The 144,179-nt window shown below is 43.9% G+C and overlaps 1 protein-coding gene and 1 long non-coding RNA gene across 8 annotated transcripts; both read left to right on the top strand.

Annotated features, from left to right (window-relative positions):
• Nucleotides 1-43,306: 43,306 nt before the first annotated feature.
• On the top strand, nt 43,307-91,799 carry TMEM260 (transmembrane protein 260). Of its 7 annotated transcripts, XM_075129972.1 has the most exons (17): nt 43,307-43,602; nt 50,196-50,298; nt 53,012-53,043; nt 53,798-53,949; nt 69,934-70,111; nt 73,064-73,177; nt 75,759-75,938; nt 79,317-79,357; nt 80,386-80,469; nt 80,939-81,056; nt 81,461-81,633; nt 83,259-83,430; nt 85,351-85,499; nt 87,678-87,854; nt 89,015-89,068; nt 89,579-89,669; nt 90,772-91,799. In XM_075129972.1, exons 1-17 carry the CDS (start codon nt 43,321-43,323, stop codon nt 91,042-91,044), a joined length of 2,373 nt encoding a protein of 790 aa, XP_074986073.1. In that variant the 5' UTR covers nt 43,307-43,320; the 3' UTR covers nt 91,045-91,799. The 7 variants fall into 7 exon arrangements, with proteins under 7 accessions (XP_074986073.1, XP_074986074.1, XP_074986075.1 ...); XM_048853049.2 differs by lacking the exon at nt 50,196-50,298 and having other exon boundaries at nt 43,449-43,602; XM_048853050.2 differs by lacking the exons at nt 43,307-43,602; nt 50,196-50,298 and adding an exon at nt 50,950-51,010.
• Nucleotides 91,800-122,175: 30,376 nt separating this feature from the next.
• Nucleotides 122,176-130,354, top strand: LOC125637953 (uncharacterized). The gene is made up of 3 exons (XR_007357118.2): nt 122,176-122,346; nt 128,369-128,416; nt 129,896-130,354. It is a non-coding gene; the product is annotated as an uncharacterized LOC125637953 (long non-coding RNA).
• Nucleotides 130,355-144,179: the final 13,825 nt, after the last annotated feature.

Genomic DNA, 144,179 nt, shown 5'->3' with positions numbered 1-144,179 from the left:
TGTGCAGAACAAATGGCTCAGATGCTGGCTTCAGTGGAGTTGAAGGCATAAAGCCAGCCTGTAGCGCTGAATTCAAAATGTATGTAAATACCAGGAATTGTGCAAATCACTAGCCACATCGGTGTGTTCCCAACGAACATCTTTCCCCCATCCTGGGCTGCTAATGCCTTTGCTAAACTGGAGTTTTGTGTTTCTGAAGCCTCATAACATGCCTGAGCCCCAGCAAATCTGCAATTGACAAGTATTGATGGGAATGGGGCATGTAACATTGAAGGGTGGATGGGAAAAAAAAGGTGTCATCAGCTCACAACAACAGACTTAACAGGAGGGGAAGGTGAGCCTGTGAAGTGCAGATATATTTAATGTCAGAATAATTTTCCTTTATCCCCTTTAAGAGAAAAATCAGTTACTGTTCCATATGAAAACTTAAACCCAGGGACAATCAAAACTAACCATAACAAAACAGCAATAGTGGGCCAAAGTTCCATGGGCACATGACTTGGCATCAAGATTTGGGTTCACATTGTTGCCCAGATAGAAGACACTTCAGGTCATGAAACCTCTCACCTGATTTGCATATGTCAATGTGGGGGTTTTGCAGGTACAAAACTGGGGGCACAAATTTTGGACTTTTTTTGTTAATTGGCTTTAAATGCAGAAATCAATGGTCACAACAAACAAACAAACAAAACCACACTCCGTAAGTAACACCCTCTCACAGAAATTGGTCTCCAGTTGAACTGTAGCAGCCTGAAGGCAAAATCCACCCGCCAGCATCCCCAAGAGATACACGAGAATTAACAAGCAAATTCTTCTTTCATGCATGCTTTTTCTTAATATTCAGGAGGAGTCACTGCCTGGCCCTGTGTGCTGCATTCCAGACCCCGCACTGGCATCTCCTTAATTATTTAATGACTAACATTGAAATTCAAAAAGTTAAAGCTTTATAACCTGTAAATTGTCAACCTCGGATGTCAAAACATATAAAGTAAATACCCTTAAATCAAACCCTAAATTCTCAATCAGCATTTTTCTTGTGGTGCCTATCATCTGTAAAAGTTGAATATTGATGGAAATATTTTTTAATGCACTAGCTTGTGTATGGTAAAAGTGACATTGATTAGACAGGCTTGGAAGGATTCAATTTTAATCTGCACCAGTGTCCCAGTTGGAGCAGAGAATCAAGAAGGCCTAACGCTCACCCCAGTGTCCCCTCACTCTGCTGTGTTCAGCAGAAACTGAGTGCAGTGGAGAATCTGACCAGATAGCTATAATAATAAATACCTTCCGTCTCAGAATCTCAGCTAGCCTCGGCATGATCAGTTACTCCAGCAACTCAGCACCCTTGTGAGACAGGGAAGCAGAATTATCACTATCTTACAATTAAGTAAACTGAGGTATCAAGTGTTTAAGTAGCTTGACCAAGACCACACAAGGAGACTAGAATCAAGGGCTCCTTGCACCATCAAGTGTCTTATTCACAAGTTCATTCTTCTTTCACTTGGAGGAGAGGGAGAGTACTCGTAAAGATATACTTCAATTCAATGGGCCAGCTCTTCAGTGGGTGCAGATCAGTAACTCCTTTGCGCTATGCCAGTTTATACTCCCAGAATATCTGGCCCATTATTTCACCAGAACACTTTTATGTAGCCAGCTGGTATAATATCTAACTTTCGCCACTAGATGGTACCAGCAGATGTAATTTGATTCTGGGCCAGGTAAATATAAACTTCCACCTGACAGAGTGGCAAATATTGGTCCAGGGAGGATATCAGTCACTACTGGTACCTTTCTGTGCTCCCAAATCACTGTGTTGCCACATCACTTACTTCAGTAGATCTGCAGCCATTTTATAAATTGTCGTATGAGCTATGAACCATCAACCATGAGCACCCTTCTTACCCCAAACATAGAAATTGCAACCTATGGGGGGATAATCATTTGTTTTTGGCAAGAGCTGGACATTATTCAGTGAAAACGAGAGGTGGAGTTTGCAAAGGGAAAAACAATCACTTTACTGAGAAAGAAAAGGAGTACTTGTGGCACCTTAGAGACTAACCAATTTATTTGAGCATGAGCTTTCGTGAGCTACAGCTCACTTCATCAGATGTTTACCGTGGAAACTGCAGCAGACTTTATATACTGTATATAAAGTCTGCTGCAGTTTCCACGGTAAACATCTGATGAAGTGAGCTGTAGCTCACGAAAGCTCATGCTCAAATAAATTGGTTAGTCTCTAAGGTGCCACAAGTACTCCTTTTCTTTTTGCGAATACAGACTAACACGGCTGTTCCTCTGAAACCTGTCTTTACTGAGAAAGGGGAGAATTTCTAATTTGGCCTAATTCACAAAAAAGAGAATATCCCCATTTTCACTGAATTCACGCTTTTTAAAAGATTGGACAACACTTATTTTTTGTTTGTTTAAAATAGTTTCACCTGCAAGTACTCGTGAGGAGAAATTTTAGTGGCTCTAACACAGATCACAATAGGGTTAGCTCGTTGGAGAGTCGCTTTGTCTTGGAAATGAGCCTGTGACCATGCAAGCCAACATTAAGACTCTGCTTAAATGACAAGGAGCCGGCCTGTTGGCTAATATTTAAAGCAACCTCCATCTATTTTCAGTGGCAAAAGCAGTGGATGATGTCTCTTATTCTGGCTTTCCCAGATGAAGTGTAGAACTAAAATATTTGCAGCCAGAGGATTCCCTCCTACTGTTCCTAGATCAAATACAAACACAAACAGTGGGAGGCTTGCCTGTCTCTGACTGGGAGAATCAATCTAAATGAAACAAACAAAATCCCCACATCTCAAAATAATGAAAACAAAGATATCAAAGTAATAAAATCTGCCAGAACCACAAAGCCAACGTAACTCAGATCTCAGCTGGCTCAAAGAAAGTGTCCATTAACAAGGGATTAACGCAAGGGAAGTACACAACCAGTCAATAGGAAGTGAAAACATGCCACGCAGTCAAGTAATATCACAGCCCACCATAGGGTTATGCATGAAGAGTGGGTTGGTGAAGTTACAATGAGAGCTACTCCAAAATCTATCAAACAGGAAACCAAGGATAGCAGTAGAGGAGGCATTGAACTGCTAATACATTAGAAGGAAAAAATACGTAGAAGACATTGAATTCTGTGCCAATTTCAATGCTATATCTAATCCTGGACAGAATTCTACACATGAACTATAAATCCCCTGAATTATTGTGACTGACCTTGTTCTTTCCTATATTGGTTTACCATCCATTCTAATGGGATCCAAAGACTTTTTCTAAATTTCACTAAAATCGGTCAGTCTTTAAATGGCAATGAGAACAAGAGTTTTCTTATAGGGCAGAAAAAACTCTACTGACTTAAAGATTCACATACTGCCGCGTGTGTGGGATATATATTTCTAACAGTGAATGCGTGGATACATTTATGTAAAATGCTTGGATACATTTATGTATACATGCATGTGCACACACACAATTGCACTTCCATTTTTTTCACGGATTAAAACAAAGCAATGACTTAAAGCTCACATATTCTTACAACTCCAATTGACTTTGGCAGAACCTGTGCATACACACCTGAGGGCAGAATTCATTTGGCCCAGAGATAGTAGGTACTGCAAGAGGATGGAAGCAGGTGCAGAAAAGTTCTGTTTTGACTCTCTTATGTAAAGGTTCAGTGTAACGGATTGAATTTTCCATGTGTTGAGTGGACGGAGACTCCCCTGATAGCTATTGGTAGACCGTTCGACAGGCTTACAAGTGAAAATGCAGTTGATTAAAATGGCTTAAAAATCATTCTATCACTTCTCCATTAGTAACACAGGATTTTAAAAAACATCTGCTGGGTGACTATGTTCTTGTCTCCTTTCTGAACCATGTCCATTAGTGTAGGAGTCTTGGCGAAATGTCATACTAGTGCTAATGCACATCCTGACAGTTTGTTAAGCTTCTGAAATAATTTGAGTGGAGGAGCTAATAATCCATACTCTCCTTTGGCTATATTTATAAGCCTTCTGGGTACTTCTGTTGGCAATATGTGGCATTTTACTGGGAACCCATGTAATAGACCACAATCTGTTAAGTGCTGGTTTTTTAGACAACTTTGCCTCAGTTCTACTGTTCAGTTATTATGAGCAATTTTTCACCCTAATCCATGTTGGGTTACACAGGAGATAATAACAGAAGAAATTTACCCAAACAAAGAAATTATCCTGGATCCAAAAAGCAACTTGAGCCTGTATACTCCACTTACTGTATCCTGATAATAAGTCATATTTAGTAGCTGAATAGTTTAAAACTGTTTATGTATGAGAATGGATAACGGCAATTTGCCTGGATGTGCCGTAAGTGTGTCACTTGCTTTCCCCCTCCCTTGCATGTGATCTCTCAACTGTGTAACCAGTTCTGGTGTCCACAATTCAAGAAGGATGTTGATAAAAGGTTCAGAGAAAAGCCATGAGAATGATTGGAAAACATGCCTTATACTGATAAACTAAATAGACTGAGCTCCTTGAGTCTAACAAAAGGAAGATTGGGGGGGTTTCGGGGGGGGATGTCACATGATTTCAGGTTTTAAGTACTTACATGGTGAACAAATATTTGGTAATGCATTCTTCAATCTAGCAGAAAAAGGTATGAAAAGAGGCAGTGGCTGGAAGTTGAAGCTAGACAAATTCAGACTGGAAATAAGCTGCAATTTTTTAACTGTGAGGGGAGTTAACTCATTGGAACAATTTCCCAGCGGTCATGGTAGATTCTCCATCACAGGCAACTTTTAAAGCCAAGCTGGGATGTTTTTCTAAAAGATCGGCTCTAGGTCAAACAGGAATTATTCTTGGGGGAGTTCTCTGGCCTGTGTTGTATAGGAGGTTAGATCAGATGATCACAATGATCCCATCTTCCCTCAGAATCTCTGAATCAACTACATTATTCTAATAAGTTCCATCCTCTGGTTCGCCCTCCATAAAGAAGATCTTCCTGGCTTGACTGGAAACTAGCCCAGGACCTAACCAGTAGGCTTAATCTGAGGTTTTACTGTCACAGATTCACTGCAAATACATTTTCCCAAACCACCACCCATAGCATGGAGAGGATTGATATTAGGCACATTGATGAGGGATAGCTCAGTGGTTTGAGTATTGGCCTGCTAAACCCAGGGTTGTGAGTTCAATCCTTGAGGGGGCCATTTAGGGATTGGGGCAAAAATTGGGGATTGGTCTTGCTTTGAGCAGCGGGTTGGACTAGATGACCTCCTGCGGTCCCTGATATTCTATGATGTTAAGTACTGTTAGTGAATTATGCATATAAATAGGCCTCATTTTGTGGAGATGATAATATAGGCCCAGATCCTCAAAGGTAATGAGGTACCTAACTGCCTTTGAAATAATTGATTTTAATGGGAGTTAGGTACCTAATTACCTCTGAGGAGCTGGGCCATGGCCCCTGATTGTGTGAACAGATCTCCATGTGAGCATTCTTACTGCTGAGCAGCGTCCCATTGAAGTCAACAAGACTCAGCCTGGGAGACTAGATCTGTGCACGCAAATCCATATTTAGGATCATGGCCTGAGTTATTTTAGAGCCTGAAAATGACACCTGCATTGATGAAAGTAGCTACGTATTGAATATTTACAATGCACTCACACTTACTTCATTTAATAAAAGCCACCATTGTTAAGGAATCTGTCTCCTGCAACAATGTGCGCTGGATGAAAAAGTAATATTTAAATAGTAACTTACCTGAAAAGGAAGAGCCGTTCTGGGGTCTAACTTCAGCCCCTCTGTACTCCTGCTCTTCTCACAGTTTCTACTTGTGCCTCGTTTACTTCTTGAATAGCTGTTGCTTTATTGTTCTGAGTGCCACACTACACTGTCTTGGGACAATCAGCAGACTATCGCAGGCAAGTTTAGCCAAGTTCTTGTCACAATAAAACAGAACCTTGGGCGAGGATGTTTGTCTGATGCTATGTCCTCCAGAAAGGAGCTAAAAGCTCGGTAAGAACCAGCTATTTATTTTTCAATGGAGGGGAGTAGAAAGGAAAAGGTCCTGTACTAAAGACCAGTTCGTACAGGAGACTGGCACTGAGAGGAAGGATAGTCCAATAGCTGGGACACTAGCCTTGTTCTTGTGAGAGCTGGGTTCAATTCCTTGCTGCCCAAAGGCTTCATGTGTGCCCTAGGGCAAGTGGCTGTGACTCAGTTTCCTATCTGGCCTTTAATCTCTTACCTAGCAGGCTAAATTTGGCATCCAGGACCTCTCCCCTACCTTTCCCTATGTCATTGGTATCTACTTGTACCTCAACCACCAGCTTCTCCCCAGCACTGCATGTAAATCTATCTAGATGGCTCATGAGATCTGCAACCTTTGCATCCAGCCAGCAATTCCTTGCTGTTCCCCAGTCATCATAAGCCCAGCTATCTATATTTCTAAGAATTTAATCCCCCTCTGCTGCTACCTGGGTCTTCCTAGTAACTGGCGTTTCCTCCCCAGCAGGGGTATCCTTAGTGCGAGGGGACACCATCACATCAGCTGGAAGGAGGGTCCCAACTATGGGATTGTTTCCCTCTGCTCCATCTTGATGCTTTCATTCCCTGAGACTTTCCTCCTCCTTAACCGTACACAGACTGTCAGACTCTGGGTGGGACTGCTCTATTGTACCCCCCTGAAAGTCTTTTCTAGCTCCCTTCGCTCCGCCCCTTCAGCCTCTCTGACCTCAAGAGCCTGTACTGTGTCTCTGTGGGTATGTCTACACTGCAATAAAACACCTGCAGCAGGCTTGGGCTCAGGCTGCAGGGCTGTAAAATTGCAGTGTAGATGCTCAGGCTGGACTCTGGGACCCTGCAGGCCTGAATCAGCTGACATGGGCCAGCTACAGGGGTTTTAATGAAGTGTTGACAGACCCTGAGGGCCGTGAACTGCTTGCACTTCTTCACACAATGGACAGTCAACCTGTGGAACTCCTTGCCAGGGGATGTTGTGAAGGCCAAAAATATAACTGGGTTAAAAAAATAATTAGATAAATTCATGGATGAAAGGTCCATCAATGGCTATTAGCTGAGATGGTCAGGGAGGCAACAGGAGGCGATGCATGCAGGAGCAAGCAGGGTCATGCCCCCTCCCTGATTTCTCAGGATGCCTCTTGCCAGGACACCCAGCAGCGAGGAGGTAGCGGCTCCCCCTGGCAGCGTCACGCACTGTTTGACCTTTAGAGTGGGCAGGGGGGAAGCAGCAGGGTGATTGGCTGTGGGTTGAGCTCCCCCTTCCCGCCCTGCTACATGGGGCAGCTTCTCCTTCCCTGCTGCGGGAGCCCCAGCGCTTCCCGTGGCCTGCTTTGCAGACCACTCACTGTGGGGAGTCGGGGGGCATCTTAGGGATCGGGAAGAGGAACTGTGATGTGGTGCTCAGTGCCAGGCCACCCAGGTGGAGCCCATCCAGCCCAAGAGCCCCGGGGGTGACTGATGGGAGCAGGCGGAGGGGGGAGGAAGTGAGAAAGGGTGGGCGGACCCTGCTGCTGCTGCTCAAATGCAGCCCCAACAGCAGCCCCCAATGTGCCTATTAAGGAGATGGCAAATTGGGGTGTCATATTCCTCCCTCCAAAAAAAAGTGACTGATAATTCTCTAACTTCTCATTAATGGAGATGATCCAGTGCCAAGCTCCATCCCACCCTGGCGCCACCCACCCTGAGGGCGAATGGGGGACGATGCAGCTCAACTGTGTTGCCCCTTGTGTTGGTCTTGTTTTGAACACTTGCTAAATTGATTGGAGCTAGTCCAGGCTGGGAGGGATGCCTGCAAGCACAGCAAGGGGCTGGGCAGCCACAGGACAGAGAGCAGGAGGAGGAACAGGTAGTTGCTAGTGTATGTTGTCGACATACGTATCAAGTTTCCGGGGGAGAAGCAGAGGCAACGAGTGAGGCGGACATGTGCCCCCACAGAGCCTTTCATTTGCACCCCCCACACACACTATCCGCAGTCAGGTGTCGCTTCTGGAGGCAACGCCATACCCTGGGTGACCCTAAACCTCCAACTGTCAGAAGCTGAGACTGGACGACAGGGGATGGATCACTTGAAATTGCACTGTTCTGTTCATTCCCTCTGAAGCACCTGGCATTGGCCACTGTCAGAGACAGGACACTGGGCTAGATGGACCACTGGTCTGACCCAGAATGGCCATTCTTAGGTTCGTATCTACACGTACCTACCACGCAGGAATGCTGAGGATAAATACATTAAATATTGTGAGACACTAATCTACTACAGCAATTACTATAAATATCTAGCAAAATAGCATCCTGTCATCACTCATGTAGACCTGGGGCCTGAAGTACAAGTAATGAGAATTGGAGAGAGACTGCTCCGCTCTATGATGGAGCAGATGAGGTGCTCAGGTACAGTAGATGGGAAGTCCAAGCTACACCCTTGCAGTCACTCCAGTTTGCAAAATAGGCTGAGGGGACGTCCTGTATTCAAGCGCACAAACACTCTCCTTGACTGCAATGGGATTATTCATGTGAATAAAGTAACGCACTTGTGTTAAATGTTTGCAGGATCAAGGCCTTAACTAATCGCAAGCAGAGATGGCATACCTGCCAATAATGAGGGGCGGGGGGAAGGCAGAGTGAGGGCAGCAGATATTACTTAGCAAGCTCAGTCCGTGTGAGCATGCTCAGTACAAACCAAACAGCAACTTTGGGAGGTCACGTAATGCCACATGTCCCACCACCACACATCACCTCTGACTCACAAGGCAGGACACTAGAGGAGGTAGCAGCTAAGGGGCAAAGAGGGAGAGATGAAGTGTACAGGGTAAGTTTGGGTAGTTCAGCAAAGAGCTATATCTGAAAATATCTGATACAAATGTGTATAAAATTATGTATGGCATGTTTTCTTCATGCCGTAGTAATTGCCAACTCCCTACTAGAATTTAGACTTTAGCATTAAAAGGAAAATACACTTTGAATTGGACATTCCATGGTCTGTACTGTGCAGAAGGTCAGAACAGACCATCACAGTGGGCCTTTCTGGGCTTCAAATCTAGTGAGTCTCTGAATGTGGAGAACCTGGTAAAGGGACATAGGGCCTGACCCAAAGCCCATTGAAGTCAGTGGGAATCTTTCAATTGACTTGGGTTTTGGATTGCACCACTGGAGACCTTCCTTTCTATTTTGCCAGTTAAAGATCCAGCCCAGGTTGGTAATGACTGAAAGTTGTTGCCACCTGATGGCAGTGTGGTGATCTATGTCAAATGAAAAGGATCCCTAAGATGCCCCCCGACTCCCCACAGTGAGTGGTCTGCTAGCCCACGAAAGCTTATGCTCAAATAAATTGGTTAGTCTCTAAGGTGCCACAAGTACTCCTTTTCTTTTTGCGAATACATACTAACACGGCTGTTACTCTGAAATATGTCAAATGAGTTTGGGAGCTTCAACCAGTTCCCAACAGACATGTATTCACATCCACAGCCCCAGTTAGGCACTATTTGGCATCTTAATCTTGACAGTTTCAGCAGAGGCAAAGGACTAAATGGGCTGGGAAGCATTTACCATCCAAGTGGAGGTAATTCTGAGTTTTTCAAAGACATTACAGACATTCTTTCTAATAAGAAAGACATTCCTGTAATACTGGCAGATGATTGGAATACAGCGCTAGACAGATATTTGGAGAAATCTAATCACATGAGACCCAGATCTCAAAACACAATAGCCTATCCCTCATTATTAATGAATGAACTTGATTTAAAAGACATGTGGAGACTGACACCACAAGGAGTGCGACTATACATATTTTTACATCTTACTATATTTATACATCTTATTACAGTATTGACTTTTTTCTTGTTTGTTCAGACCTGATTCCAGCATGCCTCGGAGCAACTGTTGATGATTTCAGATCATGCTCCAATTATACTTACCATAGACACTAGTTACACATCATTAAAATCTTCTAGGTGGAAGCTGAACACTCTGCTACTAAAAGATGCAAACTTTTGTTCCACAGTTGATTCAGACATTTCTAACTTCATACAAGAAAATAGGCACTCAGATACCATCTTTTGGGAAGCACTGAAAGCTACTGTAGAGGGTGAATGCATAAAGCGTGCCCCCCAAAAGGAGAGACTCAAGTTACTAGACTCTCTGGCCAAAGAAATAGATGAGTTACAAAGAACACACAAGATAATGACCCAAATAATGAAAAAGCTATGTTCTCTAACCAGAGTCATATATATATATAATGAATGCTTATCTAGTCAAGTCAAATTTACACTCAACAGGATCAAAGATATTATGAATGGGTAGATAAAGCAGGTAAACTTCTTTCCAGGAGACCTAAGATGGAAGTAGACAACAATAACATTTCTTCCATATTACAAGAAGACAGGAGTGCCATTCTTGAACCAATAGATACAAATAATTTAAGCCATTCCGTCAAGCTTTATTAGATCAGACAACCACTTTGACTCTAATACGTCTGATCATTTCATTGAAGGCCTACCTTTAACTTCAGAACAAGTGTTGTTTATGCACAACACTTTCAAAACAAGATCAAACAGGAAATGGGGGGTGGGGGGGTGGGGAGGAAGAATTCTGACAAGGCCCTGTCTTCTATTCTTTCAAAGGTCTTCACTGAAACATCCCAAAAAAGTCTCGTGACATGAGACTTCATGTCTTCACTGAAACATCCCAAAAAAGTCTCGTGACATGAGAACTATTTGAATTACTTTCATATTAAAGAAGAACAAAAATTGTCAGAACTGTAACAGCTTCCACCCCATATTTCTGTTGAACACAGATTGCAAAATAATTGCAAACATTTTAGCAACATGACTGAACACCATCATCCCATCAGTTATACGTGCAGATAGGACTAGTTTTGTTACAGGCAGATTGGCTGTTGATAATACTAAAAAAATCACTCACTGGATTCAGCAAGCTCAGATGTCAGATGTTCCCTCCATAGTCTTATCTCTAGATGCAGAGAAAGCCTTTGATAGGGTTGAATGGCCTTACCTAACGGCTGTTCTAAAACAAAAAAAAAGGATTTGGACCAATATTCGTGAATTGGGCTAGTGTATTATACAACTCTCTCCTCCCTTCACTATCAACTAACGGAATTATTTCTCCCACTTTTCAACTAGAAAGATGGATATAATAGGGCTGTCCCTTCTCGACCCTCCTTTTTAATCTCTTTCTTGAACTGATGGCAATGTATATATGTCAGCACTCAGCCGTTGAAAGTGTGACTATAAACAGTACAAAATCAGTTGATATGATGATGACATTTTTGTACTATTGACTAATCCATCCTCATCAATCCAGTCATTATTAAATGTAGCTGATACTTTTGGAAAGATCTCTGGTTTTTGCATTAACTGGAATTAATCACAAGCAAAGGATATATCCAAAAGATCAGATCCTTCTCAGTTTCAGTATTTTCCATGTCAAATATGCACGGAAATAACTTATTAGGTGTTCAGATTTGTCCTAAGCTTCCCAAAATTGTTTCTATGAATAGGGACTATATATTAAAAGATATTTCCAAGGACGTAGAGAGGTAGTGTCTCCTCCCTCTATCCTTCCTGGGGAGAATAGAAATAGCCAAAATAAATATCTGCCCAAGATTGATTCTATATTATTAGCCTATTGCCTTTCAATGTTGCTCTCTCGTTTTTTGCTCAAATAGGCTTATCATGCAATTTATATGGGATAAAAAACAGCCTCCCTTGTCACACAAGACCCTTAAAAAAATCTTGGGCAACTGGAGGTAGGGGGTTGCTCAATTTGTATCTATATTATCTAGCATTCCAAATGTGTCCTGTTGTAAGGTGGTTCCCCTCCAGTAGCTCTCTGTATACACACCGGCCTGGTTTGAGACCAGAAAAAGCTTAACTATGCCGTTTGGTTCCTCTCTTCTTTTATATACCCTAAGCGGCTACCTACACCTTTAAGGAAATATCCAGTCTTTGCATCTACATGGGGCATCCTGTAACCCGTTAACATGATTACAGCATCCAGTCTTACTAACTCTGCTCATACCACTATGGCATAACCCATGCCTCAGGATCAAGGCCAATTGCACGCTGAAGACAATTTGGATGGAAAAAAGGATTATCAAAAATTAAAGATATAATACAAGATGATAGGCTGGCATCCTTTGATTACACGTGTAACAAATATCAGCTACCACTGTCTCTCAGTTCCTTCTTTCAGTGGCTATGCTCAAGGATTCATTCAAGGTAGGGGATAATTGATCTGTTTCAACTCTCTCGTCTCTAGAAGAATATGTTAAGAAATATGGAAACAAAAATCACTTTGTAGGAATTACTTATAGATGGCTTAATGCTTTGCATTTCCCTCTCAGTCTCTACCTTAAAGAGAAATGGAGAAAAGAACTTAGCTTTATTATCACAATAGAAATCTAGGAGGATATCTGGCTTAATGTGAAAGATTCTTCCAGAACAAGATATTAAATAGGTACTACTGGACTCCAGAACATTTGTTTACAGCTAGATTGGTAACACGCAGCAAATACTGGAGATGCAAACAGCCACATGCCAACCTTTCACACATCCTCTATGCCTGGCAAAAAATGCATGTCTTCTGGAGCTCTCTCAAAAACGTTGTGTTGCTATTTCTCCTCCTCCAACCTTGTGTATTTTTGTTATTACCAGTTAACATTAAGAAATGGATTAGTGGCCAAAAGAACTGTTTTGAGAAAAATGGAAATTTGCAGTTCCTCCCTCATACACAGACTGGCTTAATGAGCTTTCTACTACCGCCTTAATGGTAAGAATGACTGTTGAATAGAAACACTTGGGAAAAAATGAGGCTGTCTGGTCACACATGAAACTATTCACGCTTTTGCAGTTAGTATATACAGTATCAGTGTCCAATACTCAAAGGTTATGTTCTCACTTATTTATCTATTTAGTCACTTTAATAATTGATGTCCCGCATGACTTCTACGGGTTCAGTTCCCCCCCCCCCAGTTTTGCAAATAATGAATGTTGAATTTTGTTATTTATATGCTGTTTCCATCTTGTGTATGTGTTTATATTTTATATAAAAATAAAGTTCAAATAAATGAATGGGCTGGGATACTAAACTACATTCTCACTCCCTAGAGATGAAAACTGCACTGCATAGTTTATACTATCACTACCTGTTCTGCACCTTTTCCATGGCTTAAAGACTTCCATTAAGCTCCCAACCCAGCTGGAGAGGTAATATCTTCTATTGGACCAACATCTGATGGTGAGAGAGACAAGCTTTTGAGCTCACACATAGAGGTCTCCTTCAGGTCTGGGAAAGGTTCTTGAACGTCACCGCTAAATACAAGGTGGAACAGATAAGGAGTTTAAACACATGTTGCCGGAGATCATTCATGGTGAATTGGACAGTTAATATCTTTACAGTTGCAGGACAAAGGAGAGTTAGTGGGTGTTGTAATGAGCCAAAAATCCAGGGTCTTTAAGTCCTTGACTTTTGGTGTCTAGAGTAGGTATGAATTTAAGTTTGCCTCTTTTGAAGGGGTTGTGCAGATGTCCTTTGAGGATGAGGACTGAGAGGTCAGATTAGTGATTTCAGTGTGTCCTAAACATTGTACTGTTCTTACTGATTTAGTTAAGTCTGAATGGAGGAATTTTCTTATGAAAACAAATAATTAGTTGGATAAATCATAAGAGTCTTTTGTTTTGTTTTGCTTTCTTTGGTATGCAAGTACACGCTTCCTTAAAGATAATGTACATTGTCTGGAGGATTCATGTATTGGTTGCTAGCTGCGATTTATTAGATTCTGAAAGCTCTGTTGGTAGCCCTGTATACTGTAGGTTTCATTTTAGTGCCATCAGTCACAGATTATGACTGCAAGGGGTGCCTGTCTTTAATCTCATTTTTGAAAGAATTAATGTTATTAGTTTTGATGAATTAATGGTATTCAGGTGTGCAAGGTTAGCATGAATTAATGGCCACATGTTGCATTATGTTGCTGACTATTTTTAAACGATGCTGCTAATCAGTTTTTATTTTGGGGTCGGGTTTTTTTTGCTTTTCATTCTTTTGTAATACCCTTTTAGAAGCTTAAAAATAAATGTCTTTTTTCATTGAAGGGAAACTCATTTTTTTTGCCTCTGTGTAGAAATAATACTAACATGGCTAGTGCTCAGCCAACAGAAGGCTAACACATAATTGTTTTGTGAGCCCTGCTAAAATACCAGCTTTTTTCCCTCATACTGTATAAATGGTAAAAGTCTGAGAATAATGTTCTCTATAACTAGGATCTCTCAGAAAATTTTGCATTGCCTGTTGAAATAAAAGGAGATTGTCCTTTTGGCTGTTATTTATGTCCTGACCACATGACAGCTTGAGCCGTGTTATGCTAGCAACAAGCATGTTCTAAACATGCTTCTGCACTTCTCTGCCAGTGCACTTGTTATAATTATAGCTTGGTTTCCCTGCCCATTGTGAACAGGTGTTTTACTGAGCAGCCGGTATCAGTGAAGTCAGACTGTTTGCCCTTCTATGAGTAGTTGTGTTTCTGTGATGATCTTCCCATTCAGGCAAGAAGAACTTGTGCTAAGTAAACACTTCACAGCATGCAAACCAGAAACCTGCTCCTGGCTGCTGCATGCAGCTCTGGGTTCTGGTCAGCATTCAGCACCCAGCATTGCTACGTGAGGAGTGACCCTTTGAACTCTTCAGCCACACCCAGCACCTTAGCCCGACACTAGCAGCTAGTCCATATGGTCACCACACACCTACTAAGCCATCACGCCTGACCAGAAAACAAAATGGCTAACTATATAACAAAAAAATGAGGTCACAAGACAATAACATCAACACATGACTCAAAATGGGCAGACTGGGAGGCTGTGGGATGTTCTGGAGTAACAGCCGTGTTAGTCTGTATTCGCAAAAAGAAAAGGAGTACTTGTGGCACCTTAGAGACTAACCAATTTATTTGAGCATCCGATGAAGTGAGCTGTAGCTCACGAAAGCTCATGCTCAAATAAATTGGTTAGTCTCTAAGGTGCCACAAGTCCTCCTTTTTTGTGTGTGTGTGTTCTAGCCGCCATGCAGACCATGCCAAGGGTCAGAGGTCACTTCCAACTGCCCCATTTTGAATTCTGCCACTGAGACAGCAAGCTCCAAAACTAATATGTGCAAAGCACTGAAGAAATTGTCACAGTTCATAAAGCTACAGGCACCCAGTAATCTATAGTATGGCACAGTTTCTGAATGTGGTTTGTAGCTGTGTTAGATATGGATACCAGAGAGAGAAGATGGATGAGATAATATCTTTTATTGGACCAAATTCTGTTGGTGAGAGACAAGAGTTTAAGCTTATACGGAGCTCTAGTTAGAAATCTATTTGAATGTTTGAAAATAGCTCTAAATACCATTAAGTGCGATAGTGTAGACAGACACTTAGTGAGACCGAAGATAGGTTGTCTGGCTATTTTGAATCTGAAATAGGCTCACATGGACCATTGTGTCACAGATTTCTTGATATCTGCAAATTTTGTTGGTGCATAACATGAGCTCCGATCCTCCAGGATCCTGCTTAGGTACAATGATATGCACAGTATACTGGGGCTAGGAAAATAAATTGCAATGAATAATTTACTTGACACTTGTGAATTCTCCATGAATAGTTTGCCATTTTCTTGAACTTATTTGTTGTTCAAAATCAAGACTATAACACGGTTCAAGTAAGAATTAGATAAGTTCATGGGAGATAGGTCCATCAATGGCTATTAGCCAGGATGGGCAGGGATGGTGTCCCTAGCCTGTTTGCCAGAAGCTGGGAATGGGCGACAGGGGACGGATCACTTGATGATTACCTGTTCTGCTCATTCCCTCTGGGGCACCTGGCATTGGCCACTGTCGGAAGACAGGATACTGGGCTAGATGGACCTTTGGTCTGACCCAATACGGCCATTCTTATGTTCTTATTATCTCTGCATAATTTCTGGTCTGTAGCTTGTTCAAGAGCTGTTTGTAGCGAATATTTGATATTTAAAATTTGAGCAATTTTGGCTGGATGCACACATCACATGGTATTTTTCTGTTCCTCGATTGAATAAGCGTAATTTTTCTGAAAGTATTCTACAGAAGTTACTCAAAATTCTGTGTCTCAGGGAATATTCCTGCAAGCAAACATTTTCCAGAATTTTCAAGCACGAAATTGGATCTGAAAGAAATTTCCCAGTAACACTAACAAACTAGAATTTGTTCTTTATTTAAAATACTCATTGGTACATATGGAAATACTTGTGTGCCATATCTCATTGTCTATGTTATCGTCATCTATTTTAAGCACAGCACATATGTGATATCTTTACTACCTATCATTGTATTTCCTAGTATAAATGGTCTGAGTAAACTCTTTAAACCTTGAGACAGTCAGTGATATTTTAATAACAATTAGACCTATTGGCAACTTGTGAAGCACTCACACTTGTGTAGACGTAATAGGGTTATAACGGCTGTAAATTGCACACATTTGGTTTCTTTTTAACCATTACAGCCTTCTTTCTTGATTGCTGGATTATGGCTTTTGGGGCATCTAGTAAGGTATTCTTAAGTTTCCTAATTATCATTCACATTTTTCTGATTAAATCTTTCCTGCCAGCTAGTTTGGCTCATAATTGTTTTTGACTTTGTGAAACTGGCCCTATTAAAGCTCTGTGTGTGTGTGCACGCACACGATTACTGGTCTGGACTTTATTCTGTTTGCACACTGTAAATGTAATCAAATCATGATCACTTTCCCTAAACTACCCTTAATTTTTAGTTCTGTGATCAGATCTTTTTTTTCCTATTCAGACAAGGTCTAATAAAGAATTCTCCCATGTTAGCTGAAACACGTTTTCCAGAATTTCTTCTCTTCATGTCTTTTGATTCCTTGATTAATTTTGTTCTCAACATCTGAATTTCATGCTGAGGGCTCATATTTTCCCTCTTTTTACCCTCCCTTCTTGATATTAGTTTAACACCCTCCTGAGTACTCTAACCAGCCTGTCCCCAGGGAATTGGCCCCCTTCTCCTGAGATGGAGGCCATCCAAACTACGCAGCCCCCTCTCATCATAGAAGGTGAATCAATGTTCTACAAAACCCAAACCCTCTACCTTCCATCCTTTACCTAACCAGTCGTTCACTTCCAGTCTCTTCTGCCTTCCTTTGCTCAGGAGACAGGAAGGATCTCTGAGAAGATAGCTTGGACTTCTTCAGCATTCTTCCAAGTTCCCTGAAGTCATCTACTATCTGTGAGATATCCCATGATGCAGTGTCGTTAGTGCCAATGTGAACCATCACCAGTGGATCCTTGGCAGTCAACTTCAGAAGCCTATACAATCTTAGAGTGTTGTCTCATGTCTTGGTTCCAGGAAGGCAGAACATCATCCCTGTCCACCTTGTCCACCTGTCCCTTGTAAAATGCTCTTTCAAGTCTTCTAAGTATTGAATCTCCAGCAAGGATTGTCTGTCTTCCTTGGATGGCTGGAGAGCTCTTTGTGCGCAAAGCCTGGTTTTTCTTAGCGGTTGGAGCCGAGGTGACATCTGTACGTGTATCCCATACCTAACAAAGAGTCTCCTTTAGCTCCAGCAGGACAAGTCTGTATTTATGGAGCAGAAAGGTCGGTTCTATTCCCACTGTCAGAGTGGAATTCTAAATTATACAACTTGCAGTATAGCGACAACCAGGAAGCCCTATGTGGCTATGGATCTGTTAGAGTACATGAGTCTTATTTTAAATAAAACCACCAGATCCTTTAATAGGTCTCCCGTCTGTATTCTGTGGTGTTTCTTTCTCTGGCACAGGTACATTTAGGGATAACAAAAAGTGAACTGCACTGCATAAAACTGCCTTGAGCTGTTCTATAAGTTAATTATCACTTCTTTTGGTAGTATGAATGGCTGTTCAATGACACTGTCAGCAAGTGGAATGAACCAAATTACTTTAATTATGGAGTAATTGCACAAAGTGATGGTAATTAAATCTTGATCAGTGTAAGTGAGTGAATTAATTGCTCCAACTTGGAATGCACACCACAGCAAGAAGAGTTGTTTTGTAGTTTAATTAACACCAGCTACTAAATTCTTATCATATCTAAAATGCAGACAATTAATGAGTTTGATTCTGTTCTCACCTTAATAGGAACTAGTCCAGAATGCATGCTGAGAAAGGTAGCTGAGCTGGGAAAATGACAGGAAACTTAATATTCTTGTCAGTTATGAAGCTATATTTGATGCGCTCTCTGCTTTGCCTTCCAGTGCAATGTGCAAATAGACATATTTCCATATAATTAGCTTCTGGCCCCATTTCATTTCAATATTCACTGATCTGCTGAATAGGATACATTTCCAAATTTGTTAATGTTTTAAACTTAACAGCTTGTGTTTTCATGTGATTGTTATTGTTCCTTTTCCCCTGGTGTTTTCTGTCCTTCCATTCCTAGTGACACTTCTCTTTGGGCTGAATTGAGTTTGGGAGTTTGGGAGTTTGGGACTGTGCACTATGGAAATGAATGGGTATCAATTTGCTGTGCAGTTGCAGTGCCTGGACCCATGCAGTGCCTGGACCCTTTTTTGGATATTAGGAAAAACTTTTTCACTAGCAGGGTGGTGAAACACTGGAATGCGTTGCCTAGGGAGGTGGTGGAATCTCCTTCCTTAGACGTTTTTAAGGTCAGGCTTGACAAAGCCCTGGCTGGGATGATTTAATTGGGTATGGGTCCTGCTTTTGAGCAGGGGGTTGGACTAGATGACCTCCTGAGGTCCCTTCCAACCCTGATATTCTATGATTCTATGATTCTATGCTATGTGTCCATCCATACTGTGCTTATCACCATTGCATCCGAGTGCCTTACCTTAAAAATACCTTAGCCAACATATACTGTACTCCCCATCACTCTGTATTTGGGTCTCTCCTCTTGCCTTACCTGTGAGGGGCAAATGGGTAGGATTATTCCAGTGGGAAAACTAAGCCACAGAGGTAAGTGCTGAAAGCACTGGGAGTTCTGATGCCTGTGGAAAGCAAGCCATGGAGAGAGCTCCGTGTCCTGCCCCAGCTGTACAGCCGATAACTCCCTCATTCCTGCAGAATGTAGGAGCTGTGGGAGGTCATGGAAAGAGATGGCTGGGTAGGTGGCCTAGCCCCATCCCACTGGGGACTCTGAAGGAAGGGGCCAGAACTTCGCACCAGCTCTTGTGTTCAGTAGGTAGCGAGCGCCGTGACTGGAGCACTGGTGAGAAGCGAGATGTGCACACGTGTTGTTTAGCAGGTGGGCTGCTGCACTTCCCACTAGCTGGAGCTTTTTGAGAACAAGCACTATCATTCTCATATGCAAAAGAGATGACTTGGGTCCCTTACACTCTTCCAGCCGTATAGGGGCTCTAATTTCATTGCAAGGGGTCAGGGAGAATTCCACCCATGCCGGTGCAGAACGGGGTTGACACTCTACTCTGCTCTCCCGTCAAACAGACGGTGGGGCCGTGCACAGAAGGGAGTGCTTGGTGATATGGAGATTCCGGGCTGCAAAGCAGCCCATGGCCAGACAGGGACAGGTGTCTATAAAATAACCCCAAGGGCCGCTGTAACTTATTCCAGGAACCATCTGGGCCTCTGCAGCAGCTTCGATCCACGCAGTGCAAACACGGCATAAAGACCTCTTTCTCCCCACTATCTCCCAGGCTGCACAATCCGGGCCCCATCTCTCAGGAGAAGTAGCACTGAATCTGGGCCAGTGCATTTCAGTAGCCCAGCCTGGAGCTCACAAATGTATGAATCGCTGCCCTCGGACCATCATAGCATATTTTGCACTAGATGCCCAACCTTCCATGGCCTGGTGATTGGAACCCACCATCTCCCACTTCATATCCCAACCTGTTGCTACCTCATCGCTTGGGTGGCAGTTGTGTTTGGCTTATGCATTGTCCTTAGCTCTCTTTCCTTGCCCTGGGAACTTTCTATAGAAGGTAAACCTCAATGACCATTTGTGGAGGTGGATCCCTCGGTACAATGGATGGATGGATACATAGCACCACAAAAAGAGGCTGGAGTGTGGAGTTGGCTCTCCCAAGAATCAGTCAGATGCTGAGTGTAGCATACATGGGCGGCTAGTTTGTGGTATTAACTTAGACCTAGTTCCTCAAAGAGGTTTAGGTGCCTAACTCCTAACTCAATTGAGTCCAATGGTAATTAGGTGTCTTAAATGCCTTTGAGGAACTGGACCTTAGGGCCTGACCCAACCCTCATTGAAAACAATGAATCCTTCCACTGCGTTCAAAAGGAATTGGCTCGGACCAAGGCCAAAGTACAATTCATAGCTCCTAAAGGATGGTATATAAATGGTAAGTTCAGCCATTCACTCAGCTAGGGATACCCGCAGCTAAACTTATTGAGCTACAATTTAAAAGTTGCTTGGAAAAATGTACAATGATTAAAAAAAAGTAATTGTTTGCTGGAACTTCATGAATTCTGTACATAACCCAAAGTCCCCTTCTCCCTCCAAAAAAAGAAAAAAAAATACTCAAAACTTTAGCACTGTGCATGGATACGTGCATTATAAACTACTCTTCAGGGGAAAATGTGCTAAAATCTCTGGATTGAATCCTTAACTGATCAATAGGAGTTTTGCCTGAGTTAAATTGTATGTTATACCCCTCTCTCCTAACCTGTATCTGTCTTGGCTATTTAGATTGTAAGGAGCCCGGACCGTCTCTCTGTCTGTGCGGTGCCTAGAACAATGGGGCCCCATTCTCGGGCTGTCCATATGCAGGATTCCAATAAATGTGATTAATTTTAAAAATAAAATAAGGACTAAGTAAAAACAAAGTAAAGAATTCAGGATTTGGGCCTCTAAGAAGATATTTCAAGGCACTTATCTATATTGCTGTTTCTGATTCTTATCACAACAACAAAAAATCTACTGTACTCTATGGCCTGTAAATCGAGCTGCATGGCAAGCAGCCTTTGCTCCCAGTGAGTAGTACGTAATCTGTGAGCAGTGCCTTTGGTGTCACTATGCATGCAAGTGGCAGCATCTGGCCCTGTTGTAGGGAATGAATCGCTTTAAGCTTTTTTTCTGTATTCTGAATGGCTCTTCTGTAAAGTTATCGGTAGCATGGCTCTCTGGAGCTGGGCATCTGCTGAAAATTCAAATTATGTTTCTTGTTGAGTGAGTCTGCCCAAGGGCACCAGAATGGGGGGGCTGTAAGGGCAAGCAATGGGGGGCAGAGAGGAGTGAGCAGGAGGAGCGGTCTTGGGTGGAAGAGGCGATGTGGGGACAGGGCCTTGGGGAGAAGGAGCTGGTGCGGGGGCTCAGGGGAAGGGGTGGTGTGAGGGCAGAGGCTTGGGAAGCGGGGGCAGAGCAGGGGGCAGGGCCACAGTTCGGGCTCCAGGGGCTCCCCCTCCGCCAGTTTTAGGAAGCTTTTCGCCACTCCTGCGTCTGTCTCTGACTGTCCATAGTGGTGACAAGAGACAAGTTTTGCTTTGCCCAGACTCTGTGCTCTTCCTTGTGGGAGCTGGCAGTAGGCCATCGAACACCAACCAGTGACAACAAGGTCAGGAGACCTGGCAACCTTGAGTGAAATGCCTTCGTCCGGTTGAGCAACGAAGTTGGAAACGTGCAGTGGCTGCATTTTGCCCAACTTTTATCCGTTTCCTGCTGCCGCCTTGAGATGAGAGAACTCTGTGATTGGTGGAGGCAGGGAGTTGCTGTTTGTCCATTCCAGGACATGTCACGACTTGCAAATGAAATGCTACTAAATCAAAACCTTTAAGAATGCTTTTCATGGCATGTTCCGGGCAAGGGTCTGAAAGCACTCTGTACCGACCAATACAGTTGGTATTAGCACCGTGTGTACACTCAGGGTAGATCTACAGTGCCTAGGAGCCTGGGAGGACAGACTCACACTAGCTCCCCTTGAGCTAGCGTGCTAAAAATAGTAGTGTGGATGTTGCAGCATGGGAGGCGCTTGGGGCCTCGCCGCCTAAGTCCAACCCTGGCCGATCCCCTGGGTCCACGCTCAGGTGGCTAGCCTGAGCTGCCCTCCGGGCCGCGGGGTCCACCCTGCTCTTTTTCGCACTCTAGCTCATGGGAAGCTAGCACGAAGCTGTCTTCCCGGGCTGGGAGGCTCGCTCCCAGCTGCAATGTAGACGTAGCCAGGGTGCAAATGGGGCACAGAGAACAAAAGTGACTGTGCCAAGGTTTCAGGGGGAACCTGCAGAGGAGCCAGGAATAGAACCCAGCTCTCCTGAGTCCGAGTCCGGTGCTTAAACACAGGAGCATCTTATTATTTATGACAGGTTTCAGAGTAACAGCCGTGTTAGTCTGTATTCGCAAAAAGAAAAGGAGTACTTGTGGCACCTTAGAGACTAACCAATTTATTTTGAGCATAAGCTTTCGTTAGCTACAGCTCACTTCATCGGATGCATACTGTGGAAAGTGTTGAAGATCTTTTTATACACACACAAAGCATGAAAAAATACCTCCTCCCACCCCACTCTCCTGCTGGTAATAGCTTATCTAAAGTGATCACTCTCCTTACAATGTGTATGATAATCAAGGTGGGCCATTTCCAGCACAAATCCAGGGTTTAACAGGAACGTCTGGGGGGGGGGGGGAGTAGGAAAAAACAAGGGGAAATAGGTTACCTTGCATAATGACTTAGCCACTCCCAGTCTCTATTCAAGCCTAAGTTAATTGTATCCAATTTGCAAATGAATTCCAATTCAACAGTTTCTCGCTGGAGTCTGGATTTGAAGTTTTTTTGTTGTAATATAGCAACTTTCATGTCTGTAATCGCGTGACCAGAGAGATTGAAGTGTTCTCTGACTGGTTTATGAATGTTATAATTCTTGACATCTGATTTGTGTCCATTTATTCTTTTACGTAGAGACTGTCCAGTTTGACCAATGTACATGGTAGAGGGGCATTGCTGGCACATGATGGCATATATAACATTGGTGGATGTGCAGGTGAACGAGCCTCTGATAGTGTGGCTGATGTTATTAGGCCCTGTGATGGTGTCCCCTGAATAGATATGTGGGCACAATTATTATTATTTATTATTATTTATAAAGTCCTGCCTTTCTTTACAAAGCAGCATTTTACCTGAGACTGAAAATGAGCCCTCCTCAAGTCTCTATCTAAGTCTACTTATACTGTCCATGTTACCATCGTATCTGAGTGCCTCAAAATCTTAACTTCACATAGATATTGGGAGATTAATCTCCATAGTGCAGGTGGGAAACTGAGGCATGGTGAGACTAAGTGACTTGCCCAGGGTCACACAGAGAGGCTGTGGCAGAGCAGGGACTTGACTGCAAGTCTCCCAAGTACTAAGCTAGTGCCTAATCACTGGGCCATCCTGCCTTACTGTTAGTATGAGCCTTAACATAGAAAAGGTCCATAGGGAAAAGCTGATAATAAAAATGATCTCTGATGCATCTAAGCTAAAAAGGACCTTTGTAATGAGGGACATTACAGGGGAGGGAATGGGGGTGGTCTAGTTTTTCCCCTCCTATCCTGCATGCAAGTAACCTATCTTTCAATCTGAACTCAAACTGTAATGAGCATATATGCATTATGCTGCTTCTGTGCATCTGTGGAGACTTCTTCCCCCCTTTCTGAATGTACAAAATTTATTTGCTGTAAATCTCGTTTTGGTTGCAGGTGCCTGTTTATGAAGCTTAAAAAACTGGCAGTGGCTGGAAACTGCAGGGCCAGCTCCCGCAGGGCACCAACATGAGCAGCTAAATCCCTCTTTGCTCACCCTGACCCCAGGTGTTCCTTCCACCCAGTGCCGCCCTTCTCCCCCAGCAACTGACTCAGGAGAACAGAATGGACCTGGGTGCTGGAGCCATTCAGTAGACCGGTTAGAAGCAAGTCCTTTAAGCAGAGGGAGCGAGAGACAGCTTTGCTTCCATGAGCCAAGGCCTCAGCTTCAGAAACCTCTGCCAGTCTCTGAAGCCTTCGTTAAGCAACTAAATGAGCTGTAATTGGGTCAATCAGCTGGCCTTAGCGAACTTCAGAAAGTTGTGCATTTTGTCTGTTTTAAAATGGAGTTTCCCATACAAAATAGACCCTTTCTGGGAACATACAGTATTACCAGCTGCTCCAGTTCTCCAAATCACTCTCATGTTTCAATTCGAAGGACATGAGAACAGTGAGCTAGTCTTTGGAACCACCGCAGCCCACTGCCCTGGGAATTAGGAAAACAACCAGGTCCGAGGGCATGCTCAGGTTGCCAGGCGCTAGGCTGGCAGACGCCGAGCAGAATGGAGAGGTGACAAGCTCAGTCGCTAGGACAAGGATGCCAATAACGCTGCCCCCCCCCCCCAGCCTTCTCTGCCAAACAGTCCAGGAGAGCGGGCATTTGCTTGGGCAGAAACAGATGTATGGGCTAGTCCCTAGGGAGAGAGAGAAAGTCAGGGAAAACGAAAGAGGTGGAAGAGAATTAAAAAGAAAAAGGGCAACAACTCCCTTTCAGGAGGGAGAAAAGCATCTGGGGTCAGAGCTCTTCTCCCTTTATCAGTCCATCTTTGAGAGATTTAGGTAGCTTACTTTATTTTAGTCTCTTACAACATATTTAAATAAAGCTGCTTTGGGCTGAGTGCTTCTTAGTGTTGGTCGCTGTTCTATTTAAACATACATGTTTTTAAGAGCCCGGATGGGTCTTTAAGAGCAAAAGAGCAAAATTTTACATAAATTACAGTTATTTCTTGTTTGCTCTGCTACAGCACAACAAATATTCGTCCATTTGACAGATTAACTTTCACTAAACTATTTATATATAATAATAATAATAGTAAAAAAACCTCACTTGAGGTACAGCTCCTATTAGTTCATGACCTTATGTTTTAGTGGAAAGAAAGTGGCTTTGCTCTACATGAAATGTGTTAATGCATGGCTAGAAACCCTCTTATCCTCCTGCTTACATGAGGTCCAATCAGTAGACTGGATTATGTTTTTAATAATCTGACATTAGTATTAAAAGTAATATTTAAAGCATTTAGGCTCCATAACTGGTACAGGGAGTTGGGGACTTTCTCTTTTTGTATGTGTGTTAGAACATATGTTTATGAAACACCCCGCATTAGCAGAAACTGTCCAAATATATGGAGATAAACAGGGGCAGCAGATTATTGCTGACATCACTTTTTCAATTAGAGGCAAAGGAAAGATTTGATGGCCATTTTAAAACTGATTATAGAGGCAAAGGATTAAAGAGGCTGCTTGCAGCTAGAGACATGGGGGTCTTATGCTCCTCTCACCTCTGCAAGCTTTTACACCTGTGTAACTTCAGTGGCATCACAGCCGGGCTGCAGTGGTCTCAGAGGAGAATCAGGCCCCATGGACTTTATGGCACTGTCTTTTTCTGTGATCAGATGACCAACAGAAGAACCTCTGATAGCCATAAGGCTGTACGGCTGTCCCAGTGCTCTGCTTCAGCTCATAAGAAATCGATCTGGTAACTGAGGAATTAATCTGGAATTCTCTGCTCTAAATTTAAAAGGTCTCCTATTGGGAAATAGTAAAGTTTTTGCTCCAGTTGTTTCTCATTTTTTTAAAAATTATGTTCTAGGAGAATTAATGTTCCCCATTCCCCCTGGCGCGATATGCCTGTTGATGTTTGTCCAGTTTTAACTGGAGAACAGGTAACTGTGAGCCTGATCTGCACAAGGCTGTGCTCTTCACTCCCACGGGGCAAATTAGAGTCAATAGATGCTTGCCTGGAGTCAGTGCAGCCTAGTGGAGTGAGCACTGCTCTTGGTCTCCGGAGACCTGGCTTGTATTCAACTCTGCCACTGGTGTGCTGAGTAGCCTTGGGAAAGTCTCTGCACCTCTCTGTTTCCTCATCTGTGAAATGGGATCATTATATTTGTCATCTTTATAAAGTGCTTTGAGATCAGTGAGGAAAGATGATCCTGTGATTTGGGAGCTAGGGGAATCTAGGTTCAATTCTTTTCTTTGCCACAGACTTCCTTCGTGACCCTGTGCAAGTCACTTTGTCTCTCTGTTCCCCATCTGCAAAATGGGGATAATAGCAATCCCCTATCCCCCAGAACTGAAGGGCTAATGTTTCCAAGCTATTTGTGCACTAATGTTAAATACATTTTAAAAGGTTTCTTTCACAGTTTTTCTGATATTGTTGTTAGCTAATGAGAACCTATTAGATAACTGTGTAGATGGGTTCATAAAAGGCTCCTGTAGATTTTACATGGACATCCATGGGCCGCACGTGCACTCCCCATTCAGGGAGGCTAGCCCCCTGCTCCACCCCTTCTGCCCCCCTTCCTCCCCCCGCTCTCAGCACCCGGAGCAGCCCCGAGCCCCAGCTGGAGCCCAAAGGAGCCCTGAGCCTGGGCCACCCCGAGGAGCTCTGACCCCCACCACAGCCTGGTCCCAGGGCTGCAGCAGGGAGCATTAGCAGAGGTTTGGAGGGGCTTAGCATTAGCGGAGGTTTGGAGGGACCCACTGCTGGTTGGGCCCCTAGAACCTCATGGGCCTCAGCATGATTACACCACTTGCACCATAGCTACCCCTGTGATGGGGATGTCTAGTAGGGGGTCTATCATTCTAGATCGTGACACCCATGTTGTGTTTCTTCTATCTAATGTCTCACTCACAACTATACATGCACTGTGGCTTCTGCAAGGGAATTAGGGTTCCCAACTGTCTAATCGCACAAATCCAAACACCCTTGCCCCACCCCCTGCCCAGCCACTTCCCTGAGGCCATGCCCCTACCCCGTCCCTTCTCTGAGGCCCTGCCCCCCTCCTCACTCCATCTCTCCTCCCTCTGTCGCTCGCTCTCCCCCATCCTCACTCACTTTCACCGGGCTGGGGCAGGGGGTTGGGATGCAGGAGGGGGTGCAGGCTCTGGGCTGGGGGGTGGGGTCGAGGGGTTCAGAGTGTGGGAGGGGGCTCCGGGCTGATCCTGGGGCAGGGGGTTGGGGTGTAGGAGGGGGGTGTAGGGTGTTTGGGTGCGGGAGGGGACTCAGGGCTGGGGCAGGGAGTTGGGGTGCAGGAGAGGGTGAGGGGTGTGGGCTCCGGCCGGGCAGTGCTTACCGTGGGCAGCTCCTGGAAGCAACCGACATGTCCAGCTCCTAGGCTCAGGGGCGGCCAGGTGGCTCTGTGCGCTGCGTCTGCTTGCACGCACCACCCCCGCAGCTTCCATTGGCCATGGTTTCTTGCCAATGGGAGCTGCGGAGTCAGCGTTCAGGGTGGGGCAGCATGCAGAGACCCCCTGGCTGCTGCTGTGCCTAGGAGCTGGATATGCTGGTTGTTTCCGGGAGCTGCACAGATCCAGGGCAGGTAGGGAGCCTGCCTTAGCCCTGCTGCGCTGCCGACCGGACTTTTAGAGCCTATTAAAATCTCTCAGATTGGTTTCAGTAGCCACCGGAAGATAGAAATTTGGGCTATTTAAGTATTTGGGCTTAATATAGGGGTATCTGGGTATGGCCTAATGACTTGTATACAGGAGGTCATATTAGATGATCTGATGGTCCCTTTTGGCCTTAACTCTCTGAAACTGACATTCTGTTTTTTTCATGTTGTTTGTTTTTAAATAGGAAATCACACAATAACCTGTTAAGATTGAAAAGTCAAACCCTCAAAACTTAGGAAGTGCCAGAATTAAGGTTGCCAGTGCAACCTTAATTCACTCCCTTATACAAATATATTGTGATACTGTCTTTACATAATCACATACTATTTTTCCCAGAGGACCCCTTCCCTATTAGCGATCCGTAGTTAATGAAGCTGTGACAGAGTTCTTATGTGATGCTAGGCAGGAGACTTAAACCATACTCTCAACAGGTGATCACTAATTGTGTGTATCTGAGAAATGGGGATAGTACCCCCCTCTCACACCACAGGGATGTTGTGAAGATGAATTAATTAATGGCCGTGAAGCACTTGGATGTTACAGTATAGAACACCATAGAAAAGCCCACGAGGAAACTAATAATTCTATACTCAGAGCAGGGTTTGAATAGTGAGCAGTAAATAAGGCCTGGGGCCACACATTGAACAATGAGGATAAAACAAACTATTGAATAGGTGCCCAGTCAGCGATAACCATCCATCTTGTGCATTGAATGAGGCCAGGTTCCTGTGGGGAAAAAAATAGTATGTGATCAGGTAATTAAAGACTGTTTCAGGAAACCTTAACCCTGGCATTTCCTAAGTTTTTGAGTACTTGACTTTTCAACCTTAACATTCTTTTAGCAAGTTTTTATGTAACATAACAATACAATGGCTCCTCTCTATCATCACATAGGTGCTAACAAGTATGCCATTAAAAGAACCTTTAGCATAAAGCCAGGAACCAAGGCCTTTGCAGGAGATGGGGGTATTTCCTAGAGCAGTTATTTCAAGCATAGCAAAAGGAAATACCATTATGATTTGTGTCTAGGTTAAGTAATGAACCTAAAGTCATGTCTATACGTACAGTGCTGGGGCTGTACCGATGCAGCTGTGCCACTGTAGCGTGTACGGTGAAGGTGGGAGAGATAATAAATAAAACCACCTCCGCGAGCGGCAGAAGCTAGGTCAGTGGAAGAAGCTCTCCCATCAACATAGCACTGTGCACACAAGCGCTTCTGTCAGGGTAACTTATGTCATTCAGGGGAGTGTAGACGTAGCCTTGGAGACCAAACACGGTATTCATTAATATGGAAGCCGCTTCCACCTGCATTTAAGAACCCAGGCTAGGACGGCCTCACGGTGTTATGTGAGAGAGGAGTCCATTCAAAGTCTGCTTATGATAAAGCACCTGAACTGCTGTTACTTATAATTTAAGAGCTGCTAACTTCACCTCCTCTGCTTTTTGTGCCACGGTATATTCTGGGTCCTCAAAAGCCAAAATGAGAAAAAGGAATCTCATTTTTCAAATGCTGGAACTGCTGGTGCAGAAAATAACTAAATGCTAGGGACCAAATTCTGCCTTCAGTTACACTAGCATAAATCAGGTGTAATTCACTGACTTTGGTTGAGTTACTCTCCAGATTTGGTGTATGACTACCTGGGACATCCCATTTACTCCTTTTAAAAATTGGCACAACATTATATTTAACTTTTTTCCACTCTTCTGGAAAACTTCGTTAGTGCTCCAAGATTTATTGAAAATCAACATTAATGGTCCAAGAAGCTTCTCAGCCAGCTCTTTAAAAACTCTTAGATTCAAATTATCTGGACCTGCTAATTTAAAAATGTCTGACTTTGACAGTTTCCATTTAACATCCTCCTGAAATACCAGTGGAATGGAATGAGTGTTATCATCACTGTATGATGAGACTACACCATGTGTTTTTCCCAAATACAGAACAGAAATATTTATTGATCGCTTTTGCCTTTTCTACATTTTTATTGATAATTCTACCACTTCCATCTAGTAATGGACTAATGCCACTATCAGGATGCTTTTTGTTCCTAATATATTTAAAATCTCCTTCTTATTCTTAACTCTGCTGGCCATACGGTTCTCTGTATGTCCCTTTGCTTCCCTTATCAATTTTCTACCATTTCTAACTTCTGATTTATATTATTTACTATCAAATTCCCTTTTCTTCCATTTGTTACATTTTAAAAAAAAATTATAGCTGCCTTCACTTCCCCTCTAAACCAGGATTTTTTTTAACCAGCAGGACTTCTTCCTCAGTTGTTGGATTATGGCTGTTGGGGCATCTAGTAAGGAATTCTTACATGATTCCCAATTATCATTCACATTTTTCTGATTAAATTCTTCCTCCCAGCTGATTTGCCTCATCATTGTTGTCCGCTTTGTGAAATTGGCCCTACTGAAGCACCAAGTATATATATTGCTGGTCTGGACTTTATTTTGCTTGCACATGATATATGTGATCAAGTCATGGCCATTTGTACCTACACTACCATTAATTTTTAGTTCTGTGATTACTGATTAGTTCCTCTTAATCAGTTAGGACAAGATCTAATAAAGAATCCCCCCGTGTTGACTGCAACACTTTTTTGAGTTAGTAAATTGTCATATTTAATAGTTACAAATTCCAAGGGTGTTTTAGTGCTGGCAGCATGAGACCTCCGGATTATGTCACTCAAATTGAAGTCTCCTGTGATCATGCAATTTCTTTTCCCTGCACATTATAGATAGGTGTGTAGGAGAGTGGTCATGCTGTTCCCTAGTGTGAGCTGGTGGTCTGTAGCAGACGCCGTACCCCGTCTTTAGATCTACAGCACGGACCTCTGCAGCTCGACCTAACCAAATAACTGGTACTGTAGTAGTAGTATACTGTTATCCTCTATGTGGACCAGCCACTAGAGGGGACTGAGACATCAGCTTTGCCAGCGATTGTCACAGCTATTTGCTGACAACAGAGGAATGTAGAAACGCCAGTCTCCTGGGGTCAATTCCTGGTTTTGGAGGGGGTTAGCTTTTGGTGGATATACCTTTCTGCCCCATGACACCTGCATGGTCCCCTCTGCTTTTATCCCAATCTCCTTAAGTCCAGCCCACCCAGCACCTGTCCCACACTGCTCTTATCTGCCGCCCCTCTCCTTCTCCATCCCCATCTACTTGCTCCTGCCCCCTGCCCCTTCCCCTTGTCCATCCCCTCCCCCATTTCTCACCCATCTTCATTATATCAGGCACTTTCTACTTCCCCTCCTTGCTGCCTGGGCACCAGCAGGGGGATCATTAACAGCACAGGAAAGACAAAAAGAAAAGGAGTACTTGTGGCACCTTAGAGACTAACCAATTTATTTGAGCATGAGCTTTCGTGAGCTACAGCTCACTTCATCAGATGTATTAATTTAGGCTTAAATAGAGACTGGGAGTGGCTAAGTCATTATGCAAGGTAGCCTGTTTCTTCTTGTTTTTTCCTACCCCCCCCCCCCAGATGTTCTGGTTTAACTTGGATTTAAACTTGGAGAGTGGTCAGTTTAGATGAGCTATTACCAGCAGGAGAGTGAGTTTGTGTGTGTATGGGGGTGGGGGGGTTGTGAGAAAACCTGGATCTATGCAGGAAATAGCCCGACTTGATTATGTAAAGAGTTGTCACTTTGGATGGGCTAGCACCAGCAGGAGAGTGAATTTGTGTGGGGGGGTGGAGGGTGAGAAAACCTGGATTTGTGCTGGAAATGGCCCACCTGTTGATCACTTTAGATAAGCTATTACCAGCAGGACAGTGGGGTGGGAGGAGGTATTGTTTCATATTCTCTGTGTGTATATAAAGTCTGCTGCAGTTTCCACGGTATGCATCTGATGAAGTGAGCTGTAGCTCACGAAAGCTCATGCTCAAATAAATTGGTTAGTCTCTAAGGTGCCACAAGTACTCCTTTTCTTTTTGCGAATACAGACTAACACGGCTGTTCCTCTGAAACAGGAAAGACAGTCTCCCTGCTCTCGTTTCCTGGTTCCAGTGCCCCAGCAGCTCTCTGATTGCCGAGAGGAGCAATTACAGGGAGAGTCCTCCACATACCTTGCAGCCTTGGGTCGGAGCATGCTTGATCACTCTGTTGAGGTGGTGCATAGGGGTTGGCGTACACTTGGTGCAGCTGGTATCTTCAGGGAATGTGGCTGCCAAACTCCAATATGTGTGTGTCGAACATGTGCAAATTGAAGTGGGGGTTGGGTTTTTTTTGTTTGTTTGTTTGTTTTTGGAGGCATTTAACTTGCACAAGTTTTCACGTGGGGAGAGCAAAAGGCTCATCTCTGACAGCAGGGACCTTCCCCACCAAATTCCAAGTCCCTGCTTCAAAAGATGGAGACATTAGAGCATCCCAACAAAATGTTATAAGAGTGTTAACAAGGGCAAAAACAGGTATTTGTCTCTATCCTCACTCTCAGAAGCAGCTGTGCTGTTTTAGCTTAAGCTTTCCAAAAAGAGCCTGAAATGGATACCTGGCATGGAACATTTCAGCCAAAACGATTAAAGTTTGATGAAGTTATAAGCAACTGAGAACAGGGACTTCCAGGGGGAAGTCTCAGGCAACCTTGACTATAGGCAGAGCTGGCATCACTGCCTATATTTCTAGAAATGTAGTCCCCCAAGGCTCTTGTGACAAAGCTGACAAGCCTGCAGCTGAAGGGGACCCTAAGGTCATAGGACTCCTATTCTCACATGGGACAGTTTGCAGTGTTAGTGGAAAGTTTTGCTTCTCGTACTTCAGAGTGCATGGTTTATAGGCTATGGGATGCTTTGTGCTAAGATCTCGGTAGTGTTGATAAGAAGTCTCCCACATCATCCTCATGCTAAACAGAAAAATGGTACCCACTGTTCTTAACACTCTCCACAAGTACATACACCAGATTTGGATACATTTCCTACTCCATATGATCCTGGCCATGAACCTCAATATGACAGGATGTTTTGGGGAAGAAGTTAGAAGAAATAATCATTGGCCTTGCAGCAAGGGAAGGTGTCAAATATAATGGCTTTGATGGAGGACTCAGATTTTATTGAATTGACTCTGAAGCTCCAGGACTTTCCAAGCAGGTAACAGACAAGATAGTAAGCCAGGAGAAGCTTTACAATCTAAGGCAGTGGTTCCCAAACTTGGGAAGCTGCTTGTTCAGGGAAAGCCCCTGTGGGGCCGGGCCGGTTTGTTTACCTGCCGCATCCTCGGGTTCGGCAGATCTTGGCTCCCATTGGCCGCGGTTCACTGCTACAGGCCAATGGGGGCTGCGGGAAGCGGCGCGAGCCGAGGGACGTACCGACTGTTGCTTCCCGCAGCCCCCATTGGCCTGCAGCGGCGAACCGCGGTCAGTGGGAGCCGCGATTGGCCGAACCTGCGGACGCGGCAGGTAAACAAACCGGCCCGGCCCGCCAGGGGCTTTCCCTGCACAAGCGACATCCCAAGTTTGGGAAACACTGATCTAAGGCACTGAACCTGCAATTGTAGGATCAGAGTTTTAAACTCAACCAGAACACAGCACAAATATGGTGAGTAAATGTAGAAGCGGGTCCGGCAAAGACAGCAATAAACACAGGAAGACAAACTGAAATTTAATAAAGACAAATGTAAGGTGCTACACTTAGGGTAATGAAACAAAATGCACAACTATAGAATGGGGGAACACTGGCTTGGCAGCAGCCCTGCTGAGAAGGACCTGGGAGTTGTGGTGGATCACAACCTCATCATGAGTCAACAATGTGATGCTGTTGCAAAACAAGCAAATGCAATTTTGGGTTGCATTAACAGAGGCACAGCATGAAAGTCATGGGAGGTGATAATACCACTCTACTTGGCGCTGGTTAGGCCTCAGCTAGAGTACTGTGTCCAATTTTGGTCACAATGTATAGATAGGTTTCAGAGGAACAGCCGTGTTAGTCTGTATTCGCAAAAAGAAAAGGAGTACTTGTGGCACCTTAGAGACTAACCAATTTATTTGAGCATGAGCTTTCGTGAGCTACAGCTCACTTCATCAGATGTTTACCGTGGAAACTGCAGCAGACTTTATATACACACAGAGAATATGAAACAATACCTCCTCCCACCCCACTGTTACCAGCAGGACAGTGGGGTGGGAGGAGGTATTGTTTCATATTCTCTGTGTGTATATAAAGTCTGCTGCAGTTTCCACGGTAAACATCTGATGAAGTGAGCTGTAGCTCACGAAAGCTCATGCTCAAATAAATTGGTTAGTCTCTAAGGTGCCACAAGTACTCCTTTTCTTAATGTATAGATAGAGTGTGGAGAAACTGGAAATGATCCAGAGGCAAGCAACAAAAATGATCAAAGGGATGGAAAGAAGCCATGTGAGCAAAAGCTGAAGGAACTGGGTATGTTTAGTTTGGAAAAGAGGAGATTAAGGGGGGTTATGATAGCAGTCTTCAAATACTTGAAAGGCTGCCATAAAAAAGATGGAGAAAAGTTGTTCTCTTTTGCCACAGAGGACAGGACAAAAGGCAATGCGTTCAAACAACAGCATAGCAGATTTAGATTAAATCTCAGGAAAAACTTCCTAACTGTAAGAACAGTAGGACAATGGCACAGATGCCTCAGGAAGTTGTGGAATCTCCTTCACGGGAGGTTTTCAAAAGGAGGCTGGAGCCATTTGTCTTGGATGGTTTAGACACAACAAATCCTACATCGTGGCAGGGGATTAGACTAGACAACCCTTGCAGTCCCTTCTAACCTTATGATTCTAGGGGAGAATGATTCTTGAGAGAATGTAACTGTCAACACTGGATGAAACTCACTCCCTGTGTGGAGTATCAGCATAAGGCTAATGTACCACTGAAATCCTACTTCACCCTGTTTTGGGGGCTTAGGTACTGATTCTTTGAACCGGGATGAATTTCACCCATAAAGAGCAGATCAGAAGAACTGGGGATCTTTCGAAAATAATTGCATTTATCTGTCTAACTAACATAATATTAAATTTGGTGGGCCAGATCCTCAGCTGCTATAAACTGGCATTGCTCCATTGAATCTGGTAAGAAAGAACAACAAGGAGTCCTTGTGGCACCTTAGAGACTAACAAATTGATTTGGGCATAAACTTTCGTGGGCTAAAACCCACTTCATCAGATGCATGGAGTGGAAAATACAGTAGGCAGGTATAAATACACAGCACATGAAAAGATGGGAGTTGCCTTACCAAGTGGGGGGTCAGTGCTAACGAGCCAATTCAATTAAGGTGGAAGTGGGCTATTCTCAATAGTTGACAGGGAAGAAAAAAATCACTTTTGTAGTGCTAATGAGGCCAATATAATCAAGGTAGCCCATTTCAAACAGTTGACAAGAAGGTGTGAGTATCAGCAGGGAGAAATTAGTTTTTGTAATGGGTTTTAGCCCACGAAAGCTTATGCCCAAATAAATTTGTTAGTCTCTAAGGTGCCACAAGGACTCCTCGTTGTTTTTGCTTATACAGACTAACACGGCTACCACTCTGAAACCTGGTAAGAAAGAGTGGCTAATTATACCGTGATAAACTCTTACTTGTGTGAATTGTCCCACTCGCGCTTCAATGGAACTACTCACATGAGTAAAGCAAGCAGGGTTTGGCCCCTTGAGGATTATGGGGATTTTAGGTATCTATTTCCAATAATCTTGCTTAGTTCATTAGATCAGTGGCTCTCAACCTTTCCAGAAAACTGTACCCCTTTCAGGAGTCTGATTTGTCTTGCATAGCCCCAAGTTTCACCTCACTTAAAAACTACTTGTTTACAAAATTGGACATAAAAATACAAGTGTGTCACAGCACACTATTACAGAAAAATTGCTTACTTTCTTATTTTTACCATATCATTATAAAGTAAATCAATTGGAATAGAAATATTGTACTTATTAAGTCACTGTCTGTAGGAAATTTTAGTCTGCACTGACTTTGCTAGTACTTTTTATGTAGCCTGTTGTAAAACCAGGCAAATATCTAGATGCGTTGATGTACTCGCTGGAAGGCCTCTGCATACGCCATGGGGTACGTGTACCCCTGGTTGAGAACAACTAGATCTTATTTGTTGCAGCTGGAAATGGTCAGTTCTTTTGCCATCGAAGACCACGATCCTGCAACCTGATCTATGTGGGCACATGCTTAAGCCCATACGGAGTGCCAGTGAAGTTAATGGGGCTCTGTCTGTGTAGATCAGACACCAGGATCGGGCCCTAAATTATTTAACTAAGGCATGCAGAAAAAACTAAGTTACACATGGCTACAGAAATCATGTGTAAAAATTTAGGGCCTGATTTTCAGAAATGTTGAGCTTTCAAAACTCCAGCTGAGCCAATGAGAACTGTGACAGCTCCGCACCACTGAAAATCAGGCCCCAAATTGAGATACATGTAAAGAGCTGCACACAAGAAGTCATTTGTAGTACACAACAAGAAGGCCATGAAGTGGATTTTATGAAGTTGCAAATGTATGGAAAATAAAATTTGCCTCTAGAGAAATAAGGTTAACCTATTTCATGTTGTAGGAGGAGGAGGTTTAAATTGCTTATTGAAATATCACAAAACATATATAACAAACTAGACCCCAGTCCTGCAAACACTGTTGTGTGCTCTTAGTTTTACACATACGAGTTGTAGTAAGATGAGGCCCTGAAACATAAACCCTTGTATCAGAGGCCCAGTATGAGGCCTAAGGCCTGAGCTAAAGTAATGGTCAAGACTTTGCTAACACAAAGCAAAGTTAAGCTGTGAGCCAGAGGCAGGCCCTGCTCACAGAAGCTGAAAAAGAAAGGGCTGATGTTGCAAAAATACACATACCTAAAAGGTACTGGACACTAGAAATACAAACATATGCCAGGACGATACCAGAACACTCCGATACTTGCACATTACACAGAGATAACAAAGAACAGGCGGACCCATCCTAAAGACAGGGGCAAAAGGGTAATATGATGGATAGAGTTGTTCTGTTCAAACCAACATGTACAAGGTGAGAGGCGGCATCTTACTCAGTAGAGGGGTTCTATCTTGCTACGTAGAGGGGTTGCACCTCAAGATGTCAGGAGTCATGTGTAACTTGTGTTTAAGAATGCATCCCTGGGGCGGTGTCTTTGTCCAGCCTAGGGGGCAGTGGGGTGTCCCGCCACTGACTGAGCTGTGTCCATTGTCAGGGAGCACATATGTACTAGCAGAACTGTAGACATCTGATCCGGGGAGCTAGAGACTGTGTTTCGTTTGGCAATAAACCTGACTGGGTGCCTTCGTACCTTATCGGAGTCTGTGGTCATTGAGGGTTCTCTCGGGGTCTGCTGTGTCAGCTATCTGCGCAGAGCTGGGGCAGCACACAGAGGGAACACACTCACGCAGCCGACTGTTATCAACATTGGATAGAGCAGAGCACCACACCAGTGGCATCTGACAACATGAGTAGTCCCATTGAGGCCAATGAAGCTCATGCAAAGCCAAACACATGCATCAGTGTTTGCAGGATTGGGACCCAAGATCAAAGACAGCTTCTTGTGGGTGAGGTCAGAATGATGCTTGCTGAGACATTTCAACCACACATTTCTTCAGTCAATCGGTTGCTTTTAGGTCAGGTACAACTTGCAGCATGTCAAAATAGTTGTCAGTCACATGTGTTATCTGATCTGCAAAATTGATGCTTATTGAAACAAATTAAACTCAAAGATAATAATCTCTTTAGTTCTTTTAAAACAGTCCTGTATTTTCTGTATCAGTACCACAGAATGTTAAATGTCTTGTTTAAATAAGCAATGTTAATTTATAGTGTTACAATTGTTCACTAGAAGGTGCTTTTATTATATAAGGATACGGTTAACAATTAAAAATGGACTGGCTAGTTAAATTTTGCTACTTAAATTCTTGCACCAGTCCAATGATGACAATATTGAAGCTTTGTTGAATGCGTCTATATGTAAGGTCATTAAATGGATGCTGATTATTACACAAGTACAGCAGTTGAGTGCTTTCTGTATTAACGTTATCAACTGATGGGCAAAAGAAAAGGTTTAACTAAAGCTTTGGACTAATTGAATAGCATTTCAGTATTTTCTTATGTAAAACTGGTTCTGGTCCATTGTTTTTGTTTATTTTCAATAATTGTGCTCATTCAACTTTGTAATGACACTGCCATGGGTGAACAGAATTTGCTTTAAGTATTACTCTTTCCTTTCTATCTCCTGCCTCTTCTAAACTGTGTCTTTCATGAGTAAATCTGCAAGAGACCCTGATAAAAAGAACTAAGTACATAGCCATGTTTGGAGATGTGTTCTCAAGCTGGGTTTTAAATTACTTTACACATTCCTGTTTACTTTCTTTTTGCCTTGGATATTTCCTAATATGCTGAGAGAAAAGTACAAAGGTGCTTTATTGTAACAGGAGAAATAAAAGGAATTACCCTCCTGTTCAACACAGAACGCATTCCATTACCAATATAGCATTCATACTGTACACAACCAGAAGGATTTACTTTGCTTACCTACCACTAGAGTATGCTCTAGTGCTACATCCAGAATTTTTACCAATGTGTACAGCACGAGGACATATCTGGAAAGGTTTTCAGTTGTCTTTGTGCTTTTTATTTGAGTATTCTTTTTAGTAGAAATGGATTCATGCTCCAAAGTTCAAATCTAAATGTCCCTAAAATCCAGGGGGCTGGCTTGAGTTGTTCAGGGACAATGAGATGAGTTCAAGGTTATTCAGATGAACTAATAATAATGTTGGTTCAGGAACATTATTCTGTGCATTGATCAAAATGAAAATAGAGGGTTCAGTCCTGCAAATCTTGCTCTGGTAAAACTCCTATTGACCTCAGTGGAAGTGATGTCTGAGAAAAAAGTGAAAGATCAGGCACAAAGTCAAATGTCATTGATCATCACATTTCGGTTTTCTGAATCAAAATGTAAAGCCACTCTCCAAACTGCATGTGCCGATAGTGAAGATATGTTTGCCCTTGAAAATGTAGTATTTATTCAGTAAGATAAAGGCTTCTACGAGCCTTCCCTCCAATGCTGGATCAACGTACCTTGTTACTGGTGCTCTAAACGCGGTAGCTTTTGCATGACAAATATAACTTACAGGACAATTAAAGAACAGTTTGTCCTCACCATATCCGACTGTAGGGGTTCTCAACCTTTCTTTTTCTGAGGCCCGCCCCCAACATGCTATAAAACTCCACGGCCCCGCATGCCACAAGAACTGGTTTTCTGCATATAAAAGCCAGGGTGACTGTTAGGGTGTAGCAAGCAAGGCAATTGCCTGGGGCTTCATCCCATGGGGCCCCCATGAAGCTACATGACTCAGGCTTCGGCTTCAGCCCTGGGTGGCGGGGCTCAGAGCCCTGGGCTTCAACCCCATGCAGCAGGGCTTCAGCTTTCTGCCCCTGGCCCCAGCAAGTCTAATGCCGGCCCTACTTGGCAGCTCCCCCTGAAACCTGTTCATGGCCCCACAGGGGGCCTCGGACCCCTGGCTGAGAACCACTGTCCTACTGTACACCTAAATATTGATGGTGTGGTAGTAATGTAATCACTCATGATTAACATTGTCGGTTGATGCCTTTTCCAAGTTAAATACAAAGGAATCAAAAAAACCCAAAACACTTCTGCGAGAGAGCCTCACCCCCACCTGTATACATAAGCAAACTGACCATTCACTTTGCTGCTAACATTACATTTTAGCAGGCACAATGTGTGCAAGAACAATGATTGCTCTCATTACCATAGTGACAATGGTTGGCTGAGGACTGCGACTTACTTTTTCCTTCTCCCCAATGAGCCTCATCCACTAACATCTGAAACAGGACAAGGAGTTCAATATGTTGAAACACACTTGGTGACCAAGGAGTAACACTTGTAGAGGGAAGGCAGCCATTTGGTCCCATCATCTTACTCAGCCAGTGTTTATATCCTGAAATACTGGTTCCCTCTAACAACCTAACTTCTGTTTGAATATGGTAAAGTGGCAGCTTCTTTTGCTGTCTCTGCACACCAGTTATGCTGTGTAAAGAAATATCTCCTAAATTCCCTGAATACCTTTCTTCGTTTCAATTCATGTCCTCTTGTTTTCGAGCTGGTTATGCTCTAAAATATTCTTGCAGTATACACCTTCTTTGTGCCCCTCAGAATTTGATACACAATATTTCATTCATGTCCATCCTTAATCTCTTTTTTTAATGAATGCAAACCTAATTTTCCCAACGTCTCCACTTAGATATAATCCATAAGACTGTTTATCATCCTTGTTACCCTCGTCTATACCTTTTACATTTGTATTCAAAAGCCCTTCTTTAATCTGCCTCAATACTCCAGATATGTCCTCACCAGTCTTTTGTACAATCCCATAATGATTTCTGCAGATGTGTTTTATTCTTCTATCGATACATCTCAGTATTCTATTTACTTTCCCTAACAACTACCACACGGTGAGCTGGTGTTTTTAATATTCTGTACACTGTAGCCTGCAATCCTTTCCTTGATCAGCGTTTTACAACGTACGTCCATTCAGGGCATAAATTCTTATTATTTGTATAGCACCTTAACTGTTCAGTGAGTAAGATGATCAAAACAAAAACCACATAACAGAAACTTTGCTCTAAGGCCCTGATTGTCCACCCCCTAATAGTAGTGCAACATCATTGATTTTACTCCTGATTTACACAGGTGCATGTCAGATGAGAGGAGCCTATCTTGTCTGTCTAAGGTCATGAACTGTACGTATAACAACCAGAATGGTAGGGGGCAGTAAGAGAGATAAACTTCATGGAGCAGGTGTTTCCAAAAGAGATTTGAAGGAGGAAGTAATGGGGGTACCCTTAGTGTATGTTATTTGGGAGTATGTTCCAATATTAAGAGGCATCATAAAAAGTATGAAATCAGGCTGGGGAAAAAAGACAAAGATAGGAAGATGAGATCTTTGGGGACAAGCTTGGGAATGGAAGGGCTTGTGGGAAGGAATCACGTTGTGGTATAGGCAGAATCAGAGCTCCAGAGCACTTTAAAAATTCAGGAGGAATTTGTAAGTTATGCAGAAAACCAAAAGAAGTCTGTACAAAGACTGAAAAGCGTGTTGTGTTTGTACGGCACCTAGCATAACGGGGCCTTAATCCATCACTTGGAAACCTAGGTGCCAACACTGTACATATTAACATTTATGATGTCGCTCAAACAGAAGCTACGGGCTTGATGCAGAGATTACGGGGCGAGGTTCCATGGACCGTGCTATGCAGGAACTCAGACCAGATGAATTTAATGGTTCCATTTGCCTTTCTTTTTCTTTAATCCCCATCCGTCAGCTCAACGACAAGGGGGCCAAATAGTCTTTTCCATTCTTCTTTTGGTTTCTATGGTCTAATGTTTGACCACGACTCCTGGGCATGCACTTGGAGAACCTGTCGTGTCCTTCATTTGTTGTTGCCCCAGCTAGTTACCTTTACTAGATTTCGCATGCCAAGCTGAGGCAAGGTGCCAGGGGTGATGACACGACAGTGCACTTGCAGCTGCTTGAAGCCACTAGTGCGAGATGAGTGAGGCACCAGGGCCAACTGCAAGCAAACCACCCCCATATGGGTGCAGCTGTCTACTATGCTGTTGGATTTGCCCTACATACCCCCTCTTCTGCCATTAATAATAATAGGGGGAGGGAGAGAGATGTGATCAGAGTGGTGAAAGAGGGTGATGCTCATGGCAGCTTTGTTTTGCTCCTACTGAAGATGGGAGAGGAGTGGCCCAGCAGGGAGGAGATTAGCCAGGCAGGAAAGGAGCGGAACATGAGCTAGGGTTGTGCCAGCAGGACAATGAGGAACCGGTGACTGACAGGAGCTGCAGTGGAGGGAGCAGCAGGCTCTAACAGCTGCAGGAATGGTGCTTCCGATGATCCTGTCGCTGCGGGTGAGGGGAAGGCCTGTGGCATTGTCAGCTGGGCACACCCAGGTGTAAATCAGGGCTCAGCTCAGCCTGCAGCATGAGGGCTGGCAAAGCAGATGTGAGGAGCTGCCCAGCAGCCAGGTACATGTGCCAGGGGCAGGGCCAGACAAGCCACAGAGGAGGAGATGGGGTGAGGAGGTGACAGCTGAGCCTGACTGGACCAGACCGGTACCCACAGCACTCCCCATGCATCCCCACCCTTTGCCCTGCCTAGTCCTGAGCTCCCCTAGCTCTTTGTCTCCCTGCCCAGTCACTCTCCCCTCCCCCACTCTCTCCTTGTGCCTCTCCCCCAGCCTCTTTCCCTCCCCTCTCTCCTTGTGCTCCTCCCTGGTAGGTCTCCCCTCCCCACTCTCTCCTTGTGCCCCTCCCCCAGCCTCTTTCCCCTCCCCACTCTCTCCTTGTGCCCCCCCCAGCCTCTTTCCCCTGCCCCACTCTCTCCTTGTGCCCCTCCCCAGCCTCTTTCCCCTCCCCCACTCTCTCCTTGTGCCCCTCCCCCAGCCTCTTTCCCCTCCCCACTCTCTCCTTGTGCCCCTCCCCCAGCCTCTTTCCCCTCCCCACTCTCTCCTTGTGCCCCTCCCCCAGCCTCTTTCCCCTCCACCACTCTCTCCTTGTGCCCCTCCCCCAGCCTCTTTCCCCTGCCCCACTCTCTCCTTGTGCCCCTCCCCAGCCTCTTTCCCCTGCCCCACTCTCTCCTTGTGCCCCTCCCCAGCCTCTTTCCCCTCCCCACTCTCTCCTTGTGCCCCTCCCCCAGCCTCTTTCCCCTCCCCACTCTCTCCTTGTGCCCCTCCCCAGCCTCTTTCCCCTCCCCACTCTCTCCTTGTGCCCCTCCCCAGCCTCTTTCCCCTCCCCCACTCTCTCCTTGTGCCCCTCCCCCAGCCTCTTTCCCCTCCCCACTCTCTCCTTGTGCCCCTCCCCCAGCCTCTTTCCCCTCCCCACTCTCTCCTTGTGCCCCTCCCCCAGCCTCTTTCCCCTCCACCACTCTCTCCTTGTGCCCCTCCCCCAGCCTCTTTCCCCTCCCCACTCTCTCCTTGTGCCCCTCCCCAGCCTCTTTCCCCTCCACCACTCTCTCCTTGTGCCCCTCCCCCAGCCTCTTTCCCCTCCCCACTCTCTCCTTGTGCCCCTCCCCAGCCTCTTTCCCCTCCCCACTCTCTCCTTGTGCCCCTCCCCAGCCTCTTTCCCCTCCCCACTCTCTCCTTGTGCCCCTCCCCAGCCTCTTTCCCCTCCCCACTCTCTCCTTGTGCCCCTCCCCCAGCCTCTTTCCCCTCCACCACTCTCTCCTTGTGCCCCTCCCCCAGCCTCTTTCCCCTCCCCCACTCTCTCCTTGTGCCCCTCCCCCAGCCTCTTTCCCCTCCCCACTCTCTCCTTGTGCCCCTCCCCAGCCTCTTTCCCCTGCCCCACTCTCTCCTTGTGCCCCTCCCCCAGCCTCTTTCCCCTCCTCCACTCTCTCCTTGTGCCCCTCCCCCAGCCTCTTTCCCCTGCCCCACTCTCTCCTTGTGCCCCTCCCCCAGCCTCTTTCCCCTCCACCACTCTCTCCTTGTGCCCCTCCCCCAGCCTCTTTCCCCTCCCCACTCTCTCCTTACCCCCTCCCCCAGCCTCTTTCCCCTCCCCACTCTCTCCTTGTGCCCCTCCCCAGCCTCTTTCCCCTCCACCACTCTCTCCTTGTGCCCCTCCCCCAGCCTCTTTCCCCTCCCCCACTCTCTCCTTGTGCCCCTCCCCCAGCCTCTTTCCCCTCCACCACTCTCTCCTTGTGCCCCTCCCCCAGCCTCTTTCCCCTCCCCACTCTCTCCTTACCCCCTCCCCCCCTCCTTCCCTCCAGTCTGTCTTCCCGCCTCATCTCCTTCCTCCCTGCTCCAGCCTCCTCAATCCTCCCCCTCCGCAGTGGTTTCTCCAGGCCCCCCCACTCAGTGGTTTCTCCCGCCCGTAGTGCGTCTCCCCACCGCAGGGAGCGCGTGGCCCAGGGAGACAGCGGGGCCCCCTCCTCCGCACCCTTTCCGAATGTACCAACACGGGGGGGGGGGGGGGGAAAGCACGCCAGGGGCGGACCACAGCGCCTGCCCTTTGCCCCGCTGCGGGCCTCCCCCCCCGCGCGGCCTGCGGCAGTGGTACCGCCCGCCCCGCCCCGCGGCTCTCCCGGAAGGAGCGGGGGGCTGCCTGCCCGGAGGCTGCACATGGGCCCGCAGCGCCGCGGAGCCGGTGGCTTCGCCGGGGCGCTGGGCGCTGCCGTGGCTGCCGCGTACGTGGCCACGCTGCCGCCGTCCGTGCCCGGGGGAGACTCGGGTAAAGTACCCAGGCCGCCCCCGCGACCCCGGCGCAGGGACCCGCGCCCCGCCTGCAGCGTCCGGGCCCGCGAGCCGCTTCGCCCTGCGGGGGAGACGGGGCTGGGACCCGCTGTCCGGGGGCTGCAGCTGGGCCATGGCTCCTGCCCCGCTCCGCAGGCCGCGGTGCCCGCGTCCGGCCCGTCTCGTCACTGTCCCAGGCCGGGCTCCCCCCGCCTGCGGTGCGCGGCCGGGTACCCACACCGCGGGGGCGGTGATAGTGCAGCGGCTCTGCCCCCCTCGCCGCCCTAGATCTCCAGGGGGAGAGACTGAACTAACCCCCCCCCCCACACACACACACACCCGTCCGCGCAGGGTGTGCCGGCCAAGCACAAACAGCCCCCCCAGGGATGCTTTTCTGTACAGCCGTCCCCCTTCTCCCGCCGGGTCTGTTTGGGTTCTGGGAAGGGCAGGCCCAGGCTCACCCCTCAATCCAGGGCGGAGAGCGAGAGACCCAGAGGACAGTGAAGTACTGGGGGCAGCCAGTGCAAAACCAGGAAGGGGAGTGAAGTCAAAGGGTCAAAATCAGGGTTCTGGATGGGGACACCAAGCAGAAAACTCTGGATGGTCCCTTGTTTTCTAGATGGATGTGTGCGGAACTGGTTGGAAAACCGTTCCCAGAGAACAGTTATTAGTAATTCACGGTCAAGCTGGAAGGGCTGGTGGGGTCCCGCAGGGTGGCATCCCGCAGGGATCAGTTCTGGGTCCGGTTCTGTTCAGTAGCTTCATCAATGATTTAGATAATGGCGTAGAGAGTACGCTTATAAAGCTTATAATACCAAGCTTGGAGGGGTTGCAAGGGCCTTGGAGGATAGGTTTAAAATTCAAAATGATCTGGACAAACTGGAGAAATGGTCTGAAGTAAACAGGATGAAATTCAATAAGGACAAATGCAAAATGCTCCCCTGGGAAGGAACTGTCAGACACACACATACAAAATGGGAAAGGACAACCTAGGAAGGAGTACTGTAGAAAGAAATCTGGGGGTCATGGAGGATCATTAGCTAAATATGAGTCAACAATGTAACACTATTGTAAAAAAAAAAGCAAACATCATTCTGGGATGTATTAACATGAATATTGTAAGCAAGACACGAGGAGTAATTCTTCTGCTCTACTCCGTGCTGATTAGGCCTTAACTGGAGTATTGTGTCCAGTTCTGGGTGCCACATTTCAGAAAGGATGTGGACAAATTGCAGAGAGTCCAGAGAAGAGCAACAAAAATGATTAAAGGTCTAGAAAACATGACCTATGAGGGAAGATTGAAAAAATTGGGTTTGTTTAGTCTGGAGAAGAGAAGCCTAAGAGGGGACATTATAACAGTTTTCAAGTACATAAAAGGTTGTTACAAAGAGGAGGGAGAAAAATTGTTCTTCTTAACCTCTGAGGATAGGACAAGAAGCTATGGGCCTAAATTGCAGCAAGGGCAGTTTAGGTTGGACATTAGGAAAAAACTTCCTAATGGTCAAGGTAGTTAAGCACTGGAATAAATTGCCTAGGGAGGTTGCAAAATCTCCATCATTGGATGACCTCTTGAGGTCCCGTCCAGTCCTATGATTCTATGGATTGCCATTGACGATCTAGCTACCAAATCAGAAGGGCCTGCCCCTCTTCAGAGAGGAAGGGCCAAAAGAGAATAGAGGGATCAGCTGATTTTGAGGCACAACAAATGAGAAAACAGGCAGGGAGTCTGAGTCAGAGGTTCAAAGTCAGGGTTCTACAGAGGGACACCAAGCAGAGGACCCTGTGCAGCTCCCACGACCCTTTCCCCCTGGGAGAGACTTGGGGAGGGAATGAATGAGGAGAGTCTCACCCCAGCAAGTGAGAATTGAGAAGAGTATATGGGCTGTCTCCCTAACAGGTCCAGGAGCCCTTCCATGCCCATCCCCTGCTCTCCCATAGCCATGCAGTAATGAGCGGTAACCAGTCTTAAGAAGACTGCTGTCCGGCCGCTGTGTAGCCTGTCCATCTGCATCTCCTGCCTCATGCTCCCTCCACTCCAGGGATGGGGTCTCAGGGTCGGGGCTGGTCGCTTCCTCTGTGCCCAGTTGCTGTGCTCTACTGCAGTGGAGAAGCTTCCTGAAATCTCTAGGGACCTCAGCTTACTCCCTGAGATTTATTTTGGAGCCACACCCCAACCGTACTGATTTCGTGTGGCGTCCGGTTTTGTGACATGTGTTGTGTCTGTGTCCTGCCTTTCAATGAGGGATTTAGAAAGCAGCCTTGGGGGGACAATTTGTGTCCAAGACCAGCCAGTGTTGCAAGCAATATGGGACTGCTTGGGCTCTTACTCTTTTGAGCGTGTGTCTGGCTATATTTGACATGGCAGTGTATTGACTAGGCTGATTTGTCCTTCTAGTAGTATAACTGGGGGAAAATGGGAAACAAACTCACTCTTCTTCTGCCAATAGGAAGGGAAAATGTCATCTCTCCTCCAGTTCCTTGGGGAACTTGCAAATTGTAAGGCTGGTCCTGCTTAAACTTCTGGTTAGCATGTTGCCTGTACAGCTGCAGTTTGAGTTTGTGTGTGTCGGATGGTGTATTAATTACCTAACGGTACTTACAGACTAAGTTGCTTTCTCTTTCCCAGCCCCCAAAAGAGCTGAGCAGTTTATTCAATGCTTTGCCTCTTCACCTCTGCATCTAAGATGTTTCTCGTCTCTGTTTAAACTGACATTGCCCCTTGTTGGAAATTAGGATTTAATTAGAGAAAGTAATTTTAGAAATGAAAACCTATTAGAGCTATATTTTAATTTTCATCTTAAATTATACTTTTTCAATTTTTTTCCCCTAGACTTGTGGTCAGTTATCTTGGATTTCTTTAACAGTCGGTTGATAGTTATGCAAAGTACAATATTTCCTGCGTAATATGTTGATGTTTTACATTGGCAGTATTTCAGAGTAGCAGCCGTGTTATTCTGTATCTACGAAAAGAACAGGAGTACTTGTGGCACCTTAGAGATTAACAAATTTATTTGAGCATAAGCTTTCTGTAGCTCACGAAAGCTTATGCTCAAATAAATTTGTTAGTGTCTAAGGTGCCACAAGTACTCTTTTTCTTGGCAGTATTGTAAGTTTAAGGTAATATATTCTTAGCATAACCATGTATACCCTAATACAAAGTTGAATAATGTTTCAAGTGATAGGTACTTGATTTAAGGACAGTGCAAAACAGAACTGTTTCACTTCACAAAAATCTTCCTAATAAAGTGCACATTTGGGTCCCCAGGTACATTGCATGCCTTGTAAGTAACCTGGCTGCAGGGCTCTAATTATTATTATACCAATACTTAGAGGCTCCAATGATGGCTGGGCCCCTGTGGTGCTAAATGCTGTATGGTCACAGAGTAAAAGATAGTCCCTGGCCCCAAAGAATTTACAAACTATATTTAAAACAAGATGGAAGAAGTGAATTCAGCAGACAATGGGAGCGTGAAGGGAGAGACAAATGGGGTAACTGTCTCATTTCATTGGCTAGCTCCGGCACATCTTGATGACTCCTCATTCAGTTTAACATTTTTTATTTTAATTTTAAGCATCTTCCTTTGCCTGTTTCCATATTTTAACCATATTCTATGTTAATCTGGAATTAATAATATATTTACAATAATAACCTTTTCATCTTCTAAAATAATTCCTGATGGGATACATACCTGTATTACCTTAGACAGTGCCTGTGGGTCATAGCTATAATGCATGTTTACAGTTTTTGGAACAGTTCTGTGCTGTTTTGATTGTGATCTTGCTCAGTTTTTTGTATCCAGGATGCAAATAAATTTAACAAATGTGATATACATGCTCTCCATGTCTACTGAAGGAACGACAAGAAGTAATCAGCTTAATCTGTAGCAAGGAAGATTTAGGTTAGACATTAGGAAAATCTTCCTAACTATAGGGATAGTTAAGTAGTGGAATAGGTTATCTAGGGTGATTGTGGAATCTTTATCACTTGAGGTTTTTAAGAATCAGACGAACACCTGTCCAGGGTGGGCTAGGTTTACTTAGTCCTGCCTCAGTGCAGGGGGATAGACGCTTCTACACTTCTACGATTCTACAATACTGCTTCCTGATTTGACCGGAATTTGATTAAAGTGAGTTTAGTTGTTTGGGTGTTGATTACTTCTGATGGGTTAGAGCATATCAAAAACAACAGCAGCAAAACCCAAGAAACAACAAGGCATGTGTTCTTCATCCCTTAGACCTGTTTCCTTGTGTGTTGTATTTATTTTATCCACCCCATGTCTTTTTATGTTGGTGATATTTTTATAGTGTTAATGCCTCACGACAGGCGTTATCTTTTTGTTCTGTGTTTGTACAGCGCCTAATACGATGGGGACTTGGTCTGTGATTGGGGTCTGTAGGTACTACCACAATTCTGCTGCTAATAACTTGGCGTATTATGGGTGCTACTGTGCTATGATGTGTCACAGCACCACTGCCTAGTTTAGCATGATTGGCTGACTCTGATCATAAGAAGCCCCGAACTTTAATAAGAAGAGTGTTGCCACCAAGAGAGCCGCAGGGAAATGCCTGCTTTCAGTTCAGAGAATTGCCTTTGATACACTTCAAGAGAGATTCCTAAAAGGCGGTCTGTAATAGATTCCACTTGAGGTTGTGAGTAAGACAAAGACATAAGTGACAGTCTTTGCATGTGTTGTGGGGCTTGAGCAGTCACAGAGACCCTGAACCACCCTGTCAGGGGAGCTAGACCATGCCTTAGATGTGGCAGTTAATGTGAGATGTGTTCCTGTGGCATGTCCCTCTGGTAGTCTGCCTGATAGCGTCTCTTCTTCCCTTGTTCTTTCCATTTCATTCTGAATCAGTGACCAGTTACACCATCCGTGTCTTTTGGGGCTTTGCGGCTGGATCTTGTTGAGGCCAGGTCATTTCCAACTCAGCTCTTCCTAGCCTTCTACACGGGCTTCTGCTTAAAATATTTGAATAGGTGCATCTAGGGTCCCAGCACTTCCACACCACATCCCACTGGGAGGATCAGGTTTTTTCCTTCCAAAACAGTGGCTGATAGCGATAAACTAAAGCGTATTGAATCAATAAATGCAGTACTATAGTCGTGATAAGCACTTCCGCTTAAGGACCAGGTCAGTTCCCTTCCCCCACCCCTGGACAAACAAGTCCTTTGTAAATTTTGTCTCTGAGCATCTGGGCTCTAAGACCCTGATCCTGCAAGCACTTAACTTTAGTCATGAGAGTAGTTCCATTGAAGTCAATGGGACTACTCATGTAAGTAAAGTTGCACAAGTGCTTAAGTATTTGCAGGATTGGTGTCTAAAATCATACATAGTTTTGAAAGACAGCCCAATATTTTCGAAACACTATATTTTTTAAAAATTGTCCTTAAAGTGTTGTAATCGTAAAATGTAAATACCAGGAATGATGTAGATCTTTTCAGTGGCATCTTTCTCATAGTGTTTTGCCATTGCTGGTATAATAATAATAAAAAAAGAGGGAGAATAAAATTTACACTTAATTCAAAAACATCTGCAGACATTGAACCAGCTTAAAATGGATCAAATAAACTCAAGTTGAAGAGAACTTTTCTCTCTGTTTCAGACAGCAGCACCCTACATTCTGAGCCTCAAGACACACCGTGTTTTTAAAGTCAATCTCATGTTCATGTCCTGATTTTATATCAGTGTCACATGTACCCTGTTATGTAATAATAATACTTAGTGTTTTGTAAACACTAATTAATGCCCACAGCATGGTTGTGAGGTAGGTAATTATTATCCACATTTTACAGATGGCCAAGGAAACTGAGGAAGAGAGATTAAGTGGTTGATGATTCACTCAAGGTCATAAAATTAGGCAGGGTCAGAGGCCAGATTAGAATCCAGTTGTTCCTGGCTCCTTGTCCTGTGTGCAGACCGACAAATCACATACCCCTAGTAAAAAGAAAAGGAGTATTTGTGGCACCTTAGAGACTAACCAATTTATTTGAGCGTAAGCTTTCATGAGCTACAGCTCACTTCATCGGACGCATGTAGTGGAAAATACAGTGGGGAGATTTTATATACACAGAGAACATGAGACAATGGGTGTTACCATACACAAGAGTGATCAGATAAGGTGAGCTATTACCAGCAGAAGAGCGGGGGTGGGGGGGGGGGGAATCTTTTGTAGTGATAATCAAGGTGGGCCATTTCCAGCAGTTGACAAGAACGTGTGAGGAACAGTGGTGGGGCATGGAGGGGGGGAAATAAACATGGAGAAATAGTTTTACTTTGTGTAATGACACATCCACTCCCCGTCTTTATTCAAGCCTAAATTATTTGTATCCAGCTTGCAAATTAATTCCAATTCAGCAGTCTCTCGTTGGAGTCTGTTTTTGAAGTTTTTTTGTTGAAGAATTGCCACTTTTAGGCCTGTAATCGAGTGACCGGAGAGATTGACGTGTTCTCCGACTGATTTTTGAATGTTGTAATTCTTAACGTCTGATTTGTGTCCATTTATTCTTTTACATAAATGGACACAAATCAGACGTCAAGAATTTGTTAGTCTCTCGGGTGCCACAAGGCTTCCTTTTTTTTTTTGCAGATACAGACTAACACGGCTGCTACTCTGATACCCCTCGTAGTTCATCAGGATTGCAGCAGCACTTTCTTTGTCTCTTTTGTATTGTTTCATTTTTCAAATGAAGGTTGGTGCCTAAAGCGTTTTAGAGGTTTTGGTATTTGTTCCGATAAACACTTTTTAAAAAGCTGTGTCGTAATGCTTGAAAATTGACAATGCTATACATCCTCTAACTTTTCACACAACTTTTCTTGGTAGTTTACGTACATATTGTCTTGATGTCCTTATCCACAGTAGGGATCAATACCATAGTAATATTTATCAACATAATAGTGCATAATCTTTCTTGTCAATAATAGGTATTTTAAACAAATACATTACCCAATATCCTAGAAAGATTTAATTGAGTCCCTAGCCATCTCTTAGATACAGTCCGTGATGTTGTTTCAGACGCTGCCCTGTTCTTGGCTCAGTCCTGCGGGCTGTGGCTTTGGCTACAGGTGAGTGCAAAAATTGGCAACATCCAACTCTGAGCCTGGTTTTACCTGGTGTTAATCGAACAAGTTGAAGTCTGGATAATTCAGCTTCCTTAGCAACTGTGCCGGTATGCAGTTATCACAGCGCTTTTAAAGTGGCAGGAAGCCTGATTCAGGGGTTCCTTTATTAATGTGACCTTTTTCCACACTCACAGTAGTTGCTAATTTTGATCCTCATGCCTGCTTTCCAGGACGCAGTGTGCTGCAGGTGTTCATACATTTCTGTTTGCAAAGGAAAACAAGGAGCACCTTAGATGATGGTCATAGTCAAAATCGGGGAATCACTTGGAACAAATTACAGAGGTTTGCTTTGCTAACGTGCCTCAGGCTGTGGTTACGATAGCTTATGGCCAGTGCTGTCTAGACTGTCTGTACTGGGGTTTGCACTGTGCTTTCCAGAATGCATGTAGTGGAAAATACAGTGGGGAGATTTTTTTAGTCGTGTTGCTGAGCATGCACCTAGGAGGAGTTTCAGCCTGGTGAGATCTCTAGTAACTTTTATGGAACAAAAAACTGCTGGCGTTTGAACCTAAATTTATGGATTCACACTTAAGTACAAGTGGTGAAATCCTGTTGCCACTGAAGTCAATGGCAAAACTCCTGTTAGTTCCGGATTCCACCCCAGGTCTCTAAACCCACTCCCAGCTCTACCTAATTCTCTGCAGAAGAAAAGAGACAACCCTGGCTTAGCAAGTTGCAGCGAGGTGTGCACCCTATTGAGTATGCTCTGGGTAGCAAGAATGCTCAGTTCTTCTGAGTTGCTCATTTTCATGCAGAACCAAACCCTGCCGGCTTCCCTGGATTTCTAATACCTCAGAACTGCCGTAGCCATTATGGATTAAATTAAATTTGGGGATGAGTAAATTCCAAATCCAAACTATGTTTTTGTAGGTCATAGGTTACATGGAAACTTTCCTAAAATAGAGTAGTAATAAAAATAGCACTTACTTCATAGCACTACAAAACCAAGAGCCAAAAGGTTTTTATGCTATCAGGGGCTGGCTCTGGGGTTTCTCAGATGCTCTAGATGAGATCCCTGATTTGACATCAGTGACTAACAGGAAGTGTAACTTGACTATCACCTCTTTCCTAATTGTGCACTGTAACTGGATGTTTTTTAAAAACTTCTTTTATAATTCTGATCTCTGTTTTAGAATTATTTGCAAATGAAAAAGCATACTGTTGTAACATACACTTAGCCATTTATATGGCAAGGAGCAATGCAATTCATATTATGTCTGTATCATGTATCGTTTGGCCATACATACTGCACCTTAAAATACTGCACAAGCACCTTAAAATGTCTATAATAATAGTAATAACAATGACCAGTAATATTCAGTACAACAGTGAGACTGCAGCTGTCCATTTAAGAAAGGGAATAGAAATTCAAGGCAGGATCACATCACTGATTTAGAATGTCAGGTAGCAAACTATCCAAGGTGACTTAAATTCTTGATGTTCCATTTAGTGATAGAATATCAGCATTAACTTTGAATTTCGGGACTACTTGTGTTGTTGCCTTCACGTTATTTAAATGTATTTATGTGTGTTGAATATATTTAATATATATGACTACATAATGTTTGTAAAATTCTTTAACGATGTAAAGCACTGTAGAAATGCTAAGTATTATTACACTAACACAATTCTTTCTTGGCTTTTTTTTTAAATCACAGGAAATACAAACGGAATATAAAATCTAAATTATATTATATAATGAAGATGTCGGCTGAGTCTAATATCCCCTAGCAGGAACAAGGGTCACTTTTTAAATAAATAATGATGCAAAGTCAAATTGCACCAGGTTATAGCTGGTCTCCTGAATAAACTGACCCAGGCATACATGCACACAGATTATTTTTGCCCTATTTAAAAATATAAAGCCGTATTTTTTCATGAGAAGTAACCAGGTTGTTAAGAAACAATGCAGTATAAACTATACAAACTGTAATGCTATTTTTCTTGAAAGTTATTGAAACAAGCAGTCTCGGTTTAATTTTTTCTTTTTAAATAATGCTTGTAACTTGAATGTATCAGGCCATTCTTTAATGCAGCCTACCTACACCTTCACATATCTGTCCGTAAGAGTCTTGCGAAAAAACATACAATAGATATTTTGTGCAACGACATCAGAGGGAGAAAATATTCTTAGAAAATTTCATGCTGTTAAATCTCTACAGATTTACAGTTTTATCCAGTCAAATTAATGCAAAACCCCAATGCAAGCATTTGGATTTTGAAAACTTTGGAGGAGTGTCATTTCCTAATAGTAATTATTGGTTTTACATTATTTTTTCACAGGGGAGCTGATCACAGCCGCATATGAGCTTGGAGTAAGTATTAGTTTTATTGTTTAATCAATGCTCTCATTAACAGTTTTAGGAATTAAGGAAGTTTAATTAAGCATGGAGTAAAGTAGATTAATTTATTTTCAAACCACAGTTTTTACTAACTTATAAGTACAGCACGCGACAATTTACTTCAAGTTTTAAATCCAATTAAACTAAATTATAAAGCAAAGGCTTTACTGTATATACAGTAGCTGGCTTATTATCAACCCAAATTTTGTATAAGCTGGGGAGAATAAAATAAATCGGGTTAACAATTTTAATAAGTTTTATTATTTAATAAACTTTATTATGGTGCATGATCCCTTTAGGCAAGACCTTAGGACTGTCAGCATGGTGGTAATCCGATAGCAGTGTGGTCTTTCAACTTGCTAACCAATAAAATAGTTCAGAATTTGCTTTTTTAAAAACAGCCTTTTGAATGACCCTAATGTACTGTGACCCCATACAACAAGCAGTTTAAGAAATCATAATGAAATGTGTCACCTCTTTTCTAAGTGAGTCATTATTATGGGTGATTTGTGTGGCAAAATCTACTAAAGAAAATATTTGCTAAGTTAAAATTGGCACAAAAAGATTGTTACAGAGAAGCTTCTGTTCAAAGACCCTAGTTATTGATGATAGACCATAGTGTATAATACCAGGCTAATAAAGAAGATACTTCTCAGTTAGAATGTCATTGCTATCTTTACTTCAGCTGTATGGAAACTTTGTGAACCTATTACTGGTTTGTCCATAGGTTGCCCATCCTCCTGGTTACCCTTTGTTCACTCTGCTGGCCAAACTGGTGATTGGTCTATTCCCTTTTGGTTCCATTGCCTACCGAGTAAATCTTTTCTGTGGCTTATTGGGAGCAGCTGCAGCATCTTTGCTTTATTATACAGTTTTCAGGTAAAGTAGTTGCTAGTATTATTCTTTTTTTCTCTCAGCTCTCTTCCACATCTCAGAAAGTGGGTTAGATTAACCAGCAATACCTCTGGGCCTTTTTAACCATAATTTTCTCCCTTAAGTTTTGAACTGTAATAGATTCATCTGATTAAACTAGCCATAGTTTAATCTAAATTTGGCCTAGGTCCCTTCACAAAAGTTTCTTTAAAAAAACCCAGCACTCTTCTTAAAAAGGATTGACAAGTTTTTCAGTCTCATTATTACAAATCACTGATCAGATTAACTAACCAGAACTAATGAAGTTTGTCATTATATAAAGATGCAGATGGTCCGTTTAGATTAGCAAGATGAGCTTCACCTATTGGTAAACTGTAAATTTAATTTAATTGTTTATGTTAGCGGTTATGGGCAGATGCCTGTCTCTGGTACCTGATTTGTCTTCATACTTGTGCTGCATTCTAGTTACATCACTGTAATGGATATTCATTTTAACTCAGAATACATGCAAGAAGGAAAATGTGAACAGCAAAGATCAATATTGGCTGCTGTATCTATCGCAGTGGTTTGCTGCTTTCTCCCACTGTAAGCATTGCAGTCTGCAGGAGAATCAGAACCTTCTAACCTCTCCATTTTCTCTAGACCTCTAACCTTGTAACAAGAAGACAACTGGAATTGCACATGGTTTTGGATTTTGTTAACCCTGGTTGTCTTTGATGTGGTAGTTCCCTCTACTCTTAACCTTAGCCTGACCCATATTGGAGAGGATTATGGAAAAAGATATAAACAATTTCTAATTCTCTTTTACAGAGAAAAATAGGGCATACTTCATGACTTGAAAATGTTACCAAATCATATCAGAATTTTTAATACGTTCTTTGAGTGGAAGCACAAAATGTCACTTAAAATATGTATAAGGAAATTAACAATGGACTTGAGCCTCCGGGAGCTAGAATATCCTGAACTCTGACAAACTTCAGTCAGTGTTGAGAGCTCTCAGCTCCACACAGGAATGGCCCCCGTCGTTTGACAAGCTCTCTTTTATTAAAGAGAAATTGATATTTTAACATAAGATATGTACCTTAAAACCAAACATGGTCCTTCATACATGATTTCATACTGTACCCCGAAGTGTACGTCTATAGATTGAAATATCTTTAGCTATATTATGTGCTAGATAGTTCTCTATAATAGTGAATAAATAAAATTTAGCTCCTTCATTTTTATCCTTAACTAATAATAAATCTAGTTAATGTCTCCAGTTAAAAGACTCTCAGTTTGTAACAGTATATTTAGAGTGTAAACTTTCAGGGCAGGAAGTATTCTAATTTCTTTTATGTACAGCACCATGCACAGTGTCAGGGCACAAAACATTATAATGCTTGAATTAATTAGCAAGAAGAACACTTTCTTTCATGCTCTAAATCTTTTTGATCATTATTATAGCTCCTATTATTACGCTGTCATTAATGGTCTTCCCTGGTTCTTAGTTTATAACTCAGACATCTGTTATGTGCTGAAACTTGGCCTATGAAGCCTTGTAATTCCCCCGTTTCCCCCCGCAACGTAAAAAAAGTTTTCTTACAGGAAAGCAGTATTAAAATGGCAAACTAGTTTTGGGTGTTTTTTACTCTTAAAGGAAAACCAGGGATTCTAAAATTAAATTTGTTCGTTCAGTCATATTTAAAACTTATTTAAAAGAGCAGCAAGAATCCCTTGAAATGGTCAAGTCAACAATCGGCCATAATCTTTTCTGTCTCTGAAGTAGCTTTTCATAACTCTTAATAATATGCTATCTTTGTTAACATCATGTAAGCTCAGCAGTGTCAACTGATAAAGTATATTTTGAGGCGTTGTGTGTCAAATATATTTCAAAAGTATGGTTTGGTGGTGTTTTATTAAATCAGTTCTTAGTGCTTAAAGACATTTATTTAACAAAAAAGCTGTTACTGTCTGGGTCTGTTACACATTTGTACATTTTTCTGAAAATGTACGGGCACAATCTACTTTAGAAGCTTTAAAATTTTATGGGTTGTTGCATTTTTTTTAACCAGGTTTCTAGACACCTTGAGCTCTCTAAAACAGTGTATCAAATCCTTATACATCTTTGTGCCTTAATTATAATTTAGCTGATTGTTAAGGGGCTTCTGAAAACCTGTCAGGGTCAAGAGAAAAACAGCTAAGTGCTCATGCTTGCTGTATGTATGCTGCAGATGTTAATATGAAAATATGTAGATGTTAAGAATACAAATAATTGATGAAGTATGTATCCTTTGGGAACAACGCAGTTCAAGTGGCAAATCTCTCTCCTCAAACAATAGGCACCCTTCAGAAAGGAGCAAGCCATCTCTATGGAAATAGGACTAACAGTGCCCTATTGATTGAGTGGAAGAAGACATTATACAATGTCAGTTGGGTTGTTACAATTTCATTTGTCGTGTGACCTGAACTTAACCTCTAAAAACCTTTCTTCTGTGAACGCAAAACCACCAGCAGGGCACGCTTGCTTATACATCCACTACAGTGAAGCATTGTTTTTTTAATTTTTGTTGTGTTTTGTTATTTTCCGGCATATGTGTACTGGAAATGTATTCCTTTATCCGGGTTATTCCTTTGTCAGGCATTTGTTTGAGATATTTCACGAGTTTATTCATTCACAGGTCAGAACAATTTATTTTCATGTTTAATGAGAGGCTTTTGAGTCTCTGAATAGTGGCATTCTTTCTTATTTAAGAGGACATTACAGTACATACAGGATTAGTGTTGAATGGTGTTCAGTACATTTATTCTTTAAACAGATTTATACTTCGACCAGGTAATTGTTCACATGGTGTTCTCTCTACTGACTGCTGGGATAGATATAAAGAACTCCTGTTTCTTTTTTACCACAGATTTTGTTTCTTAAAACAAAGGCCACTTGAAATGTGTTGATGTAAAAAGCTGTTTTCAGTAAGCAAGACTTTTACTGAATGAGCAGCTTACTCTTTAGAGCTACAATTACAAAATATCGTTTTTTTCTCTTTACATTTCTTAACATACTGCTTTTAAGGTCTATAAGGTGGCATTTAGAAAGAATTCTTTAGTTAGACTGTTGATAATAGAAGTCAATAATTCATTAATTTTTGCTTTGTGATACTGAAAAACTATATTATAATTTCAGTATGTAGAAAGAATGAATGATTCTTTTAAGTTAATATTTATTCATTTTACAAAAAAATCTTTTGTGTTTGCATAATATGATTTCCAAAGTGTAATTTTTTTGCATAGAAGATGCATTCTCTATTGTAGAGAGAAGTTCAATATTATGCATTTCATTGCTTTAGGTATATATTGTCTATGTATTCATTTCATAGTTGGGTATTTTAATTACCTATATTGACTAGCATATTTAGTGTGTAGTAGACTTTAGAGAAGCAGTTATACTTGCAGTCACAGTGTTAGAGTAAAAGTCATTGTTTCAAAAGTGTCTCTTTTAAGTTTTGCAGCTTCATTCTGAAGTGATGTTGCACTATGTGAAGTTCATTTAAGCTATTAAAAAGAGAAAATCTGCATTAACTCTCATGTTAAACTGAGCAGCTGAGGGTTTTTTCAGCTAGTGCTTCAAAATATATGTCAAAAGTTAGAATAATGTGAAATTTTTCCAAAATAATTCATGCTGTAAGAAACTGTGATCATAAATAAAAATCTGAGACAAAGCGCCCTCCCTAAAAAAGTAACACTTTATTATGAAATCATCTTTGTAGTATGTAGATGGAACCTAATATATTAAACACTCTGAGGTTTATTGCACCATATTTTATGTTCTGGACTTGTGGTCTCTAGTTGGAGAAGAAGTCTTGCAAATCTTGTGAGTTGGAAAGTTAGCAAAGTTTGTGATATTTGTTGTGCTCTCTAAAGTGCACTGGTGGTTAATAGCAGGAGGCAGAAGCAAAAACTGTGTGAAAGTTATCTTGCAGTTTTGTTATCAGAATATGTTGCTTCTTTAAAACAAAAACAGAGCCGTAAGGCCATCAACTGTTGGGGAACCCCTCCCTCCGCCCCCTGGGTGCTTCACATATCAGTTTTGCTCCAGCAGGAATAGTCACTGGGGAGTTGAACGTTTTCGATGAAGTTGAAAGGAGACCTAAGTGTAAGAGAGAAGTGTACCCTTATTGCACGTCAAAGTTAACCCAAAAGCATAGAAACTAAGCAGCCATATACAGTAGAGAGATAAAGGTTCCTTTACTACATTGACCCTCAGTACACTGAGCTGATGAAATTATATTTTAGAGCATTTTACACATTTACATTTTGATTATGTTCATTTTCAGACAAATTGACTTATCAACGTTTCCATTACAGGTAGTACAGGGATCCGGGGCAACTTTAAATATTCCACAGCTATAATGCAGAAATTTAGTTTATTAATCTGGAGTAAGTCAGAAAGCCTAATTTTTTTCAATTGTTACACTCTTGACCACTGACGTATTCAGCAAAGAACAGAAAATTAAAATACAGTACCTTAGAGAATGAGGAATCTTCTGACTAAGGTATATTTGGATTTTCCAGATTAGAGATTATTTTAGATCACTGATATTGTAGCATAATATGAAGATCTTCACAATTTCCAAAGCAGCTATGCATAAGTAACAAGTAGTTACCGAGTTTTAATAGGGATAGTAGAATGGAAAGTACTCAAGTATTAATTTCCTTTTAGAAGACTATCTACCATGACCCCTGGCTAATTGATCATATATTTTTTTCTCATACTTGTTATAAAATTGCATTGAGTTCAGGCTGTTTAAGGACATTAACCGATTTGTTCATTTGCATTTTGTTATAAAGTAGGCACATTAGGCTCAAATAGCTGTGCTTCGTTCTGAAGAAAAAAGCAGGGCAAAACTCCTTTTTTTTTTTTTTTAAAGACTGAAGAGTCTTTTCTGACAGCTAGTCAGAGTTAGAATTAGTTCAAGGAAATGTTAATAATGCACTGCCTAGCTTAATCCCTTTGATATCACCAGGTATCCTCCTGTTCATGGGTTAATTGCTTTAAAAGCGAAGGCAATATTCTGAGCGGTGGGCCGCTTCACCTTTTCACAGCTGTTACCATTGAGTGACAACTAAATCCCATGTGTAAGATGAGGAAGAGCTCAATCTCCAATTGGGAGAAAATTTATGTAAACCGCAATCCCTTCAGAATGTGCGGAAGTCATAGACTTTCTTGATTTACTCTGCTTTTCCCAGAAAGCTCTATTGTTCACTTTCCTAAGTCCCATCAACCCTTTGTAGCAGAATATCACAGCGGCAGCAGATAGCTTGAAATATATAAATGCTATCATAGCTCTGATTAATAGCAGTGCTTATGAGTCAAGTCTGATAACAGTGCAGCTCTCCACTCAATTTCAGATACTGCTAATGGAATCTGTCTTCTCCAATTGTAATATGAGAAGGCCTAATTTGCTATGGAGCTTGGAGCTGTCACCAGTAGGGGATTGTGGGGTCAGATGGGAGCTGCCAGGTTTTTGCCCTGCAGCTTGTATCTCTCACTTTGAATAGAGCAGCCCCCTGCCTGCCAGTTAGCTGATAGGCCGCCGTGGGGTTTATGCCACTTCATACAATAGGAAAGGGCTACATAGGCTGACTTTATAATTGTGAAGCGAGCTCATATTTCCACAGCTACTGTGCTGCATAATTTCTAATAAGTGGTTTTAACAAATGTCAGATTATGAAAAGTTTCTTCAATTACAAAAACTTATAAAACATTTAAATTGCTAAATCTGTTTCCTACAGAGTTTCTGCCATTGGAACCAGACACCACTTATTATGGTTGCAGTGATAAATGTACATTTTCTAAAGATTTTTTTAAAAATTTATTAATCAAATAATAGATCATAACTAATATGCCCTTGCTGTTTACAAAGACATAAAGAAAGCAATTCCCCTCTGAATTTTAGTGACTTGAAATACTGTTCTTATAACTTGTATAATAGAAAGCTATTAACGGTGAAATATTTTTCTTTATGAAGTTCAGCATATGTGCAGGGTATTGTACTGTTTTGGTTAATGCTGCTCATTAAGTTGCTTCAGTATAGTTTGTGTCAAGCCATTGATTTTAAGCATTCATCTGCCTTACTTCTTTGAAAGTTTATAGCTGTAATAAACAGGTATTTTTGTGTTAATAATTTTATACTTCAAAGACTTTTTCTGAATTAAAGTCCTTGGGATATGAACAGTTTAGTGCAAACTAGTCCTTACCTGTAGGCCTGATCTGCAACCATTTACTACTGATTACAAAAGTCTGCGAGATCGGGCCCCTCAGGCCACAATCCTGTGATCAGATCCATGCAGGCAGATCATTCTGCCCCTGCAGAGTCCCAGTGACAATGCAATTGCAGGATCAGGGCCTATGGTAGTAGCGGTTTGTCTCGTCCTCTCTCTACGAATAGTACAATAAAGCCCATTGACATAACTAAAACTAATTTTCTGTTAAGATTTGCATAATAAAGGCTTGTCTTCCATGGTATGTAGACATACCTGCGTTAAAAACATTCATTTCAGGCTGAAAGTTCTTGTTGAATATTCATGTTGCAGTAGCAGCTAGAAGATACTTCCCACCTATCTAGGTCATGGGCGTTCTACCATAACCACCCTGCCCGTCAAATATTGTTAGATAGGGATGAGGGTTTGGTTGATAGGTTCCGTTATGGAAAAGTTTGCAAACCCCTAATCTAGGAATTTATATTGCCCCTGTCACTTCAGCACACAAGTGTCTCCACCATAATATCTGACCCCCATTGTACAAACATCTCCAAAGACCTGCTCTCTGCCCTGACGACTTTAGATTCTAAGAAATTGGAATAAAATACTCTAGTCCCAGGGTGTCTTGTCTTTTTTTTATTACAAATGTTGAGCTTGGTCTGGCCATTTTTAAGTTGGAGTAGGACCAACCATTGAGTTTACCCAACTGTTTTCCATTATTGCAACTCAAAGCTATTAGCTGTGTATTTTACAACATTTTGCACGGAGTAGCCCAGCAGGCAAGCTAATCAGATTGTTTTGGAGAGGACAGGTTAACTGGCTTTAAGCACCAGTTAGTTACATGGACACAAGGAAGTTGGGGATGCTGTGTGTAAGACTCCTCTCTTATCACTCTTCATGTCATAAGCTATTGTCTCAAGTGGGGCAATGCCTTTTGGGCATACGCTGTCCATTAGGGTTTGTGTGTCAGCTTTTAAAATAGCTGTACTTTTCCTTTTGATGGCCAATAATGGAAATAACCTGAGTTGAGTGTTGTTTTGGGAACTGAATTTCCCTTGATTGGTGCACGGAAGGTGAAATCCTGACCCTGCTGACAAAACTCTCATTCACTGGGGCCAGGATTCCACCCGGAGTTCCTAGTGCTGTCAGTGGGTGTCTCTTGTGCATATTGAGGACATTAATCTGTCCCTTAGGTCCTACATTATGATTTACTCTCTGAGGCAGTGGCTGACGTTAATATGTCACAGGTTGAAAACCACCATCACAGTATTTTTATTGGCAGTGTCAGCAGATGCTAAGGTTTGAATTCGTGTCGGGATTAAACTACCTGCTCATCTCTGGAGACGAGAAATGTTAGCGCAATGCTGAGAAACTTACAATGCCACCGCCCTTATTTTTACCTGTTCTAAATAGAGGAGTTCATTGTCCAGTCCCATCTATCTATCACCATTATACTAGTGCTGCCCGCAACAAAAATAACAAAAATGGTTGGGGGTCTGAGGTTCTTGGTTGAATACAAAGAAGTCCTTTCCACCCCTCCAGTGACCAGCAGCCTTACAAGATAAAGAAGTAGAGGGTATGTGGAGGGCAGTGAGGAAACTCTGTAAGAGTTGGTTCATCTGTTTTGCGATGTTAACCTTTGCTGCTAGCAGTGTGCTCTGCCAGCTTGAAGTGGTTCTTCCTTTGACCTTGCTGAATCAAGCATTGGATCAGGAAGGGGGGAAGGAATTCAGTACCATAGAGTCTCTTTTGGTGATCCTTTATATTGTTGACCTGGCTGAAAATTGTTCTGTGGGTTGGACAAGTTTAAGGGTATTTAATGTGGACAATCAAGAAAACAAAACAAAAACTAAAAACAACCATCACTACTGCCCCCCCACAAGCCCCATTGAATAACAATAACAAATTCTGATGACAGATCACTCAGACTAAATTTTAATTTCTTATTTCTCTAATTTATGGTAATTATGTTTTTTTTCAATGCTAAGTTATGTTATGGAAAACTTTTCATTTTAAAACCTGTGATTATAGTTAAAGTGACTACAAAAGTGTCATTGTGCTTCTCTTTCATTTGTGTTATTTATATGTCAAAAGATATTTTTTTCTGAGTGTCAGCCCTGAAGATTCAACCTGGAATGTGAAACTCAAGCTGTGTACTTTCTGCCTTTTACTTCTTCCTGAGCAATAGATTCTGCGGTCAGAACTTAAGTGGCAATTCAACTGAAGATACTCAAGGAAGAATGCTGTCTAATATAGTATTCCCTATAGTATCTGTTTTGGCTATTCAGTGCTAAGAGCTGTAGAAACTTGCTTTTTTTCAGAAAGTAAATGTGGTTAGAAGATGCATGTAGCAGACACTCAAACAGAAGAGCTGGTTTTGTATAATCGCTATTATTGCGAAAAGAAAAGAATTTCTAAACTCGTATTTCACTTTTATTTGCTTTTAAAGTACTTATATTTTATTATTGAAATACATAACGTAGTTAAAATAAGCGTGAGCACTTTTGAGTGGCTTCCATTTTTACTAATCATTGGGAAAAGAATATAAACTTTTTTGTAAAAAGAAGCACTGAAGAGAAAGGTAGTGATTAAAAGAATGATGGTCCAAATATTTTAATTGAGGAGAGAAGCTCATTGTCTGCTGTTAATATATTCAGGCCTTCAGCTTGCATCTGTTAGAATTAGGGAACTTACACATGATACACTCCTCTGGACCTTTGGGTCATTAGCGACCAATGTCAGAAAGGAAGATACTGCAGTTATGTGGTGGCAAAAGTTTTGGCTTTGAAGCCTTTAGGTTCCACTCTCTCTCCTTATTTCCCCAGCCCTTCCTGGCTCTATGGAGGTGAGTTGCAGGTGCATGCCCTTGCTCCTTTGTGGTTGAAAGGAAAAACGAAAGAGGTAAATAGGAGAGAAAAGGCTAATAAATCTAGGGAGGTAGGCAAGGAACATTTCTTATAGAGAGCCACTTAAACGCACATCTCCTGGGTCTGTCTGTTCTGTCTGTGCTACTTTGCATTCATTAGTCATAGAGTTTCAGGCCAGAAGGAACCATCAGATCATCTAGTTTGGCCTGCTGTATATCACAGGCCTCTAAACACCACCCAGCCACCCCTGTACCCAGACCAACAACCAGAATTAAACCAAGTGTTAGAGCCCTGAGGAGACTAAACTATTGTGTGCCACAAGGGGAGAACAGGAGGGACCGAGGTGCATCGATGGCAGGGAATTTGTCAAGTGTGATGCTCTAAAGTCTATCTCCAGCAGTCTTGCTCTCCCAAGTCTGTCTCTAGCTGATTGGCTGGGGAGCTGTTCGGTGCTCATCCCTTTTGAAAATCAAGTCTTCATTGCCTCCCATAAAATCCCTGTGGGGTTTGCTTCGGTATCACTTATTTCAAAGTATTGCTGATACATTGGACACTAATGCTTAGTGACTCAGATGGGAATCCTTACCCTGGTCTTTGCTATCCTGTGTTTCTAACCACGTGTATACTGAGGCATGTTTTGAACTAAGAATCATATCCATCCTAGAAGCTGCTAAGCATGTTAAGGCTTGTTTCAGCTTTTGGAAAAATCAAATCTATTCTAAATGAGGAATTATGAACTTTAGAATAGAAAGTAAAAGCTGTTTTTGTTTTTATTGCAGTAAAAGCTAGGGACCCCAATCAAAGGTCAAGGCCCTATTGTGCTTGGTGCTGTTCAGATAAGGGGAAAAAAGGACAGTATCCTGCTCCACCCTTCACAATCTAGGATAAGCGTCTAACATTTGGGTTTAACAGCCACTGCCTAAGTCTTATTCCATAAACTAGAATAAAGTTTTAGATTTTTTTGTCTACCTGGAAATGGGGAGTTGTTTAATCTCATGTAGGTTTTAACACAGCATTGAAGTTTCTTCCAAGGAAGGACCTATTGCTTATAAAATGAGAATAAATTGGTAAATAAATATGATGGGAAATTTGTCTCAGTCTTTGTTTTACATTCAGAAGTGTATAGCACAGGGTTATCTTATGGCTTGAATTCTCAGAAAAGATTCCATAGTGGTTTAGAAGGCTATTTCTTTGGAGGGAGAAAGAAATGAGAATTTTAGAAAGATCCAGCCAAGAGTACGTAGAGACACTGTTTAGCAGTGTTGCTGGATCACAGCCTCCTGCTCTTACAACTTTTTCAACCCCATTGGGTTGCGGGGAGGTTCGTTGAGGAGTAGGCGCTACCTTTGGTTTGTTTAGTTTCTGTAATGTTCCCCCTTATCATTCCTCTTCCACTCTGACTGCCACATCACTTGAGTTTTTGGGGAAGAAAGCAAAATCAGGGAGTCCTCAGGGCCGAAACCTTTGCCAGGTGTTTCTACCCATTGTCCATGTGATGACATCCACTGAGTCAGTGCTTCCAGATGGGTCTATCAGAATTGCACAGTCAAAGTTCATAGAGAAGAGTTCAACTTTGTTTAGTACCATGTCTGTGTGTCTGTCAAAGGACTCCTGCAATTGTATTACATTATTGGTGGTAGAATACCTTAATGATTAATTACTGTGAGTACTAAGAGAATTGCATTTTATCTGTTAAGGATTTTAAATTGCTGTTCCACTGTAAAAAGTAATTATGTAAAATGGCACCTTTCTGTTGTTGTTGTTATCATTTATTGTATTTTGTATTATAATAGTGTCTAGAGGCTCCAAACAGGTCCCCATGGTGCTGGGTGCTCCTACACACATAGCAGCTGACTACTGAAGATCCTGATCGTGCATAGATCTCACAGTGGGCAGACCCTCTTGCCCCTGTGTGGAACTCCATTGACATCAATAGAGCTCTGCAAGGGTGTACCCACATGGACCTCATTGCAGGACTGGGACCCAAATGGGCAAGACAGACAAAAGGTGTGAGAAAACTCCTTTTCTGCTGAACAGATCAGTTCTCTGTGTGTATCAGGTCATGTCTGCCTACTTCAGTGACAAAAATCAGTTTTTCTAGACTCTTTCTAGTGCATTATCAACGGGATCGTTTACAAAGCAATAGTCAGTTACACTTGTGCAAACCACTTGAAATCAGTGGAATTACACAGGTGTTACCTGGTGCATAGTCTGAAGAGAGTGCAGTTACCTAGGTGTCCCTGAAAGCAGAATTTGGCCTGCAGAACCTGAACTTGCCCAAGAAGGGAACTCATATCGAGTTTGCATGGATGGCAACTAGAAACAGAGCACACCTGATATGGAAACCCATAGTGCCATGTTTAAGGAGTTATTTTTCAGAGTCGGAACCTCACCTTAAAATTGCTTTCACTACTTTGGTGATTTAGGTAAGGATGCAGTAGTTAGTCTTGTAGGTGTGATGGCATTTGCCCTAAAATACATATATATCTTCCCTTGAGATTCAACTATTGTGCACAGGGGACTTTTCTACATATTCAGAATAGATATTTTCTTCCTAGTTTGTAAGAGACAAGTAAAAAAATAGTTACCACAGTGACTGGGCTGGGCACTGTTCCACAGTAGTACAGACCTGGGTGTATATATGAGAATTTTATAGAAAGACATAACTGTCAGCATCAGATAAACAGTTCAGATAGCTTGTGCTGCACCTCCTGGCTACGTGAGATAGACTCAGCCAATCAAAGGACCCGAACAAACATCGTATGCAACAAACTGTGTGGCCAGTTCCAACCAACCCATCTTGAAATCTACACTGAATTTTCTGTGGCCAGGAAGACAATAAGTAAATGTGTCCACATTCATCTACTTATTTTCTAGTTAGTATGGATTCACCTTTCTTTTTCTTCAAGAACATCTTTGAGCTGCGTGGGAACATATTTAGAAGTGTCTTGCACATAGGAAGTTCAGCAGCTACTATTGCTGTTTCCCATCACTAAAATGGTTATAGTGATACTGACCTTCCTTCATGAAGTGCTGTGAGATCTAGATAAAAAGTGCTGTATCAGAGCTGAGCGTTATAATATTTTAAACCTGTAATTTTCAAAAGGGCCAGTGTCAAGCCTCCATCTCCATGGACTTTCACTGGGATTTGGGTGCCTGACTCCCTCAGGCCTCTGACAGTCTCAGCCTAATGTGATAAAACGTTCCTGCACTGCAGAGGTGGTGAAATGCAGTTCCAAAATGCCTGTGGAAGGAGCCAGGTTGAGCGTGCATCCACTCTAAGGAGGCGTGATTGCTATGCCCACATTCGTCAGTTGTGACAGGGTGACCTTGCACAATAGGGTCATGAATGGGTGAGTGCATTTAGCTAGTCGTCAGGGTTATTTCAGGACTTTGTGATTTCCGTTCCCGTTAGCTTCTACAGCCCAGAAAGAGCCTGCTTACGGGCTCTGCATCTCTCTTCCCGAGGCATGTATAACCCTCCATAGTCACGATCTGAGTTTAGTTTAAAAAACCACTGTCAAGGTGGGATTTTGAAATCTTATTTTTATGTTCTAGATCAGAGATTCTCAACCAGGGCTATGCGTACCCTAGGGGTACACAGAGATCTTCTGGGGGATACATCAACTCATCTGGATATTTGACTAGTTTTGCAACAGGATACATAAAAAGCACTAGCGAAGTCAGTACAAACTAACATTTCATACAGACAATGACTTGTTTATATTGCTCTGTATATTACACACTGAAATGTAAGTGCAATATTTATATTCCCATTTATTTTATTATTATGTGGTCAAAATGAGAAAGTCAGCAATTTTTCAGTAATAGTGTGCGGTGACACTTGTATTTTTATGTCTGATTTTTTAGGCAAGTGGTTTCTAAGTCAGATGAAACTTGGGGGTACACAGGACAAATCAGAAAGGGATACAGTAGTCTGGAAAGGTTCAGAGCCACTGTTTTAGAATATCCCCTTTGAAGCTTGAGGCCCAAATCTGTAGTGCTGAGGTTGTAAGCATGGCCCATGACTGGGGCTCTGCTGTGCAGCTGTGATACTCACAATAAAAGTGTTACTAGGTTGGCCCTTAAATGATTTTGAGTATTAAACAAAAAAAGCCCTGCATTTGGCACTTACAGTAAATACTTTGCATGGATTAGGTAGCATGTAAAATCTTCAGGAGCGCAAATACTATCAGTGAAGTTTGATCTAATTGTCAGGAGCCCAGCACAATGCCAGAAGGATTATGCAAGCTTCAGCCTTGTGCCAGTGTTTCTCAGTCCTGGGGTGTAAAACAACCTGCTGCCATTCCTGTTCTCTGCCTCTCTCAGTGGCCATGCCAGGTTGCATGGTAATGTTGTGATGGGGATATTGGGTCAGATCAAATTCACATTCCCCTGTGAGCTAAGCAAGGATTTGAATTCAGTTTGCATTGTCCCTTTGAGCCAGCTCTCTCCTCTTCCCACAAAATGTTACCAGTTGTTCCAATTGCAAACATTTCAAGCCTGATCCACTGAAAGCAGCGGGAGAGCTCCTGTTGATTGCAGTGGTTCAGGATCAAGGCCTTGTTGTACTATCCCTGCAAATCAAAATTATGGTAGTGTCTGATTTTGTTTCCCTACCAATTTCAGGAATCAATTTACTGGATAAGTTCATGGAAGTATCTTCTCTCAGGGAGGGGAGATCCTCCCTTCGGGAGCACATTTTATGATTAAATCTATTTTGGGACAAAATCTGGATTTTTTTCAAGTTTGTTTAACTGTGGAGTCTTGAGGTCTGGGGGAGAAGGAGGCAATTGTTAAATGAAACAAACAGATCTGGACTTTTCTGTGTTTCGATTTTGGATTCCATGCTGAAGAAAGGAGCTGTGAGGGCCCTTATTTATTTAAAACCCAATAAAAGAGTTACACAGTAAGTCAAAGCAACAACAGTGCTTCTCTTTCCCCCCCTCCAACCAATCAGCAGTGAGTAGATGATAATACCAAGCTCTTACGGCACATTTTATCCATGGGGCTGAAAGCACTTTACACAGGAGGTGACTATTGTTATCCCCATTTTTCTGATGGGGAAACTGAGGCACAGGTGGGGTGGGGTGATGTGACTTGCCCAAGGTCAGCCACCAAAACCAGTGGCAGAGTCAAGAATAGAGCCCAGGTCTCCTGAGTCCCTGTGCAGCGCTCTAGTCACTAGACCACACTGCCTCCCATCTTTTATTGGTCCATTGTGGCTTAAAGCTTCCACCCCAACTGTCTGAGCCTGCTCAAATCCTTTGGCTTTGCAGCGTTCGCTAAGGTTAATGGGTTTGGGCTGCTTCAGACCAGGGGAGGGAGAGCATCTCAGAGGAAAGAAGCCTGTGTAGAGAATGTTCTGCCAGCTGCTCCCTCTCTTTTATATCAGTGAGGGAACGGAGAGGGGGTGTCCCCCCACTCATCTCAATGTTACTATTTTAAAATAAATATTTAGGAAGCAAACATTGCGTCGATGCATTTCGCAGTCATTAACAAGCGAAACAATTGAGGTTGAATAACCAATGACTTGATTCAAGCCATGTCAGTATCAGAGGCTACAGTAGACCTTTAACAACAATGTACAGCTTGGTGAAATCTCTTTCTTTTGTTAACTTATCAAATGTTCCAAGTCCCCATCTCAAGGGACATGCAGAGAGTTTAAAAAACAAAATATAAGTGGGAGTGGCAGAGAGATGACAATCCCCCAAATAAACTAACAGCCGTCCTCTCTGACAGAATCCTGAGCAACGAGATGAGCATTACACTATGCTCTGAAAGGCAATAAACTCTGGCTTAGTCACACCAGCTCGGAAAGTGAATTTCTGGGACAAGAGTCTTCTCCTGAGAATGCCCTGCTGCTACCCCGTAAATCTTAGGGACTGTTAGCTTGAGTGCGTCACCCGACAACACTTTCATGATGACTCAGTGAGAGGCCAGGTCTCCCAGATAGCCAAATTCTGAATAGTTCAGGATTTTATAGATCAAATTAAATAACAAACTGGCCCAGGAATGGAGAGGAAGCCAGGGTACTTGTTGAAGAATTGACGGAATATGTTTCTTGGGGCTAAATACCATCTAATGGGCCTTCTGCAACAGCTGTAGTATCCAAGTGGTCTCGGAATGTAGCTTCATGGGAAGTGCATGCAGTAATCCAGTCTGGAAGTCAGAAAGGCAGTGGTTACTGTCGTGGGATCTTGGTTTGACAGAAAAGGTTGCAAACGTCCAAATGCTGGGTGCTTCGTGTGTTTGTGTTTGCTTCCTCATTGCGATTCACACTTGTTTCCTCTCTTTCCTGGCCACACTCCCAGCTCCAAAATACACTTTTCCTTCTTAGCGCCCTCAGTGTTTCATTTCCCACCCCCGCCCTACGAAACTAAAAGCTCCCCCATAGGAAAGCGTTATAATACCCACTGTCATGAATATCTATAATCCATTTTTTATCCAGCGTCTTGATGAATTTAAGACTGCACTGTCGCTCAAAAATCTTTCAGCTAAGAGTATCTGGTTGAAAGCATGACTCTCTGGCTTGGTGTGCCATGATCCACTATGTCATCTCTCATCAAGGTTTCCAAACTGACTCGAATACTAGAAGTTACCCTCTGTGCTTGAAAGAACTATTGTGTGTGGCATGCTGGCCATTGGTCATTGAGGGAAGTGCATTCACTATCTTGCATAGTGTACAGTATGGTTAATAACTGGCCTTCCTAAGTGAAATCTTGTGCAAGGAAATTATTATAAGCGACATATTAACCATATAATGTTTTGGAAGGGTGCTGGATGCCAGTCATAATTTCTGCTGCTACAGTATGTTTAAAGAAAAGGACAATGAAGTAGGCTCTTTTTGTTGGAAAAGAAGATTTCATGTTATCTGTGTTTGCAGGCTTTCTGGCTCATATGCTGGAGGAATCCTTGCTGCGGGGGTGTTTTCATTTTCTCGTCTAACATGGCAGTGGTCCATCACAGCAGAGGTTTTTAGCTTAAACAATCTGTTTGTGGGGCTGCTGATGATGCTTACTGTACATTTTGAGGAGGCAGCCACTGCGAAGGAGAGATCAAAGGTAACCTGTTTGGATCAAAGTGAATACTGATTTTAAATGTATTTGTTGTGTGTGTGGCTTGTTTGTTTTTAATAATTTTGGTTGGTTTAAAAATTAAGGGCCAAATCTTCAAAAGTGCTAAGCGTTTATTGTTCTGAATGGGAGGACTGGGTGCTGAGCACTTCTGAGACTCTGGCCACACTAGGTAGGTGCCAAGCTCCTAAAAATACGGCCGCTTACTAAGGGTCTAAGTTGGCATCATTGAGTGCTGTTCAGGAGGTGGGGTGGAAAATTATGATGAAAGAAAAAAATGGCTTTCATTGAAATTTTCTGCAGAAAAGTGCAACTTTTTGTCAAAACGCTGAAAAGTTTTTGGTTTTCAGGCTCTTATTTTTCAGTTAAAAGACTGTATTTTGGATGGAGACCAGGAACTTACCACAAAAATCCTTGTTTAGTTGAAAACCCAAAGTTCTATTGAAAGTCTGGATGGGAAATTTTGATCAGCCCTAGAGCTTTGAAAATCTCGCCCATAAATTTCACATTACATACTTCATAAAAATGGCACATTCAAGCAATTTTTAAAAATGGCACGTGTTTCTCTCCACTCTCCCTAAGCATGGGGACATCATATCTATTCTTCTTTATAAGCTCTCTTTTTATGACCACTGTAAATTCTCTGAAGACAATATTTTTTTAATAAAAGTAGCCCAGAATTTTTGAAGTTCAGACTAATTCTGTGCTGCTGTAATGGGTCTTCAAACCATACCTGTTCTCTGGTTCGCGACAGATGAGGGCTTTTTTATTTGGCATTAAACATCACGAAGAGCAATTGTTTTATTGGTTACTACCATTTCTGGATCGCTGACTGCTAAATTCCTCAATGATGTCATTTGACATTTTCAGAGCCGCCGAACGCAGTGGTTCTCAAACTTTTTTTTCCCTGCGGACCACTTGAAAATTGCTGAGGGTCTCAGCGGACCACTTAATGATCTTTCCAAATGTTGTTTGTACCGTTAGCTAACTATTGTAAAGTGCTTTGGATAAAAATGCAAAATAAAAAAAGTTAATAATAATGAACGTTTTTTGTTCTACGAATAAAAGCACACAACTCCTATTTTAATATCAGTAGTTTCTTACCTTTCTAATGCAATGGATGTGCCCTTTCAAAAGTGACTAATGGTTTTGGTGGCCTCAACTTTTGGGGTATCCTACTATGTACACCGGAAAGGGGGTTAGTATTTAGAAGGCAGGTGCTCAGCACTTCCTGGGACTTAGGCCCACCCATTTGACACCTCCAGCTCATCACCCAAAATCACTAGTGACTTCTGAAAAATGTGGTCTGGGTGTCCAAACCTGTTAAGCAGGTTTGAAAATGTCAGATGTATTAGTATTGCAATGATGAAAAAAAAATCCTTTGTTAATGGTGGAAATCATATTCAAAGGAAAATGCCAGACTATTGACAGAAACTCACATCTGTGCTGATATTATTTCATCACTCAGTGAAAGCAAACATTCGCATTGCGCATCTCTTCCATTTTAATGGACTATCAAAGAAAGCCATGCCATGGTTCCATTTTCAATGTTAAAAGTGCCTGAGTAGCAAGAGACGACAGTGCCTGACCCGTCAGAGGAGTGCGGAAGGGCAGATGATATAGGGCAGATCCTCATCTGGTAAATTGTTGTCGCACCATTAACTTCAGTGAATCTCTGATGGTTTTCACCAGCTGAGGATGCACCCCACTGAATAGAAGTAGGCTGGTGGTAGGCATATATTGCAGACAAAACGTAAGACAAAAAGACCAAAGGTGATGAGTAGACAATAAATTCAAATAACGGGAATGTTTATGGTTCATGGGGCAAAAATTAAAGGTGGTGACCCAATGCTCATATGAGGCTGCTGCTGAAACTCTCAAGTGTTTTGCCATTGATTTTAGTGGGGCATGTTTGGGGGCATGCAGAACACGTGATGTTCTGGCATGGGAGAAGGTCTTCTATCAGCAGGAGCTTGGGGTAGCCACGTAACAAAGTCGTGTAGTCGTAAGCAACCCCACTAAAATCTTGGGTCTAAGCTGTATGTGTTGGATGTGCTATTTTTTTTTATAGAAAAACTATTTTAGAAATGTTTTAATGCATTTTATTGGTACTGTCTTGAATTCTCTTAGCTCATGAAGCAAAGATGCTTAAATTTAAACTCTGATGCCAGCTGTGCACGCCTGAGAGGGAGAGAAAAAAATCATCACCAATAAATCTTTAAAACCACTGAAACAACCTAAAGTAGTTTCTCTGTCTGTAGTAAAATCATGATTTTAGAATCTGATTGCTGGGGAATATTCAGTACTATGAGCGATCTCCCTTTTCCAGCAGTGTAAAGTTCCCTTTCTAGCCCTCATGGGTTGTGAGATATTGGACCCCACACCTGTCACGAGTGCAGGACTGAATATTATTTATGCTGCGCCTCAGACCAATGTAATTTTAGGGGAAACTGCACGTTTGGGGGAAAGAAGGCAGGTTGTTAGAAGCTGCTGAGAGATTGGGGATGGTAGAAGCACTCCCAGTAGACAGTGGGTAGGTAAGGTGATCAGAGGTCCATGATACATGCAGTTAACCACATGGATCTGCAGCTTATCACTCTGGCTCTGCAATTTATCATATAGATATTACCATCATGTACATGGTATGACATAAATACTACCACCACATATCTGCGTATGCTGTCTACCTATATAGATATCAAGATATAACCATTGTAAAAAAACGGAGTCTGAAATAGTTCTTATAGATTTCCAGTAAAATAATTAGCTTACCTCTATCTAGACATACGTGATATTTTCTTTGTAAATATTTATTGAACATTACACACAAGGTAGCTGCCTTTCCATTGTAAGAATACCCCGCATAGCATTGATGCAGTTTCACTGTGTGTATATTTTGCAGATTTTTCAGAATAATTGTAAGTACTTTCTTCCTTGCAGATATCGAAAGTTGGTGCCTTTTGCTGTGGGCTTAGTTTGTGCAATCAGCACACCATAGTGCTTTATGTGTTGTGCATTGTACTATGGGTTCTGTTCCAACTTTTCAAAGGGAAGGTAGGTAACTTGTCTATTGCTGAGTTGAATATTAAAGAGTGTCGTTTTTCTAGTATACTCAAAGGGCAGATGGTAATTCTTCCGACACTGATTTTATATTGAAGTATGTGTGTATGGATGGCAACAGTTCATGATTAGCCTAAGCTAGTCAATCATGATCCACTGACAACGTAAAGTCACAATCCATCTGGCTGGCATCCCAGCCGAGGATTATGTCTTTGAAGGATTTTGAAGCTGTCAGTCACATGAGCATTCTCAGAGCCGTCCATTTCTATTGTAAACTCTTTGGGACAGGGACCCTGTCTTCTGACCATCTACAATGTAGCTAGAGCATTGTTAGTACTGTGATGAGCAGAGTGGTGGAAGTTCCGAGTGTGTGGAATTATGAGCATATTCTGTGTGTAAAATGACCTTCCTCAGACAGAAGAGTAGATAAAATTGATGGTGACTGTACTCCCTTGAGATCAGAGAAGTGTAGGAGCAGTCTGGCCCTCACAACTCAGAGCTCCTGGTGGCTGACGGTGGCATGGAAATCCTTTTAACCCACAGGACTAGTCTCCATGTACTGACTTTCTCCTGGTATTCACATCTCAGTATTGCACAACCTCTCTGCATACATATGGCATGGCTGGATCAGTCAGCACAGCAGTAAAATGGCTCCAGTCATTCCTCTCCAAAAGAACTCAACTTCAACATCTGTCTGAAACTGGTTGGAGAGGGGGATGAGATGCCATAGGCTCTGCTGTGAACAATACATCAGCAACACCATACTGCATATCTCATTTTCCACAAATGCAAACAGCACCATCTCAAGGATGCCACAAGGTCTGCAAAAGATCAGCTTTCAGATGAAAAGCATCTGGCTCAAACTCAACCTGGGCAAGACCAAAGTGATGCTTGTCTTAAAAACTAGTTGAAACACTGTCCTCTCCTTCCGTCAAAGTCCCCTGTTTGCCAAAGTTGTATAAAATCTCACGATTCTGTTAGACTCATGGTTAAGTATCGCTAATCAGGTAACATCAGTGGTGTTTTCCCACCTCCGGCTTGCTAGGAAACTTTGCACATTCCTCCTTGGTGAGGATCCAGCCAGAGATCAAACATTTCTCACTTCCAAACTAGATTGCTATAAATCATTGCCTCTGCCTGGATATGGATGGAATGCAGATGCTTCAGTTTGCACAAAATGTGGTGACCCACTTCAATAATAATAATTAATAATGCCCAGCTCCTACATAGCGCTTTTCGTCAGTAGGTCTCAAAGCACAATAAGAGGCAGATGTTGTGAGCACATCACTGCTGTGGCTTCAATCCTTCCACTGGCTCCCAGTTTGCTTCCATTGCCAGTTGAAGATCTTGATCCTGACCTTCAAAGCTGTCAACTGGTCAGGTCCTGACTGCATCAGTATCCATGACCCAATAAAACAGCTGTTCTTCTCTGGGACAAGGCAGCGTACTGAGCCCAGGGTGAAATGTATGGGATCTGGGGATAAGATGTTCTGGCTCCATGGGGCTATTTTCTAGAGGAATGATACAGAACCTGACTATATTCAGCACGTTTTGTGAAGTCCTTTTTGCCAAAATGTTTCCACCATAACTGGCATGATGACCATTTAATTTTATAATCAACATAATTCCCTAAGCAAAGCCTTTTTTTAAACCAGAGGTGGGTGAAGAATAGAAAGCTCCATGAATTCCAGTAGGGAGCTTGCCATGCAGATTCAATGTACCTCGGAAATGCTTTAGGTATCCTGGTGTTCCGGGCGACAGAAAACCCTATAATTGACAAGTTATTTGATATAGTAAAATGTCTTCCGAGATTGCTCCACCTCAGTCTTAAGGAACTTTAGCCACCAACTTTTAAACTACATTTCAGTATGTGGAAGGTTGTTTTAAACACTGTCTCTCCCAAATAAACTCAAATATGAAAGGAAGTATTTTTGTTTGACTAAAATGTAATAAATGACCCCCCCCCAAAAAAAGCAGTGTGAAATATTCAAGAGTGGGATTTTCAGAAGTGCTTAAAGAAATTAGGAGCAGCAGTCCATTTGAAAGTCTTGCATGCCTAACTCCCTTAGGCGTTTTCAAAATCCCACCCCTGAAGTTGAGTGACCCAGTTTAGCCGGTGTGATCATGATAAAGTAAATGGCAGAACGGACTCCTGATGATGATGTAAGCGGTTACATGGGAACAGCTTTTTTTTTTTTGCCAGATGGAATACCAGCCAACTCTTAATCACTGGAAAGTGGGTTATCTCAGCCTTGCAGTGCTTCAGCCATCTATGCATGTCATGACATGATTTAAATGTAAAAGATGCAATGCATATGATACTCATGAGTCCTAGCTAATATTATTTGCTTCACTTAAATTTCACCCTGCCATGCAAAGGAGATCAGTTTGATGCAGTTTCCTAGTAATCCACAAAATTGTAAGGTTTAACATAGCATTTTGTAGGGACTTACTATAAATTGAGAGATCAACTCTGTGTAAATATATTTGATGTTTTTCTTTATCTGTTCTTGAAGTTCCAGTGTGATTAAACTAAAATAAACATTGTTGTGCAATATGACACATTTTGGTGCAGGAATTGTCCTTTGGCCATTTGATGAAATTGGGCTTATGCTTCTTGGCTGGTTTGCTGCCTTATCTCTATCTGCCTGCATCGTCCTACCTAAATCAAGCACGTTGGACCTGGGGAGACCAGACGACTTTTCAAGGATTTTTGACCCACTTTCTCAGGGAAGAATATGGGACATTCAGTCTGGTAAATAGGGTCATTTTCTAAAAGAGAAAAGTTCTTGAAGTTATGCAACAGCAATGCCTTTGCATTCATTTAGGTCAGTGTCCTGTAGGAGAATTGATGTAAAATGTTAACCTTCTAGCACTTTATTCCTGAGCTTGTTTCTTGGGATCGCTAAGGTGGCTTGGAGAGTAGAAAAATAATTTAATCTACCTTCATGCTATTCGGGATACAGTTATTTATTGGAAAGTGTACAAGTACATTCAGTTGCTGTCCTGTTATCAGTGTGTATTGGCATGAAGAATAAACAATAGTTAAGAAAGGTTGAAAAGTAAATTTTAAATGACCCTGTCTTAAGTCAAATTACACAGCTTCAGTTGTGTTGGTTTTTAATTGTAAAACTTGGGGGAAATTTCAGCTGTTTAAAAAGTGTCACAAGCAGTTTTCATTCATTCATTTTATTTATAAAAGAATGTACTTCTAATGTATTTCTTAGTATAAATGTTACATAAAATGAAAGGAGTTTTTTGGTTCTTGACCTCTCCCCCAGTCTGAAACATTTTGACTGTGCCCCTCTTCCTGCAAATACAGGAGTTAGTTCATACTTGTCCCTGGAGCTTTGGGGCTTGGCCAGGCCCCTTTCATCCTTGCATCAGGTTCTCTGCCTCTGGCAGCAAGAAGAGAGCGGTTGGTTATCATCCCTGCATTCATGCCTCCTTCACAAAAGTAAATAGAGAAGAGTGGGAAACTAATGTCTCATTTGGCAAACTCCATAGGGTCCCAGAACCCAAAGATTCTGTGTAGAAAAGTCCAATGTGCACAGTAGCTTCATCACAGCTTTTTGGTACAAGCTCCATCCTTGCTATAAAGAATACCACTACAACCTTACCGAAGGGCAGTGTAGGTGCAGTGTTTCTGGCAAAGGCTGTAATGCTTGACGAATGTAGTTTATTCACCAGAGATCTTGCAGGTAGGAAGATAGAAGCTACCTTCAGAAGGGACTTGGAGGCTTCTTCAGCTTTCCCTCAGATCTACTCTGTCAACAACCATCTTCTGAAAATCAGGCCCCTTTAAGCCATCTCAAGTTGGACACCCAGGAATTGAGCCCCGGTCAACTTACCCCATGGCCTGCTCCTACACCACGGGTTACCTGCATCTGGCAGCTTAGCCTAGCCAAGATAGAATCCTCACCCAGGGTGATACATACTCTGGAAGCCTCCTTCAGGCCTCCCACCCCTTCATAGATGGCAAGAGACTGAACAAGATCCTCTTATTTATGTCAAGTTAGGAATAGCTGCCTTCATCCAGCAGGCCACAACAGTCAAGAACAAGGATATCAGAAAATTCTTGGATGTATCTATGTTTCCGAGAAGGGAACAGTACAACAGGCTGATGAATAAAACTATAATAGTTGTCTAGATTCTGAAACAAACCACGAGTGGGACATCTGTAACTTACTACTTGATACAGCAAGTACCAAATGGGAAGCCTGGTGTAAAACTGAACACAATGATGTGTTTTTAAAAAAAAATAAAACACATATTCCACAAAAAAAAGGAAAAAAAAACCCCCAAAACAGTGTTCCAGCTCTTCTGGGTTTCTTATGTTTCTCACATGATGGCCTAGTTTTGAACTTAAGACCCTCCCACATCTCAGCTCTGCACAATATCAAAACCGCAGGCACATCCAAGTGTCTGGTAGTCACCTGCTTGTTCAAGGCTACTGAAGGATAACGTGTATCCAGCCAAAAAGTCAGGCTTATTTTCCTGACCTGGGGCCAGATCACAGTGTTATGAGTTCTAGATAACACTCCTTTTGAGCTGATAGCATCCTTTTTCCTGTGGTTTCTCTCTGTAAAGATGTGCTCGCTCGTCATAATCATGTTGACAAAAAGATTCTCTAGAACCTCTGCTCTTGGAAAGCATGATCCTTGCTTGATTCCGTGATTCCGCAAGGGGTGAGGTCATTCTTCGGGCTCCAGTGTAATTTTTTTTACCAAGATAAACTCTTTCTTCCTTCATTTATCCCAAAGTCTCAACACTCAAACGAAAAAGCCTGGTAGATGAAAAAGGAGCTGCTACCATTTATCTAAGTAGAACTAGCCACTTCAGGAGAATGTCATCTTCATTCATTTTTTTTTTTTCCGTTTCAGTGTATGGGTCTGAAAACATGTAAATCCTCCATAGCTGGGTGGATCAAATGCTGAATCAATACATATTCAGCTGCATAGAAATTAGTTCTAGAAAGAGATTTAACCCATTCAGCACATTTCCACTGCATCACCCGGAGCAGGAAGGCCATCATCCCCCACAGAGAAAACCAACAAAGCTACCATGCACTCAACCACTAACACCTTTTATAAAACACTAGAGGCTTGATGTCCAGTCTTCAGCAGCAGCATCCTCCAGCAGGAAATCGTTCCAAGCAGAGATGCCAAAATAAATACTGCTAATTGTAGGGAAGAGGAGAATCTTTTTTCTGTCCTATTTATTTCTTCTTCTGTTAGCTTTTCCTCACTGCTCACGACATCCTGAATATCTCATATTAGGAGGGTGGGGATTGGGGTCTAGAATGGAAAGTCTGTTAGGTGGTTATTTCCTTTTTGGGACTGTTCTCTCCCCGACTGTACGTACGTAGGCGAGGTAGTTTCTGTTGGTACATCTGCACCTCTTCTCAGGTCCATGTATGTAGTTAATACAATTGAATAAAGTGCTTTTGTGAAGAGTTTACTCTTCTCTGCTGCTAAGAATCCCGGACTTCTGTGCAGCTTTGTACGGGGTGGCAGGAGGGAAGAAGGGGCATGGCCAAGCCCTCAGCACACGTGGACAAACACAAGCTGCTGCCAGTATTCAGGAAGAGAAGTGCAGCCCAAATATCTCAAATTGGGGGAGGTGTAAGTCCCAGAAAATAGATCATTTAGTAACAAATTTCCCATTTGAGCTGATATTTTTACTGTCTGTGAATGGCTTCTGTGTATTTTAAGACATGGGACAACACCCACGTACGACACAGACTGTCAGGACAGTCACAAAGCAGACCTAGGATGCAGTTAAGATTCTGCTAAGGTGTATAATATGTTTCTGAAAGGGTGGAAGAAACAGTAATGTTGTAGTATTTGAAATGAAGAAAGTTCTTATTGCATGCATGAAATACAGTACAATTTATAACTGGATGTCAAAAGGAATGTAAACTGCTGGAAGATTATATCACAGCAAAACTTCCACTAGAGTTTTGTCTTCAAAAATATAAGATCATCACTATTATTTGTATTATGGTCATGCCCAGAGGCTCCAGTTGGGGCCCCATTGTACTAAGCACTCTGCACCTACACAGTGAAAACACAGGCAGCATTGCAAACAGTGTACAGTCTAAGCATATGTTTTTTCTAACCTTTGTGTCTAGGCCAAATCAGAGACAGGATCCACTATGAGAGAGATGTTGCTGTGAGTAAAAACTTTAACGCACCCCGAAGTTGTGGGGTCATCCCTGTTCCCTCAATTATTCTTTGTAATAATTATTCCTTTCCTGAAGTGCTGAGTTTATGGACTTCATAGTTTGGGCAGGGGATGTCTAGAAAGCATGTGGCCATGTGGGCATGTGTGTCTAGGCCCAGCTTTGGCCCTGGGATGATGCACATGACAGCTGTTGACATTAATTCTCTATTAAATAAAAATACCAAAGGAAGAGGGTGGATGCCTACTCTGTGGGACGCTGGTATTTTTTCCTGCTGCCGAGCAGACGTGGTATATGCTGTGTAAGTCAGAAAGTGCTGTTCCAGAGCAGGAAGGGCTAAATTCCGTTTGCTTCACGCAGTCCAAGTATCTAGGCTGGGTGCTGGAGTGCCCTGCAAAGGGAGTAATTTTACCACCAGCCTCTGCAATGGCAGGAGAGCTATTTCTCTGGCAGCTACTTCAGCTTGAGGGCTCCAGTAACCTGTGGTTGCTGCACCCACCCATCCCAGGTAAGAAGAGCTCATCGCTACAATGCGCAAATCACGATTCCGCCACTCACCAGTCGCCGTCATCAAGAGCAGGGCAGCTAGTTGAGAGCTAGAGCAGGCTTAGCCCAGAGTAGCTTTGGTGTCAGCCAGCCATAAGGAACTGAGCTTTGTTCTGATTTGCCTTCCTCTGTAGTGAGGAGATGGTGGTGCGAGAGGTTAAAGGCACTCTTCTGCATTTTTGAGACGCACCCAGACAAATGGATGGGCACTGCGCTGTATAATGAAATGAATCAGAGAAGGGCAGGAAACGACAGTGTTTCTCCTTTTCTCTCCGTCCCCCGATGGTGGGATGCGTCAACTGAAATGATGTTCGTTCCACTTTTTGAAATACAAAACATCTTGGTTGCAATTTCATACAGCTGTATCACAGCGCAACAGGAATCCATGACACTGTGCTTATGCTGTATTGTCACCGATATTTTGTGCCAACTGTGATTTGGGGGGATGAAATAACCATTGATTTCTCCATAGTTCGCAGGTAACACACATGAAAACAGAACTTTCCTTTACTGTCCCAGCCCTTGCGATTGTGGCGTGGCTACGTACAGGAATGCAGTAAGTCAGAGTGAATATGCTCTATTCTGTCTTTGGTTATCAGCTGAATGATAGTTTAGAGTAACATTTTTCAGCACTGTGCCAGTACCGACCATTTTTAATTACAGTGCCCACTTTCAGAGAATCTGCTGCTGCTGTGCCTTAATTAGACAAACTTTACTTGTTGCTGATGACCTAGTGATTCTTCTAAATTAAACTTAGTGTTTAATGTGTAGCTCTGGAATCCTTCCATTGGTGGTGCACTTTGAAAAGAGAGAACTTTTATCTTTAGTAATAAAAGAGAATCATAGGACTGGAAGGGATCTCGAGAGGTCATCTAGTCCAGTCCCCTGCACTCATGGCAGGACTGAGTTTATCTAGAGGCCAATTCATTGTCTTAAATATACATATATTGCTTTTTCAAGATAAGTATTACTTTTCTGTTCTCCTTTTAATCATTTTCAGTGGAATGCTATGTTGTTTCTTTTAGGGCTAAGCAGGAGAAGTCTTCAATGATATGCCTATTTACTGGAATGCTCTGCATTTATTCGTTATTCTTTGCTTGGAGGGCAAATTTGGATATTACAAAACCACTTTTTATGGGTGTGGTAAGTTTTGTGTTATATTAATTTTATAAAGAGGCACCTATCATGTTCAGTGGGCTACCCTTATCTATCTTTATTTCACCAGAGGGTGCAGGTCTAGACAGTGCCACATAAAACTTAGTAAGAAATACAAATAAGTAGTGTACTTTCTTATAAAATGTGTGAAATATGAAGAGGTTGTTGTCTAGAAATGTATGTTTGAAGCGGGGTGACCTGTATTTAAATAAAAAGTCCCTGTTTGTTGTTCCTCTTCCTTAATCTCTGTCTGCCCTTTATCTGTGAGCACCTCCAAGCAGAGACTATCCTGTCTGGGAACTTGGAAAGTGCTGTGAGCTCTGCCACATACAAGTAAATAATAACGACATGCCTGTCAGCTGGGTCCATTCTCGCTGTGTTTTGAGCCGTAGGTGGAACGATTTTGGATGCAGAGCAATGCAGTGATTGCTGTTCTAGCGGGACTAGGACTGGCCTCTCTTGTCTCCGTCGGAAATACAGGGCTTGAGAACAACCGTGTGCTGCAGTGCGTGGAGTGGCTTTCCGCCGCTGCTCTTGTTACTAGTCAAATTTATGCCAATTACAGGTAACAAATACCCCAGAAATACTTCTTGACGGGACCTCGTGGCCCTGTTACCGCATGCGTCTCGGATTTGTAGTGGCCCTAACCATACTGCTCAATTCTCAAATGCTTATCAAACTTTAAAAGGCCAATTTTTGGCAATGGGGTGGAGGAATTGGGGTGATTCCTTGGATGGACTCAGAGGGCGTACAAAGGCAGTAAAAGGCCTGGGGGCTGTTTTCTTTGCTGGCTTTGGGGAAGGAAGGTCGCAGATCAAAGGCCACATCCAGAGATGGGTTTGGAGACAGTGCTGTCCAGGGCCTTTTTGGCAGTGTCTTGAAGACCTTCTGACATGCAAGTGCTGTTTTGCCTCCTACTCATCCTAGAGAAGCACCATTCTGTCCTGCAGGCCCTCTCCCCAGCACCCAAGTCCCTGGAGCCACCACCCAAAGTGGCCTCAGGTTATTTCCATAATCGGGTTTTGTTGATGCCATCTTTCTGAACCATGCAAGGGAGTGCCGTCCAACTGTGTTGGTATCACCCTTTCCATCCTTCTGCACTGCCCCTCTGTCCTATGCTTTGATCTCCCTTTATGGCAAGAAAACAAATCCCCTGCTTCTAGTGTTCCAACCTGACTGCTGAAGCCATCTGGAATATAATCTGCTCCATCGCCTGCCCTTACTCCTTCTCTGGGACCAGAGGTGGCACTCTGGACCAGGGAGCTGGGGCTCCTGGAGCGTCAGAAGGAAAACATGGAGGCGAATTAAATTGTTTTCAAACAAAGCAATACATTTGCATTTTATTTCAATAAGAGGGTTACGCATTTCAGTTGGCCAGAACAGCCACCTAGACCTTCCGCTGCTCTACTCTGGCTTTCCACATGCCTTGCCTGCCTCTCTGGGTACTTTTGGGGAGTTAAGGTCTCCCCAGAGCCCTGTTCTATGGCCAAGCCAAAGATTCTCCAGCTTGGGTATGAACTAATTTCTGGTGGCTGCATGCTGAAGGAGAAAGGTTGCAAGAGCCAGAAGCAGTGAAGTGTGGGAAGTGGAGAATTCATGAGTTCCTTCCCCATAGGCAGCTCCTCAACTTACTACTGGCCTCCGAGGCATCTCGGCCTGTGCTCTAAAGTCATTCAACAGCCTATCCCAGAGCCTGTGACTGTGTGGGGTCTATGCAGTTTGGAAAACCACAGACATTTTGAGTTGGAGCTACCTATTAATGTTTGTTTGTTTTAAAATGAACCACCTCCTCAGCTGGTGTAAATCTGCCCCTCTCCGGCTGACTTTATATTCCCATGCTGAGATTCTCAATACACTGAGGTATTTTTTAAAGCGAGAAAAATGGTTTTTAATTGACACTATCAGACATTTCATTGTACTGGCACTTGCAGCTAAAACTAATAAACGCTGGTATGGGTTATATGGTTATGTGACCTTGATCAAGTCACTTCAACTTTTGTGTCTCATTTTCCCCATCTGTAAAATGGGGATTGTGATAGTCATAAAAGGCTTTGAGATCTATGGGTGAAAAATACTATTGAATAGCTAGCCGGTATCATTTATATTTCTGACTGCCTATCAAATAAAATTGTTTAAAGCCCCCATCAATGTCTATTCTAAGATGTTTATATTTTGATCTCTTCTGTTAAGCATTTGTGACCAAAGCCGCAATTACGTTGTCGATAAATTTGCAAGGAACCTTTTGTCCTCCATGCCACCTGATGCAATAATCTTGCTCAGAGGAGACCTACCAGGGAATTCTCTTCGTTACCTTCATTATTGTGAGGGAATGAGGCCTGATGTCACATTAGTGGATCAGGAGGTAGGTAAATACATAGGAGGCAATCCAAAACTTTGTCATAGAAAACAAATGCAGGTTCAGCTTTTCACTTTTTCCTTATGTTTCATTTTTCTGATTTATAACGTTGTTTTATAAATAGTCTCCTGCCGTTCAGGGTCTAGTTGAAGTTTCCAAGTTCTGAGACTTGAAGCGACTGGGCTTGACTCAGAAGACGTGTTCAAACCATGAGGGCCCATTTTCTCTGTTGCAAGGTTGTGCCTCCAGCACTCCTCCAGAGTGGCACGAAGTTTCGCTTGAACTTTATCGCTCGTGCTTTTGGCTTAGAGTGGAGCATGTATGCCAACAAGAGGGTACCACAATAGCCAGTGGGTGTGAGGAAGAAGTGAAGAAGAATATGGCAAATCTGTAAATGTAAAAGAAAAGTGTTTTTTCACCTGTCAATATGGAGATACCGGTAACAGTGTGTGTGTTTATGCAATGGCCCATGAGGTTTCCACATGGTTAGCCATGTGACTTTAATTAAAAAGATACATTTTCTCAAGGTAACAAGCCCTCCAGTGTGAGGTTTCCCCTTGGGACTAGCTGCAAGTAACTTTCAAACACTGATCAGGGGTTGCACAGTTTGTAGAGGAATGACAGAAAGGCCCCCAAAGAAAGTAGCCACAATCCACGACCATGGGTCACTTACTTTTGTGACAAGAGTTTGGGGCTATTCTGATGAGGCAGGTGAAGTGCTCAATGAGATGTTCTCAAATGCAGATTCTTGAGAGCAGCCATGGCAATTGGCCCTCTCACAGAGGGGTTCTGACCCAGCACCCGCAATGGAGCTCTGCCATTGAATGGGAAGCTTCATCATTTATTGCAAAAGATTGCTTCCTCCTTTCCCCGACGCTTGTGCCCAATCTGTCTTCCCTGGTGTGAGATTGTACCTCTTGCCGCATGCCTCTTTTGCCATTCCTGCCCCCTCCAGCCCCCCTTCTTCCACCTACCAGTTTCCCGGGAGGAGAGCTCTCAGAAGGACATCATCATACCCCTTCCTTGAAGAAGAGGAAGAGCTCAGTCAGAGGCAGATGCAGTGATGGGACACTGATCAGTGCTTCTACCTCCGGTGCTCTCTTCTCAGCACCACAGACAACAGGAGGTGGAGGGGGAATAGGCTGCTCAAGTAATCGATAACTGAAAATATTTGGATGTCACTTACAGCCAATATTTGTGCTGTTTGGGAAGTTAGTGGACCTGAAGCCTCTTGTGACTGGCCAGCAAAGAGAGAGACTCCCGTGGGTGCAGAAAGGCACCTGGAAAATGTTAAAAGGAGGAGCAAGTCTGTCAGCTGTCCCCACAAGGCATTGCAAGAAGGGAGCAGGTCCCTGGCCCCCACCCCAAGCAAGATGCTGACCATAGTATGCCAGTGATGGGGTTTGGCATTTTGTACAATGTTGTGGCTCTTTTCCTGCACTCTGTGTCCTTTTGCTGTCTTGTGAGTGAGATTTTCCAGGCTCCTAGTTGTACAGTTTTTATACCGCTGCCTTAACGAGTCCTTTTATGATTATATCTATGGTATGTTTGCAGGGTTTATTTCATTCCCCTTGTAGCCCTAGAAGCAGGAAAGAATTATTTAACATGGAAAAGGAGATCGCTTATTTCACTTTGTCACAAATGAGCACTGAAACCTTGAATGTGTAAAATGATCTATTTTGCAAGGTTTTTTGATTTGCCTGCAAAACCAAAATACGCTGCCTAATGTTTAACCAAACTTTAGCCTCTTTGCACATCTCTAGTCAGTGGATACATTTACACATGCAGAGAGGTTTTTCTAGACTCTCTTGAGCCAAATTTTTTTTTTTAATCTGTGCAAACTTACATTTTTTTGTGTATGTGCGGGTGGGGAATTTTGTCTTAAAGTTTAGATCATTTTAATATTTTCTTTATCTTTTGTGGTAGATGATGACTTATGAGTGGTATTTACCAAAGATGTCTAAGCATTTGCCAGGCATCTCTTTTCCTGGGAGGCGGTGGAATCCTGTGGAAGGCATATTACCCGACGGAGCGCTCACGTTTAATCTCCATCATTTTCTCAAAGTAAATAAACAGTAAGCATTTCTTTCCTAAAACCTTTAAGCTTTTTTCCTAAAATTGTTTACATAGCAGCAGCTATTACGTTCCAAAAGACCACTTCTCTACACTGACTTCCCCCACTGATTTAATTGAATGTCTAGGCCGAAGTAACACTGTCCAGCTATAAACTTTATTGTTCAGGAGGAAAAATAAAAGGTGATTAATAAAGACTGCTCATAAGATCTTGGCACAATTCAGTTAAAAAAAAGCAAAGCTCCTACATACTTGAAATCACCACGGGTGGAGAGAAAACTGTTGTCGTTTCCCCTTCATGACACTGCAGCCATCTTAGTAGTATAGAATGAAGGTACTCCAGGAATAAACATTGTACAAAAATAGCCTAGTAAGAGCAAAGAAAGGATTAAACACTCACATGAATAAGAATAGCATCCACATTTTGACTAGCCAGGAGAAACATGGCAAGGGCTTCAAGGCATAAGACAATTATCAGGTGTGGTCAGGAAGAAATGTGTTTCCATTCCATGGTGTGATGGTTCCCAGTTGGCCATGTGCACTGGAGGGGTCTCCTTACCTCACTCTGAAGCATCCAGTATTAGCCATTCCAGAGGTGCAATATTGGATGGAACATTAGACTAATCCACAGAAACTCAAGTTAAATGGCCGTGATGGGCGTGTAACACAGCAGTGGTTTCGATATTCAAAGCCCAGCAAGTCAAATGCTGTGCACATTAGGTGTGCACCTAATGAATAAAGATTGTGACACACACACCTGGGTGACCGTTGTGTAAGGGTAGGCAATATAGTGCTGAATGTGCAATTGCCAGGTCTCCTAGCTGCAGTTCTCGAGGACAGAGCTGTGTGGTCTGGACACAGGACCGGGACCCGGAACTCCTGAGTTCTGATTTCAGTCCTGACAAAGGCTACGTCTGCAGTTCTGAGCAAGCCAGTTAATGCTGTTTCATAACACCAAAGTTCTAATAGTTTTGTTCTGCATTAATTGATAGGGATAGAAAGCCTTGCCTAAGATATTGGTCTGGCAATTTTCCCTTTTTTAATATTGTAAGTAAGTATTTTAACAGTTGACCTCTGGAAAAAAACTGTTTCTGCGTGTGTGTGTGTCTGCATCTGTGTGTTTTCAGGCTTAGATACTCTCCTTTCAGCCTGACTGGGTCAGCTGTAGAGCTCACAGACTGCAAGATAACTTCCAGTTTACTATCCGGTGCCCAGTGGGAGGGGTGCTAGAAATACCTTAATAGATTCAATGGAATGGAAGGAGGGGAGGTGGATTACGCAGCACTGGCAGGTACACCTACACGCAGCTGCATGGGGAGAAGGCGGAGTCATTGCCTACGCTTTGGCATAGAAAGGGTTACATTCACTCTGCCCTGGGCAGCCCCTTCCCTGAGTGCGCCCTCTGTTGCCGCAACCTCAGCAGACAGAGTGTGTGTGTGTGTGTGTGTTGGGCTCCCTTCTGCCCCACATCAGTTCTTCTAGGGGGGATGTTGTTCCTGTAGACTCCTCCCTCCTTCGTTAGCCCCCCAGGAACACCTGAGGAGGAGACAGACCAAGGTATTGCTCCACTGAGTGGAAGTCCTGCAGCTACTGCAGCCTGTCTCTCTATGTGCTAGTGTACACCTGCCCGACCCCCGCCTGGAAACTGAATAAGGAGCCCCCTCCACCAACACAAGCCAGGGGAACAGGGGTTCCCCCCTCCTCGCTCTCGCACACACCTGTTAGTCGAGTCCTGCCCATTTCAAGACTGTCAGGGAGACCCATCCCTGCAACTGATCACCCAGCCCACCACCGGCAGGGCCCGTTCTCCCACCTGCCCAGCCTGGAGGTCAGCAGATGACCTGTTTGTCACTGCGGCTGCCAACAGGAGCCTCAGGACAAAACCATCTGCCGCTGGCGCCATGGCTGCTGCAGATGCGAATGGCCGCCAGGCAGGGGAGCCATTATCTGCTGGGATGTTGCAACAGTCCCCCCTCCTTGTCAGTCCCAAGTAGCACATACTCACTGAAGTTCTTTCAGATCTTCAGATCTTCTCCCGGTTCATTGCCTGCGCCTTATCCCAGATGCCGTGCTTTGTACTGGGCGACGCTCGGGAGGAGCTGTTTTCCGCTGTAGTGGTGAGCAATGCAGTGAACGCTGGAAGCGTTTACAAATAACGGAGTCTCTCTGTTTGTTGACAGTAAGGAAGCATTTGCCTGCATAGGACTTAACGAAGGGGACTCAACTTGGAGAAGAAGCCATTCACTTTGGCCATGGGGTTCCTGTGACAAATTGGTTTCTTCAGGAACGGTTTTTAACCCAGGAGAGTGGATACATCTTACAAGGAACATCTATAACTGGACTGAAGACTATGGAAGGTATGAAGCGCGACTGTTTCAAATCTTATTTGTCTGTCTTGGCCTCGTAAATCATGAGGACTCTGTGCTGTGTCTTCCTGTTTAATTAGTCTTCTGCCACCAGCATAAACAGTGGGGGAGCTGTGTGCTGCAGTGTTAATTCTCGTAGCTGTTCACCTTCAGAGAGGCTCAAACACTGATGCTGTCACAAGTGAAAATTGGTGTAGAGGTGTCATCACAGTCTTCCTCCACCATGGTGAGTGTGGCACCACTCCCCAGGATGGATAGTGTCTGTAGGAGAGAGGCTTGGGAATGGGCTAGTGAGGATCTTTAGGACTGGTGGGGTATTTCATAACTGTAGATTTGTTGGCACGTCAAGTCGAAATTATGGGGCAGCCACACAGCTGGGTAGGGGCTCTTATAAAGAGCCATCTCACTCCTTTTCCGGTTGTAGTCAGTGCTGTGATCCCTTGTCTTCAAGAGCACAAAGGCCCCTAGTCACTAGAGCACTTAAATGCATGTCCTTAAGTCCATCTCTATTCAGTGGATCACTTAAGCACATGTTTGAATCCCAGTGAAGTCAATGGCATTTAAACATATGCTTAAGTGCTGTGCTGAATTGCAACTTCTGTTCCCCAATTTAATAATAAAATAATTGTGGTTTTTTTTAAAGTGTAAAATTATAATCTCCGTAGTTCCTGCTTATATTACTCTTTCATGCCCGCAGTGTTAAAAATATGAGACACAGGCCAGTTTGGTGACTCACTGGGCTCAGATCTTCTTTTCCCTGTTCACAGGGACCAAGAGTATTAAGGACATCACTTATCTAACTCCCAAAGCGTCACAAACAGAGCTACAAAGGGTGCTTATATCAGGCTGCCCAGGCTGAGAATAGTCAGGGCGCTGTGAGACGTGTAAAAGGAGCAGCAAGAGATTATATCTAGCGAGAAAAATAAGGTTTATCCAGGAGCAGGTTCATTCTGCATTCCTTGCTGCCGTGCCCTAGACTTCATGGCCTCGTTCCTTCTGCCTAGGTGAGGTATAATCTGAGAAGTTGGAGGGGAAGGGGTTTTGTCATAGAGCGCAAGATGATCGTGCAGTGGGTGATATGCCTGGAGTCCAATGGATGAAACGCAGTGCTGTAGGCAGCGAGGTTGAATTTCACTTTAATTATTTTTTAGGTTTGATCCATCTTCCTGGGAAGCTGTAGCAAATGAAGAGATGTGGCAAGCCAGGTGAGGTTCCCTTCACTTCCCAGCAACCCATGGCTAATGGTTTCAATTTGTTGCCGTGAAACGCATGTCAAAGTGGGTGCTGTAATAACGGGTGTTGCTTTGCCGCGAAGTGAAGTATTTCCCCCTCAGAAAAAAATAAATGTCTAGAGGAAGACTTGCTTATAAGGAAAATTCCCTGCATCCTATGGATTGTACATCAGCTTGATGAAATGGTTAGAACTGAGTGAATTCTGTTGCGGGGTCCTGCAGAAATGTCGATTTTGCTGTAAATGTCTCGATGAAGGAGAGGATAGTTTGGAGATAGAGTGAGGAAATATATTTGTGTCAAATGTAATCCACAGCAGACTTTCAAGTGGAGGAGAGGTGGGCTTTCATATACAATTATAAGGGGATTTTGTGGATGCATCTTCCATAAGATAATATTGAAGGTTTTGCCTATTAATGTGAAGTGATCTAGTTGTATTTAAAAATTATTATAATTGTCGTGATGGAGTTTATTCTGTTTTCTAGGATGAAAACAGCCTTCTTTATTTTTGACCTTGCAGAAACTGCTAGCGTGTCTGCAGATATAAAATCCCAACTTTATACATTTGCATACAATGTAGGTAACTTTTTGTCACCTTTTTTTTTCCTTTTGTTGTTGTTGTCGGCGAGCTATCTCTAGTGCTGTGTTAGTGCCCAGGGCACATACACATAGCTAGATAGCATGAGTGCTGGATGTGTTCTTGTTCATCCAATCCAAGTATATAGCAAATTAAAAGGGGATTGTTCAGAGATTTTATCCATTCCTGTTTCCCGCTTTAAAGGCCTGCCCCCAAACAATTGCAGCAGCATGTCTGGATGGTCATTCAGTTAGCAAATAAAGGTGACGCTCAAAACATCTTCTCTCTAGCTAGCACCTTGTTTTGTCGCATTATGTACTCCTAACCCATGCCAATTGAGCACTGAAGTTCCCTGTGCACACTAGTCCCCATGTCTATGCACAGCTGTGCCAGCATATATAAAATTCTAAAATCTTCGTTCTGGAAATAAGTTGTGCTGTACTTCACACTACTAGAAATATTAGCTGTGACCTCATCAGTGGCTCATTGGTAGTACCTTATTGGTAACGGTATTAAGTGATGCACAGTCACAAAACTAATAATCTCCGTTGGTAGAGATGAGGAACGTCTTAACCCAAGAGATGAACTATGAATAGTTTTCTTTAAATTGTTCCCTGCTGTGTAACATTTTAGAGTTTGAGTCATCCCCTTGTCAGGCAGATTCCTAAGCATGTGCCTAACTTTGGAGCATGTGAATGGTCCCATTGAAGTCAATGGACTGCTTAAGTCCTGTTTAAGATGTCCTGACCTTCTGAACTATTGGTAAATGTCTTTCCATGCATTACAGCAGAATCTCTTTTCCATAGTGTAACAACTCTCTCAGGGAAGTATATTATGTCAGGGGATGGGGTTATATCATTCATTTGCAGCATTCTAAAAAAAACATAGCAGTTCTAGTAAATGACATATTTTTGCCACCCAATGATATTCCAACTCATACTTCTCTGCATTACTACTAGATTGATTTCACAGACATGCCATTCTAGATTGTGGCCACCAAAATGATGTTGATCTTGTCTGTTTTCTTAACACTGTAAAATTCTGAAAAAGCCACTAGAGAGAGAAATGTGTGTGCGCTTCATATTTTATTTATTTTTACAGTTGTACAAGGAAATCATCAATTCACACAAAAAACATCCAGTCAATTGGCATAAAAACTATGCAATAGCTTGCGAAAGGATGCTGCGTCTGCATAAGGTGGATGTGGACCCTGAAGTGTTGTTATCTGAAACTGTTAAACATTTCCTCCTCTATACGGCGAAAGCAGAGGATGATCCCCAACGAGCCGATATTTTGCAGGCTGTAAAACACCTGAAGAAAGAGCTGCAGGGGCTGAGAAAAATGAAAAAAGATCTGAAGCAGCTGGCTGTATAGAACCCGTTTGTGGACCTGCTTTCTGAAGTGTTAAAATTCTGAAGTCGGGAGGTAAAATTTAATCTGTTAGTTAACAACATGAGAAGGTTTTTTAAATACGACAGACATGATAGCAGAAGGAAATCAAGTGGCCTCCTGGATGGAAATGTAGCACTGTTCTTTCTTTTGGTTGTCGCCGGATGAAGAGTTCTGGTAGCCAGCGCGCCCTTCACATTGATTTGTGTAGAAAAAAATTTGTTACCAAATTAAGCACTGTGTTTAAAAAAAAAAAAAAAAAGTGAGGAAATCCAAAATACTGTGCGTGCAGATACGTCCATTGATTTTATTTGATATGTATAATTACTTCATAAATATATGAAATCCATTTCCTACTAAAAGTTCTTTCTGTTGTCGAGTTTCAGCTGTGTAAAATATCTCTATTTTGTTTATCTTTGTGCACAGTATTATACACTTCCATTAGAGAAAGAGTGCGTGTGGGTGTCTGGGATATAGGATCATTATTCATAGTGGGTGAAGCCATGATTGGGTTACACAAGTTATCCAGAAAGAGTGCTGGTAAAACCTTTACACCTCACTACTCTCTCACACATCCTGTAGATGTCACAGATGCTACAAAAAATAGTTTTAGGAATGTTTTAGAGCATTTTATCTGAACTATTTTTCGTCTTTCCTATGGAGCTAAGTGAGTTGGTTACCATGAATTGAACTGTGTCAGGCTCAAGGGACGAATAAAATTGTCTAAGAATGACCTAAAATAGCTGGTCTGTATTTTATTTTGTTACTGATATTTATTCCTTTTTATTTGGTCCTTCAAGGGCTAAAACTGAGTGCTGGGCCCCCACTGGCAAGGTAGGAATTTTACCTTCCCAGTGATTATAACGTTCCCGTTTCTAGCCTTGCAGGCCCTTGAGATATTTTTAGATTTAGAGAAGCTGTCGCTGGCCCACGACGGAATCTTGGTGGAGGTAATTTTTGGGGAGAAAGAGGAAACATTTATATGGCAGGTTGATATTTTTTTCTTCTTCTTTTCAATTACCACTGATCAAAGCTACTTTGAGGTTTGGAACCTTAGAAGAAGTGGAGATTGTATAGTGAGCAGAGTGCAGGAGAAATGGTCAAAGGTGCACCATATGTTTATCACATGGCTCTGCAATTTATTATATGGATTTCCGCCCCATATATATATATCTGTCTGTGCATATGTGATTCTGGACTGTTACTCCACTTACGAACTCTGATATTTCTCAGATATTCTTCATGTGTTGGTCTGTGTTTTTAAATGTAACAGATTCATTCCGTTCCATAAAGGCTTAAATGGACACTGAGTACTTAAAGATCACACTTCTGTCTGAAAGTTCTTACCCTCCAGTTGTTACGTTACAATATTAGAGAAAAATATTTTCCTCTCTTTCTTTCCATTTTGGTCACTGTGTACATTTGGCAGCACGTTTTGAATAGTCAGTTGCTCAATGTTTGAGGTGGGGGATTTGCAAACACTGAGAAGAATGGGAACATGTGGTTATAAAATCAGAAAAATTGCCAGCGTGACTCAGAGCTTGTCTACACGAAAACTTAGTTGTGAGCAAGTTGGGGTGCTAAATGCACTAAGCGCATGTACCAAGTGTCCGGGTGGACCCTGCTGCTGCGCACTAAAAATTTCCTTTGATCTGTGTTCCCTTTGTTCCGCATTGATCTACCTCACTTTGAAATGAGAGGTGGGAGCTTTTAGCATATGACAGACACTGAGTGCATGACGGGCTAGCATGGGGTGGATTTATACCTCAGCTTGCCGTGAGCTAAGGCTGCATGTAGAAGTCCTCAGGTGTGCTTTTAACTCATTGTTTTGCAATTGACTAGATTTCAGGTTGATAGTACCCTTCCATTTTGTCAATTACTGTATAAGTAAAGCATTCATATAAAACTACAGTATATCATACATCCCTACATACCAGCCTTTTAAAATAAGCATTCTTCTCCCTTCTCTTGATCCGTCCTTCAGCACAATGGATGACATTAGAAACTGTGGTTTTTTGACTGCTTTTGTTCCCTATATTATTCACAATCCATTCAGGCAAATATAGTTAGGCAATTTCTATCTTGATTTGATGCCCAGTCTTAGCTGTATAGCCCTGAAATAATTTGAAGCCTTTGTGGATTCTAATGCCTACTTGGGAAAAAGCAGAGCCACACAGACATTTAAACTGTGATCTGATTAAAATAAAGTGTCATCTCTATTTTAGTAAGTAGCAACGCAAACCAGAGAAGAATTCTCCCACAGATAAATACATTCCCTGGCTGGAAAATTATTGGAAATGTGGAGCTAGTAAACAGCTATTTTAAGGGGTTGGGAGGGAATTTCCCTGGATTATCTACTCCCAATACATGTGTGCATGCATATGTAGGTAGATAGAAATAGATAGTGTGTGTATCTAGAGCTGAAAAATATCACTGATGTCAGACTGTGAAGGTAAAACTTCGGAAGCAACAGAAGTTTCAAGATTCCGTTTAATAAAACCATTTGGATTAGGTCTGCTGGTACTTTTACCCAAAGCAATTGTTCTGAGAACGTTTCAAAGCCTACACGCTAAATGGCAATGCTCAGAGAAGCTGGCAGAAGTTTAATTTTTATCGGCTCCTCTTAGGTGGCACCCTAAGTTTATCAAACAAGCAAAGCTGATAAAGTCTTCGTTAGTCTCAGTTGCATGAATCGGTTGCCAAGTAAACAGGATTTTGCATTTTCCTAATTACTTTCATATGTGTGTTTTACCTCTATTTGTTCTCTTGCAGAACTGGTTCTAATAATTAGCCAGACTCCTGCTGCCTAAATGTAAAAAAGGAGACTTCTGAGGGTTTCTCTTATAAATTCATTTCTGTTACAAGCATCTTTTATACATATTACTAAAGGGAGCGCACTAAGAAATGCAAATAATAGTTCTTTATTTTATTATGACAGTTAATTAATAGCAACCTGTTTTAATGAATAAAGTCACTCAAAGTCCTTCAGCACTTCCTAAGTAGAGGCCAGAATCTGTAGGGATTCTTTTCCCCCCAATTGTATAGCTCCTAGACTCCAAGCACTATATAGGCCTCTGTATAGAAATGCTCACTAATGAAGAGGGAGGGCTAGAAGCTTGTCTGCATTCAAAGATCACTGGTGAGTCATTCAGCAAGAAAAGGCCCCTTACTAGGAATAGTCACAGTTCCGTGGCATTGTACTAGCAAAAGGGTCTGATCAAAGGTCTCCTGTGGAGCTTGCATGGTTCCTTTTCAGACTACGACCATAATTAAAACCACTAATTCTCTTTTAAAATGCTGCAGGATGCCATGTAGGCATCTGTCTGGAGTGTCCTTTGTGATGTCATAAGCTGTTAAGGACCAGTGCCGAGGGCTTTTGAGTGAAATGCCAGTCATGAAGGTGCTTCAAGACAAGGGTGCCTCTAAAGGCTTGACAGGGCCTTGACTACACAATTCGAGCTGAATTTGCCCCTTGTCAGCTGCCAGTAAATAAATCTCAAAGGGGGAAAAGCTGAAGTTTCATTACCTGATCCGTGGGGCTTTGTTGGTTTTGGCATCACACAGGGGAAGCTCTTGCCCCTCCATTCTCTGGATTTGAAGATGTCCATTGGAGCCTGCAAAGTCTGGGTAGGGTTCAGAGCGGAACCTTTTGAAGAGTGTCAATAGTTGTAACAGTTCAGCTGTTAGGAAGACAAATAAATGGAGGAGCTCATTAATCCCTTTTTGGCTCTCGGTGCCTTTTGCCCTTTTATCACAGCCTTATTAGGCTCCTGCTCATCTTGAACCAGAAAAAATGAATTGAAGTTGTTGAGTCCTAATTGGCAAAGACTTTTAATCATGGGCCAAGAAATTTCACTGACTTGAAAGTAACTTCTCCACAGGGAGGAACCAAAAAATGCTTGGTTTACCTTAAAACAAAACCAGACCTGTTAGGGTTCAGTGCAGTGTAAAACGTTAAGCAAGTACTTGGTAAATGGGCGCGTCTGTGCTTACATGATGTACAGTCACTGCTTATAAAATAATCATGGCGCCAGAATCCTAACAGAGGGATATTCTGTTCTGAAATTGACTTGGATTTTGGGTGTCTGCATTACCATTAAATAGCCATGAATGCAATATAAGCATCTATCCACTCAAAACAGCGCACGTCCATGGCCAGGGAATTGTTTTATATGGTGGAAAAGTTGATATCAATCATTTGCAACCATTTATACAGGACATGAAGTGTAATGATACGGCATAGTTTCCATATGCCCAGTGATGATTTTGATCTTGGGATATTGCCCCGTATCTAACAACTGTGATATCTCATTAAACCAGTGGCTCTCCACCTTTCCAGACTACTGTATCCCTTTCAGGAGTCTGGTTTGTCTTGTGTAGCCCCAAGTTTCACCTGACTTAAAAACGACTTGCTTACAAAATCAGACATAAAAATGCAAAAGTGTCACAGCACACTATTACTGAAAAACTGCTGACTTTCTCATTTTTACCATATAATTATAAAATAAATCAATGGGAATACAAATATTGCACTTACATTTCAGTGTATAGTATACAGAGTAGTATAGACAAGTCAGTGTCTGTACGAAATTTTAGTTTGTACTGACTTCGCTAGTTCTTTTTATGTAGCCTGTTGTAAAACTAGGCAAATATCTAGAGGAGTTGGTGCACCCCCGGTAGATCTCTGCATACCCCTCTGCATACCCCACTGCACTAAACAAATAAAAAGGGTTAGAATCAACCAATCCATAACTGTAGGCACTTAGGTGTTTTACTGTAAACTAATATTTTGTTTAAACAGAGATTGTGTTAAATACAGAATTAATTTAGGTGTGTTTTCCTCCCTCCACAAGTCAAACAGAAAATAACTGTTTCCGTGTTTCAGATACTTTTATATTTATACTAAAAATGTCTCATGGTCCAGCACAGCCTGAAAAACATCAGGGTCATGCATTATGGCACAAAACCCTTTCTCTGGTTTTCACGACTTAACTTGTGTGTTTTGGAAATTTACCAGACTAGGCTTCAGCCTTAAGGATGGTATTTACAAGCTTAGATCTGAACAAAAAAGTCCTGATGAGTTGCTGGCTTGCTTTAAGACATCTGGTTAACTGCAGCACCCACTAAGAGATGCCGGGGGAGGATTGTCCGTATTGCTCATCCTGACACTTGTCACAAATGCAAAACAGCTCTAAAGCCTGTACTCACAAATGAATGAGTCATGTTTCCAGGGAATTCTGGGAACATTTAAAGGACAAGATCTTGGCACATCATTACATGAGCAAACATGCAGCTAAAGCTTCTGCAGTGATCATGATATCAAATGAAGACATCATTGTCAGTACCCTCTAAAAGTCTGTTTAATTTGGATCTGCATGGCAAGTCTAATTCAAGCACCAATCATAGAGCGATGTTCCTACCTGGAGATAGTCCGAGGTGTATATAAGCTAAGAGTTTTCCACAAGAAATGTGTCTTTGCAATTCTGTAGTAAGATTTTTTATTTTTTAATTTCTAATCCCTTTATAATAAACCAGCGTATAATCTTGGGGCAAGATTTATTGATGTAAAAGAATTACTGAATGGTGACTGTTTGCAAGTTTCAGACTCCACCCCGTGAATGCAGATCTGGAGAGTTTACTACTCTCAAAGCTCCATATTCATGGCAAGTCAGTGGCGTTACAGACTTTTAAAGTTGGCATCCAGTCTGACTGGTGTCCGTATATGTCATAAATAATTTAAAACGAAATTAGTGTGAATTGCAAGACCTAATTTTCTGCAATCAGCCATTTGGTTAAAGTTGAGTTACTAAGATTCAAAGAGAATGAAAAACAATACACAAATCCAAACAACCTTCTCACAGTATGGTCTGTCTTTATAAAGCCTATGAATGCTCTTAAATATGCCACAAGATACTTAGGGGTGAAGCACGAGAACGCTGCAGATCAAATATATGAACGACCTACTAAACTTTGAGAACCTTGAAAACAAACAAATAAATAAATAAAAGTGAAGCAACCCTCTCCCCCCCACACACACCTGTAACCTTGTTTGATACATTTCGTATTTTTTGTATGTTTTTTTTTTAACTTTGGACTTTGATTCAGGAGCTCATGCGGCACATCCCTTAATGTAAAAGCGCTTTACAATTGATGTCTGAGGAAAAGGTAGCCCCTTTACTGTTCATAGCTACTCCCGAAAGGATGTCTTAGTATGTCTTGACTTTTTTGTTACATGCAAAAACTTGACATTTCAGTTAAAACTTGTTAAAAAATGAGAGAGACCGAAGATGAAGAGAAGGATCTGCTTCAGTTTATATCAGCTGAGGTTGAGGTTCAGATGTGTTCTATTGGTGGTTTTTAATGCCAGATAATCTTGTTTCCCTAATATAACACAGGGCTTATCTTGAAGTTTTGCTTTTTGTATTGCTACTAAATTGTCTGATGTATAGATATGAATATACTGATCATCAGTGAATCTGCGATTCATAACACCTTCATCTACTCTCATGTTTCGCCCACATATGTTTTTGCATGGGGAGGAATAAGATGATTGGTGGGGTTGAGGAACATAAAGGTCATCCCAGATATTATGATGTAGGCTTGTGATGTTACTTCATTTTAAAACACAGGAGAAATAAGCTAATTCATAAAACATTTTTATATGGAATTAGTTCTTGCCAACATGCAGAAAAACACTTTGCAGACAGATGTAAAGATGCGGTTCAGAAGCAGGGAAAATGTATTTTAAAAACCATACATTCATAAACTGATTTTCTTGGAAACTGATCAGTTGCATTACCGTGATTAGTCAATTCCACACTTAAACTCTTTTGAAGAATTCCGTTTGGTTTTGGTAGGAAAAGCCCATTTTTACAGTTGAGACAGTTTGAAACACCAGTAATTCTGGTTTTAAATAAAGAGATTATTTCAGAAAATACAGGCATGCATCTCTCCCTTTTGTGAGAGACTTTAGAATGTGGGCTTTAAGACTAGAACAGTACATTACAGTGGTATGTTGGGATGATTGGAATTGTTCAGGGGTTTGTTTTGTTTTTTCCTAAGATTTGCTTTGAAACTTTTCATTATGCATTTACATGTTCTTTTCTTCAGTTGTCATTACTTCTCTCTCTGAGTGTTTCCTATTTAGACTTCATATTATGTAAAAAATCAACTGGTTAAAGTTTAACCTCAGTTGTTTGTTTTTCTGCCAGGAAAACTACAGTACAATAACCGCTGTGCTGATCTGACAAATTTGTATAGTAAATTTGAGTCTGTGACAATACGTGGCTTTAGAATATTTTCCTTAAAAAACACTAAAGTAGTATCCAATGTCTAGCAAGATTATTACATCGGGGTAGGTAGTAGCCATAGTAAAGTAGATTTTAATTAAAATCCTTTTTTACTCCACTCATAATATGCTGTCTATGCATTAAAAGGTACTATGACTTTACCAAACTCCTAGATAATTCATTACCTAGCATTACTGGTGTAGATATTCACCTATCTGTTCTACTAGAATAGAAAACAAACTGCCTAATACTACTCATATTTACTATCTAAATACTGTTTATTGTGTACATGGTTCTCTCATCCCTCTCTGTTACACCTTATGTTGTCACCATAGTAATGAATCTTTCTGTTTTAGGATTCTGCTAATCTAACCTTGTTTGGTCCTCTGGTTCCTGTCCTCTGCAACATGCAAGAGAGCGAGCTACTGTAATGTTCCAATCCTGGAAATGCTGATGCTCACAATTAACCTTACTCAAATGAGTAAGTTCCATTGACGTCAGGGAACTACTCACATGAGTAAAGTTAAACACTTGCATAAGTGCTTCCACATCAGAGCATTTGTCTTTGATAATGCATATAAAGGAAACATACTATTTAGAAACATCAGAACTCTGGGGATTCTACTGTATCCTTGAGATTTTAATTTTTTTTAAATTACAGTTACATTGTTTAGTTCATTTTAATTCTTCGTGCAGCCACGGGTTGTTGAGAGACACTGCGTTTGGGAAGAGTGGGTGACCCTTAAATACCATAATTCTTTCCAAAGATGGTTTGGGATTTTGCGGTTTCATTAGCATTTGCGGATAAAAATATATTTAAATTGGCATTATGCTAAGTGATTATTCTTACAGGATGTGAAATTAAATAAATTTTGCACAGCATGAAATTAGTCCTGCCATGTACTGAGTTTGGTGGCAGATCTTTTGGTTTGGACAGTGAACAAGGCCGGATGGCAAAGAAACAAAACAGGGCGGGAGGAAAAACACTACCAAAGGTAAGTCCTTGTAGCAAAAATATTTTTGGCTGGATCAAATATTAAACCTGCTACTACAGATTTCACGCTTTGCATTCTGAAAGCAGATGCAGAGTGATGATGCCAAAAATTAATAGGAATAATATTACTTGCCTTGTGTACTTTACCCAGCAGAGGGCACAACAGATAAGTACAGTATTGTGTGCATTTCTGACTTAGTAGAGTCAGACAAGACTTGTTTGTAATTGCTTTTGTAAAAATATGTAGCTGCATGCTTGTGTGCTTATTTACATTTTGGAATGTGATTCAGAATATAGGGTTTAGATTTATAACTTTGTTTTGATCTATCAATGCATAGGAGACTTTCGTTTGTTGCAAGCTTTATGTTTACAAATCCACCATGTTAAATTGCTGGATTTAATCATTAAAGTACAGTGAATTATTGCAATTTTTGTTGGTTATTTTTAAAATATAATTCAAACTTTCAAAGCCTTAGTAGGAAAAATCTCCCAGGGTCTTTTTTTCTTTTTTTAATTGACTTTTTAGAAAGTGTAAATGAAAATTTCAATAAATATTAAAAGGTTAGGAGATGGGGAGAATGCAGAAAAAGGAGTATGTCACATTTTATTCAGAAAAAAGTGTGTTGTTTTGTATATATTTATATATAAGTGTGTGTATATATGTATATGTATAAAATAACAAGATGCTCAATAAATATTGGAAAAAAGTAAATCGTTGCAATTCCAAAATCAAATACTATGCTATAAAGAATGGCTGAGCTATTTATATTTGAATTAGAAAAGAAATGAGAAAATGCTCTAAGGAAAAAAGAATTTTAAGGGTTTAAAAAACACAAGTTTGTAATAGTATTAAATTAAAGCCTCAATAAACATGGAAAGAAAATGTTTAAATATTTGTCGTCTTCACTAGTTTAAAAATAGAAATTTTCCTTAAATATAGTACTTTATTATATTCAGTAAATAGTATTAACTGAAGAGAAACATAGTCTTCTGAATAACTAAACTCTACAACTCATAGTTTTCATGAAGTAAATTATATAGTGCAGCATACAGTAAATATGTACTCCATAGTAAAATGTCATTTGGAGATCCTGGTTCTTAAAAACACGAACAATGATGTCCAGTGCCCCCTAACTATCTCACAAATGAAGAAGTGATCAGAAGGGGGAAAAGATATGAAAACAACGACATCCTCTAACAAGCCAAATTAACACACACAAAGTCCTTTTTGTAACTGCAAAGCTTGCGGGGGTTTTGTAAAGGTAGAGCTCACCTTAGCAATCTTCTCAAAAAGACGCTGAAAGTACATGCTCCCTACCGGTTCCTCTAGATATAAAATGAAAGAATCGTTGGAGCAAATGAACATTCCATGTAAACAAGCTTAGCACTGGACTTGCATAGCAAAAATCTGTTTTCATGTTTTAGTCTCTTTTGTTTTAGATTTATTTAAATCAATGCTTTCCAATTATGGGGTTGTTTTGGGGGGGAGGGGTTGCAATTTTCCAATGTGTCTGAGGTAAATAAGACTCTTAAAGTATCTCTGCAGAGTGGTTTAAAAACTGAAGAATCTGAGAGATTGTAAATCTGTGTTTTAAAAATAAAAAAAATCAAATGAGAGCAGGTTGGAGCTTCTAATACTGAGCTGATTAAGAGCAGTGGTTATATAAAGAGCAGCCAGAGTCCATATTGTAAGTAAGTATTATTGCATCCATGAGAAATACAGCTCTAAAGCTTTTAAGGGTTGGTGTGGCTTATTGGGGTTTTTTTTAGTGAATTAAGTGCTGATGAAAGATGCTAGATTGCCAGCTTTGAACACTCCATTCCTCTATATAGCCCCAGAACCTACCTATGCACCAGAACAGTGTGCAGTTCTAGCCAGCAGGTACTGGATTCAGCCTAAGGCGAGTCGGGAAAAGGAGGCTTGGGTGTTCACACCTGACCACAGACTAACTTTGAAAGAGGATTCATGTGGATATGCGAGTCCTGAGATAAAATGAATTTAGGAGCCATGATACTAGCAAGGAGGAATTGTGACTCTGCTTGGAGTTGGAAACCCTTTGTGCTGGTGACGCACGGGTCCATGCAGAAGGTGACTGTGGTGTGTTGACTTGGGGTGGGATGGGTTTCATGATCACCATGGGATAGACCTGAGTGGTTTCTGTCTCACGTAGATGGGCACATGCTAAGGCTTGGCGTTGGTGTGTGAAGCTGGATATGCAGCCTGCTGGGACAGCACAGGCCTCTTCTGTCCACAGCCAGGTATACAGTGGGCCCTAGAAACCCCTTCTCTTGTAATGTCACCATGCTCCTTTGCTTTGGCTGAGTTTCATTCAACGCGTCAGGAGTTTCCAGAGGCATGTTCTGAATAAGCTTTTCCCTCAGCTGCCTGCAAGATGTCCTCCCCTCCTTTCTGGGGAATGCCTGAACCCATTATAAGTAGACATTGTTCATGCTTCCCTTCATAAGAGCAAGCTGTTTACCCTCCTAAAGCAAATGGTGGTGAGATTCTTGTTCAGGAAAACTTTTCTTGTTAACCTTGCCAATTTCCTGATGTCTCAGCTTTCTCCTTTTAGTAGCAGATTAGTGGGGAAGGTCTAGCATTAGACCTTGGCTCATTGTGGAGAATGCACTTATTTCTTGGGCTGCCAGTCTTCTGGGGATGAACAGAGTTCAGACCTCCTTGCTCATATTATTAGGTCTTTCTGTGACATGTGACATATTTGATCATGAAGCACTCACTCTTTACTCATCCACAGGACCTGGCAGGGATGAATGGGCTGGGTTTACAGTGGTGCCATTTATTCTTTTTGGGGAGGACTGAAAGAGCTTCATTGGGTAATTTCTCCCAACCCCCTAAGATTCGCATATGCAGTGCTACCTTCTGTTTAATGTGTATGTGAAGCCGAAGTAGGAGGCTGAGAGTTGCTCTGGGTTACAGTTGCAGAATATACTCAGATACCATGGTGATAAGTGTGGTGTCTATACCTAGATATGCTGATGATTCTCACCTCCACCTGGATTCTAAGGTCACCTTGCCAGGCATGGGAGGAAAGTTATGGTTCTGAATGAAAGCCAGATGGCATACATTCTGTAAGAGCAAGATGGGCAAGGAAAAACTTCTGAATTGCTTGGGTCCTGGCTGTCCAAAAAGTGACTTCTGTTACTGTACCTTCTGATCCCACCAGAAAGCTCTTTGTGCCTCCTCCCACTTTGGAGCCCCGAGTGAAGGAGGACACCACATTTGTGGAGGACATCTCTGGACCCTGGAGTTATCTGCCTTTTGTGCTTTCTCACGGTTCAAGTGTGAAGGCATTTAGGATGCAGTCCACGTAGGTTTTTTCCTTTAAATGTAGGCTTGTATTGAAGTCCTATCGTATGCTTTTGTTCACTCTGGCTTTTCCTTAAATTGGTCACGTTGCCAAAGGGTTTTTAGCTCATCAAGCCTGAATAGAGAGGGTAGAAGCTGGGAGTGGGTTTGATCTGAATGCACTGTTCTCGACAGTAGTTAGCTGCATAGTCCGTAATGCACCCGGAGATCATAGCGATGAGGCCAATATAAACAAACAGCTGGTACAACATGGGCAATAGTTGTGTAACTTGCACCACCCTGCCACGCAACCTGCTGCTTTGAACGTGACTATATCTAGGGCTCAGGTCTTTGTGTCTGCTCAGTCCTTGGCCTCTCTAATGAGTGTGCTGACAGGGATGGGGTGGTGGGGCAAGGCTGTGATGTTGTTCCCTGTCCAGTAGGAAATGGGCTGTGAACTCAAACTCATTACACGCAGGTCACCATGAGTTGGCAACAGCTTTCGGTCACTACTCAACAAGGCTGGATTGAACCTATCAGGCAGAGGTGAAAGCTGCATGTCCAGTCTCAATCCCTTCCTGTGAGCAGCACTGCGTTTACAGTGGCGCCGTGGCACCAGACCCACACGTGGAAGGGGCCCATAATGACTACATGGGGGCCCCCAAAGAACTAATCCTGCCCTGGCCACAGGCCGACTGCAACTTCCCAGTGGGGCTGAAACACTCAGCAGCCCAGGAAGTGCAATGCACAGGGTGCAGCCAGAACTGGGTGTTGCGGTTTGTGCTGGGAGGTGTAATTCGTGCACCGCTGCGCTCTGCTGGGGCCCTAGGACCTGTGCTGCCAGCTGTACGACTAGTCCCACGATGTCCCGTGCCATGCTGCGAGCTGCCCCAGTTGAAGCGGGCAGAGCGGACCAAAAAAACCCCAAGCGAGGAAACGGTGCAGGGAGCGGGTTCCTGGTAGGGATGTAAAAGTGTAACCGGTTAACTGATAAGCATCAGTCTTCTCGCTTTGGGTTTGCCAGTTAACGATTAAACCCTGCTGCTGGCCGAAGCCCAGAACCCGCGGGGCCGGTGGCCGGGGTGGTGGCGGCGGGCGGTGGAGTCGGCAGCGGGCGGTAGAGCCCCCAATGGCGAGGGCTGGGATCCCAGGGTGCGAGGGCTGGCAGGGGAGCCCTGCATAAAACATGGGGGTGCTGCAGCACCCCCACCCAGTTAAACGTTGAACCGTGTAACTGATACAATTTTAATCAGTTACACATTTACTTTTTTTATTGACATCCCTAGTTCCCCGCACTGATCCTGCCACACCCTCCTCTCCCATGGGGCACGGGGTGAGGGTTCCTGGCTCAGTCCCACCCCCATCCCTGAGTCGCCCCACTCTCCTGGGGTGAAGGGGAGCTGGGGGAAGCAGAGGTGCTGTGCCTCCTGCCATGCGGACCCCGGCGACCCTGATGACCAGCCGTGGGCTCCTGGGCACCGTCTCAACCCTGCACCTTTGCGCCGAGAGGTGGTGGTGGGGGGGTCTTTATTTGTGGTGCCTGGGGGCCGGGGCACAGTGACAGCTGGGATGGGTGGGGCTGGCTGCTGTGCCCTCTGCCAGTGGGAATGCCCAGAAACTGCGCCCCACACTCTGGGGAGCGAAGGGGGTAGAGCACAGGGGGGAAGGGGCAGTTGTGGGGTGAGTCCGGGTGCAATGGGGCAGCTGGCGGTGACTCTGTGGGGAGGAGGGACAGGAGAAGCGGAGTGTGAAGGTGGGGATTGGGTGTGGGTGGGCAGAGGGAGGTAGGGAGGGAAGAGTCTGAATTGAAGGTGGGGGTTGGGTGTGGAGGGCAGAGGGAGGGAAGAGTCCAGGTTGAAGATGGGGGTTGGTTCTGGGGGGGCGGGGGGCTCAGTAGAAGTGAGGGAGGTGACAGTTCTAAGGTGAAAGTGGGGGATGGGCAGTAGCAGGGAGGTTGAGGAGAGTCCTTGTGTGAAGGGGGAGGTTAATTGTGTGGGGGGAATAGTAAGGGGGTGGGGAGAGGAGAGCCCAGTTATGAAGGTTGGGGTAGGGGCTTAAGAATGGATTGTGTAGCCTTGGTGGTAAAGTGTGTGTGTGTGTGTGTCTCAATGGCCCTTTCTCCCTGCAAAAGATGGGCACCAGCAATTTTCCTCCCCACACTCCACCCCCGTAATTTTACTGATTCACTTGAAGTCATGAGGGACAGTGAGGCAAAGTGAGAAATAGGCTGAAGAAACTAACTTTTTAAAAAGTTTTGTAAACATTATTGTACCAAACTCGAAAATCTAGCTTTCAAAAAATGTATTTACAAAACAACTTTGGGGGGAGGAGATGGTGGTGGGGAGATGCAGGTGCAACTCAACTGACTGCTACATCCGGGCTTAATATGGCCCATAAATGTGCTAATTAAGCACTTGTGTTCAGGGCCCCAAGCAGGTCCTCAGTGTTTACACAAAAAAGATAAAACTAACAAACAACCCCCTCCCACACAAGTAAACCAAATTCAAGAGTATTCTGGGTATACTGATGCTAGCCCAGTTTGTTCTCTATGGGCTGAGTGGACCTCTCAATCAAGCGTGGCTTCAAATATCTTACTTTGTTTCTGAATAAAAGTTTTCATCCCCACCCCAGCAGTACTGGGTTTACTATGGTGCCAATGGCACCATCGTGCTGGGCCCACACTCAGAAGGGGCCCATAACAACTACATGGAGGCCCACAAATATGTTTGGTGCTGGGCCCGCAAAAGGTTAATCTGGCCCTGCCTGTGAGTTTGTGTTTGGCTGTTTCCCAGTTTCTCCTTAACATGGACTGAGGGTGTCGATTCTGTTGACAGAGCTGCCTTGTGGAAGGACCTCTGAGGCACTGGTGTTCCCAACATCCTCCTGAGGTTAATTCAAGATCTACATGTTGATTCAGAGGGATAGGTGTGATGAGGGACCCATAGGTCTGACAGGTTTTACAGAAGATCCAGGGTGAAGCAGGGCTGTTCTGCTGCACAATGGATTGGCTCCTTGACCGTGTCTCCAGAAATGCTAGTATACTGTAACTGTAGGTTCAGCTACCAACCTGGATCATGCAGATGATGTCATCCTGTTTGGCCAGGACACAAACGACCTTAAAGATGCACTAGAGAGCTTCCAACGTGTGGCAGCTGCCCTTGGACTAAGGATTTCTTGGGCAAAAACGAATATCCAGAGTGTCAGTGCAAAAGTCGTGATACAAGACATCTGGGCTACCAGACAAATCATGTAAGTAATGCAAGATTTCATTTATCTAGGCAGTAAATTGCCATTAAATGGACACATCCAGCCAGACATCCTAAGGAGAATCGGTTTAGCAGTCTCAGCCATGTAGGACCTGTATAGGGTCTGGAGACAAAAGAAGATGAAATTGTATATGAAAGCACGAATTTATCAAACCTGTGTATTTCCAGTCTTTTTATATAGATCTGAAACTCCGTGTTGCTTAAACAAGACATCAGGAGGCTGGAGGCATTTCAAGTGCATTGCCGGTGACGTCTGCTAGGCGTAAGGTGGTTTGATTTGATCAGTAATAGGGATGTATTATTAAGAACTGGCCTCAATCATAGAATATCAGGGTTGGAAGGGACCTCAGGAGGTCATCTAGTCCAACGCCCTGCTCAAAGCAGGACCAATCCCCAATTTTTGCCCCAGATCCCTAAATGGCCCCCTCAAGGATTGAGCTCACAACTGTTTAGCAGGCCAATGCTCAAACCACTGAGCTATCCCTCCCCGCAGTTTCCTTTTTCCACTCAAGAGGATTGAAGTCAATGTCGGTCACCACCGGCTGGCACTTTTTCGTCATACAGCCCATCTCGGACACAAAGTCCCTGCACAGTGAGCCCTGGAGATTAGATGTGAGGTCAGGAAGGGACACTGCCCAGTCATGGACTGGCAATGGTCACACGGCCATCCGCAATTAGCCTGGCTGCACCAGATCAGAAATAACTCTGTGGAGCTTTTACATGCCTGGAATAAAGACATACAATGTGGCCATGGGCGTTCGGTGCTGTCTAAGCATGTTGGTGGTGGTGACGAGGCTAAAGAAATTAGAAAATGTAAAAATCTGACCTTTGTCCCCTTACTAGCCCCTACACCACTGCAAGCAAGTAAACTGGATTGCAGATGAAAATATCCTACCTCAAGGAATGGCGCTGGGTGCTAACGACAAATGTCCTTGTCTGTAGCTATTGGGCACCTCTGCTATTCCCACCAAGTGACCCAAGCCCCGTCCAATTGTTCTTGGAAAGCCCCCCCTACCTGACCTCCTCATCTACCCCTCCTGACTTGAACCTGGGCTGGATGATGGAGACCCTTCCACAAACTCCAGACATACCCCTCCAGGTATCATGCACTTGGAGGGTTAATGATTATGGCTCTGTACTGATCATTTCCAGGCTGTGATGAGTAACTCTTGGCTCCTTCTGGAAATGCTCTTCACAGTGTTTTGCTTTTATCGCATGGAAAATGGGCTGTGCAAATAGCCCTTCAGTTAGAGGTGAGAAGTAAATCAAGCCCTTCTATGTCCAAATTGCACTCCAAGGAGGAGAAAACCACTCCACTGCCAGACCTTTTTTCTTCCCAGCAACCCACCATAGGGAAACTTCTCCTTCCTAGCCCTCCAATGGGAACAATGTGACAAAACCTTCTGCATCTGGAATTAAAGTTCTAAAACAATTACCAAATAATCTGTGGTTTTTAATTGTGTTGTGTGTACAGAGTGCAAAATGCCAATCTCTTAACCATACTTATCTTTAGGATGTGGATTAGAATGTCATAGACATAAATATCTCTGGACTTGTGCTAACAGTATGTTTTACTTAATTTCACTGGTAGAAGACAATATACAGCATCATCTGGTAAATTGCTTATTCCCCGGTCATGATAGTTGCATGGAAGAAAAGGTATAAGCCAGGGCAGCAGGGTTAGAGTCACAAAGCTACAGAGGATCAATTTAACCTGCACACCTTGATTATGTTGTAAAGTTCATGGTTTTTAACAGGAGACTAAGTGAAGCTGCCTAATTTCTATGGGTCAGATTCTCCACTGTTTTACGTCAAGCATTTGTACTCACGTTGATTGGGTGTAATGGCTACAGAATGGGGAGAATGAGACCCAGTAAGTTACACCTTTGTAGAGTCACTGTTGTTGTTTGATTGTCACGATTATTCATTATTTGTATTTCAGTAGCCCCCAGAGACTCTGGCCCCATAGTGCTAGGCGCTATACAAATATGTATGACATACTATACCTTAGAGGAGCATCTTGTAATCCCCATATTCCTTATCTGTATATAATTGTGATATTGCATATAAAGCAGGCCATGTGAGGTATCAGGGAAAAGGTTATGATTCGCTGAAAGTCACTGTTCTTTCTAAATATGTATATCTTTAATGCATATGAAAGTATGAGATTGTATTGTATGGTTGTCACTAAGACATGCTGTAAATTGGGGAATAAGCCAGATATTAGCTCCCCAGAGACAACAGCAAGGAAAGAACCAACGCCCGGGTGGGATGTCAAACAACCCATCAACAGCCATTGTCCAGCAAGGGAGCTACGATGCAATGACTCACCTGCATGAGGCCACACCAGGGGAATTGCTCAGCCTTGTCTGGACTTGTGTCAGCAATGCCCACCAGACATGCCTGGACTTGTGTTCTTCAAGCACATGGGACTAAGAATATAAAACAGAACACAGGGGGCCCATGCTTGGCCTTTCTCCTTCCCCCATTTAAGCTGCAAGCAACAAGGACACTCTGAAGACTCCAACAGAAGGGACTGGCCCAGGTTTCAAGGGTGAAACCTGACCTGTATACTATGAACTGAAATATCCACTGGGGTGAGAAAAATTGCTTAATCTAGATGTTGCCCAGTCGAATAGGGCTGAGAGTTTAGACTGCGTGCTTATGTTTTATTTTCTTTTGGTAATAAACTCTGACTTTTTGCCTATCACTTATCACAGAGGTGGGCAAACTATGGTCTGTGAGCCACATCCGGCCCACAGGACCGTCTTGCCCGGCCCCTGAGCTCCCAGCTGGGGAGGCTAGTCCCCGGCCCCTCCCCTGCTGTTCCCCCTCCCCCGCAGCCTCAGCGCACTGCGCCATCAATGCTCTGGTCCGCTGCTCCTTCCGGGCGGTGTGGCTGGCTCCGGCATGGTAAGGGAGCAGGGAGTCCCAGGGGGGCAGTCAGGGGAGAGGAAGCAGGGGGACGATTGGATGGGGCAGAGGTTCTGGGGGAGGGTGGTCAGGGAACAGGGGGGCTTGGATAGGCATGGAAGGGGGGCCTGTCAGGGGGTGGGGGTGTGGATAGGTGTCGGGGAAGTCAGGGGACAGGGAGAAGGGGCGTGGAGTAGGGGGTGGGGTCCCAGGGGGTGGTTAGGTGCAGGGGTCCTGGGAGGGGGAGGTCAGGGGACAAGGAGAAGGGGGGGTTGGATGGGTCGGGGTTTCTGAGGGGGGCAGTCAGGGGATGGGAAGTGGGAGGGGGAGGATAGGGGTTGGTGGCCTGGCTGTTTGGGGAGGCACAGCCTTCCTTACCCGGCCCTCCATATAGTTTTGCAACCCTGATGTGGCCCTTTGGCCAAAAAGTTTGACCACCCCTGACTTATAATCACTTAAAATCTATCTTTTGTAGTCAATAAATTTGTTTTACTGTTTATCTTTACCAGTTAGTTTGCCTGAAGTGTGTGGTAAATCTGCTCAGGTTTGCAAAGGCTGGTGTATGTCCACTTTCCATTGATGAAGTGGTGAACCAGTTAATAAATTTTCACTGCTCATCTTGATCAGTGCAAAATGGTATATTCCTGAGGTACCGTGCTGGGAGCTGGAGGGATTAGGCTGTTGCCTTTCTCTGTGTGATTCACGAGTGGCTCTGGGAGCATTCATGCAATCTAGCTGGGTGTGGGGCTCCACATGCTGTTTTGCTGAGTGATCACAGGGCCTGGAGGGGTTTGCTGCTTGTCACTAGCAAAGCATTGTGAGAGAGAGCCCAGGCTGGAGAGAGTTAAGGGGGCACAGTGGTCCCACGGTCCCAGGCTGCACCCTGGGGATCCCATGACTATATGTAACAAAGAGATGGTCCCTGCCCCAAAGAGTTTACAGTCTATGTATACGATTAGAAACAACAAGTGAGTACAGAAGGACAGACAAGGGGGAGAAAAGGGCAACAATGAGATGAAAGTGATCTGCGTGAGTGGTCATAGCAAACCAGCTGCATAGCCATTGCCGAGTTTGTTTGTAGGTATCATGGCAGAAGAGAGAGCCAGGAGGACAGTGTGGTGGATTTATATAGGAAGGTCCTTCCATGTATAAGGGGCACATTGGGAAAAAAAACCACAACAGTGGTTGTAGGAGAATTTGGCAAATGAACAATACAGGTCTGCATCATTTTCAGAGGGGTGACGGGAGTCCATGTCTCAGCACTGTATAAGAGATGTTGGGTAGAGTGGGGATGGGTCCTGAAGGGCCTTGGAGATGAAGACAAGTAGTTGCTGGGGAGAAGAAACACAATCCTTGTGGGGCATCCACCGTCAATCCCTCTGATTGCACTGTTTTGCTGAGATAGGAATGCCCACTTTGGGAGAGAGCCCTGCGAAACACTGGGGATGTGTTGGGTAAATGGCAGAATAACAGGGCTTGAAACATTGGTGGAGAATGTTCATACAAGAGTTTGTCCCACCAAGACGACAAAAGGTGAAATCCTAGTCTCAGCAACAGCTTCCATTGGCTTCAGTGGAGTCAAGATCTCACCCCAAGAATGAGCTGGGTCAAAAAGGGGACAACATTCCCCCCCCCCCACCCCAAAGATTGTTACTTTTCATTGAAATTTTGGAAAATATTGAATAGCTCTAGCCAGGAGCAAATTGTATGTGCAGCCTTCATTCATCAGGGGCTTCTGGGAGCTCACAGGTCGCCATTTGTACTAAAATTTGCAACAAGTACCATTTTATAGCTAGATCGAAGATCTGAAGCTGAGTCAGACGAAACAAAGAAGCTTGGTGTAGCACAGCAGGAGTAGTGACTAGATGGGCAAATTGGTCCATCCTCCCCTTGTACAAATATCTGTCTGCGTGGTGCGCAGATACCCATGCCCCAGCACTGACTACAGATGAAATCCACCCTGAGCAGCGAGCCAACATGAGACTTACGCACAATTTACATCTCAGGTCAGGCTTAGTGAGACTTGAGTGCTGCATTGTATCTGTGCTGGCCCATGGCAAAGGGGTGAATTTCACCCACAGCTTGTGCCACAACATAGGCAGCGAAAGAGGAGGTGGTGGAAGCTAGGAGATAGGCCTCTTTATACTCTGTCATGACCCCAGACTGGTGTGTGATGACCATGTTGGGGAAGCCCTGTAGCTCCGGGATGGTTGCAGGGGGAGAGAAATGCAGAGAAGTGTAAGCAGTCTGAGGGTTAGTGCTTCTACTTGCTTGGGGCTGTATCTTTCCCTTCTCCACTTGTGCATCGTGTTCCCTCTCCCCAGTTTGCAGCATCTGTCTGGTTGTCTTCGATGTGAGCGTTTTCTGTATTGCAATTCTTCTGGTTTAAAATGTGGTGCATGGTGCCCAAGGTCAAAGTCTGCTCGTGCTACGAGTTGAACTATGTTTCCATGACTTAGGCCTGTAAGCTGGGACCCAGTGCCGAAAGGATCCGTGCAGGGATTGTGGTGTCCCTGAGATCCCTGTCTTCTCTTTAGCAGCCAACCAAATATTAAGGGCCTGCTCCATCTCCCACAAAGACCAGGGTCAAATCGCCTTCTGGATTTCAAATGGGAGCAGGAGCAGATCCATGTTCCCCCTGCATGTCCGCCAGCACCATGGCTGATGGCTTCCTTCTGAGCGCTGGCATTTGGCAGAGGTGGCACTGAATGGTGATGCCAACATTGAGCAGGAAACCAGTCCTGTAGTTTAGTGAAATACCAACCAGTTTTTGAGCTGGCAGCGCGCACTCTTTGTACCAGCTCCAAAGGTGTGCCGACACCGTGGTCACCCCGGCTCTGCGGATGCATTTAGGACCAAAACAGCAGCATACGCCAGGGACAGGGAGTGCAGATCATCTTGAATTTTACATGATTGAGGCTCTGCAGGACAGCATGGACTAGGCAAAGGCAAGAAAGGCCAAGGACTAGGAAAGACGAGAAAGCCAGAGACAGTGCTGGGCATTGTTCTACTGCTCCCGTGTTTAAATCACTGATATCTAATCTTGCCCCTGATTTTGGTCCTCATCTCGTCTGTCTTTTGTAAGCTGCTTCCCGTGACCTTTCCTCTGTCGAGGGGGGTGCATGTTACTCCAGCCAGCCCTTCATGCCAGCTGGCAGAGGGTGCTCTTGCCTAGCATATCTGGCTCCCTCCCCCAAGGCCGACTGAATTGTCTTACCACTGTCTGCTGCCACCTGCGTGGGTCCAGAGATCCCCAGGTAGCACTTCAAAACGTTGCTGCTAGTCCACAAGGCTAATACGAAAGATCGTAGAATCCACTTCATGAATTTTCCTGCTACATTGGGCACTTCACGTTTCACCTGCTTTATTCAAATAGGAAATCTGTCTGTATTTGCGTGTGTATGAGAGAGAGAAAAAGGTGCTCTGAATAATTCCAGATTTAATTGGAAATTTAGTAAATCTGCTAAAATATTTAGTGGTTTCAATTTTTCCTCTTCTGTAAGAAACAAAGGCCCCTGGTTTATCATGTGTCTTTCAACAACTTTAATTTCATTTGTAGATTACGGATGGAAGTAGCATTTCCACTCGGTTGCATACTGGGCATTAAGAAGACAAAAACATTCATTGTTTGAAGCACTCAGAATTTTTTTTTTCCAGACATTAAGCTGTAGGTGGCATTCTTTATACCTGACATCAGAGCACTTTTGTCAGGCGTTTAGTTGACAGGATTTACTGCAAACCCATCTTAGGTGTGTGAAGCAGTGAAAACAACAAAATGTTTCTGTCAGGTGGCGAGGTTTGGTGAAGAGGGAGCCGGGCTGATCAGCACTGATAGGGTAACTGCTGCTTTTCAACCCACGTAATTAAAGGTTTGTAGAGTGCTTTGAAGGGAATTAATTAGCAGAGAATGGTGGTTTTGTTTACGGTTTTTCTCATCAACATAATCAGAAGCTAGCCTTGCTAGAGGTAGCAAACTGGACTGCGATTTCCCCAAGCCCATGAATGCTTCACAATTTTATGGTCCCTGCAGGCTTATTACATTGGTTTCTTCACTTTCATTTCTATTGTTGTTGTTATTGTGTTAGCCAGAAGCATGGTCTAGTGATTACAGCATTGGAGTGGGACTCGGGTCTTGTCTACCCTGGAAAGTTGTATCATTTTAGCTATACTGTTATAGTATCACTCCAGTGTGTGTGGACCAAGGCTATATTTGCCCTAGGAGTGCTTTGCCAGTGTAGGAATATCAGTATACCATCCCAGCAAAGCACTCCGAATGTGGGAGTAGCTGTCCTGGCAAAGCTGGGGTTTGTACAGGTATAATACAGCCACCTGCCCACTCCCAGCGCCTGAGCAAAATGAGCTATACTGGTAAAAGCACTGCGTCTACACTAAGGGCTTCTCCAGCTGTGTCAGTGATGGATCACGCCTCTTTACACTCCTGTCTGAGGCCACGCCTACATTACCACTTATGTCGGCAAAACTTATGTCCCTCAGGGGTGTAAAAAAACACACACCCACGAGCAACATAAGTTTCGCCAGCATAAGTGGTAGCATGCACAGTGTTATGTTGGTGGGAGAACTTCTCTCGCTCCTTGGGGGCGGTTTAATTATGCTGGCAGGAGAGCTCGCTCCCATCGGCACACAGCGGCTACTCAAGAGATCTGACAGCAGTGCAGCTGCATCAGTCTCTAGTGTAGACGTAGCCTGAGACAGCTGTTCCAGCAGAAGCCCATAGAGTAGACACCACATACTGGCAAAACCGTGCTTTTACTGGTATAGCTTGTTTTGCTGGTCTCTGTCTGTATAAAGGTGCTGGTGGTGGTCCCTTGCTCTCAAGCGGGGTGGGAGGCCACCCCACCTCACTGCGTCAGGCAGCAGCACTCAGGCTTGGGTCCCGCTGGTAGGGCCAGTTGTAAGCAGTCTATAGCTCGTAGCCTGCTAGCAGGGGCAAACAACCTTTAACAGTCTCGAGCTCTAGACCCCTCAAGTAGGGCAGAGCAGGGAGCAGTCTTTAGCCTAAGCCTCCAGGCTAAAGCAGCCAGCAAATGGAGCTCTGACCTCTGGGCAGGGCCGGGGGCAAGCTTTTGCCTAAACCTCCTGGCTAAAGTAGCCTGCAAACAAACAGTCTGGAGCCCACAGCCTCCTGGCTGGAGTGAACCACAAGCAATGCACAGGCTTTCTGGCCTAGGACAGGCCACCACATCCGGGGTGGGGTTGGCGGCAGGATGACCCAGGCCCACCCTACTCCACCAAGTCCCAGCCCCAGGGCCTAACAGTGGCAAATGGTTCCACCACTGGGTCAATGGGGATCCTCTGAAACATGCTGACCTCTGCTCTGGCAGCAAAACTGGATACAGTCTGGCTTCCCTGGGCTACTTCCTACCACAGTCTGGGCAAGGGGGTCCATAGTCCAAGGGTTCTCTGTCTCTTTGGGTTACACCGTGGACGGCAGTCCCAGAAACCATAGCCAACGGATGAAGGGCGGGCAAAAAAAGCACTTCAAAGACACCCTCAAAACGCAATGCACAGGCTTTCTGGCCTAGGACAGGCCACCACATCCGGGGTGGGGTTGGCGGCAGGATGACCCAGGCCCACCCTACTCCACCAAGTCCCAGCCCCAGGGCCTAACAGTGGCAAATGGTTCCACCACTGGGTCAATGGGGATCCTCTGAAACATGCTGACCTCTGCTCTGGCAGCAAAACTGGATACAGTCTGGCTTCCCTGGGCTACTTCCTACCACAGTCTGGACAAGGGGATCCATAGTCCAAGGGTTCTCTGTCTCTTTGGGTTACACCGTGGACGGCAGTCCCAGAAACCATAGCCAACGGATGAAGGGCGGGCAAAAAAAGCACTTCAAAGACACCCTCAAAACCAACATGAAGAAGTGCAATATTGACATAAACTGATGGAAAACTCAAGCCCTTGACCAACCAAAATGACAAGGGACCTTGCGGCAAGGATCCCAGTATTTTGAGATCCAGCAGACAACAGGAAACAGAGAAACAGGAAAGGAGGAAAGAACATGCTGCAGCCCAACTCAGCAATCCAGATTCACACCTTCCATTGGGAAATGTCTGTCTCAATTGTGACAAGTTTTTTGGATCCTGGATTGGTCTCATTAGCCACCTGTGGATTCACCAGTGATAACTGGCTGTCATTTTACAGACGACAATAGTCCTCAAACTCTGAGGGATCACTGACACATACATATAGGAAGGGGAGTAACTATAAGACACCTTTATACCAGTGTAACTGCATCCACATTAGAGATTTTTACCACTATAACTTTGATGGTTTAAAAAAAAAATCACACCTCTAGCTGAAATAGTTGTACCAGTAAGCAGGCCTTTGCTAGTGCAACTATTGGAATGTAAGGGCTTGTCTACATGGCACATCCAGGAAAATTAATCTGAATTAACTAAAGAAGTGAATTTGAAGTGGATTAGTTAAACTGCATAAAATCCTTGTGTGAACACCCTCATTCAGAATTAAAATGGCCTTATTTCATCTTGTCTTAGGCCATGTCTACACTATCCGCCGGATTGGAGGGTAGTGATTGATCTATCGGGGATCGATTTATCACGACTAGTGTAGACGCGATAAATCGATCCCCGATCGCTCTGCTGTCGACTCTGGAACTCCACCACGGCGAGAGGCGGAAGTGGAGTCAGCGGGGGAGCGGTGGCCGTTGATCCCGCGCCGCGAGGATGCGAAGTAAGTGATTCTAAGTTGATCTAAGATACGTTGACTTCAGCTACGCTATTGTCGTAGCTGAAGTTGCATATCTTAGATCGATCCCCCCTCCCTCCCCCCAGCATAGACCAGGCCTTAATTCACTTCCAAGTGAATTAAACTAAGCTGAATTAAGCCACTTTTATTCTGAATGAGGGTGTTCCCACAAGGGTTTTATGTAGTTTAACAAATCCACTTCAGATTCACTTCTTTAGTTAATTCGGATTAACTTTCCTGGATGTCCCTTTGTGGACAAGCCCAAAGTGTGACCTTGAATGTCTGCTACACTGCTCAACCTGTGGTGGTCACCTACCTACCTAACTGGAACAGCAGGCAGGCTACATCACTACTTTGGGATGGGATTTTTCCAAAGCCTGAACTCTGCCCCCGTTGAAATCAATGGCCCCCACTGAAGCCAATGTAGTTTTATTATTAACTCCAATGGGAGCAGTGTTAGGTTTTTTTGGTAAATCCTTTGTTTATTTTTTCTCTTGAAAATTGAGCTCAGCCTCTTTGGAAATCCTTTTGCTGTAATTCTCTTAACTGCTGTAATGCAAACTGGCCACAAAAGCTTCTAAAGAAATCAAGCCTTCTGTGAGCTCTAGAAGAAAGAGAGAAAATTGTCACCTTCCCCCCCAAGTTGCATGTTGTTTTCCAGGGAGCAAAGGGCATTCTCTGGGAAGAAGATTTTTATCTGTGGCCGTGAAACTAGATTTATCATCATACCCTGATTTTGGGGGTGGGGAAGTGCCTTTTGTTTTCTTTGGACTTTAGGCAGTTCATACTGCCATCATGAAACTGGATTTCAAACCACCATTTACTTTTTTTTTTTTTTTTTTCTGGGCAGTTTTTGGCATCTAATGTTAATCCTGAAATTGGAAACCACAGTGGATAAAAGTTCTGTGTAACTTGCTTCCAGAACAAATAAGGTACAGCAGATAATTTTAGTGTTAGATTTCAGGAGCTGGGAGGGAGGTGGGGGGAGACAGCACCTTTCCTTTATAATGTCAGCCACCCTTCAAATGCAAGAGCAAAAATTCCCAAATTGAGATCTAGTGCATGTAGAGAAGGTTCATTTTCAAAATGGCGACAGCCTGCACTTAGGTGATATTAGAAGACACCGTGACAGTAAAGTAGTTTTATGCACAGCGGCTTAGCAAACATTTTGAGAACTAGTTTAGCGAAGCTATCAGGTTTAAAAATATCGAGCCACAAAGTTTTAATGAAACTATGTGTGGATCAAAGTATCATAAAGAGCATCCAAGAACTGCTTAAGAGATCCGTGAGTGGAAATTAGAATGGATCTTCGGGATTTATTCAGTAAAGCTGTCTATTTTGACCTTTTTTCAGTCTCATATTAAGGCTGCGGAAAGTGTGTTTTGTTTAGCTAATGCTTGGGGCTTGCGGCAGCTATTAGGTCGATTAAATTGGTGCTGCCACTGAAGTTTTAGTATGCATTAATTGACTGATAAGGACTTGGGAATCAAATGGCTGAAGGAAGGGGCTATCATTGGGTTTTCTCGCTTTATTTCTCTTTGCACTTCATTTACATCTCAAGCCCTATTGGTGATCCAGATTTGAATAAAGCCCCAGCTTAAGCAGTGATTAGATCTCAATAGCTTGGATTTTCAATGAAATTGCTGCTTCCCTCCCCCTTAACCAGATGTATTTAGAAATAGTAGCGGAAACTGACACCTGGGGTAACTTTATCATTCAAAACGAAGCTTCCGTGTATATATATAAAAAACCTGCTGACATGAGGGCAGTACTTGATAGGCCTTTGACTCTGTCAGTGTCAGGGGTTAGCAGGAAACAAAGCCTAGGCCAAGCCAGGCTTCAGCAAGAATGAAAGCAGATAAGAAACCCTCCCTTCTCATTCTCAGGTTAGCCCTTTAACGAGCCATCCAAAAAACATGCATTCAAAGCAATGATCCTGTAAACTCCAGAATAAGAAGTAAACCATCAGGAATATATAATGTAACAAGCAGCTGGGTTTTTTTATTCTGATTTTATTGTTATTATTGGGAAGCAATATTTTTAACTGTAAAATTCACCTTCTAATCCTTAAGCTCGTGATATGACAGTGTCAAATATGAGGGGATTTTGTGATTCTCATTACTGTTATGCATTGTTCTTGACTAGTATTCCATATTAATATTTATAAATGCCATAAAAATAGTTTTTATGGAAATAGGAGGCCCCAAACCCTATTTTTTATATTATTTTCAACATACAAACATTACATCCAATATAGTTGATTACATTTTAGAACAAAAATGATTTTGCAAACAATCCACTTAATGCTGGTTAGGGTTGTTGTGGGTGGTGGGGGGGGGGGTTGTGTGTGTGCGCGCAGAATGAAAAGCTGCAGATATGATCTTTTTACTAGTGTTCGCACAAACGGTATTCAAATTATAAAGAATAAAGGAATGTTGATTGCAATGCAAGAGTGATATCAGACAGACATGAAAATACAAACAGGAAGGAAAGTGTGTTTGAATTCCAAAAAGTGTATACCTAAAATAGCAAGAAAAGAAACAAAGTCAACAATCAAATGGAGTTTGGTAATTAACCATTGTCTTCTTGGGAGGAATTTGAATAGCTACCGGCCTCCTGGTGATTCTATTCTTTTCCAGTGTGAATTCTCTTATGAAAGAGAAACATTGGGAATTGGCTGCCTGAGAATAGATATATTATTAGTAGACAGTAGCCATGTTTTATAAAGAGGAAGGATGGTTCAGTGGTTAGGGCTCTAGCATGGGTCTTGGGAGACCTGCGTTCAATTCCCTTTTCCACCATAGACTTCCTGTGAGATCTTGGACAAGTTGCTTAGCCTTTGTGTGACTCAGTTCCCTGCCTCTAACGTGAGGGTGGTAATACTGTCCTAACGGGTGCTATGAGGAGAAAGACTAACGATTGTGAGATGCTCAGATACTGCAGGGATGTGGGCCAGATGCGGATCATCAGTAACATAGAAGGAAGTCAAATCTGTGAAACCATTACTCAAGTATTCTGCTGAAACAATAGCTTTGATCCATTTTTTGAAGGGGGAAAACCAGAGTGAAGTTTTTCTTGAAGCAGACAGTGTCAGAGTTGGACACGTTCCCTTCCCCTTTCTCCTTCAGAAAATAAACGTTTGGAAGATGGAACCCGAAATAGGTTTCTGTGAGGATATATTAGCTGTCCCTTGCGTGCATGCCCCGGATTGGTGCTGAGGGTTGCCATGAAGGAGCATGCTGGATTGGCAACGTAGTGTCTGAGCACCCTGATTTTGGCATCTTGTGACTGCAGGACAGAGCATGCCAGACTGGTGTCATAGGGTTGCCTATGACTAGCTGACTGAGCATGCTAGATTGGCATGATAGGTTTGTCATGTGCACACTGCCTTGGGGGTGTAGTGTTGGACTGAGCATGCTGGGCTGGGGTTGTCGGGTTGTTGGTGAGTGCTGGGCTGCTGGCATTCAGTTGTTTCAAGAGTGCTGTTTATGCATTTATTTAAACAAGTGCCTCAAACGTTACATGCAAACACATGAAGATAAAAGGGTAAAACCCTGGGCTCTTCCCAACCTTCATCATTAGTTTAGTTGGGAGTTTGTACTGAGCTAAAAGGAAATGGATGTCTTGGCTTCGTGTGGCTCCATAGAAATCAAAACTACCTGTAACCCAGCTCCAAAGAAACACAGGTCTAGAAAGACTGTGATGATGGCAATGATCATTTGACCCAGGCTGTGACAATGTCCAGAAAACACCTGTATTGTGTGAAGCAAAAGGCCACATGTACTAGCGATGGATGAACTTCCGAAAATTGCTTTGGACTCAAATAATCACCCCAAAATGTGGGTGCTTCCCAGAGTCTGTGGTGGCTCCCATCTCCTTGACCTCATCCCTCCTAGCACAGGACACTGTCTCTTCCTCCAACTCCCTCTGCCTTCTGTGATGGATCTTCACAGAAGCTTCCTTCCAGCTCCAGGCCTGTGGGAAAACTTTCTCCCCCTTTGTTTATGGGGTTTGGGTGTGTTGGCTCCTCCTAGCCCAGCACCCACTTGCCTGAGTCCTGCAGATCTCTTTCTTCAAAAACATACAGCTAGCTGGGGTTTCCCTGCAGCTTGCACCCCAGAGTGCAGTGTGTATGCATGTACACAGTCTGAAAGTTTCATCTTCACATGGCAGCCTCTAATTTCCCAGGGATGGAGGCTAGGGGATCTTGTGACCTACAAGCAAGCTGTGTGTTCTGGGGTGTATATTGTGAAGGAAACCCCAAATTGCCTTTGTAAGGCACTGGTGAGCGTGTGTTGCAGGTCTCCCTCTGTGCCCAAGCACAGAGGATATGAGCTTGTTACAGCCTTATCTAGGGAAGTGTGTCTCTTTAGCTCACACTGATGCCATGCATGCTGTCAGCTCTGGAGGTGGCCAGCGAAACCCCTGGTGTATCTGTCAGCTGTCACACCTTTACACGTTGAAAGGCTGAGACCACAATAGTATCTCTCTTGCCTGCAGAGAGTGAAGAGGACACATGGGTTTCTCCCCAAACCCCAAGCCCCCCCCCCCCCCCTTTCAGATGAGAAAGGAGGTTTGTGATGTCCACTGGCTGGACGTCTCAACTGAAGTGGGAGGAGACAGCAGGACAGTCAAGCTTCTCCCTAAAGGGGAAAGACCCAGCATTAGAGAGTGAAACCAGGCCCCCTCCACTCGGTTCGAGAGGCCCTGCCACTGCCAGGTAAGGAACTGGGGGAGGAGGTTGCTCTGAGTTCAGCTGAGTGTGCTGGGAAAGTTTTGCTTTTTTACAAAATGGGAAGGAAAAAAATCTCCAAACCCTCCAATCTGGGGTTTCGATTTTTGTACAAAATCCTTTGCAGGCCAGTAATCATCATCATAAACCTGAATGGTTTCCATGCAGCGTGTCTGTGTGGGTTCCAAATGAGCACCTGGGGGGAATCCCAACAACCCCCGCCATGAGGCAAATCCACGCTCAGACTGCGTTACAGCCGTGGCTGTCACTGGAGATACTGAACCAGTTCAGTTCTGGAGGAGCGTTACATGGCTGTATTACCAGATATTAGCCAACGTGAGCCCATTTCGGGTCACAGCAGATCTCAGATAAGTGAGATTTGGGTAAACTGAGGCTATCGCATGTGGGCTCCTCACTACTTTCACATCTCCATATAACTCTGACCCTCCCTACCTATCGCTCCGTGCTGAGCCTGGCATTGTCACCCCACCCGCACTCTGACATTGATCCCATCCTTGTTCCCCTGCTTGTCCGTGCCATCACCTCCGTGCATTTCTCCACACAGCCCCCTGTGTGCGGTACCATCTCCCTGTGCTTATCCTGAAGGCCCCAGCCATGTCCACATTAAAGCCGCCTTTGACACCCTCTTCTCCAGTGCTGCCTACTGTGAATATAGCTGATGTATAAAAATCCCCTATTTGTTGTTCTCCTTCCCTTCACCTGTCTCCCTAACAAGTCTGTCCTTAGACTATGAGCTCCTGAGGGCAAGGACCGTCCCTTTTATATCGTGGGCATCGTCGTAAATAAATAATGACTGAGGTTGTAAGTCAGTGTCAGGTACCTTAGAAATACAGAGACTAATCGTATTGCCTGAGTGTTGGAGGGACAAGACATAAGTACTCTCTTACAGTTTCCGGCTCTCGCTCAGTTGTTAATTTGAATCTTTTTTAATCTGAAGTAAAATTGGGTTTACCGATGGATTTGGATTAATCAGATCTGAAAGTACCTGGAAAGCCAGTAGACAGTTAGAAGAATTAACTTTCAGTGCTCCAAAAAGCGAAATATAATGGAAACTGGAATGGCTGTGGGAACCGATCTCTTGAATGACATTCTGTGTTCTGTTCAAACAAAACAAAACAGCCTGCGTGCACCCCCTCCCCCAAATACATTACATAAAACAATGCAATCTTCTTGGGAAACTTTTTAAAGAACCATTCCTGGGAAAAGATTTTTTTCCCCCCATATTAACAAGTTGTTACTCATATTTAAAACTTCTCTCTCTCTCTCTCTCACAGGTCATATGTGGATAGAATTTAACATGCCAGATCAGAGAATTGAACCATCTAGCCCAGTATTCTGCCTCGGGCAGTGGCCAGTACTTGATACTTCAGGAGAAGAGAAGCATTCCCTCCCCGATAACTTATGCAGTGATGCTGTCTGTGGAGGATCAGTTTACACCCTGAAGCAGGCGCGTTGATTACTCTTATTTTAGCTTACCTTCCATAACAGCAATTGTTATGGTCACCAGTGTAGCCAAACCTTATTTAAATCTATTCACAGCATCTGGGTTCTTCTGATGGGGGAGTCAGGTTGCTAGCTCACGGGAGGGAGGGTAGGGATGCATTTTTATCACTGGACTCGAGGAATAAATGATGCCCACAACTTCTAGGAACTGCAATCTTAACTCCCCCAGCCCTGCAATGGAAACTTGTCTCATAGCATGGCTTGCTGAGTTAGTGGTGAATAAAGCCCCTTGCAGCCCATTCACTTTGATGCTATGTAACCTTTGAGGCTCCGTTTGCGGTGTGCCCCCGTACATTACAAGTCACCCACATTTACCTGAAATGATCTTCGGCATGCCTTTTTCTCCCAATAGATGCTGCTATTTGGCACTGCTCATGAATCTGCTTTTGCAGCTTGCCCAACTGGTTTGTAGTTTCTAGTGGCCAGAGATGGCCTAGTTGAACCAGGAGGTGAGAAAAGAAAACATCAGTATACACGAAGGATGAGATTTTGGGGAACTGGGTCTCCAAATCCTTTCAGCAGCTTTGAAAAGGTAAGCTTAATATTTAATTGCTAGGTAGAATCCACTGTCGTGATAGTAATGGAATGGCGGTGTTAGATGGGGATGGGAAAGTACAAGCGTGGATTTGAAAAGCCTTTCCCTAAGGAAAACTGATGCCCCGTTTTGGACAGCTTTCCTTCCTGCTTCCTCTGCTTATCATTCGTTCCACCTATTCATAAAAGGGACTGAAGCAAAACAGAGGCCTTTGTGTTACTTGCTGGCTGCCTTAATGAGAGGGGAGTTTCAGAATTGGGGAGTGGGTGTGTGTGCTCACATGCCATGGTATGAATGCCTAGAGGAGGGGGTGGGAGTGGGGAATAACAACTGGGTAACTGAAGAAGGAAATCAAAAGGGAACTTTGTGACCAAACTGTCTCCTGCAAAACTTGGCCCTGACTAAGATCTCATGCAGGTTTCACAGTGTGTGTAACCCCCTTGACTTCGGTAGAGATATTCCTGACTAACACTGGTGTACTTGAAATCAGAATCAGGCTCATTATGAGCAAAATTGTAGGTATAGCTGGTAACACCACCAACAGCTAGGGTTTTCTAACACTTTTCATCATAAGACCCTGTTTTCAGTTGCTTTTAACTTTCCCAACCTTGTCCATGCTCAGTGTCTGCCTCTGGCTGAGTTACTTTTATTTATTTATATATATTTATTTATTTAAAGTTTCAGCTAAGAGAGTTCAGCTGTTGCTCAGAGCAAAGCTCAGGGAAAATATGTTTAAAAATTCTCGCTACTGTTTTGCTGACAAGCGCTATCTCCTCCACGCTTTGGAGCGCCCGGGCTTGAAATTTGGTAGAGGGGTTGCCCTTGTGTCAGCGAAGTGCTTTTCGCATCCTTGTAGAAATCTACCCATATTTGGCCAAATTATGAGCTTTTAAGTAGAGCTTTGTTAAAGTTTGACAGATAAATTCTCTGCGGATTGTATCCACGCTGAGCATGCTCCGCCCCTCCCCAGGGGCTACAGGGGATGAGCAGGATTTTCCTCAGTTGCACCTCCTGGCAGACAGGGGCTACTGTGGCACCAGGAACTAAGAGCAGAGAGTCTGTCGCTCCATCCTGTGCTCTCAATTCTCCCACTGCTGGAAGAGGAGACCAAGGAAGCTCGCAGAGTGGAATACAGAGGGGTGAGGAGTGGAGGTGGGGCACAAGCTGCAAAGAAACAATCTGTGAGGTGGGGTGGGGCAGAGCATGCTCAGCCTGGATGCAATCTACCCCACACCAGGGGTACCTGCTAGGGGACAAGGGCAGAAGGGGGCAAGTGTGGGGAACAGGGAACGAACCACATCTGTAACCACTGGAGACTCCACATCAGAACCTGGAATAAAGCACAGGACTCCTGAATCTCAACAGTCCTCTGCTGTGACACCCACTCACAAAGTGTCTTGTCACCTTCTAGTAGTAGGTCCACATACAGGGTAACAGCCTACTGCTGCTACCAGCTATTCCATTAGATCAAGAACTAGAGGTTTTGCTGTGGATCTCTAGATTCCAACCCTTCTGATAACATTGTAGGGATTCAGTATTGTTCCACATGATGGAATTTCTGTTTCTTCTTTGGGTGCCTTCTCATGTCCATTCCATATTAGGTGTGTGTGCTCGCCACATACACCAGTGCTGGAAGTTTTTCCCTCAGCAGTATCTGTAGGGGACCGGCTCTGGCGCCCCCTGCAGGGTGCTCATGGTATAAGGGGGCACCACTGGCTCCCCCGACGCTCAGTTCCTTCTTGCTGTCAGTGACGGTGCTGGAACATCGGCTGCTTCGGCTAGCAGTGTTTCGTTTTATGTTCTTGTGAACCTTGAAAACCTGTAATATAGTTGTTAGTTTCTTAGTTACCCTTAGCAGTAATCATCAACTTTTGGTTAGTCCCAAATGGGACTCAGCCAGGGGATGGGGCATGCCCTGTACCCAGGCTTTAAACCCTGCGATCGCTGCAAATGATCCACATATCACATAAGGTGATCACCTTATATCATCAGTGATCCACATATCACATAAGGTGCTTAGGCCAAGGGCACATAAGTGACAAGTGCCATATCTGCAAGTCCTTTAAACCTAGGATGAAGAAGGAGCGCGATATCCACCTGAAAGTGCTCCTGATGGAGTCGGCACTCACTCCGGCACCGGAGGAACAGTCCGTCTCTGCACTGAGCACCGGGGCCTCCATGTGCAGTGCTCCGCCGGCGCTGTCCATGAGCCAGCACCAGCCCCCATCCACGGCTCCGGGGAAGAAGCGGAAAAAGAGGGGGAGGGGAAGATCTCTCACCTCCCATAGGGGCAGGAGAGGGCTGGGGGTGAGCCACAATCTGTGCTAAGCAGCTCAACACCCCCTTTGGGAAGTCGGACCCCATCTCAAATCGAGAGGTGCAGCCCATCCCATGCTTCGCCTGTGATCCTGGATAACAGTGCAGGCCCTAGCCAGCTTCAGATGCCATCGATGCCCAAAGCTCTTTGGGCAGCTCAAGAGATCTTGACGCTCCCTGTGCTGCCCACACCAGCTCCCATGGTACCCCAGTCTCGGGGAAAGCCCGTGTTGGGACCTATGCATGTGTCCCTGCCTCAGCGGTACTGATCCCCATCAAGAGGGACGTCCTGCCAACATTCACTCGCTCGAAGCCGTCACACCTCAGGACTGGAGAGGCAGGCTCTATGGAGCCCTCTTTGGTCCCCACACCGGACGCATTGATCGAGGGACTCGAGGTGTACCTTGCCAGTAGATTGGTGCAGACCCTCTGAGGCATGTGCCACCCGGCAAGAACTCCGGGACCGGCCCCAACTGTCTCCAAGGGCCCAATACTGATCCCGGCACTGATTGGACACCAGAGACCACCGGCCACCTGGCTGTCATCGCCTTGTCTCCAAGACGATGGATGATCCTCCCAGCAACTGACCCATAGTTTCCAGTCCCATTCAGTGTCCTGGTACTGATCGAGTAGCATGAGGTGCGGATTGCTGGTGTCTGATGCAGATCTGCTGAACCAAGACAGTCTTGCTTGGACAGGTTGGCTTTGGGACACAGTGACCGGCATTGGTTGGACAAGAGCCACCGCTCAGCCTGATCCTGGTTGCCTGGGACCAATCACTCCACTGGTAGCTCCAACTTGGAGCAAGGTTCCCTGCCTGCGGGAGAAGCCCCGGTACTGGCAGTGCCAACTACATTATTGTCTCAAGTCCAAAGGGATGTTGCAGTGCTTCAAGCCATGTGCTGCTCTCTGGGCCTACTGGTGAACGACAAAAAGTCAACGTCAGTGCCAGTGCAGAGGATAGAGTTCTTCAAAGCGGTCCTTGACTCTACCTGCGCCAGAGCGTTCCTGCCGCTGGAAAGGTTCCACACGCTGGCGAACTTCATCGCGGAAGTCTCCACGTCCCCTCTGACTACAGCCAGGGTCTACCTGCACCTGCTGGGCCACATGGCAGCGTGCACTTACATGGTCCACCATGCCAGGCTCTGGATGCAGCATGGTGGCGACTATCTATTCCCAGTTCCGAGACCCTCTGGAGAAGATCATTACCATCCCCCAGGCAATAGAAATCTCAATGCGAAGGTGGACCGACCGCAGGACAGTTGTGGAAGGGGTTCCATTCGACAACCCTCCTCACTCCATTGAGTTGGTGTCGAACACCTTGGACCTTGGTGGGGGGCACATATCAGCATCCACCAGACACAGGGGATATGGTCCCTGGAGGAGGCACGGTTACACATAAGCGTCAAAGAGCTCTGAGCGGTCCGGCTGGCATGTGGAGTCTTCTTTCCCCACCTGTCAGGCAAGGTGGTACGAGTCTTAACGGACAACACAGCCTCGATATTCTACATCAACAGGCAAGGGGGAGTGCTCTCGTTGGCTTTCTGTCAAGAGGCACTCCGTCTGTGGGACTTCTGTATCAGCCACGAAATTCACTTGGAAGCTTGTCACCTTCCCGGTGTCAGGAATATGCTGGTAGACCAGCTCAGCAGGGACTTCTCCTCTCACTACGAGTGGTCGCCCCATCCAGAGGTAGCCTGCATGATCTTCCTGAGGTGGAGAACTCCCCAAGTGGACCTATTCGCTACCAGACAGAACAGGAAATTCCACCGGTTTTGTTCTCGACAGGTTCTGAGCAAGGTCTCCCTCCCTGATGCCTTCCTCCTGTCATAGTCAGAAGGCCTGATGTACGCATTCCCTCCAATTCCTCTCATCAGCAGGGCCATGGCAAAGATCAAGGTTATCATGATCGCCCTGGCGTGGCCTCACCAGCATTGGTTCGGCATGCTCATGAGCCTGTCAGCGGCCCCTCCCTAGCCCCTACCCAACCAACTGGAGCTGCCGTCACAGGACCATGGTCAGCTCTTACACCCCAACCTTGGATTCCTCCACCTCTCGGCATGGATATTGTGTGACTGAACCCGGAGGAGCAGAGCTGTTTGGAAGGAGTCCAGGAGGACCTGTTGGACTCCTTCCAAAGTAGGAAGCCCTCAACTAGACTGTCTTACCTGGCCAAGTGGATGAGGTTTTCCCTCTGGGTGTCAGAATGGGACATCTCTCCCTCATGTTCCGCCATACAGGAACATGGACTATTTGCTCCATTTGAGGAGCCAGGGTCTGGCGCACACTTCCATTAGAGTGCATCTTGAGGCCATCCCCACTTTTCACCTGCCGATCCAAGGACAGACGGTATTCTCCCATGACATGAAGTTCAGATTCTTGAGAGGGTTGCAGAGATTCTTCCTGCAGGTGCAGGCTCCTGTCCCACGATGGGATCTTAATTTGGTCCTCTCTAGGCTCACTGGCCTGCCCTTTGAACCTCTGGGGTCCTGCTCCCTTTCCCATCTGTCATGGAAGGTCACGTTCCTGGTGGTGGTGAAGTCAGTGAGATAGGTCTGAGAAATTAAAGCCTTGACCTCAGAACTGCCTCGGTCTTCTACAAAGATAAGGTTCAGTTGTGGCCCCACCCAGCCTTCCTGCCAAAGGTGGTCTCCACCTTCCATATGAACCAGGACATCTTCCTTCCGGTGTTCTTTCCCAAACCACACAAAACCAGTGAGAAGAGGTGTCTTCACGCCCTGGATGTCTGGAGGGCCTTGGCTTTTTACTTAGAACGTACCAAGCCTTTCCGTAAATCGACTCAACTCTTCATCGCTACAGCGGATAGGATGAAGGGTCATCCGGTGTGCTCGCAGAGGATTTCCAATTGGATCACCTCATGCACAAGGACCTGTTACGACCTGGTGGGGGTTCCACTGTTGCCGATTGTCAGAGCCCACTTGACGAAAGCTCAGGCATCTTTGGTGGCCTTCCTGGCACACATCCCTAACCAGGACATCTATAGAGCTGCAACGTGATCCTCTGTCCACACATTTACCGCTCATTACACTATCACTCAGCAGGCCAGGGACGATGCTGGGTTCGCCAGAGCTGTGTTGCAATCTACACGTCCGTGAACTCCTACCCACCTCCAGGGGTACTGCTTCGGAGTCACCTAATGTGGAATGGACATGAGCGAGCACTCGAAGAAGAAAAGGCAGTTACTTTTTCTGTAACTGGTGTTCTTTGAGATGTGTTGCTCATGTCCTTTCCATGACCCGCCCTCCTTCCCCACTGTCGGAGTTTCTGGCAAGAAGGAACTGAGGGTGGCGGGAGCTGGCGGTGCCCCTTATACCGTGCCATGCATGCGCCATTCCAGGGGGCGCCAGAGCTGGTCCCCTACGGATACTGCTGAGGGAAAAACTTCTGGCACCAGCGTATGTGACGAGCACACACACCTACAATGGAATGGACGTGAGCAACGCATCTCGAAGAACACCCGTTATGGAAAAGGTAACTGTCTTTTTTGGCTTTTTAGTCAACTTAGGAAACTACATGAAAAAACCCCTACATTAAAAGAACGCGACGGTTGCAAAAGGCAAGCGCTCAAAAGTTAGGATATGTCAGTAGTCAGGTTTCTTGTGCAATCTTAATTTGACCGCCCTGTGCATATGCATTATGATACAGTCTTTAATTAAATGATCACATACAATTTTTTCTACAGGGCCTCTGCCTCCTTCAGCGCACAGGATGGATGGAGCTCAATAAATAGGTAGCTATCCAATATTTCTTTCTGGCCATGGGTGTGTGGCCGTAGGTCCTATTTACTGTACACAGTTGAATCCCTGCACAGAATAGGAATGATTAATTAAGGACTTCCCTGTGTCAATCAGACTAGTTTTACTTGTGGCCTAAACTAGGCTGGGGCCAGTGCTTCCAATGGAGTGGAAAGCTGCTTGTAAAGTTAAGGCACTGGACTTGGATTCAATTCCTGCCTCTGCCACAGATTTCCTGTGTGATCTTGGACAAGTCACTTAATTTCTCTGTCAAAGGGGGATAATGGCATGTCCCTGTCTCACAGGGGTATGTGAGGATAAATTCTTCCATGTTGGTGAGGTGCTCAAATACTGCAGTGAAAGGGGTCATGTACAAACCTAGCTAGAGAAAGGCAGATGGTAAAAGTCTAAGGCCTTTGTCCAAAGCCCACTTCTGCATTTAGTACATGCCGCACACACTTAAATAAAATGTGAAAAATGTTTGCATTTCATTCTTTAAGTAACAGAGAAAGTCAAGCTGGATGTATCGGAAAGCTTAGAATTTGAAAGCAATATTATCCTCTGCCTGCAGTACAATGATTGAAAATGACATCTTCTGCATACCCAATTAAAATACATACCTTTTAACCTTCACAACCATCGGAGATCTGTATCATTAAGACTGATTCAACAAGATGCCTTGATATTCTAAATTATTTGTATGCCTGGTATTCCAAATAAACATTTGTGAAATTCATTTCAAAAGATGTTAACTCTCGTGAAACCCGTGTGCCCCAAAGGGATTATATAAATTTCCATGTCAAATATTTGAAGCAAAGCACTTGTACAGAAACAGTGTTTTTTTGTGTTTTGATGCCTTTCATTTCCATAAACTAGATTACTTTCTGAAATTACTTTCACACAGAGAACAGTTTCTATTGAATTCCAGTCAGTGAGCTCCTTGGAGTGTGATGTGAATAAAATATCGATGAGCTATGTAGCAGCCGGTATGCATATGCATGTGTGTTGTATGAGGAGGGCAAACCAAGTTTAGATTTTATCTGTAAGAGGGTTCATAGACAGAGATTTACTGTCTTGGAGTAATTGCTAAACAACTGTTTCATTTATATCCTCACAAGAAAGCTCTCTGGATTTCTGTCTCCATCTCTTACCTGGCTAACGAGATGATCTCTCTTGTTAAGTACTGATTTGCTGGCATGCAGCTGTTTCTGGCTGTCAGGAGTTCTTCAACGGCAAAGTTTTATCTGCTTCTTGCAAACCCTGATTCTGCCAAAAAAAAAAAAAGGCTTACACACAAAAAATTGATCTGAGCCAACATTATCCATATTGTCCTCCTTTTGCCAACCCTGTGAAATGATCAAATGCCCAGGTTTCTAGAGGAGGAGGAAAGAAACACTTGAAAACGAAATTTGCCGTTTTAAGTTTTACATAAACTACTCCTAAAACCTCTGTTTTCTATCATATCTTCTGTTTAGATTATGTCGGTCTTTGTGGGATTGGCTTCTGAAGTTGTTCGCAAGAGACTAGTGGGGACAGCGGGGACATCTGTGATCAATGTTCTGCAACTCAGCCCCAAATCATGGGCTATGGGAGCCTCCCTAAAGGACACGTGTCAAGTTCACTGGGTTCAAAACAAGCCGAGTCTGCAGAACACTGTGTCTCCTATCCGAATGGCTTCAGAAATTAAAAAATAAAACCCCAAAGAGATACCATCAATCAAGGGTGGTGCATTTGTGGTTTCTAGTTATTATTTATAGTATGTGATTTATAGATTATGAGCAAAATTCTTCTTGCTGAACAGCAGTGAGGAGCCTCTTATCCTCAGTGAGGATCTTTATCATATATTTTTTGCTTGTTCAACACATGGCACTCCCATTGACATCAGTGGAAATCTCAGCTACAGAATCAGGATCAGCAAAGTGAAATCTGTCTTCTAAAACCAAACTAAACTTTCAGTCCTGTTCTAGTTGCAGCAGCGGCTGACTGCCCCCCAAAAGTGGGCAAGCAACCGCATTGGGGTGTGCAAAGATTCACTTGCATGCATAATTTAAACAGCACCCAGTCACCTGATTGGTGCTTGCAAATGTGAGCTGTGCAAACACACACATGCCAGCTGAAGATGTCAACTCACTCCATTGGGCTTAGACAGCTGTGTGCAATGAGCAAAGTCAAGCCGAATTGACCCCTTACTCTTCATCTTGATCAGAATGTCCTGCTGCAGAGTGGTTCTGCTGGAGAGAGACAAGGAACCTGCACAGATGTTCTCCCCGGGGTTCCTGCCACAACACTGTAGAGGGGTGTTTTGGTGGCAGAGCAAGAGTGGGCTGAAAGGATGGCTGGAGGCACACCCCATGGATCCATTGGTTTAACAACTCGGAAGTCACAGTTATTGCAGAACCGAACAGCCAGGAGGGGGAAGCTTTGTCCCCACCCATGAAGCAATCTTTGTACTCGGCGAGATTTATAAAGCAACAAGAGATGCCTGTCTGAACACTCTGGGCACTGCTGGCAAATACTAAACATACCCCACCTTGGGGTAAAATGCTCCCATTTTCACAGTCTCACGTCTTCCTTCTCCTCTTTTTCCATTTGTCTTGTCATCTGAAGTTGTCTGGTGGGTGGGTTCCAGACAGAGGCTCTTTTGTGACAGCAGCCGTTCGTCACCATTCCCTTTTGGACTTGTGCAGCAGCCCCCACCACATACCAAGCGGTGGTCCCATTGTGCAGCGACTAACGGAAGTTTGTGAATACTCATTTGGTATTAGTTCAACAGGAGTGTCAGCTTGTGCTCGTTTTTGGTGAAACAGAGAAAGGCTAAGCCAAAGGTGAGTCCTTTGATGTCAGTTTTTGGATGCACTTTCCTGGTTTTTTTAACAAAGCAAACTGAAATTGGGGTCTTAGAGTGTAAATGCCTATCACAGTAGTTCAGACAGGAAAAGAAACAAAGTGGAGACCAGTGAGACGGAGGGTAAATGCGAGGGAGTAAAAAAGCCAACAGACAACCACTTTGCATGGACAAAGAATGAGGGCCTGATTCTAATCTGCACTGGTGTAAATCAGGAATAACTTCATTGACATCATTGTTAGATCATCATTAGATCCTTGGGAGGATCTGTACAGAAACTGGCATGGGTACCGGAGCCAGTAATTGCAATATGGTCCAGCTCAAATGCACGTCAAAATTACTTTGGAAGATCTGAACATAAGTGAAGTCAGTGGCAGCATTTGGAGAAGCCACCCCACTGTGATGAAATTAAATATTACGCCAATGGAAAAGGCCTTTGACTCAAGTTATGGTTTTCCTGTGTATGCAGACAGCCACACTACCGCTCAGCAGACTGCGAGGCTGTGCCCTGGGTGACTTCCCCCGATCCTAAACTTGCATTTTCTCTCTCTCCAGCAAGGACACTTGACTCCAGACTGGGTGCAAAGTTCGTCTCCCATTGAGACTTCAAGCAGCAAGCTCCCGATTGGTCATTTACTGGCCACAGTGCAGTGTAGTCCCTTTCTCGGTTGTGGTGAATGCAGAGAGGACAAGCCACCAACTAAAATGAACCCTGCCTAAACATTCAGGATGGGATTCTCAAACACTATCTACATGGGCCTAACTTTGCTCCCATTGGAGCCAATGGTAAAAGTCCCATTGGCCTCACTCTGCCCCATCTCCCCCTAGGGATCCATAGTCAGTCAACATTTTCAGCGGCAGGAGAAAGATAAAATGCTGGTCCCCTGCCACTGCTAATGTAATGTCAAAATGTGAAGTAAAAGCTCAAAACTGGGCTGTGAGACATTTTCTCTCTTCAGTGTATTTCTTTAATCTGGTTAGCGCCAGTCTTCAGGGGCAGACTTTGCAAAGCCCTGATTATTTTCGGCGGTCAATCTGGTCCGAACCAGGCTGGTGGCCAGTCTGTGTGCTCCCCACACTTTCCGAGTTTGTTAATCAGATCCATGGCAGGCTAGTCTGTAGGCTGACTGTACACAGGCCATTTTAATTGGCTAATCTGGTCACTTGACAGTCTGTTGGGCAGGCTGGGGAAATCTCTACGTTGTTTTAGTTAATGTAGTCAGTGCTACCCAGTCTGCTGGGCAGTCTGATTAGCATGCAGGGTATTCTGATTAGTTAGTCAAGTCAGGGCCAGTCTTGTCTGTGTACAACCCCTATATTACTGCAGTTAGGTCAGCTTGTTGCTGGTAGGTCACCTTCAGCATTGTGAAAAGAAAAGGAGGACTTGTGGCACCTTAGAGACTAACAAATTTATTTGAGCATAAGCTTTCGTGAGCTACAGCTCACTTCTTCGGATGCATGCAGTGGAAAATACAGTGGGGAGTTTTATATACACAGAGAACATGAAACAATGGGTGTTACCATACACACTGTAAAGACAGTGATCGCTTAAGGTGAGCTATTACCAGCAGGAGAGTGGGGGGGGGGGGGCAGAGCTTTTTGTAGTGATAATCAAGGTGGGCCATTTCCAGCAGTTGACAAGAACGTCTGAGGAACATTGGGGTATGGGGGATAAACATGGGGAAATAGTTTTACTTTGTGTAATGACACATCCACTCCCCGTTTTTATTCAAGCCTAAATTAATTGTACCCAGTTTGCAAATTAATTGCAATTCAGCAGTCTCTCATCGGAGTCTGTTTTTGAAGTTTTTTTGTTGAAGAATTGCCACTTTTAGGTCTGTAATCGAATGACCAGAGAGATTGAAGTGTTCTCCGACTGGTTCATGAATGTTATAATTCTTGACGTCTGATTTGTGTCCATTTATTCTTTTACATAGAGAATGTCCAGTTTGACCAATGTACATGGCAGAGGGGCATTGCTGGCACATGATGGCATATATCACATTGGTGGATGTGCAGGTGAACGAGCCTCTGATAGTGTGGCTGATGTGATTAGGCCCTATGATGGTGTCCCCTGAATAGATAGGTGGACATAGTTGGCAACAGGCTTTGTTGCTAGGATAGGTTCCTGGGTTAGTGGTTCTGTTGTGTGGTGTGTGGTTGCTGGTGAGTATTTGCTTCAGGTTGCGGGGCTGTCTGTAAGCAAGGACTGGCCTGTCTCTCAAGATCTGTGAGAGTGATGGGTCATCCTTCAGCATAGGCTGTAGATCCTTGATGATGCGTTGGAGAGGTTTTAATTGGGGGCTGAAGGTGATGGCTAGTGGCGTTCTGTTATTTTCTTTGTTGGGCCTGTCCTCTAGTAAGTAACTTCTGGGTACTCTTCTGGCTCTGTCAATCTGTTTCTTCACTTCAGCAAGTGGATATTGTAGTTGTAAGAATGCTTCATAGAGATCTTGTAGGTGTTTGTCTCTGTCTGAGGGGTTGGAACAAATGCGGCTGTATCGTAGAGCTTGGCTGTAGACAGTGGATCATGTGGTGTGCTCTGGGTGAAAGCTGGAGGCATGTAGGTAGGAATAGTGGTCTGTAGGTTTCCGGTATAGGGTGGTGTTTATGTGACCATCGCTTATTAGCATTGTAGTGTCCAGGAAGTGGATCTCTTGTGTGGACTGGTCCAGGCTGTGGTTGATGGTGGGATGGAAATTGTTGAAATCATGGTGGAATTCCTCAAGGGCTTCTTTATATGGGTCAGTTGTGGCACAGTCTATCTTCTTTTCCTTGAGAGCATTACTTATTTCAGTAGTGTCTAGCTATTCTGTGGTTAGAGTGGTGTGTCATTCTCACCGAGGGCCACCTTACTTGGACCTATATATATTTCAGCCTAGTTATGCTTTCCCCTATGCTAGGGATTTGAGCCTAAACACATCAAAACTAATTACAAAATACATATTGACTTCTAAAAGAGCAGAATTGTATAGCCTGATCTGTAGTTATGGGTTACTTCACCTAACTACCCACCCCAAGGTGAGGGTTTACACCTGTTGTAATCTGTGAGAATTCAGCCTCAAGAGTGACTACAGTAGAGAGGTTATTGATAGAAAGTAGGGTTGCCAGTTTTGGCTGGATTTATTCCTGGAGGTTACGTCACATGATATCATCTTTAATTAAAGATTAATCTTTAATTCCTGGAGATTCCAGGACAATCCTGGAGGGTTGGCAACCCTAAGAGAAGGGGGTACCCTATGTTACAGAATAGGGACAACACAGTGTTCTTTTTATAATAATTGCTTCTATTAGCCAACCAAACAACACTTTGCACCCTGCAATCTGGTAAAGGAAGGAGTAGGGTGACCAGATTTGATAGGGACAGTTCCGATTTTTGGGTCTTTTTCTTATATAGGCTCCTATTACTCCCTACCCCCTGTTCCGATTTTTCACATTTGTTGTCTGGTCACCCTAGGAAGGAGAGACCAACGCAGAACACACAGTGTTTGTGTTACACGCACCATGCCTTGCGGAAAAACCTAAAGTGTTAGTTCTCATCCTCATTGTCACCACCAGTGGTTGTCATCCTAGCGTTTCCCCCTACTAAGGCGTGCAGGCCGGGATAAAGCTTATATAATGTGTTACACTGGTGCCTGCTGGGTTCATGGATATTTATGAAGGTTTTAACCCCTTTTCCTTATTTAAATTTCTACACACCACTACTTTTGGGGTGACCCATTTTTCAGGTGGTATCATCAGTTCTCCTTATACCCATGAGCATTTATGTCATCTTATCATCATAGTAACAGTCAGTTACCTTAAGGAAGTCTCTAACATTTCACCCCGGCTACCAATGGTCATCTTGTGGGGTCTACTGATCTCTCCTAGACATTATTATCCAAACTCAGCAGGTATTTTCAAAACACCAGCATATCACAGACATAGTCACAAGCTCAGCAGGTTTATTATTAACTTACTTATGCTAATTTATCCTAAATCCTAAAATCTAATTTGGCTAAACTAAATATTTTACAGGCCTCAGGCCTGTAGGCCCTGTGTTACAGCATTAATGAATACTTATATTTCACCTCTATTGTCTAAATATACACCTAATGTCTTTTATCATTGGCTACAGTTCAGATTACTTTCTTCTTCCTATTCTTGTTTGTTCTGCAGAAACGCCTAGAAGCCCCAGCTGAGATTGGGCCGCATCTAGGCTCTGTGCAAACATATAGCAAGAGTCGGTCCCTGCCCTGAAGAGCTTGCAATCTAAATAGACAGGACAGACAAAGGAGAAAGGGCAGGTTATTACCACCGTTTTGCAGGGTGGAAATGGGCTACAAAGAGAGTGAGGGACTCGCTCAAGGTCAGAGATAAGCCCAGCTCTTCAGCCAGTGTGTTCACTCTAACATCTCTCTTTCTGCTCACAGAGCAGACCCCTTTTCTGACAAGAACGATGTCTCCCTCATGAGCTCCGACATCCAGCGTATCAGAACAGTGCTTCCGCAACAAGATTTATCTCTTTGTTTAGTTTTTTTAATCTAAAGACAGAGGTGAAAGTAAGCTGGTACGCCCTGGTACGGTGTCCCGGCAAGAGCCGGTGCACCGTACTGGGGCAGCCCGGTTTCCCCAGGGGGCAATTTAAAGGGCCTGGGGCTCCCAGCTGTGGCTGGAGCCCGAGGCCCTTTAAATTGCCTCCAGAGCCCCGCTGCTGGAGCCCTGGGGTAGCGGCTACAGGGCTCCGGCAGCTATTTAAAGGGCCTGGGGCTCCCCTGCTTCTACCGCCTGGGCCCTTTAAATAGCCACTGGAGCCCCGCTGCTGCTACTCCAGGGCTCCGGTGGCTATTTAAAGGACTGGGGAGGTAGAAGCAGGGGAGCCGCAGGCCCTTTAAATAGCCCCTGGAGCCCTGGGGTAGCAGGGGCTCCAGGGGCTATTTAAAGGGCCGGGGCTCCAGCTGCCTCTGCTGCCCCAGGGCTCCGGTGGCTATTTAAAGGGCCAGGGTGGTAGAAGCGGGGAGCCCCGGGCCCTTTAAATAGCCCCCGGAGCCCCGGGCTGCTGCTGCTACCCTGGTGGCGGGGGGCACTTACCTTACAGGGTGGGGTGGGGCTGGCTCTGACCCCCTCAACCCCACCCCTTCCGCCCTAGGCCCCGCCTCTTCCAGGGGCCAGAGCTGGCCCCAGAGTACCGGTAAGTCACTCGACTTACTTTCACCCCTGTCTAAAGACTATTTTTATCGGAAGAATTTCACAGAACAGGGGAGAAGGGGTCATGCAGAATCCGCCAGTCTTCTGTGCAACTATTTTTAGAAGACAGCAGTTTGTTGGTTTTTGTAAAAGGGGTAAGTTAAAATGTACACATAATACGACAAGAGAAGCTATGTGACAATAAACCAGCATAAAGGTAGGAGTCAAAAATCTATCAAACATTCATATTTGCCACTGAAATAGGTCCACTCTAGAGGAAAAGGTGACACATAATGGTGAGGAAAAGCTGGTCTTGTGAGTGAGATACTGGACTGAGCGCCAGGAGATGAAAGTTTTATTCTTGGATCTGCCAAGTACTTCCTGTAAGACAGGAGGCATCTACTTCACCTTCCTCATCCGTAAAACGAGAGAGTTATACACTAAAGGTCCTAGGCACGGCATTATAATAATAATAATATCCTCCCCTCCCAGACAGGGTGTTGGGAGGCCGTTGGTGAAGTGTGTTGAGATCCATGTAATGGAAGATGCTGTGAAAGGACAAAGTGTTATTGTTGTTTTATATATAAAAGCTGGGTTTAGAAAAGAAAACGGACTTAGGAGCATGGCACCTTGATGACCAGAATGTTTACTCCTTTGTATGACGCCAAGCGAGATCGCAGTGCGGGGCTGGGTAGAGTGAGAGTTGTTCAGTGGAAAGGCAAAATCCTTTCAAGAAATCTGTGGAGCAACCAGGTCCCAGGCTCGAGCCAGTTGTGAGAATTAACGCTGAATGTGCTGGAGTCGTCAGAGGTCGATCTGGAGCAGGTCGGCAAGGGTCAGAGCTCTTCAGTGAGGTTTCTTTCTCAGTGTAAGCTTCAAGCTGTATTGTAAGGGGGAGCCCCCTTCTCACTCTGCACATGACGTGATGCCGGGGATACTTCACTAATGCATGCAGGACGCGAACACCTTGACGGGCCCCATCTGTTCCAGTAAGCTGAATGCTTCCAGGGTGCCGAAGTGCAGCTTGGGAACGGTCCTTGCCTTATCCATGTCGAAGCAGTTGGCATCAGAGCAGTTCCCTGGCACCCAGGGCAGGGAAATCCTGAAGAAAATGTGAGTAGACACGATGTTAGAAAAGAACGAACAGTTAGGGCAACTCAGGGTCACCAGGTCTCCCAGCAGGGACAGGTGCATGCCACTCCGCTTTTGGCTGGCAGTCAAAGACTTAGCTGTGGGACTTGTGCCAGTCACACATGAAGACCAGACACAAGACTCTGTCTGCTGTGACTGTGCACCACCAGAGACAATAAGTAGTTTCTTCTTTTCTTTTTCCCCTGCAAATGCACCCACTCACAGAATGGCTGGTGTCCAGGTTGCTGTGCAGTGATTCTGAGAATGGCTGTGCAGGCATCAAGGACTCCTGAAGTCAGCAACCAACACTTTGCAACACCATTATATCCCTGAGACTCTTTTGAATCTCTTCTACTGCGGGCAGGGGGAGATAGCGGGGAGACCTGAACACTGATTTGCATTCACAACTCAGGGGGCTGCATGCACAAACTGCTATTTGCATAGGCAAGTATCCAGCTGTGTATTCAATTGCTTGATATGCACAAACAAATGCAGATACCTGCATATTGAGTGGCCTCTGGTCAGTGTTTGTTTCGTGAAAATTTGACCATTGTAGCCAGTTAACTCATTGGGTTCACTTGCTGTTGGAAAGGTTAGAATCAGAGCAGAGGAGCTGTGTAATATATATGCAGGTTTTTGTACTTTCCCCCGCCCCACCTTATACCTGACAGTATCTTTTGTTATATATTATTTGTTATTCCTATGCCAGTACTTAGAGAAATCACCTCCACACAATATGGACTATCCAGGTATTCACCACATAAACGGTGAGCATCTAAGTAACCACCCAGCCTGGTATTCCATAAGTCTCCTACAGTCAGAGAAGATACAACTCGGTTTAAATCACAGTCAGAGAAAGTACTTGTCTCTCTTCTCCTCTACCTTTTCTCTTTTCCCTTTTCTGTTTCCCTTCCCTCAGCCGGTGTTAGCAACAGCCGTCTCCAAAGAGATTAATTCAACACAGGATGACAGCAGCAGAGGCCAGCAGCTACCAGAGAGAAAGGACAGTGTTAAAGGCGGGGGTGTTGCATCCGGAGAATATGTCACAACTAGTCAGAGGATCTGAAATCTATCTATGCTCATTTTCAACTTGTGGATAATGAATGTTTGATGGTGCTTTAAATAAAATGCATTCTACTGAAATTAGCAACTGGTCATTGTGACTTCTATCTTCTTTTACATTTCGGTGGGTGTCTATGGGGCTGCTGAGCTGCCCACAGATGATGGAGGGTTCAGCTTGCTAGCTTTGCCATGAGGCATATCAGTGTGGATGTTTCGCATTTATTGTATTTCTTATTCACTTGGCACCTGTAACAGTTGTAACTCAGCACTTTATGGTCATCTAAAAAGTCTGTCAAAATTACTGTGTCACGTTAAAAGGGATTTAATAAGAAAACAGCCACAAGTGTCCTACCCCTCCTGGAAAAGTTGTCTGCCCTAGAACTTCAAACCAAAATAAACTAGAGTTCTCACTACTCTACTTGAACAAAACAAACCAACAAAATGTATCTGGTAATCTGAAGGCCTCCGGACTCCGGTTCTTGGGCACAATCAATGAGAGACACAAATCCATTCAACTGCTTATTCTGTATTGTCAGTCTTGGAAAGCCATATCCCAGACTTGGCAGCATATGATAAAGGCACCGAGCCCTGTACCATGTAGAACTGTCAAGATTATCACCAGCATTTTGAATGCTAACAAAAGGCTGATCTGGAGAGCTAGCAGAAGTGCTGTCTGTTTGTGTACGTTCTCCCCGTTCAGAAGGCGGGTGCATTGTTGTTCTCCACCAACTGAGCTGAACAGAGTTTCCAGGAGTTCACATAGGCAGCCCCAGACTAAGCCGGTGACAGGAATGTAACCTGCAGAGGACAAATGGCCAGAAGAGTATAGCAAGATCTGGATCTGAAAGCAAACGTGGCAGTCTTCAGGTTAGCTGCACGGGGGAAAGGCATTATGGGCCACCAATGGCCTCTGTGTATGTGACCCACAATACCTGCAAGGTATAAACTCTGAAAGGACACCGAGGCCTTGCCTTCACTGCTAATGGAGGTGCGCTGTTTACCTCAGGGTGACTATTTAGTTTTTCTCTGAGGTGAACTAAGCGTGGTCAGCACTATACCCACACCTTGGGTTGACCTTGCCAGCACATTAGCTACCCTGAGGTAAAATTGCACCTTTTTTTATCAGTGAAGACAAGGCCTTGCCCTGACTGGCGAAGAGTCGCTGTGACAGGTTAGAGGGAGCTTGTTTGCCCCGGGCTCATCAGACTATGAGCTTCAGCGGGATGGCCAGAGGGAAGCAGGAAGGAGCCTGCTTCTTTTTTCCCCATCTGAGGAGAACCTCAAAAGGTTCCCAAACCAGGCCTTGGTCAGGATCCCTGGAGAGGGGGATGGTTGGAGACATTGACACAGGCTCGCTGTGGAGATCCCAGGGGGAGGGAGAGAGAAGGGAGTTGAAGGAGCCCAGAGGAGTTCCACTTGCCACCATCCAGTTTGGTTGGAGTGGACAGTTGGATTGTGGGGTGGTGCCCCAAAGGGACATGGTTTAATATGGCTGGCCACCAGCAAGCAGAAGTGTAACCATACCGGGACAGGAGAGAAGCTAAGGCACTGAGGAAGAGGAAGGAAGTGGGGTTTGTGGCTCACACATGGGGCACTACAGTGGTGAACCTGGATAGATAGATGACACTTCTTTAACTGGGGCCCAAGGCCAGAGCTTCCAGTCGAGGGCAGGCGTCACCGCCCAGTCACACACAGGGGAGCCGGTCACATTGGCAGTACACTCTCAAAGTGGCAGAGCAGGCACGATCCTCTTCCATTCCTCTACCGATCCCCCCGCTGCATCAGTATCACTCCTGTCTTGTCCAGGTCGATTCTCAGCCAGTTCAGTCCTACCCAGATCCAAGCTGTAGTTAGATGCCAAGAAAGCCAAGGAACAGCAAACTTTGAGTTCAATAAAAAGGATAAATTGTGATGAGTTTCATGCACCTGTTATTGCTACTGCAGCACATCATAATCTCTCCAAGCGTTGAACCACAGAGCTAACCCTGCATTTGAAAACGGTAGGAGAGGGGGGAGACGTTACTGAACACCTCTCTCGCAGAGAAGAATAACTGCAGGGCTACTCCCTCCACCCCTCAACATGCAAGAGTTTCAACTGCTGAGGCTTTGTATCAGATTGGAGAGATTTGGTTTGGCTTTTCCTCTGAATCGGACTGGAAAACCCCAATAAAACTGTAAAGCATTCTCCTGACTGAGATGAAGAATCTATCTTTAGGGACTAACACTGCATTTCCAAGGCACTGGGGTGTTTTTTTTTTTTTTTTACTGTTTTACCTTGCACTCATTCTCTGAAAATTAATCAAGATGAAGAAAAAAATTGCAGTAAAATCATGCCTCGAAGCAACTCCATTTTCATCTAGAAGTACTACAGGTTGGTTTAAGAATGTACTGTCAGTTACTGGTTTTGAAGGTATGCCTTGGTCCTGTGTGCGTGTTTGCATGTTCCCCAGTGATTTGGATAAGAAGGGTGGGTAATTTCTGTCAAAGATCCAGTTCTCTTTATAAGCTACATACACAGATGATTTTTTTTTAAATCAGAATTTTCCCTAAATGAAAGGTAAAAGACCAAACCAGGCAGATCTGTGGTTGTCAACACGCATTGCTCCAGATAACACCCATTTTTGCATGTTAAGTCTGGTCTCTCAATCTGGCCCCGACAAAGCTACTGGATACTAATGTGTGCACTGTCTCCATGGGAACTAAATGTCTTTTTGAAAGACACTTTCCTTACTAGCACTTTGGCTATTCCGATTTTCTTAATTCACCGGGGGCATAATCCCGGTTAGGAGTCTTTCTTTACTTCAGTGGGCACTGAATCAAGCCCTGTGTGTACTGATGGGAAGTTCAGGCAGTTACTAAGGGGACACTGCTTCATATTATGTGAGCAGGGGATCAGGGTTCTCCCCCAAGCCCCTTGGCACACAGACTGTTACAATGGTCAATCGGCACATGCCACAGCTGAGCATGCAAATCATAGAATCATAGAATATCAGGGTTGGAAGGGACCCCTGAAGGTCATCTAGTCCAACCCCCTGCTCGAAGCAGGACCAATTCCCAGTTAAATCATCCCAGCCAGGGCTTTGTCAAGCCTGACCTTAAAAACCTCTAAGGAAGGAGATTCTACCACCTCCCTAGGTAACGCATTCCAGTGTTTCACCACCCTCTTAGTGAAAAAGTTTTTCCTAATATCCAATCTAAAGCTCCCCCACTGCAACTTGAGACCATTACTCCTCGTTCTGTCATCTGCTACCATTGAGAACAGTCTAGAGCCATCCTCTTTGGAACCCCCTTTCAGGTAGTTGAAAGCAGCTATCAAATCCCCCCTCATTCTTCTCTTCTGCAGGCTAAACAATCCCAGCTCCCTCAGCCTCTCCTCATAAGTCATGTGTTCTAGACCCCTAATCATTTTTGTTGCCCTTCGCTGGACTCTCTCCAATTTATCCACATCCTTCTTGTAGTGGAAATGTGACCGCACAATTGTTTGTGACACTAGTGGGTAGCGATGGTGGGAAACGGTGACCAATAAAATGAAACAATGCACTTTGCATATGAAATGGTGGTGGGACAGCGCTTCCTTGGGACCACTGGCCAGAGGCACGTGGACAATTAACTCAGCAAGAGGCACAAAGCGAGGTGACTGCCATCTGCCCAGCGGGGACTCCGTGCACGCCTGCGTACTAGAATCATAGAATATCAGGATTGGAAGGGACCTCAGAAGGCCATCTAGTCCAACCCCCTGCTCAAAGCAGGAACAATCCCCAATTTTTGCCCCAGATCCCTAAATGGCCCCCTCAAGGATTGAACTCACAACCCTGGGTTTAGCAGGCCAATCCTCAAACCACTGAGCTATCCCAAATTTGCTGGGGATGGACAGCAATAGCCGAATAGTAAAAGAAAATAGAGAGGGCTAAATTCAATAAATGAACTTGGTACATATGTGAAATACAGCTATGCATATGTGAAATTGCAGCTATGGGTAATACAGGGTAAAGGTATGTGACTGCACCCTTCACAGATAGCTCTGCATAGGTGCACTGAATTAATGGCTGTGAAGGGCTGGTGCTATCATTGCAGACAACAGAGCCAGTGGATGCAGTCTTGGCAGACATACAAACTAGTGTGTTCTTATACTGTGGGATATTGAGTGGGGAAATACACAGTCGCTCCCCAAATGCCTTGCTACAGCAATAATAACCAGACAAGGATCTGGGGACAACCTTTATAACTCGAACATGGAATTGCTGGGTGTGCATGTTGTAAGAGAACATTGAATGTTAATGCTATTGTGCAGCCAATACAGCTGTCTGGCTTATATGTTGCTCTTTTCCACAGTCAAGAAGGAATGGAGTTATTTGAAATGTGGGTCCCTCTGTACGTATTTAGGTGTATTGCTTTTTATGGTGCGAAGAAAGTCAGAAGAAGACTTCATACTGTTCTAAATTCAGTCTGCTTATCTCTTGCTGTCTCCTATCTGTGCTCCCTCAAGTTCTCCCTTCTCCAACCCCCTCGCCAGGAGATTAATCAGATTTTAAACCTTCGGTCGTCCAATCAGGAAATGGAAACAGTGCCAAAGTGACTTAAATGATGAGTCCCAAAGTGCAATAGAAAATACCAGCAGTGTTCAGCCTGTGAGCTAAAACTCATTTGCACTTATGAATTAGTGAACATTGCAAGTAGAGAACTGATGTTTAAATGCTCTCACCTGTTCATGGATAATTCACAAACCGGAGGGGGGGGGGGGTAGAGGGGCACTATATTTTCTAAATAAATGTGTAAGTTGCCTAGTTCTACCTCACCAGCAATGTGCTTAGCCCGTTATCCAGCAGACTCATGTGATCATACTAAAAATGCTTGGCTCCAAAATAAATCCAATCCAACTGCTGTTCCTAGCCAGTGAAGGCTGTGATGAATGACGTGTGGTGTCTATGGAATTGGGAGGGGGGGGCTCGGAATTGTCCACTGAAGATTCCAAAAGTGCAAATAAAGCTTGCAAAATAGTCAACCATCTCATAACCAAGTCAGCGAGAAACTAAGGGCCCGGATCCTGCCATCCTTATTTATGTGAGCAATCCTATTTAAATCAGTGGGACAACTTGCCTGAGAAAATGAAACTGTGTGGGATAAGCATAGCAGGGTCCAGCTCTACAGCGGCAGTAAAAATTTGTTGTGTGGAGCTATGACAAAAATATCAGTTGTCTATCTGAACGCCAAAGAGTTTATGATTAATTTGCACTTTCAGTGCAGAGTCTTTGTTGTCATTATTGTAGATGTGTTTTTCTAAGTAAAATCTTACCAGCCATAGATGTGTGACATTTGGGATCTCTGTTATTTCTTTCCAAAAAAGTCAGTTAATTCTTTGTGAACACAACTGGGCCAAAACCCCAGCTGGTGTAAATTGGTGTACCTCCACAGAACCTGTGGCATTACGCCAATGTAAACCAGATCAAGATCAGGCCGAAATGTCTGGAGAGGGATAGTGTTCATGAATAATTATAGAACTTTGGTGAGTTGTAATGTTTTGATCCAAAAAGTCTCGAGACTGCTGCCATTGTGAA

The sequence above is a fragment of the Caretta caretta genome, chromosome 6 (genome assembly GCF_965140235.1).
Source record: "Caretta caretta isolate rCarCar2 chromosome 6, rCarCar1.hap1, whole genome shotgun sequence".
NCBI classification, from domain to species: domain Eukaryota; kingdom Metazoa; phylum Chordata; order Testudines; family Cheloniidae; genus Caretta; species Caretta caretta.
Note: the sequence above shows the minus strand (reverse complement) of the source record. Positions and strands in the feature narration are given on the sequence as shown.

Bases quoted from the DNA above. Each gene is read 5' to 3' on its own strand.
- TMEM260 (XM_075129972.1), top strand. From the start codon at position 43,321: ATGTACCAACACGGGGGGGGGGGGGGGGAAAGCACGCCAGGGGCGGAC. The intron at 83,431-85,350 runs GTAGGTAAATAC...CTTTTGTGGTAG, and splicing joins TCACATTAGTGGATCAGGAG to ATGATGACTTATGAGTGGTA. The intron at 85,500-87,677 runs GTAAGCATTTCT...GTTTGTTGACAG, and splicing joins TTTCTCAAAGTAAATAAACA to TAAGGAAGCATTTGCCTGCA.